Source organism: Schistocerca piceifrons, chromosome 4, assembly GCF_021461385.2.
Source record: "Schistocerca piceifrons isolate TAMUIC-IGC-003096 chromosome 4, iqSchPice1.1, whole genome shotgun sequence".
Lineage (NCBI taxonomy): Eukaryota > Metazoa > Arthropoda > Insecta > Orthoptera > Acrididae > Schistocerca > Schistocerca piceifrons.
In genome coordinates this window covers 84,799,493-84,943,671 of record NC_060141.1, presented here as the reverse complement: position 1 = coordinate 84,943,671, position 144,179 = coordinate 84,799,493, and positions in this window count along the sequence as shown.

Below are 144,179 nucleotides of genomic sequence, written 5' to 3'. Positions count from 1 at the left end.
GGAGGTGAGCCGCCAGCAGTGGTGGATGTGGGGAGAGAGATGGCGGAGTTTTGAAATTTGTCATGAACTGCTATATTTATATATGATGATATCAATGTAAATACATTGTTTGTTCTCTATTAATATCTTTCATTTGCTAACTATCCCTATCAGTAGTTAGTGCCTTCCATAGTTTGAATCTTTTATTTAGCTGGCAGTAGTGGCGCTCGCTGTATTGCAGTAGCTTGAGCAGCGAAGATTTTTCTGAGGTAAGTGATTTGTGAAAGGTATAGTTTAATGTTAGTCAGGGCCATTCTCTTGTAGGGAATTTTGAAAGTCAGATTGCGTTGCGCTAACAAAATATTGTGTGTCAGTTTAAGCACAGTCATGTATAATTATTAAAAAGGGGTCGTTTCATATGTTGACCCTTAGCCGAGGATATCTCACTGGAATCTTCTGATTTTTTCTTGTAGTTTGTGTAATTAGTGTAGCTATTGTTTATTGCTAGCGCGTAATTGTAGAGAAAATCTCCTTTGTAGTTGCAGTCTTTCATTGTTGTACAGTAAAACAGTTGTGGCATGCATGTAGATTTGCACCAAGTATTTCGCAGCTGCAATTAACTAGATATTATTTTCAGTGCTATGTTAATGTGTTCTTTTATTTTTGCTCTTCAAATTGTGTTTTTCTATGTTGTCGTGTGAAATACTGTGACAATAATGGCGTGTGAAAAACGTAATACTAGGCTCCAAAGTAAACTGAGAAATGACAGTGAAAATGAAAGCAGTATGTTAGCGCCACCGAGTAATGAATTAACTGATGTTCAAAGTAGTAATTTGGTAATTGTGCATAGGGAAATGGAGCGGGCGGCAAACAATGGCGTGGACAGTGAAACAATTAGTGAAGAGGGACGCATTATCGATCGATCGGTCGGCAACAGCTTGCCTCAGGAATCGGGAATGACAGGACACAATTTTGCAAATACTGTAGACTCAGGTTTTGGGTTCTCACCGTTTTCTCAAATGAGTCAAGACACATTTTCTGCTTGTCAAAATGTGAATGTTGCCGGTGCAACTTCACTGCCGAAAAGCACTGAGGAACATGTTTCAGACACCAGTGCATTGTTATTACAATTAATGCAACAAATGGGACAAAAGCTTGAAAAGTTAGACACAATGGAACAACACCAGAGACAAACACAGCAACAGTTAGACACAGTGGAACAAAATCTCAAAAAGTTAGACACAGTGGAACAAAATCTCAAAAAGTTAGACACTACACTTGAACAAACACGTGAAGATTTAACCACTGAGTTACATAACATCGAATCGAAATGTCAAAAGGTCTGTTATGACGTAAAAACACAAATTTGTGAGCATTTCCAACCTATTTTTTCGCGTCATGAAAATGTATTACAGAATCACAAAGCAGCCATAAAAGAACTGCAAACTATTGTTCATGAAAGATCATGAGACCTTGCAAGCTAAAATTGACTCAGTTGCATCTACCGATTCGGTTACGCAACTTGCAAGAACTCAGGAAAACTTAAAGGACACAGTAGATACCCTGAAAATTGGTTCAGAAAGACACATGGAGGAAATAAGTACACTATCGGAGAAAGTAGCCGAACTTTCGCATCAGGTCACTAACTTATCTACAAAGGTAGATGATGATCTGAATGTCACAAGACCTGTGGCCTTCACTGACACAGAAGAGTATGAACAAATTAGAAAATTCAAACAAAATCAAAATCAAATCAATACACAACACAAAAGAGAAATCCGGGAAGTACAAGATCAGTTGACGCAGGTAATACAAGAATTACGTATTTCAGAGGACACTCGCGCTCCAATACGGGAAGAGGGACATAGAAATACGGAACAAACACAAAATAATAACACAGGACACTTCGGAAATTATGAAAGAAATTGGCAAGACGCATTGGATTTTGAGATGGAACCGCCGAAACGAAGTAACAATGACCGACATGCGACTCGCCGACATGACGATTTTGACTATAAGCTGTTCATTACTACACGTAAATTCAAAACATTTAAGAATTCTGGCAACGACATTCATCCACAAGCATGGCTCCATCAATTCTATCATTGTTTTCCTCCCAACTGGTCGTTAGAACACAGATTAGAATTTATGTGTGGCTACTTAGAGAATGAACCAGCTGTAAGAATGCGATCGGTCATTCACGATTGTCACAGTGAAGGAGAATTTTACCATGCCTTCCTCTCAGCATATTGGTCTCAAGCCACACAAGACCGAGTAAAACATGTCATCATAATGATGAAAAATTTCGAACAATCTGAATTTTCCAGTCTTGTGAAATATTTTGAAGACATGTTGCATAAGAATCAGTATCTTTCAAACCCATACAGTCCCTCAGAACTCATCCGCATTTACTTACTCAAATTGCCTGAACATTTACGACATATTATTTTAGCAGGACGTTGCAAAGACGACATTGAAGCTTTTCAGGGACTGTTACAAGAACTAGAAATTGACACTGATAATCGCGGAACGCGAAAACAAGGACACAACAATTACAGGTCACATCCGTCACAATTCCGTGACGACAGAAACAATAACTGGACACGACAGGTCTATTCTTACAACGCAAATCGTGACCAAAATAGACACCACCCGTACGACAACCGTTGGCAGAGTAGTAATAATTACAGGGAAAGATCACCTCACCGCGGTAGTGACTATCACAGAGACAATCAGAGAAACAGACAATATGGGAACCAAAATAATTATTATTACAGGAGACAGAATAACTTTAGACGCAACGGTCCAGCGCGCAGTTACGATTCAGGGAGAAATTCTCCACCACTTAACCGACAAGAAAGAAACTACAGGAACTACCGAGATGACGACAGACGATGTGATCGTAACGACAGACTTGAATTTCATCAAAACTGGCGGGATTCAAACAGGGCTGGGCCCTCGTGGCAAAGTGAATTTGTAGAAGATAGGTCTCCTAATCCCAATAACGACGCGCGCCAACAAAGGAACAGACAATGACTCGCACTGCAGGCAGCCGCGTGCGTCGGCTGGCTCAGAAAAAAATAACATAGACGCTAACCTTGAGAAAAATTTTAGCATTCCTTACCGACGTATACAACATGATAATTACTTTGACGTTGAAACTCTGCGCACTAGAAAGGGTAAAGGACTGCACCACATTTCACATGTAAAACCGTTTATTGAGAGATAATCTGTCTTTTTTTTTTCAACTTTGTCTTTGCCATAAAACTTTTCATTTCCCATTACTAGTATGCTTTGTGACACTTAGAAACTGTTAACATGCAACAATGTTTTAAAGTTAACTATCCAGTCAAGAACCTGGGCAACGTATTTAAACAGAAATTACCACTGCAATGTGATAGTGAACATAGGACACAGTGTTATTGTGTGTGTACATTCTTGTTTGTTAGTGGCAGGATTACATAACGACCATAAGGCTCACATACTTAAAACATATACTGGTACTGCTAATGAGATTTTAATGCAACATTTTGGTTTACTTGAAAATATATTCTGGATTTAAAGTACTTTCTGTGAGATACCAGATGACACAGTGGTTAGTTTATGTGACAGCTACACGATTTTATCACGACGCTACTAATGAGTGACAATATACAATGTTGCTTTTGCGGTGTTTCTGTTTTATATCTGCACAGTTTTTCTGTTTTATTCTGGAAAATAAAACATGTTTTAGTAGTAACTTTTGTAGTATAGCTACAATGAGACAGGGTTTTCCGTAGCACAACAATACGTTACAGCACAGTACGTTCTTCACCACAACAATAAGCGTAATAACTAAGATATCTATACGCAAAGCATTTCACTTTCGTTTATCATGAGGTAAGTACATTGTCTTCTGCAGAACTTAGCTTTCGGAGGACGATAACTACGACACTTCCACAGAGATTATCTTACAGCAAGACGCATATTTAGCACTACAGGACACGTATTTGAGTGATTAATTTTGTACTTAAAACATTTATTTTTAAAGATTTTTGAATTATAAAGAAAGTTTTCCGTGATGCATTTCATTCCATTGCTGTAATCTGTAACACCTGAGGGTATAATTACAATAATCCTCAGGGGGGTACACGCTTACTTTGTGTACCATGTGTTTGGCAAGCACAAAGAGCCCTAGCTAATATGGTATTTGCTTATACAACTTTACACTTCGGTACCATATTTCTCTAACACACAAATTACACAGCTATCTGATTATTTGACAGAGAAACAAACATTCTTTTTACTACGTCAGTGACAGATGTTTACGCAATTACAGAGTTGGATTACTTCACACTTATGAAATTGTATTTTGTCTGTACTTTGTGAAATGCTCATATTTTTTCGGAACCATTGTGATACTATGAGAGCTTTGAATGATGTATTTGGTATGGGATCATGATTTTTAAAGTACGTTTGAGGCAGATGACACTTTTGAAATGAGCAGAGAATTTTTTTAGGTTTTGAAATTATTGCAGAAAGCTACGACGTTTTTGAGATTTGACTGAGGTGTTATGATGTTATTATTACGACGATGATGTGTACTATGCTGTTGAGATATGTTTATGATCAATAAGATGAGGCTACCGTATATGAGGAATAAGAAGTATGTTCGAAACCAAGAAACGTACTTTAAGAGTTATGAAATGTGTGTGTAAATGCGTGAATGTATCACAATGCCGGCGAAAATTTTTTGGACAACGTTATATTCATAGGATTTTCTTTCTACAGATTTGCAACGGTAATTCTTGACCTGTGAAATATTTTTATGTGAGACTGTCACTGTAGCGGAAACTGGTGTCGTAAATATTTCCGTAAGAAAGTTAAGTGTCCACCTGCACGTAATGCGTCGTGGGCACGCAGCTGTGTCAAACACCTGGAGAACAAGCCATTAGGGTGTGCCTTTCCGGAAGCACAGGTAGAAAAAAAAAGAAAAAAGGCAGGCCTTTATCCTCGCCATTGACATTCCTTTAGGGAAAATATTGCAAATGCGACACCATCATTACTTCCATTAACCTTGCTATTGACATTCCTTTGTAGAAAGCATCGCAAATATTACATGCTCATTACCTGAAAACATATGATTACTCGTACTTTGTGCTAATTACTGCAATGCTTATGAATTGATGGGAAATATTCGTACATCTGCACACCTGATTATGACAAGTGTCTTTCTATGAGAGTTGAGAGAATTTCTACTAACTTATGAAATGTCACATGACTATTGAATGATATTTTTATGCTTTGGTTTGCGTAATTGCTTATTTCATTTGATACCTGCTTTCCAGCTGTGTTACAGCATTAGTTTTATAAAATAAACTTATATGCATTTGCTAATGTGAACACTTTCTGTCAACAGATCTATTAAATGATAATTTTGTAATCCACATTCTTTAAAAAAAGGAGCACTTGGAAAGGAAAGAACACTAAGAAGGGACTAGTAACAGTAACTGGACACATAATTTTCTTTTCAAGCACATGATAATATTTTTTTTACAATAAGTTGTTGTGGTGCACCACTTTAATTTACATAGACATTAAGATGTGAATATACACTTCCCTTATCTGCATTGTTGTTTTTACTGTAATATCTTTTCTGCTTGAGCTTTGTCATGTATAGATATAAGTTTTATATTTTTTATATTTGCTGCTGCTGTTTGCCAGGCATAGTGCTACTGAATTTTAAATTGAGTTACTCTGTTAAGCTAGTTTTACTACTGACTTATTTTTCTTGCTACTGTACATTGGCTCATATTAGTTGTAATGTTGTATTGCTTGGTAATTTATATTTACTGTAGCTTGCTTTGCAATTTTCCATTCATTGCTGTTTGTGTTAATTTGTTATGTGCTGCTGCATTGCCTCGTCCCTTAGTTTAGTATCTGAGCTCAGTAGATTTAAGTTAGCTTAAGAGGAGACTATATAAGAAACTAACTATTATAAATTTATAAGAAATGCATTGAGAAGCTATCAGAAAATGGTCTGGCAAAATAAAAAGGATACTGTACAGTGGAGAAAAACTATTATTGACAGAGGATGTGAACAGAATACAGAAAGCAGAGAGAAAAACTATTTTTGACAGAGGATGTGAACAAAATACAGAAGGCAGGCTTAGATAGGACTTTTGGGAATAATGATGAATGAAGGGAGATCTCCAAGAAGCAAAGAAAGTTTTGTTTGCAAAATACTGCAATGAAACAAACCCTGTCCTTTCCTTTTGTGTTATCCCACTATGTGTTTGGGTACCCTTGTGTATATATGTTCTTCCTGTCTTTATATGTTTACCTCATCAGACTTTTGTTGTAGAATTTTTCTCATACTCAGCTACATGAACTATGATGAGGAATACTGTTATCCTCAAATATAATTTGCATTAATAATATGTTATTTACTTTGTAAAGATGTTAGATATTATTAATTCTGTTCTGTTTAATGCTCATGTGTAAAGTTGATGTTTCAAAAGTTATTCTGATCTTTCATGTATGTACTTATGTCATAATCCCTGTAACACTGATTTACATGTTTATTTCTATTCTTTTACAAAGCCTGTTTTACTACAAATGTTATCTGTATTGTTATGTTCTTTAATGATGTATTTTGTACCTTTGTAATTGTATTCTTATGTTATAAAATTGTAATTGTCACCAGTTCATCATATTATTAACTTGTAAGTTACATTTCACTGCACACGTTTCTGTTGGTCATAGTATATGGACAATATGTGAGAAGTAGGGACTGTTAGTGTTTGCACGTGTGTTAATAATTCAGCAAGGGACTGGATAACAGCATTGCTGGTTCTAAGGACAATTCCAAAAACTTTGTGAGTGCACAAGTGGTGGTTTATGGACTTGCTATATTCTCCGCAAGACTCTTCGATGGTGAATGTGCACCTGCACAATCGCAACAGATGGCTGCTGGCCATCTCTACAAGGACTACAGTGGGTCTGCACCTCTGGTGGCCCACCAATACCATTATCTCTACAAGGACTACAGGGGGTCTACATCTTTGCTGATCCATCAATACCATTATTTCTACAAGGACTGCAGTGGGTCTGCACCTCTGGTGGCCCACCAATACCGTAATCTCTACCAGGACTACAGTGGGTCTGCTCTGTGATGACCTACCCACCAATATTCTTCAAAACTTCGACTGACTCTGCTGTGGGTTTGCTCTGTTGTGGCCCATTATCTGTCAGCATGTCAAGAGTCAGCACTGTCTTTCCGTTGGAAGGACAACGCTACTTTTTCAAGACTGCATGGAAATCCACTACTTCCGTGTGCATTTTCTTCTACTGCTCAGACTTTGAGAAAAACACTACTATTTTACCGTGATGAACGATCAGGACTGTCTTTCTGGACTGTGAGAAAATTTGGACTTTTGACCAACATTTTATCAATAAGTGTGTGCATTTCATTTCTTTGTTATTGTAATTATGAAAAAATTTTTCAATTCTGTATTGGCCACTGCCCAAGCCAATTTGTAAAATTTTTTTGTGGGGAGCATGGGGGCTATGTAAGTAGGCTGTTTAGGTTTTTTTATTGGTAACGCCACCTCTGTATGAAAATCACTGGCTGTGCTGTGTGCAGTCTGTGGCTGCTTTGTATTGTTGTAATACTCGCCATTGTAGTGTTAGGCAGCTGGCTGTGAACAGCGCGTAGCGTTGCACAGTTGGAGGTGAGCCGCCAGCAGTGGTGGATGTGGGGAGAGAGATGGCGGAGTTTTGAAATTTGTCATGAACTGCTATATTTATATATGATGATATCAAGGTATATACATTGTTTGTTCTCTATTAATATCTTTCATTTGCTAACTATCCCTATCAGTAGTTAGTGCCTTCCATAGTTTGAATCTTGTATTTAGCTGGCAGTAGTGGCGCTCGCTATATTGCAGTAGCTTGAGCAGCGAAGATTTTTGTGAGGTAAGTGATTTGTGAAAGGTATAGTTTAATGTTAGTCAGGGCCATTCTTTTGTAGGGAATTTTGAAAGTCAGATAACGTTGCGCTAACAAAATATTGTGTGTCAGTTTAAGCACAGTCATGTAGAATTGTTAAAAAGGGGACGTTTCAACAGCAGTACTCGTGTAAGGAGGAGAAATGCGTACCATCACGTTTCCGATGTTGATAAAGGTCGGATTGTAGCCTATCGCGATTTCAGTTTATCGAATGGCGACATTGCTGCTCGTGTTGGTCGAGATCCAATGACTGTTAGCAGAATAAGGTATCGGTGGTTTCAGGAGGGTAATACGGAACGCCGTGCTGGATCCCAACGGCCTCATATCACTAGCAGTCGAGATGACAGTCAGCTTATCCGCATGGCTGTAATGGATTGCGCAGCCACGTCTCGATCCCTGAGTCAACAGATGGGGACGTTTGCAAGACAACAACCATCAGCACGAAAAGTTCGATGACGTTTGCAGCAGCACGGACTATCAGAGACCATATCTGCGGTTACACTTGACGCTACATCATTGACAGGAGCGCCTGCGATGGTGTACTCAACGACGAACCTGGGTGCACGAATGGCAAAACGTCATTTTTTCGGATGAATCCAGGTGCTGTTTGCAGCATCATGATGGTCGCATCCGTGTTTGGCGACATCGCAGTGAACGCACATTGGAAGCGTGTATTCGTCATCGACATACTGGCGTATCACCCGGCGTGATGGTATGGGGTGCCATTGGTTACACGTCTCGGTCACCTCTTGTTCGCACTGACAGCACTTTGAACAGTGGACGTTACATTTCAGATGTGGTAAGACCCGTGGCTCTACCCTTCATTCGATCCCTGCGAAACTCTACCTTTCAGCAGGATAACGCACGACCGTATGTTGCAAGTCCTGTAGGGGCCTTTCTGGATACAGAAAATGTTCGACTGCTGCCCTGGCCAGCACATTCTCCAGATCTCTCACCAATTAAAAACGTCTGGTCAATGGTGGCCAAGCAACTGGCTCGTCACAATACGCCAGTCACTACTCTTGATCGTCTTGAAGCTGCATGAGCAGCTGTACCTGCACACGCCATCCAAGCTCTGTCTGACTCAGTACCCAGGCTTATCAAGGCCGTTATTACGGACAGAGGAGGTTGTTCTGGGTACTGATTTCTCAGGATCTATGCGCCCAAATTGCGTGAAAATGTGATCACATGTCAGTTCTAGTATAATATACACTCCTGGAAATTGAAATAAGAGCACCGTGAATTCATTGTCCCAGGAAGGGGAAACCTTATTGACACATTCCTGGGGTCAGATACATCACATGATCACACTGACAGAACCACAGGCACATAGACACAGGCAACAGAGCATGCACAATGTCGGCACTAGTACAGTGTATATCCACCTTTCACAGCAATGCAGGCTGCTATTCTCCCATGGAGACGATCGTAGAGATGCTGGATATAGTCCTGTGGAACGGCTTGCCATGCCATTTCCACCTGGCGCCTCAGTTGGACCAGCGTTCGTGCTGGACGTGTAGACCGCGTGAGACGACGCTTCATCCAGTCCCAAACATGCTCAATGGGGGACAGATCCGGAGATCTTGCTGGCCAGGGTAGTTGACTTACACCTTCTAGAGCACGTTGGGTGGCACGGGATACATGCGGACGTGCATTGTCCTGTTGGAACAGCAAGTTCCCTTGCCGGTCTAGGAATGGTAGAACGATGGGTTCGATGACGGTTTGGATGTACCGTGCACTATTCAGTGTCCCCTCGACGATCACCAGTGGTGAACGGCCAGTGTAGGAGATCGCTCCCCACACCATGATCCCTGGTGTTGGCCCTGTGTGCCTCGGTCGTATGCAGTCCTGATTGTGGCGCTCACCTGCACGGCGCCAAACACGCATACGACCATCATTGGCACCAAGGCAGAAGCGACTCTCATCGCTGAAGACGACACGTCTCCATTCGTCCCTCCATTCACGCCTGTCGCGACACCACTGGAGGCGGGCTGCACGATGTTGGGGCGTGAGCGGAAGACGGCCTAACGGTGTGCGGGACCGTAGCCCAGCTTCATGGAGACGGTTGCGAATGGTCCTCGCCGATACCCCAGGAGCAACAGTGTCCCTAATTTGCTGGGAAGTGGCGGTGCGGTCCCCTACGGCACTGCGTAGGATCCTACGGTCTTGGCGTGCATCCGTGCGTCGCTGCGGTCCGGTACCAGGTCGACGGGCACGTGCACCTTCCGCCGACCACTGGCGACAACATCGATGTACTGTGGAGACCTCACGCCCCACGTGTTGAGCAATTCGGCGGTACGTCCACCCGGCCTCCCGCATGCCCACTATACGCCCTCGCTCAAAGTCCGTCAACTGCACATACGGTTCACGTCCATGCTGTCGCGTCATGCTACCAGTGTTAAAGACTGCGATGGAGCTCCATCTGCCACGGCAAACTGGCTGACACAGACGGCGGCGGTGTACAAATGCTGCGCAGCTAGCGCCATTCGACGGCCAACACCGCGGTTCCTGGTGTGTCCGCTGTGCCGTGCGTGTGATCATTGCTTGTACAGCCCTCTCGCAGTGTCCGGAGCAAGTATGGTGGGTCTGACACACCGGTGTCAATGTGTTCTTTTTTCCATTTCCAGGAGTGTATTTGTCCAATGAATACCCGTTTATCATCTGAATTTCTTCTTGGTGTAGCAATTTTAATCATGATAGTCGCAAACTCACTCATCAAGCCCTATGGAGTACTTCAGGTTGTTCAGTAGTCATGAAATTTTGCTAGAAGGAAGATTTCACAATACAAGTAAAGGGAAAAAGTCAGAAAATTTTTAATCTGTAATTATATCATGCGAAAGAAATATTTATTTTATCACTTGTTATCTGACCTCAGGTTTGAAATTACGGCATTCTCGAAAGTTTTGGAATCCTTGGGACCGATATCTTGCCAGTATCACCGTCACTAACAGGAAAATATCGTCGTGGTTCCACAATCCCTGGAATGTATGAACTGGCAATACACATAATTAGGTTTGTACCTCACTGCACGAGTCCTCCTTACACTTGCCCATCTTTTTTTTTTTTTTTTTTTTTTCGTTTCTGACGCCACGTCCCACCATTCCTCTCTCTGTATAAATAAGAAACTACATTTTTCTTTGAAGGGATGTGTGAGGTCTCTCAACCTTTGGCGCAGATTTCTCAGTCATTTTATGTGAGCAAATTTAGCTGTTATTCTAATAGTTCTCTCTTCCTTGGTAATAACTTGTATCCGTGATATCTCCAGGGACTTTGATCTAGCGCTTGTGGCCTAAAATATACAGGGTGCATACTAAGTGTAAATACAGACTTATTGCATGAGCATGTCGCATCCTTGTTTTAGCTTATCTTTTACATTTTTAGCACATTTTTTTCATATTTTCCGTTTTTTTTCACGTATTTTCCATATTCAGTACCAAAATTTACAATTGTGTATATGCTCTTATTGCTTTCATTACCAACCAACTGTGATACGGAGTCCGATACTAGCCGTGATATCTATTAACTATACTTCTTCCAGATGTTAATACACGTAACACTGCCAAAGCCAATGCTCAAAACACACACACGTGTATGGATTTACTGTGGAGGTTGAGTGTTGACATTATACAACTGCTAACACACACATTTCAATGCGTCATTGTGTACTATGTGTGCATGTACTGTACATACTCGTATATTGGGTACCATGCACATGGCTGCACGCCATGTGAAAGAGTGTGTATATATACTTGCAAATTATACTGTATTGAGAAAGAAACAGCAGTGTAAAAACAAACGGTGTAAGGTATATCATCAGTAATAAATAGCGCTGAAAATAAACATCAAAAAATTATTGTAAAAAATTATATTGCAAGAAAAGGATTGGTTAACACTAAACCATATGTCAGTTTCTTATATCGTAGTTATTATTTACAAGTACAGCAACTGAAGATCTATTTTCAATGATATTTTTATAAGAAAAACGCAGCTGAGTTTTTTATTTATTTACTTTTTTATTTTTTAATTTTTTACTGTTTTTATTTTTTATTTTTCCTGAGTCAGCAGTCTTCTGACTGGTTTGATGTGTCGCGCCACGAATTCCTCTCCTTTTCATCTCAGAGTACCGCTTGCAGCCTAAGTCCTCAATGTTGGATGTATTCCAGTCTCTGTCTTCCTCTACAGCTTTTGCTCTCTACAGCTCCCTCTAGTACCACGGAAGTCGTTCCCTGCTGCCTCACAGATGTTCTATCATCCCGTCCCTTCTCCTTGTTAGTGTTTTCCACATATTTCTTTCCGCTTCTGCGTAGAACCTCCTCATTCCTTACCTTATCAGCCCACTTTAGTTTCAACAATCGCCTGCAACACCAGATCTCAATTCCTTTGATTCTCTTCTGTTCCGGCTGTTCCACAGTCCATGATTCACAACGATACAATGCTATGCTCCATACGTACATTCTCAGAAAATTCTCCGTCAAATTAAAGCCTATTTTTGATACTAGCAGACTTCTCTTGGCCAGAAATGCCCTTTTTGCCTGTTCTAGTCAGCTTCTTGCCCCGTGCGTCAGTGGTTATTTTACTGCCTAGGTAGTAGAATTCCTGAAACTTCGTCTACTTCGTGACCATCAATCCCGATGTTAAGTTTCTCGCTGTTCTCTTGTTCTGTTGCTTCTCATTACTTTCGTCTTTCTTAGATTTACTCTCAATCCATATTCTGTACTCATTAGGCTGTTTATTCCATGCAGCAAATCACGTAATTCTTCTTCACTTTCGCTCAGAATGTCAATGTAATCAGTGAGTCGTATCATTAATAACCTTTCATATTGAATTTAATTCCACTCCTGAAACTATCCATTGTTGCTTCTTCGATGTACTGAAGAGCATGGGCGGAATACTATATATTACAAAATTAGAAACCCGCCACGATTGTGAAAAAAGCACCTAGTGTTAACCTAGGTTTCGGCGTAGATAACTACACCTTCTTCAGAACAATAAAACCCACAAGTGCCTAAGAAGACCTTTGTCAATGATTAAAAGAACACCATAGATATACATTTATAAACGAAAAAAAAGGAAAACACAAACTGCACATATGTAAAAAGTCTAAACCGTTACTTAACTTAATGGTGTAACCTCCACCTCACACTAGGTGTTTTTTTCGCAATCGAGGCGGGTTTCTAGTTTTTTTAATATATTAACCAACGATTGCTGACGAGGAGCAATGTTGAAGGTTCTGTAATACTGTATCCCTGTCTTAACCCCCTTTTCAATCCGAACACTTGGTTCTTGGTCGGCCACTCTTATTATTCACTCTTGGCTCATTTACAGGTCGTATATTATTCGTCTCTCCCTAAAGCTTACCCCTACTTTTTCAGAATTTCGAACACCTTGTACCATTTTACATTGCCGAACGCTTTTTCCAGCTCGACAAATTGTATGAAAGTGTCTTGACATTTCTTTAGCCTTACTTCCATTATCAACCGCAACGTCAGAACTGCCTCCCAGTGCCTTTACCTTCCCTTACGCAAACTAACAAACTTCTGACACATCCTCAATTTTCTTTTCCATTCTACTGTATTTTATTCTTGGCAGCAACTTGGAAGCATGAGCTATTAAGCTGATTGTGCGATAATTCTCGCACTTGTCAGCTCTTGCAGTCTTATTGTGTCGATGATATTTTTTGCGAAATGCAGATGGTATATCCCCAGACTCATACATTCTACACACCAACGCGGAAAGTCGTTTTGTTGCCACTTATTCGAATGAGTTTAACAATTCTGATGGAATGTTACATATTTCTTTATCCTTATTTGATGTCAAATCCTGCAAAGCTCTCGTTAATTCTAATACTGGATCCCACACCTGTTCCGTACTGACTCCTGTTTCTTCTTCTACCAGACAAATATCCTCCTCATAGAGGCCCTCAGTACAGTCTTTCCACCTATCCGCTCTCTTCTCTGCATTTAACAGAGGAATTCCAATTGCACTATTAATGTTACCATCCTCGCTTTCAGTTTCACTGAAGGTTGTTTTGACTTACCTATATGCAGGGTCAGTTCTTCCAACAAACAGTACAGTAACTCATTAATTATGTACACGGGTTACTACTGTAAAATACACAGAACGGAACATTACCCCACAAGTTAATGAAATAGAAAACTTTTACACCATATTGATGTAAACGCTCGAGAGAGCGAAACGATTACAAACAGAAGTGGGCTTGCTTTATCAGCCGATCACACCACACGAAACAACAAAAGTATCACGCTTACGCCTGAAAAAGAAAAAGAAAAAATCGGAAATGTCGTAGCCAATTATCGGAAACTGATATCAAGTCGCGAAAGCACGAATGTCAACTCAAATGGAGATGCGACCACGTTTTAGACAATACAACTTTATGACCATGAGCAAGGGGTGTTCTCATGAAAGAAAGAAGAGGTTGATTGCCTTCCACTGGCCGACTCAATCTTTCAATAACTACTACGACTGCACACAGCCCTTGCACTTTGTAGATACGGTGCCCAACAGCTTCGCCTCCAAACAGCCGCCTCCTCGCCTCTGCATTCGACTTCTCAATGCAGCCAGGCACCAGGCTCCACCCACTCGCACTAACGGAGTAACCACCTCTCTTGGGCAAGCTGTTGGCACCCGTATATCGTCGTTGTTCACAGTTTAGCCTGCCCTCTGGTGTCATCTTGCCTCTGCCAGAGATGTAACCAGAGCGAAACTGGAATCGACAGTGTGGGCGCGCGAGAAGTACTGGCACGCATGGCACAGAAACAATCAATCAATGCTGACTAAATGGAACCTGAATCTCTGGCCGTGCAAATAGCGCATTTTAAAGTGATGTATAACAACTACTTTTGTCTTATTTCATGGTTCCACACTTGCTGATAGAAGTAAACGAAGCTGTTTGCAAAGCTTAAGTGCCGTATTTATACTTGCCTGCTTCGAAAATATGCAGTTTAATTGACGCACTGCATTAAATACCTGTCCAAAACGATTCATTGTGCAAAGGCATTGAGAAATTGCTACTGGAACAAATTTCTTCGGAAGTAAAGTATTTTTGTCATCCGTTCGTTATGTGGCAAGTAGACCGTCATTTTAAGTCCAGACCACAGGCGAATGGAGCGAGTTCAAAGAATATATTAAATAACTTTTCCTACCAATATTAGTAACTTGCTACCCTCAGATTTACATTTTTACACAGGTACGTGGAAAGTGTCAAATTTCGCGACATTTCGTAAAAACTACCGTCTTCGCATTATGTCGTCACCGATAAATTAAAAATTTCTTCACACCTAGGCATTTATTTTGTAAACAACTCACCGAAGTCCTTCAAGACTGATGTAATGCTCGTTTACTGCTGTTATCAATCTGTATTTGGTTAGCATTCACAAAAACTAAAAGTATCGCAAATATATATGACCTATCAGAAAGAGAAACTTGGCATCTACTTAACAGCTTAAGACATGTGGTGTCACAAAAGTAGTATAAAAATGTATTTAATAATAAAATTAAAGAGCCAAAGAGGCTAGCTCTATTTCGTTTTTATTAGTATTAACTTAAAAGAGCATTATGTAGGATATTAAATTTGTATGAATGTGTATTAATATGGTAGTTAGCATAATTGAGTCGATTATTGTATCCTCGAACCTGTCTACCGTCTTACAAAATCTGTATCGAAGGGAAATCTGTGAATACACTGTCTCATATTAAAGAAATTTGTGTTATGACTCAAAAAATAATCTTAGATTTAGGGAGTCTGTAATGTTTCAGAACATATGGGGAATTTAATACTCTGATTTACATTTTCTTACAACGTGTACAACTTTCCTTCCGCCTTTTTTCCCAACATTTGAGTCCGCAGCTCGTGGTCGTGCGGTAGCGTTCTCGCTTCCCGCGCCCGGGTTCCCGGGTTCGATTCCCGGCGGGGTCAGGGATTTTCTCTGCCTCGTGATGACTGGGTGTTGTGTGATATCCTTAGGTTAGTTAGGTTTAAGTAGTTCTAAGTTCTAGGGGACTGATGACCATAGCTGTTAAGTCCCATAGTGCTCAGAGCCATTTGAACACAACATTTGAGGCTTTAATGAAACAAAGTGGTGACACATGTATCATTCAAAGTATTTTCCATCGCTGGCCACTACTTTCTCCCATCTTTCGGGCAGTGTACGAAAAAATTGTTCATCTTTTGAAGCCATCCACGAATCAATCCACTTTGCGACTTCTTCATGAGATCGCAAGTGTTGGTCAGCCAGACCACGCGCCATTGATCTAAACAGGTGATAGTCAGAGGGAGCAATGTCTGAAGAGTACGTCGGGTGGGTAGGACTTCCCATTTTAACGTTTCCAAGTACGTTTTGCAACGTGGGGTCGAGCGTTGTCGTGCTGCAAAATCACTTTATCGTGCCTCACGCTGTGTTGAGGCCATTTGTCTTTTAATTCTCTGCGCAAACGCATTAACTGCCTTCGATAACAAACACCTGTGATTGTTTCACTTGGTTTTAACACCTCATAGTACACGACGCCGAGCTGTTCCAACCAGATGCAGAGCATGATCTTGGAGCCGTGAATATTCGGTTTGGCCGTCGACGTGGAAGCATGGCCGGGATATCCCTATGATTTTTTGCGTTTAGTGTTATCGTAATGAAACCATTTTTCTTCCCCGATCACAATGCGATGCAGAAATCCCTTCGTTTTTGCCTCTGAAGCAATTGTTCACAAGCACACAAACGCCGTTCAACGTCTCTCGGTTTCAGCTCACACGGGACCCAAGTTCCTTCTTTCTGAACCATGCCCATAGCCTCGAGTCGTTCTGAAATGACTTGCTGTGTCACTCCCACCAATCGTGCTAATTCTTCTTGAGTTTGACGCGATTCTTCACTCAGCACTGTCTCCTATTCTGCATCTTAGAAAGCATTCTGTCTTCCACCACTGTGCCGGTCTACGACGTTAAAATCACCGTTCTTGAAGTGTTGAAATCACTCATGATACGTTCTTTCACTAATAGCGTCCTTACCATAAGTGCTTGAGAGCATTCGATGAGACTCATCCGCTATTTTCTTCATATTGAAACAAAACAGTAACACCTCCCGCAAACGATGAGAATTAGGCTCTTAAACTGACATTTTCAATCGAGAACAACTTTATGATCCAGACACAAATCGACTAATGTTTGAATGAAGTTATGTTGTTTCTTTCGACCGCTACTTGCCGTTGTCGCCACCTATCGGCAAACTGCGGAAGCAGAGTTGTACACCTTGTATATTAACTCACCTGATTCATTCGGATTACAGTTTTGTGTGTAGATCCTCATCAATTGTACTTCAACATATGCTCAATATTACTGGTCAAAATAGTCTTTTCGCCGAATTTGAATATTACAGAAAAGTTGTTTAGTTCATAAGCTGCACAATTTTCGAATTAGTGGAATGAGTTGGTCTCATGTGAACTTACTACCTTCCTATGGACTTAAGCTGCTATCGATCATCATAGTAGCAAAATACAGGGTGATGAACTGAATTCATTTCAATACTCTAAAGATGGATTTTTTTTAGAGAAATCCTACAGTAAAATTTCGCAATGGTTGTGTGATATCAGTGCAATGAATAAGCAATCACAAATGATGGTCGGTTCTCATAAATGTTCTTACGTGTAAGGAAAAATGCAATTCATTTGTTGGAAACTTTGGTTACGTTCAAAAGCTTTTTAATACTAGACATGAAAAACGGAAGTATGCCAATGAAACTTCCTGTCAGATTAAAACTGTGTGCCGGACCGAGACTCGAACTCTGGACCTTTGCCTTTCCCGGGCTAGTGCTCTACCAACTGAGCTACCCCAGCACGACATACGCCGGGTCCTCACAGCTTTACATCTGCCAGTATCTCGTCTCCTACCTTCCAAACTTTACAGAAGTTCTCCTGCGCACCCAGCAGAACTAGCACTCTTGAAAGAAAGGATATTGCGGAGACATGGCTTAGCCACAGGCTGGGGGATATTTTCCAGAATGAGATTTTCACTTTGCAACGAAGTGTGTGCTGATATGAAACTTCCTGGAAGATTAAAACTGTGTGCTGGACCGAAACTCGAACTCGGGACCTTAGCCTTTCGCGGGCAAGTGCTCTACCAACTGAGCTACCCAAGCACGACTCACGCCCCGTTCTCACAGCGTCCTCATATCAGCGCACACTCCGCTGCAGAGTGAAAATCTCATTCTGGAAGTATGCCAATGTTTACATGTTTTGGTATAATGTCCGAGATAGCTCAAAAATTACAGTGTTCACATTACAGATTGTGTATCTGACTGCTGTCTTCAAGAGGGTTCAAATGGTTCTAAGCACTGTGGGACTTGACATCTGAGGTCATCAGCCCTCTAGACTTAAAACTACTTAAACCTAACTGACCTAAGAACATCACACACATCCATGCCCCAGGCAGGATTCGAACCTGCGACCGTAGTAGCCGTTTGGTTCCGGACTGAATCGCCTAGAACCGCTCGGCCACCGCGGTCGGCCTTCAAGAGAGATTAAGTAATATTCTTTTAATGTGTGGACGATATGATGTTTAATTCTTTGACACATTTTATAAGAATTAATTATGTTCGCAATGCTCTATTAGAATTGTTATATATATCGACGAAGCTGTTTACCGTGATTAATCATACCTGAAGGTGGTAATCAAGTGCGTAATGAATTATTATATAGGTTTAAAGAGTTTGTTGTGAGATGCCGCGATCTACTTTGCTTCGATAACCGATTATATCACACGCTTGCATGAACGCTTCATGTGTCTGTTAATAGGTGGTTCGTTAAGCGGCACCTGGACGCCGGCAGAGGTCATTAACGCTCTGGGCACGGCACGGCGTAAGATTGTGCGGAGCCAAGCGGGACGACGCGCCGGCTGCAGGAAGCGCGCGGGAGTGACCTTTGCTTGCGTCACACACACAGCACAAGGCGGCGCGGATAGCGGCGTGGGGTGCCGCGGCCCTTGACCGGCGCGGCGCTTTCCTCTGTTTTGCATGCCGCACGGCCAGAGACGGCCCGGCACCTCCAGGGGTTTCCTAAGCGCTGACGCAAGCGGTTCCGGCGTCTGCCTGTTTATCGCCTCTCCTACATCACCGCCAGGCGGGCGGCGGCCCATACGTCTTCACAACTTTCCAGCTTCATTCGAGTTGACAAAACACGTTCTCCGCTCATTACTATGGAGGCAGCTTTGGGGAGCGCCAGAACTAGTCATCCATCCAAATCACTGGAAATGGTACTTAACGTAAAATACCTAGGTTCCCCATCCTTGTCGGCCTAAGAAAGTAATGTGTTAAAAAAAAAGTACAATGGCTATTCGGAAAGTAAGGCCCGATCGATAGCGAAGTGGAAACGACAGTGAAAACTGATGAAACTTTGCACAGGTGTGTTGGGCAGTGTCTCTAGTATGCCCGTCGATCGCGTCACATCGATATTTTCAGTTTCGACTACACGGTGAGCGCGTAAAGATGCCTCGAAAAATATGTCTTCTGCCAAGTGTCAGGGTCTGGTGAGAGATTTCGCCTGAAGCTATTCAGCCCACATAACATGACTGTCATGCGTTTCCTTCTTCATGACAATTCCCGCCTGCACTCACAAGGGAACCTCCCCATCCCACCCCCCTCAGATTTAGTTATAAGTTGACATCATGGATAGGTCTTGAAAAACTGAACACAGATCAATCGAGAAAACAGGAAGAAGTTGTGTGGAACTACGAAAAAAATAAAGAAAACACACAAACTGAGTAGTCCATTGGCAAGACAGGCAACATCAAGGGTAATGCAAGCTCAGGAGCGCTGTGGTCCTGGGGTTTGTGTGAGCAGTTGCGAAACGAGAGGTCCTTGGTCCAAGTCTTCCCTCGAGTGAAAACTTTACTTTCTTTATTTTCGCAAAGTTATGATATGTCCGTTCGTTCATTGACGTCTCTGTTCACTGTAATAAGTTTAGTGTCTGTGTTTTGCGACCGCACCGCAAACCGTGCTATTAGTAGACGAAAGGACGTGCCTCTCAAACGGGAACCGAAAACATTTGATCGCAAGGTCATAGATCAACCGGTTCCTCCACAGGAAAACACGTCTGATATATTCTGTACGTCACTGGTGACGGCATGTGCGTCACATGACAGGAATATGTTGTCGACCCACCTAACTTCTACACTTGGCGAATGGATAAAAACATTCTTCTACATTGCTCGATTTAGATTTTCTTGTGGATGTGATAATCACTCACAAAAAAGTGATGAAAACATAAGAGTTAGTCACATAAACTGAAAATAAAAAATTAAACTTTTCACTTGAGGGAAGACTTGAAGCAAGAACCTCTCGTTCCGCAGCTGCTCACGCTAACCACGGGACCACTGCGCTCCTGAGCTCACATTACCCTTGATGTCGTCTATCTTGCCCATGGACTACTCAGTTTGTATATTTTGCTTATTTTTTTCATAGTTCCACACAACTTCTTCCTGTTTTCTCGATTGATCTGTGTTCAGTTTTTCAAGACCTATCCACTGTGCCAACTTATAACTAAATCTGAGGGGGGTGCGATGGGGAGGTTCCCTTGTCAGCAGGGGCAATGAAGATGCTCGTGCGACTCTTTCAATGGGAAGTGTTTGATTACCACCAATACAGAATGAGATTTCCACTCTGCAGTGGAGTGTGCGCTGATATGAAACTTCCTGGCAGATTAAAAATGTGTGCGGGACCGAGACTCAAACTCGGGACCTTTGCCTTTCGAGAACAGGTGCTCTACCACTTGCCTGCGACAGGCAAAGGTCCTGAGTTCGAGTCTCGGTCCGGCACACAGTTATAATCTGCCAGGAAGTTTCATATCAGCGCACACTCCGCTGCAGAGTGAAAATCTCATTCTGGAAACATCCCCCAGGCTGTGGCTAAGCCATGTCACCGCAATATCCTTTCCTCCAGGAGTGCTAGTTCTGCAAGGTTCGCAGGAGAGTTTCTGTAGAGTTTGGAAGGGAGGTACTGGCGGAATTAAAGCTGTGAGGACGGGGCGTGAGTCGTGCTAGGGTAGCTCAGTTGGTAGAGCTCTTGCCCACGAAAGACAAAGGTCCCGAGTTCAAGTCTCGGTCCGGCACAGAGTTTTAATCTGCCAGGACGTTTCATATCTGCAATAGAGCCCATAATTGACTCCCACGGAGTTTAGTTTCTGCTCACATAAACCGCTGGCAATGAAGACAAGTTTTTGGCACAGACAACTATCTGTAGACCAGTGTAAAGATTTGGTACAAAGCACAGGCAGCTGCCTTCTATGACGTTGCCATTGGAAAGTTGATACAACGCTACGACAAATGTCTAAGTCTGAGTGGCGACCATGCACAGAAGGATGTTTCAAATGAAACATTTTTGAACTTAACGATTGTTTCAATTTCGTAACCTATTGGACCTTACTTTCCCATTAGCCATCGTGTATTTTATATACACACATCAAAAAAAGTTCTGCGTCACCTCGGTTCCGAGAGTTCCAAAACCTGCACAGAAAAATGGAATAGAGATCAACATAAACATCATTTCCGCCCATTTTATTGCTCATGATAACCACACATTGCATGTTGTACCACTATACAGCGAGACTTTCAGAGATGGTGGTCGAGACTGCTGTACACACCGGTACCTCTAATACCCATCAGCACGTCCTCTTGCATTGATGCATGCCTGTAGTCGTCATGGCATACTATCCACAAGTTCACCAAGGCACTGTTGGTCCAGATTGTCCCACTCCTCAACGGCGGTTCGGCGTAGATCCCTCACAGTGCTTGGTGCGTCACGTCGTGCTTAAACGGGCCTTTTCAGTCTATCCCAGGCATGTTCTATAGGGTTCATGTCTGGAGAACATGATGGCCACTCTAGTCGAGCGATCCTGTTCTCCAGAAAGAAGTCATTCACAAGATGTGCACCATGGGGGAGCGAATTGTTCTCCATCAAGACGATTGTCTCGCCGATATGGTTTCCCTATGGTCGGAGGATGGCATTCACGTATCGTACAGCCTTCACAGCACCTTCCATGACCACCAGCGGCATACGTCGGTCCCACATAATGCCACCCCAAAACAGCAGGGAACGTCCTCCTTGCAGCACTCGCTGGATGGTGTGTCTAAGGCGTTCAACCTCACCAGGAGTTCAACCTGACCGGGTTGCCTCCAAACACGTTTTCGACGATTGTCTTGTTGAAGACATATGCGACACTCATCGGTGAAGAGAACGTGATGCCAATCCTGAGCGGTCCCTTCGGCATGTTTTTGGGCCCATCTGTACCGCGCTGCATGGTATCGTGGCCGCAAAGATGGACCTCGCCATGGACGTCGGCAGTGAAGTTGTGCATCATGCCGCCTATTGCATACAGTTTGAGTCGTAACACGACATCCTGTGGCTGCACGAAAAGCAGTATTCAACATGGAGGCGTTGCTGTCAGGGTTCCTCCGAGCCATAATCCGTAGGTAGCGGTCATCCACTGCAGTAGTAACCCTTGGGCAGCCTGAGAAAGGCATGTCATCGACAGTTCCGGTCTCTCTGTATCTCCTCCATATCCGAACAACATCGCTTTGGTCCACTCCGAGACGCCTGGACACTTCCCTTGTAGAGAGGCCTACATGGCACAAAGTGACAATGCGGATGCGATCGAGCCGCGGTATTGACCGTGAACTACATGGTTGAACTACAGACAACACGAGACGTGTACCTACTACCTGGTGGAAAGACTGGAACTGATCAGCTGTCAGACCCTCTCCGTCTAATAGGCGCTGCTCATGCATAGTTGGTTTCATCTTTGGGCGGGTTTAGTGACATCTCTAAAGTCAAATAGACTGGATCTGTGATGCAGTAGGCAGAGTCAACGTCTATCTTCAGGAGTTCTGGGAACTGGGGCGATGCAAATCTTTTTTTGATGTGTGTAGTTACGTTAGCGGCGACACAGAAAACTAATCAATGGAAAGATGCTCCTGTTCGAGCTCAAAAAAGACGAATATGCTCTTGTTTAAAAAGCTCTGACTGAATGAAGCTACTTCATTTTACCTTCCTCAGCATCTTTAAAAATTTTCTCTGAACTTTTGGCGTTCGAATATATTCGCGCTCTTTTTGTCATGCAACTCACCTCTCAGTGCTACAAGCTTCCCTAACTGTAACTGGCTCACACACACCAGTCCATCGCTGCAAGTCGCTCATACTCATCCACTCCCACTAGCCGATTCTCACTCACTCACTCAGCTCATCACATTGTCATTATGTCTTTGTGGCCTTTGTCACTGCCTCCTGTCCCACAGCTAGTCTCCTTCGTTCTCCATCCCATTGTTACTGTCTCCCTCTTGCTGTTTCTTAGTGCTACCATCTCATTCATTCCTCCCTACTGCTGCTATCTCTTCTCAGTGTCACTATCTCTCTCTTGCTCTCTTGCTCATTTTCACTGGGTCTCCCCCCTTTCACTTTCTCCTTCTCTTTATTCCTCTCCTTCACTCCCTTACTCCCACCGTTCTGTCACTGTCAACTATGTTCCACTGCCACTGTGTCCCTCTCTTTCTCTCACATTACCATTGTCTCCTTCGCTCTTTCCATATCACAACCACTATCCACTATCTGTGATTATTTATTATTTTTTCGTGTCTATCCCATTTCCAATGTCTCCTACTCTCTCAGCACAAAAAGCAGAGAATATGTTCGCACGTCAGAATTTTTGGGGAAAATTTATAAAGCCGCTGAATAAAGTAGACTGATGCAGTTGGTACTCCACTTTCCAGACAGAGTCTCTGAAACAGGAGCCTATTCGACATTTTTTGCCCCGATAGGAGCAATTTTTCGGTGGTTCCCTCCTTTTCCCTGCCACAGCTGGGCATGCCACTCAAATGCAAAAAAATTATGGATTAGTAATATTTTGATAGTTTACTTTTGTGAAACGAAGAAAAATTTTGCACCTCAGACCGGATTTTACTTTCACAATAATTTTACGTGTGCCTCAGTAATATTAGCGAGAATCCTTCTGATACTAACAGAGACACTTTACAACATATTTCTCCGTATTACGTCAGTTTATAAATTACGTTTTCGCCTCACACCGTATTTCACGTGCGCATTTTACGTGTACAAGTATAGTAACTTTGAATCTGTGTTTGATAAAGATATCAGGAATACTTTCAAGGTTTTTCCAGAACCTAGCAATTTATTGTAAAAATTTCATCTATTTGCTGTGCATAGCCGTCTTGGAATCCACGGCTCGGTTTTGGTACCCAAAAATTATGTTTTTGGGGTAGTTCTCGATAACGGATAAAGACTTTTCCAAACAGCACTTCTAGATAAATGCTTAGAGAATATGTAGTTAAAATATGAGCAATTTTCTGCCGTTAGTTATTCAAATATTAGCTGCTGATGGAGAAAGAAGGTGAAAAACGCCTTTTTCAAGTTTCCTCTGGAGCTGACCATGAACTGAATGGTGCCTCCACAAGCTACTTACGGCGCACCGACACATTTAATGCAAAAGGAACCAACAGATTTGCCCCATTTGTCTAAGCTTGAGGAAATGCGTAATATTCAAACTTTAACTCTGCACAATAGGATAATTAGAGGAACACGATCTTTCGGTATAGAAACGGTCCCTAGCATAAGGGCTGTCCAAAACGCTTGACCTTACCCTACATTAGTACCACAAGGTATGAGCCTCAGAAAAATCGTGTTTTTGTGCTCAGCGTTTTGGCACATGTTGTTAGCCCAGGCAGTCGCGTGCGTACCGATATAATGAGTGAGAACGAAACTCCAGTGTTTATACATGTGTTAGCCATCAGTTTCGTGATACAAAGCAAAGCAGTTCTTCACGTTATTCTCATTGGTGGAGACCACATATCGTTGATAATAGCCTTGGAGGGAATAGTATACAAAAATTATTCTGCTGGTATTTCTTGGTCCTCTGCAGTATTCAGGGCTGTATATCACAAAACCCTTTTGAAAGTTTTAAATTGGAAACTACTCCTATAAATTCCGTTTCCAGCTGTTGTCTCCAGCACATTTTTCTCTTCAGACCGTATAATTGCATCACTGAAGGTAAATTTGTCTAGAAACTCAGAACTTTGTGTTTCGCCATCGAAATTCTCACTTCCACTATTTGATATACAAGAGTCAGTACCATTTGGTACCGCAGAAACTAGTTCCATTAGCATTTTGATATTTAGTTCATTTTCTTTGAACTTGCTTCTGGAAGCCATTATCAAACACTCTAAACCTAAAACAAATGGCAACTTTCACTAACTAAAGTGTCACAGTGTCACTGACCAGCGGAGGGTCTCACTTATGGGTCCCCGATTTTTATCATGATTTGCAAGGACGTTCTCTAATTAATATAAGGAGATATGTATTTCGGCCTTTTCCTTGACTTACCCTAGTTCTTGAAAAAATCGAGGTCAAAATTAATGACGGAAAATCGTACTTCCAGTGCTATACCTCGAAAGTTTGGACAAGACGAGAATAGAAGCTTTCGAAATATGGTGCTACAGAAGAATGCTGAAGATTAGATGGGTAGATCACATAACTCAATAGAATTGGGGAGAAGAGGAGTTTGTGGCACAACTTGACTAAAAGAAGGGATGGGTTGGTAGGACATGTTCTGAGGCATCAAGGGATCACCAATTAGTATATGAGGGCAGCGTGGAGGGTAAAAATCGTAGAGGGAGACCAAGAGATGAATACACTAAGCAGATTCAGAAAGATGTAGGTTTCAGTAGGTTTCAGTAGGTACTGGGAGATGAAGAAAATTGCACAGGGTAGAGTAGCATGGAGAGCTGCATTAAACCAGTCTCAGGACTGAAGACCACAACAACAACAACCTCGAAAGAGTGTCTGCAAACAAACATTTTTATTAACATAATATGGGGTCCAATGTTTATAGTGTTCGAGTTACTAAAGTTTTTGTTTTTTCACACTGTAGTTTGGGTACCCGTCATTCCACGTGGCTAGCACAGTTAGGTCCCCTATAGAGCAAGTCCTGCACGGTAGCTTAGAGTGTTTGGTCAGAGGGCTGACTGCCGTCTATAATTAAGAGAAAAACTAAGTGAAGTATTCAACGATCAACTTGAGGAGGCATCATGTGACATCTGCCCGAACCAAATGATTAGAACAATGACGAAGAAGATGAAGAGAAGAAAAGCATTTAAGGCATTAGACTACCAAACTGCTGGTCGGTGTCCGATACTTGGTCGGCGCTTTCTTTTCCATTCGATATTTTTTTCGATATCTCGAATAATATTCAGATAATGGGAATACCTTTCCTTCTCTCATGTCAGACCCTCCCCTTCTGAGCCGCTCTTGAGACTTCAAATTAAAGGTAGTTTCTATGCCTTGCGCAAAAAAAAGCTAAAACGGAATCACCATATCAAACAAACAGTAGGAAAAGCAAATGACACTCTGCATACATTGTAGAAGAACCAACGAAATGTGACTCATCCACGAAAGGGGTGGTTACCAAAATATTTTTCGACAGATTCTATAGTAGCTACTGTTCCCTGGTCTGGTACATTTACCTAAGTTATATTAATAGAAGAGATAGAGAAGATACAACGAAAAGTGGCGTGCTTCAACAGCGGACATTTCAAGGCGCGAGAGCGCTACGGGGATGCTCAAAAAACTCCGGTGGCAGTCGCTAATAGAGAGGCGTTGTGCGTCAGTTAGGGTCTTAACTGTCAAAACTTCAAGAGCGTGCGTTCCAAAATGAGTTAGCCAAAATTTCACTTCCTCCCAAATACGTCTGGCGAAATGGCTGCTGGCGAGGAAATCAGTGAAGTATAGCTCAAATTGACATTTACATACAGTCGATTTTTCCACATAGTATTGTTGTTGTTGTTGTTGTTGTTGTGGTCTTCAGTCCTGAGACTGGTTTGATGCAGCTCTCCATGCTACTCTATCCTGTGCAAGCTTCTTCATCTCCCAGTACCTACTGCAGCCTACATCCTTCTGAATCTGCTTAGTGTATTCATCTCTTGGTCTCCCTCTACGATTTTTACCCTCCACGCTGCCCTCCAATACTAAATTGGTGATCGCTCAATATCTCAGAACATGTCCTACCAACCGATCCCTTCTTCTAATCAAGTTGTGCCACAAGCTCCTCTTCTCCCCAATTCTATTCAATACCTACTCGTTAGTTATGTGATCTACCCATCTAATCTTCAGCATTCACTTTTCAAAAGCTTCTATTCTCTTCTTGTCTAAACTATTTATCGTCCACGTTTCACTTCCATTCATGGATACACTCCACACAAATACTTTCAGAAACGACTTCCCGACATTTAAATCTATACTCGATGTTAACAAATTTTTCTTCATCGGAAACGCTTTCCTTGCCATTGCCAGTCTACATTTTATATCCTCTCTGCTTCGACCGTCATCAGTTATTTTGCTCCCCAAATAGCAAAACTCCTTTACTACTCTAAGTGTCTCATTTCCATCTAATTCCCTCAGCATCACCCGTTTTTATTCGACTACATTCCATTATCCTTGTTTTCCTTTTGTTGATGTTCATCTTATATCCTCCTTTCAAGACACTGTCCATTCCGTTCAGCTGCTCTTCCAAGTCATTTGCTGTCTCTGACAGAATTACAATGTCATCTGCGAACCCTAAAGTTTTTATTTCTTCCCCATGGATTTTAATTCCTACTCCGAACTTTTCTTTTGTTTCCTTTATTGCTTGCTCAATATACAGATTGAATGACATCGGGGATATGCTACAGCCCTGTCTCACTCCCTTCCTAACCACTGCTTCCCTTTCATACCCCACGTCTCTTATAACTGCCATCTGCTTTCTGTACAAATTGTAAATAGCCTTTGGCTCCCTGTATTTTACCCCTGCCACCTTCAGGATTTGGAAGAGAGTATTCCAATCAACACTGTCAAAAGTTTTCTCTAAGTCTACAAATGCTAGAAACGTAGGTCTGCCTTTCCTTAATCTTTCTTCTAAGATAAGTCGTAGGGTCAATATTGCCTCACGTGTTCCAACATTTCTACGGAACCCAAACTGATCTTCCCCGAGGTCGGCTTCCATCAGTTTTTCCATTCGCCTGTAAAGAATTCGCGTTAGTATTTTGCAGTTGTGACTTATTGAACTGATAGTTCGGTAATTTTCACATCTGTCAACACCTTCTTTCTTTATGATTGGAATTATTATATTCTTTTTGAAGTCTGAGGGTATTTCGCCTGTCTCATACATCTTGCTCACCAGATGGTAGAGTTTTGTCAGGACTGGCTATCAGTAGTTCTAATGGAATGTTGTCTACTCCGGGGGCCTTGTGTCGACTCAGGTCTTTCAGTGCTCTGTCCAACTCTTCACGCAGTATCATATCTCCCATTTCATCTTCATCTACATCCTCTTCCATTTCCATAATATATTCCTCAAGAACATCGCCCTTGTATAGACCCTCTATATACTCCTTCCACCTTTCTGCTTTCCCTTCTTTGCTTAGAACTGGGTTTCCATCTGAGCTCTTGATATTCATACAAGTGGCTCTCTTTTCTCCAAAGGTCTCTTTAATTTTCCTGTAGGCAGTATCTATCTTAACCCTAGTGAGATAAGCCTCTACATCCTTACATTTGTCCTCTAGCCATGCCTGCTTAGCCATTTTGCACTTCCTGTCGATCTCATTTTTGAGACGTGTGTATTCCTTTTTGCCTGCTTCATTTACTGCATTTTTATATTTTCTCCTTTCATCAATTAAATTTAATATTTCTTCTGTTACCCAAGAATTTCTACTAGCCCTCGTCTTTCTACCTGCTTGATCCTCTACTGCCATCACTACTTCATCCCTCAGAGCTACCCATTCTTCTTCTATTGTATTTCTTTCCCCCATTACTGTCAATTGTTCCCTTATGATCTCCCTGAAACTCTGTACAACCTCTGGTTTTGTCAGTTTATCCAGGTCCTATCTCCTTAAATTCCCACCTTCTTACAATTTCTTCAGTTTTAATCTACAGTTGATAACCAATATTTTGTGGTCAGAGTCCACATCTGCCCCTGGAAATGTCTTACAATTTAAAACCTGGTTCCTAAATCTCTGACTTACCATTGTATAATCTATCTGAAACCTGTCAGTATCTGCTGGTTTCTTCCATGTATACAACTTTCTTTCATGATTCTTGAACCAAGTGTTAGCTATGATAAAGTTGTGCTCTGCGCAAAATTCTACCAGGCGGCTTCCTCTTTCATTTCTTAGCCCCAATCTATATTCACCTACTACGTTTCCTTCTCTCCCTTTCCCTACTCTCGAATTACAGTCACCCATGACTATTAAATTTTCGTTTCCCTTCACTACCTGAGTAATTTCTTTTATCTCATCATACATTTCATCAATTTCTTCGTCATCTGCAAAGCTAGTTGGCATATAAACTTGTACTACTGTAGTAGTCGTGGGCTTCGTGTCTATCTTGGCCACAATAATGCGTTCACTAGGCTGTTGGTAGTAGCTTACCCGTACACCTATTTTTTTTATTCATTATTAAACCTACTCCTGCATTACCCCTATTTGATTTTGTATTTATAACCCTGTATTCACCTGACCAAAAGTCTTGTTCCTCCTGCCACCGAACTTCACTAATTCCCACTATATCTAACTTTAACCAATCCATTTCCCTTTTTAAAGTTTCTAACCTACCTGCCAGATTAAGTGATCTGACATTCCACACTCCGATCCGTAGAACGCCAGCACTCTTTCTCCTGATAACGAAGTCCTCTTGAGTAGGCCCCGCCCGGAGATCAGAATGGGGGACTATTTTACCTCCGGAATATTTTACCCAAGAGGACGCCATCGTCATTTAATCATACAGTAAAGCTGCATGCCCTCGGGAAAAATTACTGCTGTAGTTTTCCCTTGCTTTCAGCCGTACATACTATTAGTAAATAAAATATGGAGAAAGAAAGTACGAGAAGTACTCCCGCTACTTACCGTAATGTGATTTGCCGTTATAGGTTTAGATGTAGAATTATTGCCAGTATATGACGTGACGAATGGAGTAGTCAGATCGGGATTGAAACTTTGATTACCGTTTGTTGAGAACGTTTAGCTAGACCATCTCGCAATCTGAGGACGCCTCCATGTCCAGCCAAATGTGAGTGGTCATTTACGTTTCCCTGTTACTTCCGAAAACTACAGTGGAGGTCCGCATTTGGCAGTTCGCTAGCCTGACTGCAGCTGGTCTCCGATCAGTGGTGCGCGAAGTCATAGAATGCTGTGCGTTCCTCGTTCTCTGATGGCTGGCGCAGGTGTCAGAGGTGGTCAGACCTGGTCGACCTGAAACTTGAGGAGTACGCCTGCCTTCACGTTTCCATGCGGTCTAACATCAGACCACTGTCACTTCCGAATGCCACACGACTCTGGATACTGAACTATTCGATCACCCGGCCAAATCAAGCGCCTTTCAGGTGCTGACGATGCTGTCCTTCTTAGTGATCACCCAACATCTGACTCTGTTCACACCCCTCATATAGCCTACCATGCCTGCTAACAACACCACATACGAACAACAGCTACGAGCTCTTGTGGCCGTTATGTTTGAAACTTTCTCTGTGTTTTTCTGTTTCTCTCTCTTTCTCTCTCTCTCTCTCTCTCTCCCCCTCTCTCTGTTCATTTACAGTTCGACTCCCATGTCCCCATGAACTTAAGCGTCCAAATTTCTTCTGTCCCGCACTACCTCCCGAAAACTCTCCAGTTTGGAATCCATTAATTCTGTGATGCCATCCTTCCATCTCATCATTTGCCATCCCTTTCTTCTTGTGCCTTAGATTTTTCCCAGCATTAAAGTATTCTGCAGCGACCGTGCCTCTTCGTGATATTCCAAAAGTAGCTATGTTCTTGTTTCAGTATCAGGCCTTCCAAAGAACAAACTGGTTTTATTTGCTGTAGTCCGACCTATTCTTTGAAATTGCAGTCAATGGACCTCTGAGTTTTTTCGAACACCACAATTTAAAGAAGTCTATTGTATGACTTTCAGCCTTTCTTATAGTCCAGAATTGCGACTTTAAATATTTATATACCCACCGATTGTGTGTACGTTCACGAAGTTACATTGACATCCGATTGCTTCTTTTGGATGTTTGACACTTTTGTCAAGACGGTATGTTACCGAAACGCTAAATTTAAGGATTGTTTTTCTATGGGTAAATGAAGTGCATTTGTCATGAAAGCGTCGGAAATTTGGCTCACCTTGCAGAGTAATGTTCATTAATGTCTTATGGAATAATATAATCGAGTAATTCCACATGTAGACCCAAAGGATTCACTGCACATAAAGATCCTATCAGGATAACACCTGGTGTACGCCCTCTAATCACCTGAAGGTAACTAATTAGGAAACTCTAGACATTTCAGTATCTTAGAATATCGTTAGTGTTAATCTAAATATTCGCCGAAGGGAGAGTATTTGCAGCTGTCGAAGACTAAATAAATACAGGCTAATTAATGGAAATTAAATTACAATAATCTTTCCTGTGAAAACAGATTAACCACTGTCATAAATGGTGCAATATAAATATTCTCTCCTGTGGATTACAGATCTGCAACTTTCGCAAGTATTAAATATATGACTGCTAGTTACTAACGGCGAGCTACAGTCGTTGTATTCATGTTGACAAAGCTACATAAAGTCAACATTATTCTCTTCGGTTTCAAACGCCGTTGCTCATTGTGCAAATGGTGTTTCACCTCTCGTACTGAAATTCATGATCTTTCCCTGTTAACGACCACTCACGTCGTGTAACAGTACTGGTCCAAAGTTCTGAATCATCCAGATAGTAACAGTGTGTTCTGTGGCAGCAACGAGGAGAAAAAAGTCCGTGAGAGTCGTGCTTTCCAGATTAAGTACGTAACACCACACCTCGGAGTACTACTTGTACAGTGCCCAACGCAGACGGCGGCTACACCTGGAGTTTTTAATCTCTGTAATTAGTTAAAAAGAAACTCTGTAGTATTGGTAAGGGACCGAGAGAAATCCGTTGTCACGTTTCGTAAGGCACTTTCTAAGCCTGTTTTGAAAGTAATTTATGAGACCTGCGGAGACCATAAAGTAAAGCTTCAGCGACCTTAAAGTGTGATTCTTCAATGCTGTAATCTTCCTCCTTAACATCCCAAACAAATTTAATGAAATTAAAAATTCAAAGTCAAGCGTGTGGGGTCATGTCCCCTAGAGATACGATGACGATATAGACAGCTCACCGATTATATAAAATTCACCGAGTAGCGTGGTGCAGCGGTTAGCACACTGGGCTCGTATTCAGGAGGACGGCGGTTCAAATTCGCGTTCTATGACGAATTTAAATATGGGGCTAAGGTGATGTTAAGTCTCTTTGCGGGTTCATTTTTTTACACACTAGGGAAAGATGTAACAATAATGCAGTGGAGGGCGGTGAAAGAGGAAATACTCTTCAAGACTCGTTTTCCGTAAAATCTCTCTCTCTATGCCAAAATCGTTCTCTTGCAACTGGTCCAGAGACTTACATCACTTGAAAATCTTACACCAAAACTTCGTTGTTGTCGGGGTTGCCATCGGTCTCGTACTCTATTTCCTCCCATTAGCTTTACAGTTTAAGCAGCAGGAAGATAAGTCCTTACTAATTTCCTGTCTCCCTTCACAGCAAAAAAGTCTACAGTAGTTCCTTGACTCACCGGAAATGATTTATATTTTCGTTAGAAGGCAGAGGCTGGAACTTGCATAACTATTTACTGTAGTACAGACACCTCCCTAAACAATCTCTGAACAATATCAAAGGTTCCCTACGTAGCAAAACCTTCGTCTCATTTCTTTAAACATCCAAGACATGAAAATTAACACCTTAAACAACTTCGGAGTGTACTCTACGATCAAAACAGCCAACTCCAACACCATCTACATGGAAAGCCCGAACCAACTGCGAGAACTCGAAGTTGTGACGACAGGAAGAAGTGGCGGAAGTCAACAGCTGTCTCGTGTTGTATCACCAACGGGTTGGAAATTAAAAAAGAAAAAAAACTCGTTGATCTGTGTAATCGTTACGAGATTGTTATTTAATTACACAGAAATTACATTTTTTCTTAATAAGTCATGTATGTCTGAGTTGAAAGCAACATAACATACGTTTATGGAGTTTTCTTCATAATGGTTATGAAGTCGTTAGTACCCAAAGGTGATGGGACTTACACAGCGGGAAACAAGGTTCATGTGTTCAAGTTTTCTAAAGTCGACGTAAAGAGCCAGAAATGGCTCCATTCACTTCCAAGGCAGGATGTCGCAGTTACTAATTATTCAGCGGTAAGTTTTGTTCTGGACGCAATTTCGTAATGCATGTTTTAGACTACGGTACAAAATTATTGGTCCTATCACTAGGCTTAACATATTATGATTAAAGTATTTCCCTGCTCATATTTCAGTTGTATCACAGGCAGTTCAAAGATAGTGACATTATCTAGGAAGGAGCTGCCACAGACCGAAAAACCATTACTTCATTTTCAAAACTACGACTTGATTCAAATACGTTGCTAGGCACTTTTCCGATCTGTCCGGCGTATCTATCTGCAGCTGCAGGACCATCCACAGAGGGACCAGAAGATAAAAAGGTGCATGTTGCAGGTAGCAGCGTTGTAGGAAAGCATCAAGATTTCTGTACACAGCCGTAACGAGTATTTAAAAATAATTTCATATAGCAGCCTGCAGGAACTGAAAGACAAAGTTAATATATTATCCTTACAAAATACTGGGGTGAAAACGATGAAAGGAGAGTGTATTCTTTTTATCTTTGGAAATTGTTCGGGTGCTGATGATCACGATGTTGAGCGCCCCACAAACCAAACATCAACATCATCATCATCTTTCTCGCTCTATTTTTGCAGTCCCATTACATAGTGTAGGCCTATATTATGACTGATAACCATTTAAAAGTGGTGGTATTCAAAAGAAGTTTCCTTACACAAAATTCTGGCCACTTAATTTGTTCTTGAACTTGTACTGGTAACAGAAAATTGTGTGAGTACGACCGACTGTGATGTTCATACCTCAGCATTTTTGTTTAAGAATGTTATCTAAAAATATGTGGACATTTTACCAAACAACTACAGCCGGCCGCCGGGACCGAGCTGTTCTAGGCGCTTCAGTCCGGAACCACGCTGCTGCTATGGTCGCAGGTTCGAATCGTGCCTCGGGCATGGATGTCTGTGATGTCCTTAGGTTAGTTAGGTTTAAGTAGTTCTAAGTCTAGGGGACTGATGACCTCAGATGTTAAGCCCCATAGTGCTTACAGCCATTTTTGAAAAATGCCCAACGTGTTCCTAACAGTTCATACGAGTGCAAAAATAATGCAGCTTTGTTTACAAATGTGCTAGTGGTGTTGTATATGCTATGGGCGAAATTAATGACAATCATGCTTTCTTCATTGTTTTGCCTCATCTCCACATAAGCAACTACAATATACGCTGATCAGCCAGAACATTATGATCACCGACCAATTGTCGATATAAACCCATCCAGGCGATATGAGCGTCACCTGACGAGAAACGACCGTTGATCAGAAACACATACTGTACTATCAATGATAGTGCTGTCCGTGCGTAGAATGGGGAAGGCTCGTGATCTATCTGAGTTTGACCGAGGGAACATTGCGATGGCCATTTTGGAAACTGCACGAGTTGTCGGGTGTTCGAGGGGTGCTAATTGTCTTCAAATCGTAGCGAAACCAAGTTGAAACCATGTCCAGAGTCGTGGAATTTGGCTACCATCCCTCATTACACATGTCGCTCGTCGTAGGCTGGGCAGACTGACAAAATAGGACAGGCGACGAGCTGTGGCGCAACTAACATCAGATTTTAGTATTAGTGTACCTGAACACAAAATGATGCACCGAACACTCCAAAAGGTTGTCCTCCGCAGCCTGTAACCTCCCCCTCACTTATCGACCTTAATGACAGTGAAAAATTAAACCGCGTGGACCTAATGGAAATTTGGGAAAAGCCATCGTCACTGAAGTTAATCTGTTGGTAAAGAGGGAGGAAGGCTTACATCTAAATGGGAGGAAAAATGCAAATGAAATTTGGTTGAAATTAATTTGGAAAGGATAAAGTTAGTAAAGAATGTAAATGCGCGGTCGTTACGTTAACAATTAACTGGAGTTAATTAGATATTTGAGATTTGGGGAAAATTGCGGTCGCCAGTCCTTCAGACAACTACTATAATAAAAGAAAGGTTAATGCACATATAATTAGCATTAAAAGCGTGGCAACTGAAGGTTGACACGTGTTGTGTGAAAACTGAATGTTTGTCAGAAGTAATATATTTCGCTACACTCTGACTTAATTTAGCAAAATAATTAATAAAACCGGAAAACTGAAAGTTACTTTAGTGGCTGAAATTAATAGTGAACTTTCTTTCTGAAGCACTAAGAAATTAAATAAAATAAGGTTAGTATTGGGCTACCTCAACAATCATCTCAAAGGCAACTTGAATCTACGCAATTTAGAAATAAGAGATTTAATTTGAACTTGAATTAAATGATTCTGAACAATTAACAATAGTAAAATTTAGTACGTACCAAGTTGAGGTGCAGTCACAAGTAAGCTAAAACATGGTAAAAAAACTCGCGCTTGTGTAATCTAAATATAGTCCTCTTCGGTCATTGAAGCCAGCTATAAATACTTTCACTGAACTTTGAAATTAAAGCAGTGAAAGAGAATGATATTACTTTAATGCTGGCGTTTGAATTTCAACGACACTCGGGTTCATTTCGGAAAAGGAAGGGACCATGCTTGGTAATGCAATAGGAACAATGAGCAACAAAGCTTCATGCTAAGTTGCTGTATTTTAGTGATGCAAATGGAACAGTTTGAAAAGCTGAGGTCTGCCATACAGTTATAAAACTTTACGTGCTTTCAGTCTTCCTTATTGGTTGATTGAAGGTTTGAAGTCGTCGATCGAGGAGGTGGCGACAGTCACTTATTGTTGGCCGTCGCTGTTGCAGAAGCTGGATGTTGGCGCGCCTTCTTCTCGACACGGTCACCAAGCGAAACGGGTTCTTGATGTGTGCCAGCTAATGTTCCCCGTCCGCGACACCGTGCCAGAAACTATCATAGCAAGTCTAGCGCAATCACATGCTGCCAAACCCCGAAAGCGCGGCAACTCGCGGGAGCGTCACTCAACACACCCGCTCCATCGCCCTACTCCAGCAGACTCTGCTCTGCCTGCGCTCCACGCGACAGAGTTAAGACTACTCAACATCCTAAACACTTTGGTTCTCCACACAGCCTATCGATGTAATCGTTCGATAGCATAGTTCTCCCTAGGCAAGACCCAGCGTAAAAATACAAATAATATTTACAAAACAAACCAATTATACATCGACATAAATATATATATATATATATATATATATATATATATTGTATAAAAATTACAATATATAAAGACACAGAAATATCGTATCTTCAGGTAACAAAATAAGGAAAAATTTATAGTACAATAGATGGAAATAGGAGGATGTTCATTTCCGGCGTTACGAGCCGACGACCCATGCATGTGCCAATGTTAAGACCACGACATCGGCAACTACAATTGAAATGGGCACGTGACCATCGGCACTGGACATTGATGCAGTGGCAGAGCGTTGCGTGGTCTGATGAATTGCGATACTTTCTTCATCATGTCGATGGAAGGGCGTGGATCCGTAGTCTTCCAGGGGAGCAGTTCTGTGACACTCGTACCGTAGGTCGGAGACAAGCTGGCGGTGGCTCCATTATGCTCTGGAGGACATTCACGTGGGGATCTATGGGTCCAGTGGGGCTCGCGTAAGGCGCCATGACGGCCAAGCAGTATCGTATGTTGGTTGCAGACCATGTACAGCCCTTCACGACAATTGCATTTCCTGACGGCAGTGGCATTTTTCAACAAGATAATGCGCCATGTCAGAAGGCCAGGAGTGTGATGGGGTGGCTCCAGGAACACAGTGGTGAGTTCCAATTGATGTGCTGTCCCCCCCCCCCCCAACTCGCCAGCCGTGAACCCTATCGATTACATCTGGGACGTGATTGAACGTAGCATCAGGGCTTCTCTCCTTCCCCCCCCCCCCGGCACATGTGTTGCCAAGGCCTTCTAGTGACCTACCAAGGTCTCATTGCTTCCATGCCGTTGCGCGTCACCACCGTTATCCGTGCCTGAGCTGGACATACCAACTATTAGGTAGATGATCATGATGTTATGGATGATCAGTGTATGTTCTTCCTGTAAACCAACCTCATTCAAGTATTAACTCAAAAATCACTAATTTCACGAGCCACACAATTATTTTGGTGCTGGCTGCATTACATTACGATCGCCACTTGGCTATGACGTCACGCTATTGTTGTTTGGACTTGTCTCTAGGTGGTATTTGAGCGTCCCGGAGCAGCTACAACCATCGAGACTCGTCTCCAGCAGCGTGCTGATACCCGCGGCGCTCTTCGCTCCGGCGATGCTCCACGTCGTCCCCAGCACACTCGTGGCATCTAACATGAATTAAAAAAAAAATGAACAGTCACACACTCCACACCGAACACCGAAGTCGGCACTTATCCTCATTTCTCCTTCGCACAGTTCACACGACACATTAACTCAGGGTAGAATAATAGAGTTCTACAACCTTACTTGGATCACCATACCGTCTAGCATTTCCGATTTATGTTTTCAGTACTTTCCATATATTGCTCTAGCCACATTCTGGAGTGGTTTCTTTGAAAGGAGGACAGCTGATTTCCCTGTCCATTGCTTTGTAATCCAAGCATGCGCCCATCCCTAAAGCCACCTCACAGGCGACGAGGCAGCCAACGTTGACTTGAACGAAAGACAGCAACGTCGACACGCGGGACGAGCTGGTTAACGACATTCGCTCTTTCAGCGCTCTCCAGTGGCCGTTGTCGGCTTTATTTGGCTCGAAAACCACACAGTTCCTTCATGAAAATGGGCGCGCGTAAAATAACTGCGTTAACTGTGTTACCGACTGTCGAAGAAGAGCGGAGAAAATCACAAAGAATATTCTGGACTCGTCGATGGCCTCAGCAGCAAACTGTTGGTTGGTGAACACTACGTAAGACTGTACGGTGGGCGAAGATACACACTAGCAAAAGTCATTCGGAAATTCCATTGAACTGTCATCCCATTTTCGGTTTCAAACTGAATAGAGTTAAGGTATAGCGTCTACTGTCATTTTGCGCGTACATAATGTCAATGTTCTCGACTTGCATTGACTGCCAACATTGAAATAACGTATTACTTACACAGATTTCAAGATCGAAATTCATTTCGTAATTTCGTTCGAATGGAAGAGAAGCTTTTTTCGAAGCTGCTCACCATCACTGAAATAGGTACTTACCGGAAAGATACAAACGTCAGTTAGTTCGTCCACAAACCTGGAGATGGATATGTATATTTTACATGAAGTTTCATAAGAACTTTCCAGTCGTTGGCCTTTGCAACAGTAATTCCAGCATGCACATTACTTATTATAAGTAACATCGACCTTTTAGATAATGCTTGTATTAAATCTACATCTACATCTACATCCATACTCCGCAAGCCACCTGACGGTGTGTGGCAGAGGGTACCCTGAGTACCTCTATCGGTTCTCCCTTGTATTCCAGTCTCGTATTGTTCGTGGAAAGAAAGAGTGTCGGTATGCCTTTGTGTGGGTTCTAATCTCTCTGATTTTATCCTCATGGTCTCTTCGCGAGATATACGTAGGAGGGAGCAATATACTGCTTGACTCTTCGGTGAAGGTATGTTCTCGAAACTTTAACAAAAGCCCGTACCGAGCTACTGAGCGTCTCTCCTGCAGAGTCTTCCACTGGAGTTTATCTATCATCTCCGTAACGCTTTCGCGATTACTAAATGATCCTGTAACGAAGCGCGTTGCTCTCCGTTGGATCTTCTCTATCTCTTCTATCAACCCTATCTGGTACGGATCCCACACTGCAGAGCAGTATTCAAGCAGTGGGCGAACAAGCGTACTGTAACCTGCTTCCTTTGTTTTCGGATTGCATTTCCTTAGGATTCTTCCAACGAATCTGTCTGGCATCTGCTTTACCGACGATCAACTTTATATGATCATTCCATTTTAAATCACTCCTAATGCGTACTCCCAGATAATTTATGGAATTAACTGCTTCCAGTTGCTGACCTGCTATTTTGTAGCTAAATGATAAGGGATCTATCTTTCTATGTGTTCGCAGCACATTACACTTGTCTACATTGAGATTCAATTGCCATTCCCTGCACCATGCGTTAATTCGCTGCAGATCCTCCTGCATTTCAGTACAATTTTCCATTGTTACAACCTCTCGATACACCACAGCATCATCTGCAAAAAGCCTCAGTGAACTTCCGATGTCATCCACAAGGTCATTTATGTATATTGTGAATAGCAACGGTCCTATGACACTCCCCTGCGGCACACCTGAAATCGCTCTTACTTCGGAAGACTTCTCTCCATTGAGAATGACATACTGCGTTCTGTTATCTAGGAACTCCTCAATCCAATCACACAATTGGTCTGATAGTCCATATGCTCTTACTTTGTTGATTAAACGACTGTGGGGAACTGTATCAAACGCCTTGCGGAAGTCAAGAAACACGGCATCTACACTCCTGGAAATGGAAAAAAGAACACATTGACACCGGTGTGTCAGACCCACCATACTTGCTCCGGACACTGCGAGAGGGCTGTACAAGCAATGATTACACGAACGGCACAGCGGACACACCAGGAACCGCGGTGTTGGCCGTCGAATGGCGCTAGCTGCGCAGCATTTGTGCACCGCTGCCGTCAGTGTCAGCCAGTTCGCCGTGGCATACGGAGCTCCATCGCACTCTTTAACACTGGTAGCATGCCCCGACAGCGTGGACGTGAACCGTATGTGCAGTTGACGGACTTTGAGCGAGGGCGTATAGTGGGCATGCGGGAGGCCGGGTGGACGTACCGCCGAATTGCTCAACACGTGGGGCGTGAGGTCTCCACAGTACATCGATGTTGTCGCCAGTGGTCGGCGGAAGGTGCACGTGCCCGTCGACCTGGGACCGGACCGCAGCGACGCACGGATGCACGCCAAGACCGTAGGATCCTACGCAGTGCCGTAGAGGACCGCACCGCCACTTCCCAGCAAATTAGGGACACTGTTGCTCCTGGGGTATCGGCGAGGACCATTCGCAACCGTCTCCATGAAGCTGGGCTACGGTCCCGCACACCGTTAGGCCGTCTTCCGCTCACGCCCCAACATCGTGCAGCCCGCCTCCAGTGGTGTCGCGACAGGCGTGAATGGAGGGACGAATGGAGACGTGTCGTCTTCAGCGATGAGAGTCGCTTCTGCCTTGGTGCCAATGATGGTCGTATGCGTGTTCGGCGCCGTGCAGGTGAGCGCCACAATCAGGACTGCATACGACCGAGGCACACAGGGCCAACACCCGGCATCATGGTGTGGGGAGCGATCTCTTACACTGGCCGTACACCACTGGTGATCGTCGAGGGGACACTGAATAGTGCACGGTACATCCAAACCGTCATCGAACCCATCGTTCTACCATTCCTAGACCGGCAAGGGAACTTGCTGTTCCAACAGGACAATGCACGTCCGCATGTATCCCGTGCCACCCAACGTGCTCTAGAAGGTGTAAGTCAACTACCCTGGCCAGCAAGATCTCCGGATCTGTCCCCCATTGAGCATGTTTGGGACTGGATGAAGCGTCGTCTCACGCGGTCTGCACGTCCAGCACGAACGCTGGTCCAACTGAGGCGCCAGGTGGAAATGGCATGGCAAGACGTTCCACAGGACTACATGCAGCATCTCTACGATCGTCTCCATGGGAGAATAGCAGCCTGCATTGCTGCGAAAGGTGGATATACACTGTACTAGTGCCGACATTGTGCATGCTCTGTTGCCTGTGTCTATGTGCCTGTGGTTCTGTCAGTGTGATCATGTGATGTATCTGACCCCAGGAATGTGTCAATAAAGTTTCCCCTTCCTGGGACAATGAATTCACGGTGTTCTTATTTCAATTTCCAGGAGTGTACATGTGAACCCGTGTCTATGGCCCTCTGAGTCTCGTGGACGAATAGCGCGAGCTGGGTTTCACACGACCGTCTTTTTCGAAACCCATGCTGATTCCTACAGAGTAGATTTCTAGTCTCCAAAAAAGTCATTATACTCGAACATAATACGTGTTCCAAAATTCTACAATTGATCGACGTTAGAGATATAGGTCTATAGTTCTGCACATCTGTTCGACGTCCCTTCTTGAAAGCGGAGATGACCTGTGCCCTTTTCCAATCCTTTGGAACGCTACGCTCTTCTAGAGACCTACGGTACACCGCTGCAAGAAGGGGGGGCAAGTTCCTTCGCGTACTCTGTGTAAAATCGAACTGGTATCCCATCAGGTCCAGCGGCCTTTCCTCTTTTGAGCGAGTTTAATGGTTTCTCGATCCCTCTGTCGTCTATTTCGATATCTACCATTTTGTCATCTGTGCGACAATCTAGAGAGGGAACTACAGTGCAGTCTTCCTCTGTGAAACAGCTTTGGAAAAAGACATTTAGTATTTCGGCCTTTAGTCTGTCATCCTCTGTTTCAGTACCATTTTGGTCACAGAGTGTCTGGACATTTTGTTTTGATCCACCTACCGCTTTGACATAAGACCAAAATTTCTTAGGCTTTTCTGCCAAGTCAGTACATAGAACTTTACTTTCGAATTCATTGAACGCCTCGCGCATATCCTCCTCACACTACATTTCGCTTCGCGTAATTTTTGTTTGTCTGCAAGGCTTTGGCTATGTTTATGTTTGCTGTGAAGTTCCCTTTGCTACTGCAGCAGTTTTCTAACTCGATTGTTGTACCACGGTGGCTCTTTTCCATCTCTTACGATCTTGCTTGGCACATACTCATCTAACGCATATTGTACGATGGTTTTGAAATTTGAACACTGATCCTCAACACTATCTGTACTTGAGACAAAACGCTAGAAACATCAACTACATGAAGCCTTTACCTCGCGATATGTAGCTACCCGCCATTTTACTGTAGCAAATCCCTGTTTAAGCGACGTATTTTTGAGTGATCAGCTTTATGATACTTTGGAACAGCTTACATTCATACACGTGCTCTATGAGAAACAATCCACCAAATACGATGTTTAACGGCATATAATATGCTGGCCCCTATATTCCGCTTCACACGCAACACGATGTCGCATGTTCCGCTCCGAGAGGTAAAAATATGACATGTCATTTTCTTTACTTCACTGTCCGCAGTATGGTATGACGTTAAATTCCACGCTGTGACGTCGCCAACGCCTCGTCTAGGTGCGTTTTCACGTCCCGGGAGAGGACGACTTAAGGACATGGTGGTCGACGGGACGTTAAAATGCAATTCCTTATATTTTTCACTAAAATTCGACAATTGTTACTTCTTACTACCACAGTTCTACTTCAACGTTAGAGCCACCATAATGCAATCCGTGACGTAGGTTATCTTAGAATGCCGTTGAAGCAAACACTACCACTTTCAATGGTAATGGATACTTACTCTTCTGGGGTGCGGCATCTGGTCTCTTTACTTTGTCGTGTGAGCGAGAGAACTCATTTGATGCACCTTGGATCGATTGATAATACTAGGAAAGGTGGTTTTTCAGATTAAACCTGCCAGTGAATGTTAAAGTTAATACAGCGGCAAATATAAACTTAGCATCCAAATCAGCACGTTACCTTGCTCTTGACGTCTGAAAGTTATGTGGTTCCGCAAAACTAACATTATTACAGATGCAACAGACAAAGGTAAGACGACGGTTCAATCCCGCGTCCGGCCATCCTGATTTAGGTTACTCGTGATTTCCCTAAATCGCTCCAGGCAAGTGCCGGCCGACTGCCTTCCCCATCCTTCCCTAATCCGATGAGACCGATGACCTCGCTGTCTGGTCTCCTTCCCTAATCAACCCCCAACCCCAACAAAGGTAAGAAACCACACCTCTGCAGCCAAATAATAACACTTGCTTGGTTTATAAGAGATAGGAAAAACACTGATCAGATAGTGCCCCTCACTTTATCATAAGTTATTTAGGAATTAAGACAAACATATGTAAACGTTACAGTAAATATCAATACTGGACAGTGGTTAAGTATGGTACTATGACTAGTTGCCTAAACTGAGCAACTGAATGAAGTGTTGGAAAATGCATAGACAGACGACAAGTGTAAGCGAATTTTGTTTGCCTAGAGCTTGCGCTGATAGAGGGAAAGTGAAATAGTAAACAGCAATAACATTACTTGCTGGAAATTCGGATTTGGTGGCCAAAGCTTGGAGTGCCCTTTCTGGAGTAGCAACCAGCGACGCACGAAAATGGTTAATCGGAAACCATTGCATCTACACATATCATATTTGCGCTAGCACAAAATCATGTGTGTAGAATGTACGTGGCGCAAATCTCAGCTAAAGTAGTCTAAATGAACTAAAAGAATCAGCGAAAGAGGAAGGCAATGAATTCCGACTCGTTGTTTTCTTACCTCGATTCTACAGGACCGACAATCAGCCCACTCCTCAACTACCGAGAAAGCATCGCTGTTTCTTTCTATAGACGCACCGTTGTTTTCTAAAGTTGGTAGACACCAAAATTAAGCCGAGCTACTTAGGAGGGGTATTCGTAAAGGGGCGTGACATCACTTCTCTTTGACGGGAATCTGCTATGAGATCTCTCCTCTCAACGGTCCTTTCGGTATATTCTGTCACGCTGAGCAAAGACAGTGTTTTAAAATAAACCGTGCTCTACCTTGGTTAATATCTTCAATATTGCCAAGGCGTGTTGCTACATGCTGCATTTTGGAAGGCCCAAGAAAGAAAAGTCATTTAAAATGAATTTCCCTTCGTCTTAGTAAATCTTTTAAATACTTTAAAGATGTACTGCAACCTGCAATATAGTTTTCCAGCCCCTCAGCAGCTAACTGATACCTTACTAGAGTTTTAATCATTTCAATTGCTGAGAAATTAAAAGATTAGTTTATATTAATTGCTAACGAATCCGGAAACGTTTCCCAATAGTGAAATATGTATGAAAACTGGAAATAAGTCAGAATATCCTTTTCCTCCCCCTCTCCGTCCCTATCTTCCTCACCTCTCTCTGTTCATCTGCTCCTTCTCCTTCTTTATGTCCATTTCCTCCTCACCCCTACTCCGTCCATCTATCCCTCCCTCTTTCTCTCTCTGATCTTGAGCCTTGTTTATTGTTGATTCAAATTCAGATTTCGCAGTAGTATTCTAATCGGCAGCTGATAACCCATAAATACAGCTTTTCTCTTTTGTACTAAAAAGGACTGCGAGGGAGAAAACAAAACATCAAATTGTTGTGTATGTAAATTATATATGTATAATGAGGAATAATTTGTATGGGACGAACAGTTTGTTTAAATGCCCTACTATCTCACTTAAAACTGATTGCGAGAAAGAAAACAAAATAGAACATATTCACAGCAGAACAAAGCGATTTGTTTGATGGTTTGTAGTTATGTTTGGAAGCCTGGTTTGGGTAGTGGAAAAGATGCATTACTTAAAGGAAAGCTGCATGTTCGTGGCTGTGTGGATGCTGGGAGTTTGCAGGGATTATTGTATCAGTAGCTATGTTATTTTTGAAAATTGGAAGTACTCGTTTTCTTGTACTCTTATTGATGTCACGGTCCAAGAAATTTTTGGAAGAGCCTCCAGGCTCCATTGTAAAGAGAATTATCTTATGTTGTGAATTTACTTACTTCAGTAGCATACCTAACTGACAAGAGGTACCGGTCCACAAACAAAGCGCATCATCGACAGCCAACAACAATTGTTCAGTAGTTTCAAAGCCTGGTGCAAGGTTCACATTCACTGGCAACATTTCAGATAGTCTTACAAAAAATGTTAAACTCTCGCAACTACACACCTGCATTTTATAATACCAATAACATATTAAAATTCTTATTCAAAAGTAAAGACAAAATGCAATCCTTGGTACCGAGTGGTGTATATAAAACCATTTCCAACCAGTGTGGAAATGTGTAAATTGGTCACTGAGGCAGAGCTATTGCAAATAGGCTACATGAACATGTGAGGAGCTGGCGATTAAGGAAGAAAGATTCAACCTTTTCCGACAACTTTTAGAAGAAAACCAGCCATATGATGTAGGACGTGAAGTTTTACACTCTGTAAAAAAAGTAGAAAGATGAACCTCCTGGACACATGACACAGAATATCAGCTTAATACTAAATGAATTCCATTTTACCCCTTGTAAAATTAAGTATTCGATACAAATACTAGATTCAGACAGTAAATTCATTTTATTTCTCGTTATTTGTTGTCTGTATCTCCACATAAAAACTTTGATTGCCTCTTTTTTTAATTAATATAGTGATTGTAATAGTTTTCCACGTATACACTTTATCATTTTTTATCTTCTGTACAAATTATTTCTGTGTAATTCGCACATCATGTTTATTTGTGTTTGTCACAGTCAGTTGTCACTCGAAGATGGTCTCAGAAGCCGAAAGTCGGCTCATGGTCAAATACCTATAACTCTGCAGAATATTACGAAGTGCTTTCCTTTTTGGTATTATTATCATGTACTGCCAAGCACCGACGGAAAATTCAATTAACATTAATCAAATACACTATCAAAATTTTGAAAGAAATGTTCAGCATTCAATCATCTGGACCGGAAGCCTTGCTTTTATTAAGTGATTTAAGCTGCTTCGTTACTCCGAGGATATCTACTTCTATGTCTCTCATCTTGGCACTTGTTCTCGATTGGAATTCAGGAATATTTACTTCGTCTTCTTTGGTGAAAGAGTTCGCATGCTTTTTTTGCTGCTTCTGCAACAGTGGTCTGCCCCTTTTTGTGTACCATGGGGGATAAGTAGCATCACTTATTAATTTATGTGGTATATATCTCTCAAATGCTGACGATACTATCTTTTTGAAATCATTCTACAACTTTTCTACGCTTGCATGATCAGACCCGAAGGAGTGCAGACTGTCTCTTAAAACGGTGTTAAGAGAATTTTTATCAGCTTTTTTAAAGAGATATACTTTGCGTTTCTTTTTGATGGTTGTCGGTGTTACGCTATTCAGCCTAGCAGCTACTGCCTTGTGGTCGCTAATCCCTGTATTCGTCACGATACTCACTATTTGTCCAGGATTATTTGTTGCTAAGAGGCCAAGTATGCTTTCGCAACCATTTACACTTCAAGTGGGCTCATGAAATAACTGTCCAAAATAATTTTCTGGAAAAGCATTCAGTAGAATTTCGGATGACGTTTTATGCCTGCCGTCGGGTTTAAACGCATATTTTTTCCAGCAAATCGAGGGTAGATTAAAGTCAGCACCGACTATAATTGTATACGTGGGGTACCTATTTGAAATGAGACTCAAATTGTCTTTGAACTGTTCAGCAACTATATCTTCTGAGTCGGGGGGGGGGGGGGGGGGGCGGTTGGTAGAACGATCCAATTAATATTGTCAAGTATGACCACACCATTTCGCAGGAACTTTCTACTTCAATTTCACTACAAGGTAAACTACTACTGTCAACAATAAATACTCCACCACCAATTGTATTTAATCTATCCTTTCTGAACACTGTTAGATCGTTTGAAAAAAAATTTCTGCTGAACTTATTTCCGGCTTTAGCCAGCTCTCTCTACATATAAGTATTTGAGCTTCAGTGCTTTCTATTAGGTCTTGGAACTCTGGCTCTTTCCCAACACAGATACGACTATTTACAACTACAATATCGATAGTTTCTACAACCAAACTTACTTTGTTTTACCTGCCCCCTTTTAGACGGACGCTGTTTTTGTGGTTCCCTGAGATCCTCTAACCTATAAAACCGCCCAGTCCCTTCCACATAGGCCCCGCTACCCGTGTAGCTGCTTCCTATGTGTAGTAGACTCGTGACCTATTAAGCGGAACCCGGAAACCCACCAACCGATGGTGCAAGTCAAGGAATCTGCAGCCTATACGGTCACAGAACCGCCTGAGCCTCTGATTCAGATCCTCCACTCGGCTCTGCACCAAAGGTCCACAGTCGGTTCTATCGACGATGCTGCAGATGGTGAGCTCCACCTTAATCTCGAAAGCAAGACTAGCAGTCTTTACCATTTCCGCACGCCGCCCGAAACCAGAGAGAATCTCCTCCGATCCAAAGCGACGTACGTCATTGGTACCGCGATGAGCCACCACCTGTAGCTGGCTGCACATGAAGTTATCAGCATGAGCAGATACAGATGGGAACATGTACATTGTATTTTGTAGAACTGACAACAAGCAAACAGTTTAATCATTTAACAATACATCTTGCAATGGATGTCTGAGGCTTGGAAGCCATGTGCAGCTATTAGGGAAAGGAGCATCTCGAAGCAATTACTGGGTACAGAATGCTGATCCCAAGAATTTCTCCCACCGATGTGCAGACAATGCGTTTGGCCAAAGATGCGGAAAAACTGTCTACCTGGACCTACCTGTTAGTCGCTTCTAGCCACAGCAATGGTAGTGGCGCGAGGGAAATCTATGTCGCCCAGCCAACAGTTTGGACAGTGTCGTAAATGCTCTCTGTAAGCAGGGATGGCGAAAATAAAAATTAATAATTATTAGTCTGCCCCATGTAAGACGTGTCATATTTGCATGGAGACATAGATCTTAATATTACAAAGAATTCTTTTCTTCTTATTTGAAGGGAGCGAAATATACTGGATGCCATATTTCCGTAGGGGTCTACTGATCTTCCCAGGTAGTAGGCCAGTGCAAGGTAGATAAGCAAGTATTGACTTCTCTTACTGGGTCTCAAACGATTCCTCAGTATTCTTGATTTGGATTGTATCGTCAATCTGACGATATGAGTGCCCATTCCTTCGGAACCCTGTTTGTAGGCACTGCAATTTTTCGACGAGGCTATCCTTGTCTGAAAGTGTTCGATCAGAGTCTTTAGTGCCGAATTTCTTCGTGATGCGTAGTGATGGCTTGAAGCGTGATGATAGAGGTCAGTGTGCATCGATTTTCTACATACACCGTCCTTTCTTCTGTTAACTAACACTTACAGCAAAGTTTCATTGTGAATTTTCTGTTATAATGATAGAGGTTAAATGTTCCAGGAACTCTTGAAGTTCCTCCGCTCCAGGTGGCTACACCACAAACGTCCCGTTCACGTACCGACAGAAACACGTTGTTTCAATGTGGGGTATTCTAGTGCCTTTGCTTCAAATAGTTGTATGTACAGGTATGCCTCGATAGGCGATGACGGACTACCCATCACCACGCCGTCGTTTTGTTCACAATATTTCACGTCGAACAGGAAATAAATTCATGTCACATCGTACCTAAAAAGTTCTGTGAAACAATAATCAAACTTTTCCGCTACTAGTCGCAAGGAACCAGAAAGTGGAACCCAGGAAAGAGGGAGACTACATCTAAACTGACCATATTATCCCTACCCTGAAGCTGCAGTTGACTGCGGCGATAGTTCTGATGGTTCAGATGGTCCAAATGGCTCTGAGCACTATAGGACTTAACATCTGAGGTCATCAGTCCCCTGGAACTTAGAACTACTTAAACCTAACTGACCTAAGTACATCACGCACATCCATGCCCGAGGCAGGATTCGAACCTGTGACCGTACCAGTCACGCGGTTCTGGACTGAAGTGTCTAGAACCGCTCGGTCACAACAGGCCGGCCACTGAGGCGATGTTCAGAATCTGTACACCATTACTGCTCACAACTTTTAATTTTCATTCTTATTTCGTTCTCAACAGTTTTCAGTCAAATGTGATTTCATAGCTTCTGTCAGACGCTCGCAATTAGACGTTCGCAATAAGTTGCCAGGAATAAATATGCCGCGGAATATATGATCCAGTGAATTTTGCAGATATATTAAAACGATGACCTGGCCCAGATATCAAAACCTTGTCTTTTGCTTCCCAAAGTAAAATTCCACCTAGTTAACTATCCAGAGCATTTTCAGTTGTATGTCTGTTCCTTTCTTAGCATGTATGTTCATCGAATTGTAACAGTAATGAAATACTGGTGGACAAGACTCTCACTGAAACGAACGAATGATAAGAGGGCAAAGGAAGTTCTTTGCTGGATTCCCATGGATGAGAAAAGATCAGAACGACGATCACAAGTATGTGAATGACTTTAGGGAACATGGCAGAAAAACCAGGATCCATGTACATAGCTAAATGCCACAATACATAAGAAAGTCCCTAGTAATATGTTCAACTTTCAGGGATTCGTTTACTTACTCACTGGCGTATTTATGGACTTCCATTGAAACCTGATGCCCGATTAGTTATTTACAAATTTTTCTCACTATACTTTGATCCTCGTTTCGTGATCTTAGAATCCAGTTTCCATGAATCCACAACGTGCATTGTATTTGCAGGTGTCATGCCGACCAGAGTTACGAAAGAAAAGATCACCGGCTTATCTGTCTTTGTATCGCTTCATTTACTAGCGTAGCCGCTGAAATCAGAGACTGACATTTTCGCTCCTTATTCTGGCACAGGTCCTTCAGTCCGCTCACCTCCTGACACAGATAAAGCGTCTTCGCGGAGGAACACGATCATTACGTCTTCTGGGCGTTGACCTTCGCTTTTCACCGGCAGCCATATGCCAATCGAAATTACATGCAACTGGCTTTTGGCCCACGGCTTTCATCGCTTCTGCCGTTACGCAAGTTTACAGGACACGCGATGCTAGTGCACGTGCCTTGCGAAATGGTTAATGAAATGATTCCTGACACCTATCTACGGAGGTAAGTCAATTAGTATATGCGATCAATTTTTATAACTTATTACTACAAAAGTTGTCGCCATAATATGGCTGACACTGTTGCACAGGACTGCGTCTTTAACAGTCAATATATTCCTGTGACCTGCATTCATCTCTCATGTTTATCAACTGGTACAGTTACATACTTTCGATATGTAATCATATCGTGTAGCACAACTGATCTAGAAGTCCAGAAACATGCTTTCTCGACGATGACATATCGCAGACAAGTCAGATTTTAACTTATTACTACAAAATTATTACTACACTAAATTATTACTACACTAACTTATTACTACAAAAGTTGTCGCCATAATATGGCTGACACTGTTGCACAGGACTGGGTCTTTAACAGTCAATATATTCCTGTGACCTGCATTCATCTCTCATGTTTATCAACTGGTACAGTTACATACTTTCGATATGTAATCATATCGTGTAGCACAACTGATCTAGAAGTCCAGAAACATGCTTTCTCGACGATGACATGTCGCAGACAGGTCAGATTTTGACACTTCATCGAGGACTTGGGAATTGCTGTAAAGCCGAAATCATGATTGTGTAAAATAAATGAACAATTTACAGCCAATGGCGGAAATTTCTTTCAGAAACGTTCTACATGACTGCGGTTTCCACGAAGGAAAATCATTCTTGCTGTTTTGTGGGTTTCGGATAGAAGTCGACTGTACTTCTCCAATCCCAATAACTTTGTGTGAACTGTGACGATGCGTAACAAAATCAGTAAATATGACAACCTTAGACGGACTCGCAAAAGTAAGGGACGTTTGCGTATCGTATGATTGTTTTTCATGCGCCTGGTGGAGGTCACATAAATTATTTGTTGTTGTTGTTGTTGTTGTGGTCTTCAGTCCTGAGACTGGTTTGATACAGCTCTCCAAGCTACACTATCCTGTGCAAGATTCTTCATCTCCCAGTACCTACTGCAGCCTACATCCTTCTGAATCTGCTTAGAGTATTCATGTATTGGTCTCCCTTTACGATTTTTACCTTCCACGCTGCCCTCCAGTACTAAATTGGTGATCCCTTGATGCCTTAGAACATGTCCTACCAACCGATCGCTTCTTCTACTCAAGTTGTGCCACAAACTCCTCCTCTTCCCAATTCTATTCAGTACCACCTCATTAGTTATGTGATCTACCCATCTAATCTTCAGCATTCTTCTGTAGCACCACATTTCGAAAGCTTCTATTCTCTTCTTGTCTAAACTATTTATCGTCCATGTTTCACTTCCATACATGGCTACACTCCATACAAATACTTTCAGAAACGACTTCCTGACGCTTAAATCAATACTCGATGTTAACAAATTTCTCTTCTTCAGAAACGCTTTCCTTGCCATTGCCAGTCTACATTTTATATCCTCTCTACTTCGATGGTAAAAATCGTAGAGGGAGACCAAGAGATGAATACACTAAGCAGATTCATAAGGATGTAGGTTGCAGTAAGTACTGGGAGATGAAAAAGCTTGCACAGGATAGAGTAGCATGGAGAGCTGTATCAAACTAGTCTCAGGACTGAAGACCACAACAACAACAACTACTTCGACAATCATCAGTTATTTTGCTCCCCAAGTTACAAATCTCCTTTACTACTTTAAGTGTGTCATTTCCTAATCTAATTCCCTCAGCATCACCCGACTTAATTCGACTACATTCAATTATCCTCGTTTTGCTTTTGTTGATGTTCATCTTATACCCTCCTTTCAAGACACTGTCCGTTCCGTTCAACTGCTCTTCCAAGTCCTTTGCTGTCTCTGACAGAATTACAATGTCATCGGCGAACCTCAAAGTTTTTATTTCTTCTCCATGGATTTTAATGCCTACTCCGAGCTTTTCTTTTGTTTCCTTTACTGCTTGCTCAATATACATATTGAATAGCATCGGGGAGAGGCTACAACACTGTCTGACTCCGTTCCCAACCACTGCTTCCCTTTCATGTCCCTCGACTCTTATAACTGCCATCTGGTTTCTGTACAAATTGTAAATAGCCTTTCCCTCCCTGTATTTTACCCCTGCCACCTTCAGAATTTGAAAGAGAGTATCCAAGTCGACATTGTCAAAAGGTTTCTCTAAGTCTACAAATGCTAGAAACGTAGGTTTGCCTTTATGAAAGGTAAATAAAACTTTGGTATTGAACGCAACTGAAAAACGTAGCCCAAGGTTATACGTGCATGCCTTCTAAAGATATACCCTTGCAAAATCAAACGGTTCTTACGAAAAATATAAACTTCCTCGTGCGGTATGTAAATTAATTCCAAGAATCTAATTTCACCACAATCCTTCCCAACGCCCGCATGGGCGTGTCACACGATCCTCGCACCCCCATCCCCCTACCCACATTTCACCCCTTCTTTGTCACTTCTGTGATGTAGGTGAGAACCGCGACGCCCACCACTGAAATCACATCATTGTGTTATTGGTGGTCGAAAAAATCGTTTCAGATACACCTCCGCTCAGAGCCGACAGGAAAAGGCCTTACAGGATGACATAAAGGGCATCAATAAAACCACCGCTTTCCCTGGGGCGTTTATTCTCATACATTTCGATACTGAAAACCACAGTTCGCAGCCTGACGGGTAACAGGATTCTTAACAACCTTTTCACCGGTGACAACTCTCCCCTCCCTCCTCCCCTTCCCTGGACGATTGAAGCCTTCTCTAAGGACGTCCACAGCCAGCAACCCCACTGAACACGATCGCACCTCTTTGTAGTCCAGAATGTCAGCAACTTGTTCTCTGTTGTACAGGGAGAAACCATTAAGGTCCGTTCAAATCCATTCGACGAAATTTGAACACGATCCGAAGCAGCGAATGGTGCTTATGTTTCTTTTGACCACCTGTTTCGCGCCCTCTTGTAGGGTGATCAAGGCAAGGTGTGACGTTGGCATACGTGTGAATAAAACGGCAAAGGGTCGCTTAAAACCACTGTAAGGTACTCACCTTATGAACTTTACACCAACCAGTTCACCAACATCGCCCGCCTTCTTGAGCACTTTGCAGATGTATCTGTAATTTAGGCTGCTATGTTTGGTGAGTAAAATGACATAGTCGACAGTGTCGGAGGATTGGTAGAGTCTAAGAAGCTCATGTTAGTTGCCTCTGGTGTATCCATTGCAAGCTTCTGGTCATTTTTTGTTACCTTTATTAAGGCATATGTTGCTCTGCAATTTTTAGGTTGTAGATGAGTACTTGTTATTTGGTCATGGATTATACATTCTAAGGCCTTGGATAGTGCAGGAAGAATCAAAATAGGTCGGTAATCAGAGGATACTGTGGTATCATCGTTTTTCCGTTGTGGCTTAACTATTCCTTCTTTCCAGGCTTCAGGGAAAGTACACGACTGGCCATTAAAATTGCTACACCAAGGAGAAATGCAGATGATAAACGGGTATTCATTGGACAAATATATTACACCAGAACTGACTTGTGATTACATTTTCACGCAATTTGGGTGCATAGATCAGTACCCAGAACAACCACCTCTGGCCGTAATAACGGCCTTGATACGCCTGGGCATTTGGTCAAACAGAGTTTGGATGGCGTGTACAGGTACAGCTGCCCATGCAGCTTCAACACGATACCACAGTTCATCAAGAGTAGTGACTGGCGTATTGTGACGAGCCAGTTGCTCGCCCACCATTGACCAGACGTTTCCAATTGGTGAGAGATCTGGAGAATGTGCTGGCCAGGGCTGCAGTCGAACATTTTCTGCATCCAGAAAGGCCCGTACAGGGCCTGCAACATGCGGTCGTGCATTATCCTGCTGAAATGTAGGGTTTCGCAGGGATCGAATGAAGGGTAGAGCCAGGGGTCGTAACACATCTGAAATCTAACGTCCAATGCTCAAAGTGCCGTCAATGCGAACAAGAGGTGACCGAGACGTGTAACCGATGGCACCCCATACCATCACGCCGGGTGATACGCCAGTATGGCGATGACGAATTCACGCTTCCAATATGCGTTCACTGCGATGTCACCAAACACGGGTGCGACCACCATGATGCTGTAAACAGAACCTGTATTCATCCGAAAAAATGACGTTTTCCAATTCGTGCACCCAGGTTCGCCGTTGAGTACACCATTGCAGACGCTCCTGTCTGTGATGCAGCGTCAAGGGTAACCACAGCCATGGTTTCCGAGCCGAAAGTCCATGCTGCTGCAAACTTCGTCGTACCGTTCGTGCAGATCGTTGTTGTCTTGCAAACGTCCCCATCTGTTGAATCAGGGATCGAGACGTGGCTGCACGATCCGTTACAGCCATGCGGATAAGATGCCTGTCATCTCGACTGCTAGTGATACGAGGCCGTTGGGATCCAGCATGGCGTTCCGTACTACCCTCCTGAACCAACCCACCGATTACATATTCAGCTAACAGTCATTGGATCTGGACCAACGCGAGCAGCAATGTCGCGATACGATAAACCGAAATCGCGATAGGCTACAATCCGACCTTTATCAACGTTGGAAACGTGATGGTACGCATTTCTCCTCCTTACACGAGGCATCACAACAACGTTTCACTAGGCAACGCCGATCAATTGCTGTTTGTGTATGAGAAATCGGTTGGAAACTTTCCTCATGTCAGCACGTTGTAGGTGTTGCCACCGGCGCCAACCTTGCGTTAATGCCCTCAAAAGCTCATCATTTGCATATCACTGCATCTTCTTCCTGTCGGTTTAAATTTCGCGTCTGTAGCACGTCATCTTCGTGGTGTAGCATTTTTAATGTCTAGTAGTGTACATAACATGCGTTTGTCGGATAACGAAGAGTGACGTAGAAGACAGTAATATCCGAATGGCGTGTTGGCGTAATATACATCTACACACATTGCAAAACCACTGTGAAGTGTCCTAAGCATTGTACTACACGTTACGGTATCTTCCTGGTCCAGTATATAAAATACACGGATGAGCGCCTTACTTGGTCTAATCTGCTCTTCGCAGCCTTCGCAGGAGCGGTACATAGGGACGCCAAGTACATCAGTAGATTTTCCACTTAAAAATTCTTCTTGAAACTTTGTAAGTAGAATTGGCGGGATAACTAACGTTTACACATTCAGTGATATGAGCCTATCCGTGACACTGTCTAACGCATCAAACAAAACTGTGATCACGCAGGCTTTCCCGGCGTAATAACTGATAATATTCTTCTCGGATCATGAAGTCATCCAATATTTCCGTCGTCCGTCTTACCACCATCTTCAAGTGAATATGCTGTTGCACGAACTCGGTGGAATTGAATTCAGTCTACAAGCGGTGGCTCCTTTATACGCCGCGGAAACCCAACAGCGTGTCTACAAGAAATCATCTTAACTGCCTTCTAGCACAGATGGATATATAGTGCCCCAGTGGTGGAAGCACGCGAGATCGATATATTGCTATTAGGGTCTTAAGACTGAATCGAAGACCACTGCTTTTTAACGTTTGATAGAACAGGATTCCTAATACTACTTCAGGGGTAACCATTTTCTCTATCTCTATGATTGTCTCATAGTCGAATTTCAGTGGGTTCTTCTAAAACATACTCCCAAACGCGAGACGTAGGGGGCAGCCATTTATTTCTCTTCATACAACATTTTATGTCCCTCGGTTAGACCGTGCTCTGCCACCGTGTTACGCTGGTGTTCAACACCTCGGTCCTTAATGGTACGAACTCTTTGACCCTATAAGCTTTCCACAAAGGCAGGGGGTCTTGTACACTTCCTCAGTCCCAAGCCATCCTTTACTGTGCCGATTAGTGCTCCAATCTTGGCCGGCGGAAAAAAACGCTTTTGATCTCATATCTTTTTAATGTCCTTCCTATTTTCGTTGGCGCTTCCAATTTACATGCATCTTCTAATGGTTCTCACTAAAGTCGAAACTGGGAAGCACGACGGATCTGTTTGTCTTTATAGCCATTCTGCTTGAACACAACTTACAGACGACCCAGGTCTTGTATCAAGCTCTCTGTGTCTGAAATGGCACAAGCTCTTTTTACCACAGTTCGTAGGACCCCCGCCCATTGGAAAGATGGATGACAGCTCGATGCCTGTTGGTGTGGGCAGTGTGCGTGGGCTTTCGACAAACACTGTGTCCAAATGTCCCATCATCCGTTCTGTTAGCCAAGACATCTAGAAACGGAAGCTTTCCATCCCTTTCAATATCCATCGTGGATTGATGCGGGGATGAAGGCAATTAAAATAATTTAGGAAAAGGTTGAGAGAGTCTCTCTCAAGTTGCGGTACCACGAATGTATCGTCGACGTACCTCCGAAAACAAGTAGGTTTTAAAAATGCTGAACTCAGTGCTGTGACTTCAAAATCCTCCATAAATAAAATGGCTACTATTGGGGACAATGTGCTCCCCATAGCCACTCCGCACTCCGTCAGTGTGTTCAAAAAGCTTGACACTTAACTGATCTGTGCCGGTGAGCAAGCAGTGTCCAGCTTTAGTGAGGACCAAGCTGAAGAAATTAGGCAAGAGGTCTCGCATGCATTGCACTGGGCGCCATCCGGACGGATTAACATCTCCTCTCTAGAAAGAGCAGCAGTCCCGTCCATTAGAGAAGACCAGCATTTAATAATTCTGTTAGCGGACAAAGGCAACGCCACAGTCCTTCTTTCAAGGGATGGTAATCTGGGAAAATGGATCGTTTACTTGGAGATTCAGCATACCGAAGGTGCAGAACGATCTAACTGAACAAAAAAAAAAAAAATCAAAAAATTCTTTCGCTTCTGAAGAAGAGTTCATTACGTGAAGACTTGATGAAAAAAGTTCGTCCCGTTCTGTCGTTCCGCTGAGATTGTAAAGTCCACCCAAGGTAGACAGGCAAGGGGTACAGCTTCGGCCGATTGTTTTTTGGGTACTCCCACTTACAAACTGGCCGAGTATTTAGCGTCTGTTCTTCGCACGCATGTCGGAAAATGCCAACAATACTACAGTTTGTATACAGCGATTGAAGTCCTCGTGTCTTGGTCCCTCGGATTTGCTTTTCATCTTTGAGATAGTGACGCTCTTCACCCGGATTTCTCTTAAAGAATCTTTATAGTTAACTGGCGTAAGACTGGATGAGGAAACGACTAAGCTTTGACGTCATTTGCTGCAGTCGACGTACTTCTTATTCAATGACAAATTTTTTGAACCAGCTGACGGAGTGACTATGGAAAGTTCATTTTCCTCAATAGTCGCCAATTTATTTCTGGAAGATTTTGAACACACGGCACTGAGGCAGCGTTCTTAAAACCTACTTGTTTTCGGAGGTACGTCGAAGATACGTTCATAGTATGGCCACATGGGAGAGACCGTCGTAACTGTTTCCTAGATCATTTTAATTGCCTTCGTTTTCCGGCATAAAGTTCACGATGGGCGTCAAAAGGGATGGAAACCTTCTGTTTCTAAACATCTTGGTTTACAGAAAGGATGATGAGACATGGAGACACACGGACCGTTACCTGCATGCATCTGTTTGTCATTTATCATTACAATGCACGGACATCCTGAGGACTTTGTCAAGAAGGGCATATGCCATTTCAGTCGCAAAAAGCTTTACACAAGAGCCCGGGACGTCTTAAAGTTGTAAATGCTTATACATACAAACAGATTCATTGTGCTTTCGAACAATCAGAAAATATTTTCTTACCTTTTGATGGAAGCACATCAGCGAAAATGGGAAGGATATTAAGCAAATACGAGATCAAAAGTGTTTTGCGCGCCGGCCCAGATTAGAGCACTCCATGGCTCAGTAAAGGAGACTTGGGATTGAGGACGCACGGTGTGTACAAAATCCCCATTTAGGAAAGGTGATACTGGTCAGACAATTCGTATCACTTAAGGTCGAAGTGTTCAGCATCAGCACCACACACGGTTGTTTCAGTTCGATAAATCTTCATTGACAGAGCTCTGTCTAGGCGAAGGACATAAAATGTTGAATGATGAGGACTATGTCATAAAATAATCAATTGAAATTCGAATATCTGACAATCTTATAAAAATGTTCAAATGTGTGTGAAATCTTATGGGACTTAACTGCTAAGGTCATCAGTACCTAAGCTTACACACTACTTAACTTAATTTATCCTAAGGACAAACACACACACCCGTGCCTGAGGGAGGACTCGAACCTCCGCCGGGACTAGCCGCACAGTCCATGACTGCAGCGCCTCAGACGACAATCTTATAAACAGAGACAAGGGTTCCCCTTCCAGTAACATTTGTAACCCTGTTTTATCTGGCATTAAAAAGCATTGGTCTTTGATTCTGCCACCAGAATAGTTGTTGATGGCGATTGATCGATTTCGCCAGCTTAAAGCACAGGGGGCTCATTTTAACATTGTCCTGGCAATAAACGGAAGTCTGCCACCCGCATTACCTAGGAAAAGAGTCTATGTGGACTCCCAAAGCGGTTTTGCTGCGAGTATATGCCGGCCGAAGTGGCCGTGCGGTTAAAGGCGCTGCAGTCTGGAACCGCAAGACCGCTACGGTCGCAGGTTCGAATCCTGCCGCGGGCATGGATGTTTGTGATGTCCTTAGGTTAGTTAGGTTTAACTAGTTCTAAGTTCTAGGGGACTAATGACCTCAGAAGTTGAGTCCCATAGTGCTTAGAGCCATTTTTTTGCGAGTATATTATGGGATTTTCCCCATACTTAACTTGCATTTATCGCGAATCTCTCATCCAAGTTCCAAACAACTGGAAAAGTGAGCAGGTGACTCCTTTATATACGATGCGAAAAAGTACGGACCCGCAAAGTTGCAGACGAACGTCCTCTACACCGGTTTGCTGCAGAACTCTCGAACATCTCCTCAGTTCGAATATTATAAAGCATCGCTCGTACGGAACTCAGTTTGTCCTTTTCTCTCATTATATCTGCGAACTATGGATGAAAGGCAACAGGCAGATTCCATGTTCTTTGATTTCCGCAAAGCGTTTGACACGACGTCCCACTGCATAATGTTAACGTAGGTACAAGCATACGGAATAGGTTCCCAGATATGTGTGACTCGCAGACGTCTGAAGCAATGAACCCAGTACGTTGTCCTCGGCAGCTAGTGTTCATATGGTATGATCAGGAGGGTCTAGGAAAGTGTCATAGGACCGCTTTGTTTTCTCCATGTACACAAATGATCTGATGGACTGGATAAAAATTAAGGTAATGTAGATTGGTAGGAGAAACTATCCCATAACGTTCGAATATAGCACTAGTTGTCTGCTGCTTGACAGAGTCGTGTCCATTAAGTATCTAAGGCTAATGTTATATAGCAATATGAAATGGAACGAGTACATAAAGTCGGTAGTAGTGAAAGAGAATTGTAGGTTTCGGTTTGAAGGGACAATTGTAGGGAAATGTAGCGCATCTATAAAATACGCCGCTAATAGTACTCTAGTGAGACCCATTCATGAGTACTGCTTGAGTGTTTGGGATCCCCACCAAGCCGTATTAAAGGAAGGCATCAAAGCAATTCCTAAGCGTGCAGCTAGATTTATTATCCGTAGATTAGAACATCACGAAATGTTACAGAGGTGTTTCGTAAACTCAATTGCGAATCCCTGGAAGGAAGGCGATGTTCTTTTCGCGGAACTCTATTGGTATAATGTAAAGAACCGGCATTTGAAGCTGACTGCAGAAATATTATACTGCCGGCAACCTACATTTCGTGTAAGAACCATGAAGATAACATAAGAGAAACTACGACTCATGCGGAGACATATACTCAATGATTTTTCCTGTGCTCTATTTTCCAGTGGGACAGGACAGGAAATGACTGGTATTGGTATAAGGAACCCTCCGCCCGCATCACACGGTGATTTTCGGAGCATGTCTGTAGACGTAGATTCAATTCCATATCCCGATAAATAGTTACAACAAGATGTTCGTATGAGTTGACTGATTCCGTTCGTGAATTATTGATGTTGTAGTCATGAGATACTACTGTTCCTTGTGAACAATTTCACGGAGTGAACAGTCTTACATTTCTATACACTTCAGGAGACCAATCTTTACACCACTTTGGAATCCTAGCAATATCTAAGTGTATATTTGTACATCTTTTTCCAAATAGTACTTATTTATAGCTAACTGCATCATCTTCAAAACCTCTAAGGCTACTATTAGCGTTCTTCAATATTCAACATGAACAGCACGGGTTCCAATTCACTTCCCTACGGCAGGCCTGAAACTACTTCTGTTGGTGACTATTCACCAAGTATGACACACGATGTCTTCCTTACCAAGAAACCCTCAGTCTAGTAACTGGTTTTGTTTGATACCCCATAAAATCGTACTTTCGTTTGCACGCGTTGGTTTCGTACCGAGTCAAACGCTTTTCGGAACTCAAGAATTTATCTACCTGATAGTTTTTATCCATTGCTTTTAGGATGTACTGGGACAACACGCGAATTAGATTTCGCTCAACCAGTGATTTCGGAATACATACTGGTTGGCGTGGAGAAGGCCGTTTTGTTCCAGACACCTCGTTATGTTGGCTTGGAATAAGTTTTACGATTCTGTAATTGATGGATGTCAATGAGACTGGACGATAGATTTGTGGATCACATCTGCTATCCGACTTCTAACCGGTTGCGACTTGTGCTTCCTTCCAGTCAATCCAATGTCCTATGGTTGAAGTAGGACCGAAAGAAGCTGATCATTCTGCATAGAATCTGAGACAGATATCACAGGCCTGCCTAATGTTTTATCATTATTTATATCAATGTTATTAATCTATGGATGTAATTTTAAAAATAATGATCTTCAAAGGAATGAAAATGTTCAAGCTTTACTTGCATAGTGAATGTAGGTTTGTAATCAAGTAAAATTTAAAGGGAAGTCACCCCGTAACGAAACTGGCTTGACAGGAATAGAAGAGATGTATTTGGAGACCGAAGTCTAAGTTTCCTTCGTGGCAAGAGTCAGTCGATGACTAGCAGGCAAAGTGTTCGGATCTTGTGAACTGAATGAGGCAAGAAGAACAGCAAGAAAAGCAGTTCAAATGGTAGAAAACTTTTTCCTTTTTTTGTGATTGTTCCTGACAAATCTACTTTTGGACGCCCAGTTTTGTAACAACTCACTCACATGTGTAATGAAATAATAGCAGTACTGATGAAGTTTTATGTTTATGGCAGTTGAAGACAACGACTCATCAAGGATAAAAAAATAAACGACAGAGTATAAAAAGCCAGGGGTGATTCTGGTAAAGTAAATCAAACTTCCAATATGTCCGAAAAGGGAAGTTTACAGTCTGCGGGTCGGCTCAGGGAGCTAATGTAGAGCTGCAGATTGGGAATTACCATGAAACACAGTAAAACGAACAAATGGATCACGAATTAGATTGGATGAAATACATACTTTGTAATAACAAAGATATGAAGCTGGAGTGAACCTGTTTGCATGCGACTGGATGAGGACAGATAGTGATGTTCTTTGCGGATCTTTGCGGATTACAAGACATATGGAAGAGGGTAGCTGACATTAGAACACATACAGCAGCGCTGTGAATGCCTGGAATTTTAAAGTGGCCCACTCTATTTGCAACATTCCGTATTTAATTATTCAATGTGTTATTTGCCGAAGGTTTTCTGCAAATATAAGTTTTTATACCTAGTTAGCCTACTAGTATAGTTTGTCTTTGCCACGGTCAGGAAGAAGTCTTTGAGTTACAAATTAGTGGCTCAATGAAGTCACAGACTGCTATGCGGCGAACTCTTGACAGCGCGTTTGAGGAGAAGCAATAAAGACTGGCTTAAAGAATTCTTTTGCATGTCTGATGGTGAGAATAGTAGGACGTTGTGGTAAGATGCATTCTGGCAGAGTGGATGGTAACCATATTTTCGATACGAGTTTTTAATCATTCAGAGGGGTTGTACAGTTCAACCGTAATTATTTTCTTGGTTCGTGTCTTGAAGTTTAAGGAAAGAAACTTCACAAAAGTTTCATAACTTTTGAGCATTTCTCTCATGTGAAGATATGACCTTCTCGCCCTTGTGAGGTGACAAGGTTTTTGATACAAAGTACAGAACTGTTTGCTTTCATCCCAAACGAAAGACAGAACATCTAAGTTCGTCCTATCCCCTGGTAATGAGCTTTGTTCAGTGTTTTGTGTTACATGTAGATTTTGCTTTGTTTCATTTTCTGACGTTTTGAAAACTTTGCGCATCGCATGTTGTTTTCTCACATAAATGTTGCTATTGATATCGTGGTTTAAATAATTTTTAAGACAATTATATGGTTTTATAATCAAACATTCTTTTAAATCAACTTTCTTTCTCACCACTTTCCTATTTAGACGAGTTTACACCGAATTCCGCTCAGCGGTTAGCATTCGATTATGCAGAGTATGTAACTTACCTTGAGCAATGGTAGGAACTTTCTGGATTTCTTAAACGATCACTATAAACATTATACTTTGCTTTTCTATGAAAGTCTTTTCATCACAAAAGATAGGTGTCGGAGACTGACACAACTGGCTTAGTCGCAGTTTCTTAATTCGGTATAATGTTTAATGTGTTAATATCTTGTATTTATGTGCTATAAAAACAATGTGGTTCCACATGCGCATCGCATGGCACCCGAGTACAAGCGCCGCTCTTTTACGTGTTCCAATCTAAAGTGAAACGTTTGTTGCGAATAATTAGGTTCATGTAAACTCAATATGCACATTATAAATCGTGGTGCAAAGTAAGGCTTCCCTGTTTAGGTTATACTCTATACTTTTGCAGTCAGATTACATTAAGAGTTTAACACATTGGTCGAAACAACGTTCATGAGAGGGCATTTTCAATTCAGGGCATCTTTCGGACTTATTTTTACAAGTAATCTGTTTTGCTATAACCTATCAGGAAGCTTGTAAGCGGAAGACTGTAATACACGAAGTCTAGGAAGGCTATTACACAGCAGTGAATGTGGAATGTATGACAGTGATGGCGAGAACAGAGACAGGCTCACGGCCAGACTGTGTTGGTTACTGGTTTCCAGCCGTCAAGCGGCCACTGGGAGTGTTTGCAAGTCCAGTCACATCCCCGAGGCGTGCTGTCGGCAAATATTGCTGCTGGCTGGGACAGCCGCTCCTGTGTCGTGTATCATGCGAGCCGTGTAACAGTGCCGTCACGACCTAGTATCGCGTCACCGGCACTGAATTCTGATGACAACTGCCGCCGGCGGCGCGCCCGGCGTTTGACACGAGTCTTTACAACCGACTCTGGTCACGTTCACGCAGAGTCTTTCGACATCCACACGCCTGTCAGCATATTTGATGCATCGTCACAGTCGGTAAAGTCGATGGGAACAGCTCAGATTTGCTGATCGTAGAGTCTTCAAACTGTTGCTTTGCCGAAGTTCTTTCACGAACTCAAAATGACATAGCTCGTGTAGTAAAGCAAGCACTCTTCTAGTACAACTGCACTCGACTGACAGAACATACTGACCAGACCATTTTCCTCCCAGGTCTTGCTCTCATTGCCAACCTCTTGTAGCACTTGCAACCTATGTCCTTAGTTATTTGCTGAATGTATCCAAATCTCTGTCTTCCTCTACACTTTTTACTCTCTACAGTTCCCTCTAATAACATGAAAGTTATTCCGCGATGTCTTAACAGACTTCCTATCATTCTGTCACTTCTTCTTGTCAGTATTTTCCATTTTTTCCTCCCCTTGACGATTCTCTAGATAACTACCTCATTCTTACCTTACCAGTCTAATCAATTACAACATTATTCTGCAGCACCACGTACCAAAGGCTTCGATTATCTTCTTTCATGATTTTCCCACAGTCAATATTTCTCTATCATACAATACTATGTTCCAATCGTACATTCTCAGGAATTTCTTCCTCGAATTAAGTAAGGCCTATGTTTGATGCCTGTAGATTTCTCTTGGCCAGGAATGCCCTTGTTGCCACTGCTAGTCTGCTTTCTATATTCTCCTTGCTCCGTCCATCACGAGTTATTTTGCTACCTAGGTAGCAGAATTACTTAATCTACTTCGTGATCACCAACCCTGATGTTATGTTTCTCGCTGTTCTCATTTCTGCTGCTTCTCATTACTTTCGCCTTTCTTCGATTTACTCTTAGGTCATATTCTGCACTCATTACACTGTTAATTCCATTCAGAAGGTACTGTGATTCTTCTTCGCTTTCACTAAGGATAGCAATGCCATCAGCGAGACTTATCATTGATATCCTTTTATCTCGTATTTTAACCCAGATATTCAGCCTTTCTTTTATTTCTCTCGTTACTTCTTCGACGCACAGATCGAACAGTAGAGGCGAAAGACTACACACCAGTTCCTCACCTTTTCTAATACGAGCACTTCTTTCTTGATCTTCCACTCTTACTGTTCCCTCTTGGCTCTTGTACATGTTTTATACCACCCGTATTTCCCTGTACCTTACCCCTCTTTCTCTCAGAATTTCTACCATCTTGCACCATTTGATATTGCCTAACACTTTTTGAAGGTCGACAAATGTGTGAATGTCTCTTGATTTTTCTTTATTCTTGCTTCCATTGTCAACCATAAAATCATAACTGCTTCCCTGGTGCCTTTACCTTAAATAATGCCAAAGTAATCTCATCTAATACATCCTCAATCTTCTTTCCTATTCTTCTGTGTATTATTCTTGGGAGCAACTTTGATGCATGAGCTGTCAAGCTGATTGTGCGGCAATTCGCGCTCTTGTCGGCTCTTACAACCTTCGGAATTGTGTGGATGATGTTTTCTTTCCTAAAGTCAGATGATATACCGCCAGATTCCTACACCAGCGTGAATGGTCGTTTTGTTGCCACTTCCTCTGATGATTTTTATAAATTGTGATGGAATGTTTTCTATCCCTTCTGTCTTATTCTAAGTCTTTCAAAGCTTAAATATTTCATTAATCATGTTTTTATCGAAAACACAGAATCGTATCGTAGTGACATGGATAAGTCATCAGAAGATGGGATGAGGTGCTCGTAGGCAGACGTGTAACATTTTATTTGATTTTTCGGAGCATAAAACTCCTCTCAATCTGTGACACTATCATGGTATTCTTGGAGCCACTCCTACATAACGGAGACTTGTACGTGACGTACAGAGAATAAAACAGTGGATCTACATTTCGCATAAATAGCCTATTCTACAAAACTTCGTGTAGGAATTTTGCACGTTATAGTGATCGTTAGATGTGCTCGTGTCAGTTTGAAATACTATAACAGGTGACTTGCACTGGGTTCTAGACATTGAATGGTTATTTCGTTTAGCTACAATCAGACATTAACAGTAAATATCCGGTACTGTGCGAGAACTACTCGTGGAAGGTTCGGAGACGAGAGCTCGTACTCAGCGAGCTGCTTCTGTACCAGTTCTGTATTCGATGAGCTGTGATGGAAGTGCGTCAAAGTGCAGCCGCTGTTCTGGTCGTTTTGATTGTCGTTATGGAAGATCAACAATAGCATCGAAATTTGACAACAGTGAGAGGTATAAAGACGAAGGAAATACTGTTTACACACTGACGGCAGTAAAAAGTACGCGGTAACAAAGATAACAGAGGCCCTGTGTTATAATGGACGTGATATGGCTCTGAGCACTATGGGACTTAACATCTGTGGTCATCAGTCCCCTAGAACTTAGAACTACTTAAACCTAACTAACCTAAGGACATCACACACATCCATGCCCGCGGCAGGATTCGAACCTGCGACCGTAGCTGTCGCGCAGTTCCGGACTGAAGCGCCTAGAACCGCTTAATGGACGTGATATATGAAGTTATCTGAATGTTGTTATTTCTTAATGATATGGCGGCGTTCGAGCATGGTCACGTGATGTCACCTGATATCGCGCTATAGTGATCAGTGCTGCGTTTTCAGTAGGCAGTTTGAAGCTTGTTCTGAATACACAGTTCTGCAAAATGCCTTTTTCAGTCGAACGAAGAGTTTTTACTGTTGAAACTTTTTTTGGATGCAAATCGTTTAAAACGTTGAATGAAAGCTTCACGATAAAATATTCACAGACAGCTGATCCCGCAGAAGTGTTGTGCAGAAATTGATCACTAAATTTAGAGCAACAGGTTCAGTCACTAACGTCAAACATAACTATTGAAAGAAAGTTTTTTCGCTGGAAAATACTGAACGTGTCACGAGATTATGCTAAGAAGTCCACAGATATCAATTAGACATCTGTCCTCCAAATTAAATATTAAACGAAAGTCATGCCAAGACATATTACATATGCGAACACGTAAAGTAATAGTATGGATGTAAGGTAATAGTATGGATTACGCACAACGACATTACTACTGCGAATGGCTGCTCACGCATATCGCTGATAGTTTTCTGGATCCAAATCTTTATTTCAACTCAGACGAAGCATGGTTTCACCTTAGCGGGTAAGTGGACTCTCAAGACTCATGCTACTGGTCAACAGACAATCCCAGGGCACACTCTAAGGTGCCTCTGCGTGATATGAAAGTAGGCCTTTCGCTGCAATTTCTGACCAACGAATTGTACGTCCAATTTTCTTTTAACAACACCCTCAACACTTAAGCGTATGTAACAGAACTGTTGCAATCATTCGCAGCGCAGCTGACGGATGCGTTTTTCCAGCAAGATGGCGCATACTTCACGGTTTTCAGTGTTATACGTCCATGAAGCTTTCGGAGAAGACCGTACAGTTTTCGCAAACTTATGACCTCCCAGATCGTCCGATCTGTCAACCTGTGATTTTTATATGTGGGCCAATTTAAAGGGTAACGTCTACAGTGACAACCCGTATACAACTGAAGAGTTGAAAACTAACATTCGCTGTGCAATTGCGGGAATCACACATCAAATGAATTGGCAGAAGCTTCCAGGAACTTGTTAGACGTGGTGAGTTGTTATCGAAGCTATGGCAAACATTTTCAGCATATCCAGTGAACTATTGAAAAAAATTTGGGAATTTGTGGTAAGGTCTTATGGGACCAAACTGCTGAGGTCATCGCTCCCTAAGCCTACACACTACGCAATCTAACTTAAACTAACTTAAGCTACGGACAACACACACACACCCATGCCTGAGGGAGGACTCGAACCTCCGACGAGGGGAGCCGCACGAACCGTGACAAGGCGCCTTAAACCGCGCGGCTACCCCGCGCGGCGGAGCTATTGATCTATTGAAAGTTAAGTACGTTGTTTTTCATAATAATTTACCCTTTTGTATTCTGTACTTACTATAAACGAGTGAATTGTCTGTAGTTTGTTTATAAGACGTAGTCCCTCTTTTATTTCGGCCAATCTGTGTTATACGACGAACATCTTGACTAAACGCTTCCAAACTAGTACTCTAGTATTTCCATCCTTGATGAGGGCCGATTTTACGTAGTGTCAGCACAAAAAAGCCGCTCTTGGAAATGAAGAATCGTATGAGTACATGTTGGCTGTTGGGTGTGTCTAACTTTGTCGAAATTTTCCAACTGGAAATCATAACACAGAAAGCCCGGAGGACGTGCACGTGTCGCAGATTGTCGTCATTCTGACTGATCAGGGACATATGGTTGGCGTAAGGGACGTACGAGAATCATGTGAACGATCACACAGACAGCTGGCGGTAGTGTCAAAGCTGCAGAACGAGAGGTGGCGAATGGACACAGAACAACGTTTCGGTAAGAAGAAGAGGGGGCACGGGTCCTTCCAGAAGCACTGCACCACGAAAAGATTGCAGGACGGTTCCCCTGACTCTGACAATTAGATGCATAACAACAGCTAAAATACGGTCAGAGATGGCAGGTCGAGGATCACCGCGCATCTTCGGGAACAAAATCTGGAACGCGGTGAACACATTACTCCTTATTGGACTGATCCAGCAATGGTGGTTCAATGTTCTAAAAATCGGAAACAGTCACACTCAGGATTTTATAGATCTGCTTGAGCCCACTGCCCTCATACGTACACTGAATACAGATATGCAAATGGCGACAGTATCGCGTACACAAGATACAAATTGGAGGAGCTGTCATTTGTACTCAGGTGAATCATGTGTAAAGTTTTCCGACATGATTACAGCCGTACGACTGGAGTTAACATAAGCAGATGGTAGTTGGAGTTACACGCATGAAACATTCCATTTCGGAAATTATTAGGAAATTCAATAATGCGAGATCCACAGGGACAGGATTGTGCCAAAAATACCAAATTTCAAGCATTACTTCTTACCACGGACAATGCAGTGGCCGATGGCCTACACTGAACAACCGAGGGCAGTGGCGTTCGCGTGCAGCTGTGTGTTCACAGACAAGCAACACTCCTTGAAATAACCGCAGAAATCTTTCTGGGACGTACGACGAATGTATTCCTTGGTGCGGCGAAATTTGGCGTTAAAGGCTATGGCACCAAACAACTAACGCTAATGCCTTTCCTAACAGCACGACATCGCCAGCAGCGCCTCTCCTGGGCTCATGACCATTATTGGTTGGACCCCAGACGACTGTAAAACTGTGACCTGGTCAGATGAGTCCTTAATTCAGTTGGTAAGAGCTGATGGTAAGGTACAAGACCACGAAGCCATGGGCCCCAGTCGTCAACAAGGTGCTGTGCTAGCTAGTGGTGGCGTGGGTGTGTTTACATGGAATGGACTGGGTCCTCTGGTCCAACTGAACCGGAAATGCTTATGTTCGGGTACTTGGAGACTGTTTGCAGCCATTTATGGACTTCATGTTCCAGAACAACGATGGAGCTTTTGTGCATGACAATGAGTTATGTCACTGGGCCACAATTTTTCGCGATTGGTTTAAAGAACATTCAGGAGAGATCGAGCGAATGGTTTGTCCACCAAGATCGCTGACATTAACCCCAGCGAACATTTGTGGGACGTAATCTAGAGGCCAGTTCGTGCACAAAATTCTGCACCGGGAACACTTTCGCAATTATGGACGGCTATAATGGCAGCATGGCTCAACATTTCTGTAAGGGCTTTCAAATACTTCTTAAGTCCATGCCATGTCGAGTTGCGGCAGTACGCCGGGCGAAAGAGGGTCCGCCACAATATTAGAAGATATCCCATAACTTTTTTTATCATAATGTATACTGGACAAACAGGTCGTGAGGTTAAAATACCGTTTCTGGAGCACCTACTCATTAAAAAGGGCCCTGTAAATAATAACTCTTCCTCCACTGAATATCTTAGGGCTAGTGACCATTGCAAATCGACGTTCGATTCTCTCTAGATCCTAAATGTTGTATCTAATGGAAAAAATAACCCTTTGGAAGAGTTCGAGATAACCAAACTTCTCGTGTGGTCGGAAAACTTAAGCCATAAAGACTGACTGGTCACTAAAAACATAATTTTATGTGAAACAATGATGCCAGCTTTGTCAAAATTTAGGTAGTTTTCTCTCTTCTCTTTCGTGACTGTTGGATCTGCTCCTCACTTTTGATCTATTTGTTTCCCATCAATGTGGCTCCGTGCTCTGTTTTCCCAATTCCCCAATATTTTTTAATCCTTCGTCTTTTTTCTCCCCTCCTCCATCCGTATGTTTAAGATCTAATCTGTCATCTCTCACCCCCCCCCCCCCCCCCCCGTCATCCTCCCTACTCCCTATTCATTTAGGTTGTCATTTGGTACAGTTGGCAGTACACTGAAATATTTTTAATTTTGAAGAGTATTTTATACTATTCTCTCGTTTTAATAGTCTCTGTTCAGCGTTTACTTTATTTCAGTGCTGTTTTAGCATCATCTCCGCCGCTCGGTACTTTCACTAGCTTTAGTTCTCACGTAAAGCGCCCATCGCTTCAGTATATGCACTGTCTTGAGCAGTAGTTGTTTACCACTACGATCCATGACAGTGTTTGCTAACTTACCCTCGCACAGTATATTGCTATGACTTGGTGAGTTTCCTTTTGGTTCAAGTTTGTTTGTGTGACAAGTTTGTTTGTGTGGCCATCCTACGCAGCAAGCATATAAATACTTGTTTTGTAAATAAAACTGCCTTTTCCTGCTGCTAGTTACTTTATTTATCCCATACGCGTTTCGCCTTCTCCTGTTCTAAGGCTTCATCAGTGGGATCTATAAAGACACATTATTTTTTATTTATTTATTTATTTATTTTGTAAAAAATTTAATTACTTACGATATGCTGATCTGCGTTTCCTAGCAGCAGAAGATTTAATTTCTTATTGATGTAATTTTACTCTTCTAATTTAGAAGTTTTCACTGCAATTTCAGGCTTTTCTATGACCCTGTTTGATGATTTCATTCTTCGCTTTAACGCCATGTATTAGTGGCATTTATATATAACTAATGTGGTCTGTACAAGGAAAGTGAACCACTTTATTTCTCACCTTTACTTTAGCTATTCCATTAATAAATTCGGGTGAAAACTGTTTTGTAACTAGATTTTTATTAGTGATTAAAGACAATCTAAAGATGAGATAACCCCGGGAAACGGATCGTTATTAATAATACGCATCAAAGACTGTTTCCTATTTTTGTGGCAGTTTTCTATGGAAACCAATTCGTAGATGTTGGTCACTTATGGGATGGTGTATACGATTGGAGTTCAACATTTCAGCGTCAGTTAAGATCTGAAGATGGTATATTGTTTCACCAAAACTGGTTGCAACATAATAGAAGTCCCGCAGACCATTTATCACAAGGATGGAGACAGAAAAAATCTTTTTTGGTTGTCAAATCGACGCCACCATAATATAAAAGGCAATTTTTGAGACCTATAAAGGTCCAACATCTGGAATCGTTATGCCGGGGAAGCTACTGGATATCAGTTTCACTGATTTCATAACTGTTGAAGGGAGGATGACGGCTCACCAATTGGTGGTAATAGTGATAAACTCTGCTGTCATATCCTTCACGACCAAGATACCAAATAGCCTATTCCACTTGACTTGAAAAGTCTCACCCTGTCGTTCACACCACAAACACATTGATAAATGTGTATGTCATTCACTGGCCTGCTTGGTTTCTTATTTTTACTAATATAGTAGGTTTGGAATCCGTTGGAAAAAATGTATACTTTCATAACAGCCTCCAACCAGCATTACTAATGAACTGCTACAGCATTTATTTCACGCACAAAATTCTTGAAGATGACATTCAGAGGTTGGTTGCTTCCACGCAACAATGAATATAGGAATGTATTCGTGCCCGTGGGAATCGCGTCTCACACTGATATTGATGATAGACATCAGTTCGAAATGGAATGAAAGTTCAGTAATTCAATATTATTTATGTGATGATCATTACACAAAGTTTGATAAATATCTGACTGGTGCTTCAAGGTGTCTCTCCTGTACAATGAGTGTATGTAATCAAGTGTAATGACATATTATTTTAGTACAATGGAATCAAAAACTGTTAGATCGATTTCGAAAAATGCGCCAACTATCATTCAGAAGGGTGAATGCTCTCATTCTTGTCATTCTTGTACTCTTTGTCAGAAAAGCTTAATCCATTGAAGATTTGTGGCGGACGTAGCTCATGGAACATAACATGCTCCCGGCGCTGGAACACATTTTCTATCGGTTCTAAAGGGGTGCCTCCACCCCCCCCCCCCCCCCCCCAGTTGTGTGTAGCCTGTTGAGCTGTGCTGTCGCCCCACAAGGGAATGGTCCGTTCCGACTGATATCTGATTTCCAATAGCTCCCCACTTCACGATTCCAGAACTCGGAGCCTTAGAAGTCTCAAGAATCACCTTCCACCAAGTTATCTATAGGCGCGTTGGCGTCGATTCAATCACCACAAAAAAAGATTTTTTCTGTGTGTATCCTTCTCGTTGATGTCGCAATCGGCTCTGAGTTTCTCCACACTGAAAGAAATGGACTATCAAAATTTTTGCTGCTAAGGTGCACTGAAAGTACTTCTAAAAAATGTTAAATTTACTTATCGCTTGCCACTTCAGTGTTGCCACATCCGCTGCCGGCTACTGCTCCATTATACGCTACACACAAACACGTCGGGTCACTTCAGAAATGTTGTTAATGTGTAATGCTGAGCAATGTTGGAAGCGACTCCCGCTAGCATACGGAAATGTGAGATCGGCTGTTGAAAGTAGATTTCAAGTAACCAATGACTGAACTGTAGCAGACGGCGCGTTGCGTAGAACTGAATTTAAACTCATTTTGTAACCTAGCCACAACCTCACGATGTACAATGTATTCGAGAAAATGGAAATAATCTTCGGAAGAACTAATATCACGATCTTTTTTTCACAGTGGTTAAGGCTAACTTCTACGAACAAACTCAAGACAGAAAATGTTTAGTTTCAACTATAAAAGTAAGGTATAATTCCCCATGGTCACTAATTACCTGAAACTATCCTCTCAGTGGCTACACGGGCTGCCGCTTTACCAACCGATGAGCAGTCCTGTTTGACACTTGATTGTAGACTATAAGCGACACAAGTAGATTCCAAACGAAAGAAGAATTATAGGAAGAAAAATAAGAGCAAACAAAAAAGTCAACACGACAATGAAAAGGATGCTGAAAAGTACTAGAGGTAAAAAAAGTGCAGTTACACCAACTGAATAAAATAACAGTCATGATCTTTTGATTAAATTTAGAAAAATAAAATATTTCGATGCATTTTACGAGTTTCGAACCTATAACCTTCATTACGGCGGCCCTATACGCTAACTATTGCGCTAAGCCATTGTAATGATGAGTATCCTTATATTTATGACTGGTGATCCACTTAAAGTAAGCGGATCTCTGTGATTATAATAACTGTATACATTACCCTGAATCGTATCTTGCGGGAAGGATCCCGTAATGTTTGGTTAGTGCAGTGTATGAAACGTGTGCATCTCTTTAGCTTCGCTTTGAGTGTGTATGTGTGTGTGTGTGTGTGTGTGTGTGTGTGTGTGTGTGTGTGTGTGTGTGTTGGTTGTGGTGCGGCTATCGTGTGTGATGAAATACGAAATAAAACGGCCAGTTTCAGGATTCGGGATCCAGACACACCAAAAAGAAAGCTGAACAAGGAATTGGAGGTGAAATGAATAATTGTTGTGGCAATTTGGCAACAGCGAACGGTCCTACCGTGACGCCGAGAGCTCTGATTTTAGGAAACCAACAACAACGTGTGAAGTGTCAGTTATCAAGTAATTTTAAACGGACTGCAGTGCGCGATTTGGCGAATAATCGCGACAAGCGAACGTAGCGCTATGTAGCGCCAAGTCCAAGATGCACACACGAGAATTTTAAGCATTTAAACCAAACCAAAAATGTCTTAATCATCATTTTTTTTAATAACTTGCAGTTCACATCGGAAACGAAACTGTAGCAGAGGTGTTGAACACGGCGGCACTTCAGCAACGGTTACAGAATAGCAGATGAATAAGAAAGTCAACCAGTTGGAATAAATGGTGGTTTCCAATTAACCTTAACCATGGTTTCTTCTGCAGAAGGAAGAAGTGAACTTATTCAGACAATATTATCCCCGATGATTCTGCGCATCCGGAGGCTCATAAGCAATTGTGTTTTCATTCCAGCTTTCACCGTCTTGTGACTACTTCTTTGTTGTCTGCCAATCAGCTAAATGAGTTAAAGGTCATTAAATCGATCGCAGTCAGTGACGGGTATGACCAGGGCATGGCAGATCACATCTTCAGAAAGAGAACCTCTCCAAAATGTTCGACTTTGCGCAGCGATCTTTCCTCCCACAACAAGAAATTCATATACATTCCCATCATGGGAAATGCCGGAAGCTGGTGGCCGAGCGGTTGTAGGCGCTTCTGTCTGGAACCACGCGACCGCTACGGTCGCAGGTTCGAATCCTGCCTCGGGCATGGATGTGTGTGATGTCCTTAGGTTAGTTAGATTTAAGTAGTTCTAAGTTCTAGGGGACTGATGACCTGAGATGTTAAGTCCCATAGTGCTAAGAACCGTTTGAACCTTCATGGGAAATGTTTCTTACAGGATTAACCGTCTTCTAGTGAATAAATATAATTGCAATGTTTCCTTCTCTAAAGACAATAGTTTGCAGAGAAGACGTTTGCATATAGTGGAAAATACTGGCGACTTGTTTTCAAATTCAGGTGTCTGTAAATTCACCTGCAACAGTTGCCCTTACTATTACATTGGTCAAACAGGCAGAGTTGTGAGGACATGACATAAATACCATCTGTCAAGAAAGAAAGGAACAAACATACATAACTCTCAGTTTGATGAACATCTACTGATTGCCAATCACACGCTTAGAAACTTAGAAGACAGAGTTATTCTTCCCCAGAAAGGTCGAAGGGCGTAGGATGGACCTTTGGTAACAATTAGAGATCTATAAACATCTAGAGAGCAAAGACGGGTATTTCCTAAACGACCAGCTGCATCTCGCATACAAACAATTTTTCGATGATTTCAAACACATACTGTTCCCAAGAAAATCTTCATAGCGGTGCCGGTAGCCTTTACGAATGTTTCCTCAAAATTCTACTATACAATTTTTGTGCATACAGTTTCGTTTGTAAGTTTATGTTGTACTAAGATATTGACGTCATCTGCTCTTGTTACTTTTGTCACTATACGAGGACCCATGAGTTTTTGCTCTTAACTGTCGTTATGTTTAACAGCGTGCTTATGGTTCAAATGGCTCTGAACAGTATGGCACTTAACATCTGAGGTCATCAGTCCCCTAGAACTTAGAACTACTTAAACCTAACTAACCTAAGGACATCACACACATCCACGCCCGAGGCAGGATTCGAACCTGCGACCGTAGCGGTCGCGCGGCTCCCGACTGAAGCGCCTAGAACCGCTCGGCCACACCGGCCGGCCGTGTGCTTATGCACTAGCATTATTGCTTTCCGTACGGTTATGTACTGTAGGTCATATTAATCTCTTTACTGTCATTACGCTTGCAATAACGTACTTATGTACAGACATCATCAATTTCGTACGATACTATAGTGATGATCCTGTAAGGATCTTATGGTTCTTTTTTTTTTGTATTTGTTTTTTTCTATAGTCGTTGATTTTTATGGTATGTTTCTGTAATTCTGTGATTAATTTTAATTTACTGCCGATTATTGGTTGTTTATGCCGCCAAGTGTACCCGTTTATCGGCGCTTGTCTCTCAGGATTTGTTTTCCTCGTGATCAAGTTCTCCATTCGCCCTCAGTCGGCATGCAACTCTTAACACGTTTTGGCATTTTATGTGATTGACTTTACTGATGTGACAAGCCCTGATTTTAGGCGCCTTAACTTTTACAAATGGATGTACAGATCGTTGCCGCCAGAGGATGACACGCGTAAAGCTGAAATACTAAACACCTTTTTCCAAAGCTGTTTCACAGAGGAAGACCGCACTGCAGTTCCTTCTCTAAATCCTCGCACAAACGAAAAAATGGCTGACATCGAAATAAGTGTCCAAGGAATAGAAAAGCAACTGGAATCACTCAATAGAGGAAAGTCCACTGGACCTGACGGGATACCAATTCGATTCTACACAGAGTACGCGAAAGAACTTGCCCCCCTTCTAACAGCCGTGTACCGCAAGTCTCTAGAGGAACGGAGGGTTCCAAATGATTGGAAAAGAGCACAGATAGTCCCAGTCTTCAAGAAGGGTCGTCGAGCAGATGCGCAAAACTATAGACCTATATCTCTTACGTCGATCTCTTGTAGAATTTTAGAACATGTTTTTTGCTCGCGTATCATGTCATTTCTGGAAACCCAGAATCTACTATGTAGGAATCAACATGGATTCCGGAAACAGCGATCGTGTGAGACCCAACTCGCCTTATTTGTTCATGAGACCCAAAAAATATTAGATATAGGCTCCCAGGTAGATGCTATTTTTCTTGACTTCCGGAAGGCGTTCGATACAGTTCCGCACTGTCGCCTGATAAACAAAGTAAGAGCCTACGGAATATCAGACCAGCTGTGTGGCTGGATTGAAGAGTTTTTAGCAAACAGAACACAGCATGTTGTTATCAATGGAGAGACGTCTACAGACGTTAAAGTAACCTCTGGCGTGCCACAGGGGAGTGTTATGGGACCATTGCTTTTCACAATATATATAAATGACTTAGTAGATAGTGTCGGAAGTTCCATGCGGCTTTTCGCGGATGATGCTGTAGTATACAGAGAAGTTGCTGCATTAGAAAATTGTAGCGAAATACAGGAAGATCTGCAGCGGATAGGCACTTGGTGCAGGGAGTGGCAACTGACCCTTAACATAGACAAATGTAATGTATTGCGAATACATAGAAAGAAGGATCCTTTATTGTGTGATTATATGATAGCGGAACAAACACTGGTAGCAGTTACTTCTGTAAAATATCTGGGAGTATGCGTACGGAACGATTTGAAGTGGAATGATCATATAAAACTAATTGTTGGTAAGGCGGGCACCAGGTTGAGATTCATTGGGAGAGTGCTTAGAAAATGTAGTCCATCAACAAAGGAGGTGGCTTACAAAACACTCGTTCGACCTATACTTGAGTATTGCTCATCAGTGTGGGATCCGTACCAGGTCGGGTTGACGGAAGAGATAGAGAAGATCCAAAGAAGAGCGGCGCGTTTCGTCACAGGGTTATTTGGTAACCGTGATAGCGTTACGGAGATGTCTAATAAACTCAAGTGGCAGACTCTGCAAGAGAGGCGCTCTGCATCGCGGTGTAGCTTGCTCGCCAGGTTTCGAGAGGGTGCGTTTCTGGATGAGGTATCGAATATATTGCTTCCCCCTACTTATACTTCCCGAGGAGATCACGAATGTAAAATTAGAGAGATTAGAGCGCGCACGGAGGCTTTCAGACAGTCGTTCTTCCCGCGAACCATACGAGACTGGAACAGGAAAGGGAGGTAATGACAGTGGCACGTAAAGTGCCCTCCGCCACACACCGTTGGGTGGCTTGCGGAGTATCAATGTAGATGTAGATGTAGATTTCATGGGGAGATGTCAGAGTGCTTTAATAACTGACTGTTTGCTAATGTGGAATTTGTAAGTAATATTTGTCCTATGTTGGTACATATCATGTTGTTTGTGACAAGCATACATGTGTTGCATGCAGTTGTTTCTGTATGACACGTAATATTGGTCCGTGATGTTTTGATTGTAATTTATGTTTTGCACTGTATGCAGGTTTCTTGTCCTTCTAAAGAAGACAGGCTTAAATCCATTGAAACAATGGCTAACGTTAATAGGAAAAGACCATTTATTAGTATTGGTTGGCTATCTTATTCACCTGCTGTTGCAGATACAATTGTTACACAACTCACTAGCAGAGAAAGAAATGTGAGGCAGTGTATGATGTTACACTACAGATGTTTCTCGTCAATCGGGACTTTAATTTGTTGACATTAAATACTTTATAACATTTCCGGTAGCACAGTTCTTGCAGTAATTTCTTAATAATGTACAGTTTCCTAACAATGAAACAATTCCTTGATTATTTAATGTAATCGTTGCAAAAATGCGAAATGTATACTGGATGCCGAAAACAAACATTTTCCTTATACCAGGGGTACCAGATAAAAGAAAAACTAATGCATTCAGGAAGTTTACACTCATTACTAATTCTCTTCAGACAGAAATTCGAACTGAGTGATAAATGGTCATGGCTTTGTCTTGCGTATTGTGCTGTGTACTAGGCATATTTGACCAAATTCTTAAAACGTGCTGATGCAAACTGGCTATGCACAAATGACTGAAGTTTAACTATACTGTTCCCCTGACAAACATGAAATAACAAAGAGCTGACGGAAATTATATTGCCCGACAATCTTCTGAGAAATGCTTTACGCTGCTGAAAACTTTTTTTATAGAGGGGCTGAATGACAACGTTAGACAGGGGTCGAATCCGAAGTACTTTTCATCGCCGTAATTAAGACGGAGGTCTCGTTATATCCAGGCCATGAGTCCAACAAAAGCAAATGTAAAAAGGCGTTTCAGATGTAACATTCTTTCCTATTTTGCTACGTCGATTAAAATATTTTTGCACGTAAATAGTATTTTTCTCTAATATTTGGTCCTAATTTGGATTGATGTTCGTGAAATACGAAGCTGCGGAAACAGTAGTCCACTGATGCCAGCCACTGGAATTGCTGTATAAGAATGTGTCATAGAATTCATTAACTGTACAAGAGACATTGACTTTTTCCACTCGATATGATAAAACGTTGTTTGAACGCAGTTCTTGCACAGAAATCCCTCTGATTGGCTTTATATACAGCATTTTAGGGGATAGCAAGAAGCTTCGTCTTCAGTCAGCTATGAATTTCTCTGTATTATTACTTATTAATCACATCTTCTCTACAGGTTTACTTGAGGTACACTTCTTAGTTTTGCGAGTTCCTTTCGCGTATAATCTCCTGACTCTATTGAACAAGATCAAAGACGCCTGAAAACCACTTCACAGCGCCCAACGAAATGAAACCGGCTTTACACTTGGCTTAAGTTTAAGCGTTTTCTCCCTCCCTCGTTCAACGAATAAATTTACATCCTTTTCTTTCACACATGTTTCCTTTGGGCTTGGAAGGTATTCTGTATTTGTTCTGGACATTGATTAGCACAATCGTCGTTCTAATCACAATTAATGCAATCTTCAGAGTTATTTCCTGTTTCTTCTAATGTTTCCACGATTTCTAATGCAATGCCGACATCATTCGAATGACTGTCCAATAAATTAACTAATAAATAACACGTTTCAGGAGAGGTAAGTGGTTTCTATTGCCTACCATGTTCCTTATATTTCATCTTTGTAATGCTGAAAACATTGAATCCACATTACTGTGAAATCCTAGAACATGCACAAAGACAGATGGTATTGGCAACATATACCGAGAAATAACAAAGAGAATTAAATCAGTTTTATCTTTATTGTTAACGCTCATATCGCAATAGCAGCTGTTAACTAATATGAATATTAAATGAGTTGTAAATTCGAGCAAATAGTAACTGTTAATATTTATTGTGTCAGTTAGAAAGAAAAAAAAGCAGTCCATCTTCAGGCCACGAGTGATCTTCCGGAACCATCCGACCGCCGTGTCATCCTCAGAGAAGGATGCGGATAGGAGGGGCGTGGGGTCAGCACACCGCTCTCCCGGTCGTTATGATGGTATTCTTGACCGAAGCCGCTCCTATTCGGACGAGTAGCTCCTCAATTGGCATCACGAGGCTGAGTGCACCCCGAAAAATGGCAACAGCGCATGGCGGCTGGATGGTCACCCATCCAAGTGCCGGCCACGCCCAACAGCTCTTAACTTCGGTGAACTTACGGGAACCGGTGTATCCACTGCGGCAAGGCCTTTGCCCACAGATAAAATTTTTTGGGGAAGGCAAACCAAAGACTGTGTTTTATTGGCAGTACACTTATAAGATGCAACAGATCAACCAAAGAGACTGCCTACACTACGCTTGTCCGTCCTCTTATGGAGTACTGCTGCACGGTGTGGGTTCCTTAGCAGCGAGTATTGACGCAGTGAATCTGGAAAGTTCAAAGAAGAGCACCATGTTTTCTATTATTGAAATTGGAAACAGTGTCACTGCCATGATACGGGATTTGGGCTGTTCCAGAGTACAATATTGAGAACTATTGTCAGGGTGGTTCGATGAACCCTTGGCCGGGTACTTAAGTGTGATTTGCAGAGTAGCTATGTAGATGTAGAGAAACCGTAAACTGAAACTGAAATTTGCTTTACAAATTACGATAGCATTGTACGATACTATCTGTTCACCAATGTTCCGTCAGCCAAGGATATGTGCCCACATTGTTGCGAATGCATTGCCTGTTATAGCTGCAGCAGGAGTGTCCGCTTCTCCAGCCGCCTGCCGACCAACGAATTTGACAATTTTCAAAGTGTTTATGTCTTAGTAGCTAAAATCTTCACCGTATCTCTCTCAGTGTATTATTTTTGTATGAAAAATTTCAGGGCGGGTGTCGACATGTCGGATTGGACAGTTCCCTTGTCAGTTGTCAACTGTCTGCCGCTTACCGACCTGGGTGCTTCCAGCGTTCTGATTGCTATCTCTTTTCTACACAGCATGGCATCACAGTAAGGCGCGGAGGATCATGTGCAATGTCAAAAACTTCGTGTTGGGAAGGGGCAGATAAATTCGAAAAATCGCACAAAAAAGCTTACAATGGCGGCAGCCACTGGCATTTCCCATCGCACAAGAAAGAGAATAAATGAAGTGGGGATAAACTTAGCTACAGCTACTTCGCAAGGCTTCGCTACATCAGGAAAGACTTGGAAGAAAGAAAACAAAGCTTTACATTTGGATAATTTTGATGATAAGGTTATCAGAAAAATGGTTCAAATGGCTCTGAGCACTATGGGACTTAACTTCTGAGGTCATCAGTCCCCTAGAACTTAGAACTACTTAAACCTAACTAACCTAAGGACATCACACACATCCATGCCCGAGGCAGGATTCGAACCTGCGATCGTAGCGGTCGCGCGGTTCCAGACTGTAGCGCCTAGAACCACTCGGCCACTCCGGCCGGCGGTTATCAGAAGATTGACACATAATTTTCACGTGACACATAAACAGCACTCGACATTAAAGTCTGCTCCATGTCGGTTTCTACCTCGTTTTCTCGATGTTGGCATTGTTTACCCCAGCGTTGCGTCCCAGCCGGTTCTAACAAGATTTGATTCCTACACTTCATTACTGTTCTGTCGTGCGACAGTATTCTGTGGCTAGATCTGCCGCAGATCGCGGCCTATTCTCCTTTACAGGGCAGGAAAGGCATTGACCTACGCGTTTTGTCACGAGGCGTGGGCCTACAACATCTTGTTGCCTTCTCGTGGTTTCATAATTCTTCAATTACTTCTCGTAAGTGGACACATGACTCAAACAGGCGGTCAGCTTCGCCGTGTCCAAGATACCCGTTCGCAGGCGATGTGACACAACAACGTGACCTTTGTCAGAGTCACTTATACCGGTGAAACTCCTCATTTGCGGCTCGTATCAGCGCTAGCAAGATAACCCCATTCGTCTCTGCTACGCTCATATACTTTCCTTACAGCGTCACGTGACCGCAACTGCGGCAGGCGCGTTCAATCTCGCAACGGGCAGTGATCGTAATGTTTTTGGCTCGGTGTATATTGCGGAGGACTGAATCGCTAGTGAAGGGTACCACGCTTAAATAACAAGTGGCTCCGCCCGTTTTATGCTTGGCTTGCGATCGGAGCGGCTGCCGTAGCCCGGTGCATGCCGATGTAACATTACTACCTGCTGCTGGCAAGCGATTTCTTTTCCTCGCCACCGCTACGATTCTGACGGGAATACAAAAACAACAACAAAAAGTGAGAAGCACCATCTCCACAATGCCTCACAGAAGCCATCGCCCCGCTCCTGTACATATATTTGCCTCACGTCATAAACCACAGGCGCAAGGACTCGACCGTTGGTCAGGAAAAAGATGTCACTAAAAGGATGTGATATACTTCGATGACAGGTTACTACTCTGTTGAAAACTATACGGTACGATCCATCTTGCTTGGTAACAGGCTCCGTCCAGACAGGCGGTGCAGTTACTCTCGTGTAGAAAACATTTACGCGTGAAGAAATGGAACGTCTGATTCGTCTGCTAAATAGTGAGTTGCGGTTATTGGTTATGGATCTTCGTTTCCTGCACCTCCTAAATCTCTGTCTACAATATATCTACGTAACTATTCTGCACATCACATTTAAGTGCGTCGCAGAGGGTTCCCCTATCATTCCACTCTCTAATAGCATGTGAGAAAAATGAATACATCAATATTTCTGTACTAGCTCTGATTTCTCTTATTTTATTATGATCATTTCTCCCTCAGTAGGTCGAAGACCGTAAAATATTTTCACATTCAGAGAAGAAAGTTGGTGATTGAAATTTCGTGAAAAGATTTCGCTGCATTGAAAAACGCCTTTATTGTAATGACTGTCGCCCCATCCCGCCCATCATATTAGTGACAATCGTTCCCTTATTTCACGACAGTACAAAACTAGCTGCCCTTCTTTGGATTTTTTCGGTATCCTCTGTCGATCCTGTGTGGTAAGGATGATACACAGCACAACAGTACTCTAGCAGAGAACGAACAAGCGTAGTGTAGATAGTCTCTGTAGTAGAACCGTTGCATCTTCTAAGCGTTTTAAACGTAGTCTTTGGCTTGCCTCCTCGATAGCACTGATGTCTTGATGCGAGTAAAGAGATAGCTGTGTTTCGTAACAACGATATTTTCTGAATACGTGTTGACTGTGTGTCAGTAGACCGTTACCTTCGAAGTAGTTCATAATATTCAAACACAGTACATGTTCCAAAAGCCTAGTGAAAACCGACGTTAGTGACATGGGTCTGTAATTCAGCGGATTACTCCTATTTCCTTTCTTGAGTATTGGTGTGCCTGTGCAACTTTCCACTCTTTTGGTACGGATATTTCTTCGAGAGAGCGGGTGTATATTGTAATGTAATAAAATAAAATTTTTTATTTGTTTTGTGACTATTAGTGTAATGTAATAAAATAAAATATGAGCCGTGACTTATACAAAAAAGAAACACACATTAATGCAATGGCTCAGCATAAAAGAAAAATAACTAATGTAGGAATATTATTAACAGTGTAACATGTTGTTTAATTTAGCCCGACATGTATAAGCACTGAGTAAACTAGCTCAGTTCTCAGGGTAGTTACGTAATCGTCGATAATTAGTTGTCCTTTTCTTATTTCCCAACACCAGAGATACTGTTCCAGGCTCGTGAGAAGTCGTGTGCTTATTGCACCAGAGAATATTTGCCAAGTCTGTTCGATGAACACTACTGTAATACGTAACTTATCGTGGTTTCCCCAATATAAGATAACAAGAGTAGCAGCTACAAATGAAATCCCATAATGGAACTGGAATCCTGTGACCAGCCCTTTCCTGCCTGGGATGTTATCTCGTTATATAAAGAAAATCTGTAAATAAAATTGTTAAATTATTAATAGCTGCCTCCCGTCTCGCGGGATCTGAAATAAAGTTTATTGTCCTAACCGCCGGCACGTCTCGTAGATGAGCTAAAAGAAAAATGTTAAAGATTTTTCTAAGATGGTGCCTAACAACGAAAATTCTTTGTTAAAGGCCCATATCTACTTAAGGCAGTCTAGTTATCAGACTAACAATAGATTGACCACATACACAAAATTCTTTTGACAAAATAACCATTATATTTTTTGGGTTTTAAGTACAACTTACATTATCAGCTGATACAGCAAGATGAGCTACATACAAGAACGTCCTCTTAGGTCCGAATCCAAGCAGACAAGATAAGCGAATGACAAAGGAAAGACAGTTCATGCATAGAAGCGCAAGAGTCCGTGGAATAACATGTCCATTGTAGTTATATCTCTTCTTCTTTGCCGTGCAGGATTAGCCGAGCGGTCCGAGGCGCTGCAGTCATGGACTGTGCGGCTGGTCCCGGCGGAGGTTCGAGTCCTCCCTCGGGCATGGGTGTGTGTGTTTGTCCTTAGGATAATTTAGGTTAAGTAATGTGTAAGCTTAGGGACTGATGACCTTAGCAGTTAAGTCCCACAAGATTTCACACACATTTTGAACATTTGTTCTTCTTCTTTGGCGTACTTGTCGATTATTTATAAAGCTTATCCTAATATTTAGTTTACATTTTTTTTAAATCCAAGTCCACCCAGGATAGAGAGCACAATATGATTGCAAACAATGGGGCCGTTGTATCAGAATACTGTGACACTGGTATGCTATCTGGACCGGAAGACTTGCCTTTATTAAGGGGTTTAAGCTGCCTCGTTTCACCGAACGAAGATATCTACTTTTAAGTTACCCATGCCGGCAAATGTTCTCGATTCAAATGCTGCAATATGTAATTCGTCTTCTATGGCGAAAGAATTTCGGAAAACTATGTTTAACAACTTCGCTTTAATGGTACTGTCCTCGGTAATATTACCACTGGTATCGCGCAACGAAGGTATTGACTGTGTCTTGCCGCTGGTATATTTTACATACGACCAGAATCTCTTTGAATTTTCTAACAGCTTTTGAGACAGACTTTTGTTGTGGAAGCTATTAATAGCATTTCGCGCTAAAGTCCGTGACAAGTTTCGAGCATCAGCAAAACGTCGCCACTCTTGTTGTTTTAAATTTGGCATGCTTTTTTCTCGTTGCTTCTGCAACAATGTTCTGCCCTGTTTTTTGTGTACCATGGGGGACCAGTATCATCTTTTATTAATTTATTCGGTATAATCCCATCATTTGCCTTTGATACCATTTCTTTCAGTTCAAGCCACATCTTGTCTGCACTTACATGCTGGGGAAAGAATAGCTCAAGTGAATTTATACCTGCATTTTTAAATCTATGTATTTTGCGTTTACTTTTGGTGGATTTCGTTATTGCGGTTGCCAGTCTGCTTCAATGACTTGTCATGACGCCATCTGCACTAAGGCGGATACCACAAGCTTCTAGGTAGGAATTTTTAACTCAATTGTTCATTCGTGCATAATCTTCAGACACCACCAGTTAGAATCCCATACCGTTCACAACATCTTCATTGATTTACTTATGCCAGCTACGTTTACGTCATATTTCTTGGCTGACTAAAAATATTTAGTGCTTGCACAATGTACTACTAAACAAAATATCTGTGTACAGCATACCACAACAGGTATTTGGTTCGTTTAAATACTTCTTAACAAACGTTCGTTCTTCAAAAGCAAACTTAACGTCAAGTATACCTAGAGGAAGGATTATAGGACCGATACTGTCCAGGTTATACAACTCTGGCACGCTCGCTTCAGCGTAAATAAATATAAAGCAATTGCCAGTCTGCGATTCATTTGCACAAGACACAAAAAACTAATTCAGACATAACAGAAGTTCATCATAAACCGTTCATCAGATATATTCTTAAGTATCATTTGTAAGTGAGAGGTTTTACCAGAATATATTAATAGAAGATATCAAAGAAACAGGGGCTCCACAAATTGTCCTGACTTTATGGAACCCTAGGAAAGGAGTTATTCATGTACAATTTCAGTTCATGTGAAATTAAATAAATTATGACTTCCGTCTCGTCTCTGTTGAAAATCCATAGTCTTTTCATACAAATTCCTTGCATATTTCGTATTGCATGCAATTAGCATCAGTACGAGGCTCATCTTCCAAACCCGGTTCCATTCACGTCCTGGAATACTTCGTCATTTTTGTCTTTCTGTCTCTGCGAACGTGACAATAGATACTCCGCGCTTTTGATTTCCGTTCTCATTTGTCGTAACTTTGGAGTGGTCTTGCGCTTACCTTGTACCTTCTTTCAAACTGTTGCTTCCTCGTCTCTCTCCCGTTTTATTCCCCCGTTCCTTTGTTCTGAGCAGTAACAGCCTCCGTCTCTGGACTTCCCTCCACCTCTGGTGAATAAAAGAATACTGGTTTAATTTCTTATTCTCTCGGCTGTAAATTGCGTTACCTTCGAAATGTTTTCCGTCTATAAGAGACGTAAATTAAGACTTCCTGAAGCATACCAAAGAGTCTGAAACAATAGGCACTGTGGGACGCGTTAGGATTCTCTCTCTTTCTTAGATAGTGCGGTCTCATGTCTGAATAGTTATTAATATGGGTTGAACCTATCACTGCGACAGGCAGTTCGGAAGGCTGTTAATCTTTTGCTTTTGTCGTCAGTATTTAAACTAATCTGAAACAGTCCACCAACCCTCTCAGTCTAACAGAAACCTCGTCATTTCTCAGATACGTATGACGCATTTGGTAATCCGTTCTGCTTGTTTTAATCTTTGATCATCCCTACAGTTATTCGGCTTTACTTCCTTAATTTCCAACTGAAGTATATCTGGAAGCCATTGGACAGCTAACCCTGAGATTCCATATACGGTTTCCTAATATACTTCTATACACTGCTACTTCCTTTTTTATTTGCTGAACGTTTAATTCTTAATATCATTCGATGCTCGCTGTCTCCATACATGCCCAATTGTTTCTTAAAGTTTTGTTTCACGGGCAGCGAATCAGCTCCTTTGAACACTGTTTCATATCCTCAGATCCCAACAGTTTTTCCGATATCAAAAGCAAAAATTATACACAACTAATCTTTTACTGTTGAACCAAACATTCACATCCTCAATTAGTTTGTTTTTATTGGATATACTCTTCCCGATAAGAAAAAATAAATAACGAGAATACACGCTCGAATGTCGATGTAACTTTCGCAACGGTCACCATCGGTGGGTACGCAATGACGGGTAAATTGACCGCCACAGTGTGTTTTATTGTTGTTCGTGTTTAGCGTTGTTACCGCGTTTAGCATGGTAGATACGGGACCTGAAAATCGCCGTATGTTGATCGATCGCTGTGACGGACATGAAAATGCCGCGAACTCGTGTGAAGCAGTGTTATCAGCACGTGATCATTGGTACCTTCATTTGGCCGATTGATCGAATTGTGCTACGTCCAGATTTGCGTGACATTCAGCTGTGACAATGGTGCATTGTTCGTCTGCATTAGAACGTAAGAGCATGTATATTCGTCGTCAAGATTCCAGCAGGTTTGTTGGTAGGTAGTGAGGTCATCGGTTCCATTAGGTGAGGGAAGTATGGGGAAGGAAGCCGCCCGTGCCCTTTCCAAGCAACCCCCGGCATCTGCCTGCAGCGATTTAGGGAGAGCACGGAAAACCTAAATCAGGACTGCCAGACGAAGGTTTGAACCGTCGTCCTCCCGAATGCGAGTCCAGTGTGCTAACCAAACCGCCGCTTAATCACGTCTGACCCAAACAGAGGACGATCGTCTTACTGTGCACGAAGCAAAACGCAAGCCCTTCACATCTCCTCCTGTCACTAGATAATCTATAATAGACTCCCAGCAACATTCTGTGCCATCCCACATCACTGACCGGAGATGCCAGTCGCCGGACTAGGGAAGCATCGTCCCAAGCGTAAGCTGCCGTTAACACATCAACACAAAGGGATGCATTTGGGATGGCGCCGTGACTGCGAATCATGGACTGTTCATGAAGGGCGTCGCACTGTGTTCAGCAATGAATCGATGTTCGGCATTACAGCCGATGACCATTGTTGGCGAGTAGGGAGGTGACCCAGGAGATGCCTCAGTCTTCCATTGTTTTCAAGAGGAACAGCAGTGTTACTCCTGTGGTAATGGTATGGGAAGGCATTGAGCATGACTTCAAGTAACCAGTGGTAGTGATTGAGGGAATTACGACGCACAAAGGTACATCACGAACATAATGCGCCCTTACGTGTTATTTGTCACGCAACAGAATGTGGTGCCAGTTTTCAAAAAAATGCTCGTCCACAAATGGTACCTGTGTGTACGAATTGTCATCGTGATGTTGATGTGCTTCCGTGGCCAGAAAGATTTATAGATGTACAGCCGTGGACAAAACGAGCGAGACCCCCTCGCCTTTTCGTTATGCTGATCCGCACAACTTTAAAGTTTGCTACACAGCATAACAGGCAAAACGACGAAGTGCTACCAACATACTATGCAAGTTCGCTCAGCTGATGTGCTAAGATAGCTAGCACTGGCGAAACTCGCGCTTCGAAGACGCCACAGCATCGTCTGCCACCACTTCGTGGGAAACGAAATACCTCAGGTATAAGTCAATGTGTTGTATTCGCATATCTGTGACTATGACGTGGATCTAAAGTGTGGTTATGGATAGTACGTATGCTCAGATGGCGAATCTAACATCATGAATAAAGACAAGGGGAAATGAATTACGCGTCCTTCCTCTTCCGCAACATCACATATATTTTAGTTATTCTTTCTTAAATAAACTGTGCAGAAAATCATTCACCAGAATGGAATAACTTTTTGTAACACCAGATGATATTAACAGCTTGCCGGCGCGAGTTAGCCGTGCGCTCAACGGCGTCATATCGCGAACCGCGCGGCTCCTTGCGCCGTCAATTCGAATCCATATTTGTGTTAGGTTAGGTAGGTTGAAGTAGTTCTAGATCTAGGGGACTGATGACCTAAGCAGTTTGGTGGCATAGTTCTTAGAGCCATTTTTTGACTTCTCGCGTAAATTTTCTTTACATTAACGGCCGTATCTTTAGATTGCCTTGACATAGCTCGCTTTTTTACACCACCAAGGGCCGTATAACCGCAGGAAGTACGATACATTTCCGCTTATTATGTCCACCCGTACTCGAGGTAAACGGGTTTTAATGGTTGGGTTGACAGGTGGACGGTCAAGAAAGTGAGACTAGTAGGGTTCCATTTTTGCCGATTTACGTGACGAAATCCTAACAACGGAAATAGTTACTGAAGTTTAGGGCCGCATAATAATTTCCCCTACTCTTTATTCGAATTGTGCCAGTTGCAATCGATACATCAGCATATTAATCGTAGCTACGCTTTCGATCCAAATCACGTTTACATGAATGGAAATAAAATCCATTTGCCTATACACGTGGAAATTCAGATCCCACTATTAATGCCACCGCCTTTTAGATGTGCGAGCATTCCCATTGCTAGTTACCTTAAGGAACACTTTGGCTAATGCACGTTTTCTGGCTGTGGCACGTCTAATGGAGAATTCGAAAGATTGTACAATACCTTTACTTCCTGGGATGGTGCAGAATTATCGTACAAAATTTACTCGCTAATAACAGTTTTTTGTTATTTCGATAAACATCCCGAATGACTGTCACATAAGCGGTGACATAAAGGTAGACAATTCATGTTTTTAGTTCAGAAAGCTCTATGCAACAGAAACTGCAGATCATTTTGCCGTTTTCATTGCGAAATTGCTGGCTTATTCATGTCTGTGGTAACAATAGAGGGCTGTTTGCCTGGGTTGTCTGCTAGCGTAGTGAAAGGTGTTTGCTACTGCAAAGGAGGTCTGGTTTATTTTCGGTTCTAATCTCGATGGAGCCAGGTAGACTATCAGTAAAGCAATTTTAAGAAATTCTCGCACCCCGAATACGTTTTATTGCTACCTTTATTCTGTACCGGCGCCCTGTGGATGTCGATATGAAACTCTTGTAGAATTCCATACTTGTTACTGTCTACTTTTACCGCTTCTGTTAATAACTGAATTGACTTAAGTGTGGCACTGAATGATTTTTAACTAAATTTCGTTATGAATCTTCACGCATTGCTAAATTTGCACAATTTCATGGTAGGTCAGCAACGGTAATCCAGTATGACTGGTCTGAACGTTGACACAGACCATCTCGCGGCCGAATGCGCTTAATATTTTGCTAATTCGTAACGATCTGGGGTACTTTCTCTTACTAAAACAGTTGTGTTATCTCGATAAGCTGAAATTCATTTTCATTAGCCAGTTCATACTAATTAGCGTTTCTTCTTTCATTTTTATTTTATATTTAGGTGTTGTGGTTAACACACTAATCAGCATTAGTATAGTTTTACACATGATTGAAAACAGTCTGACAAATTTCAGATAGTTTTTCAATTTCACGCCTGTGCATTGTATGTTGGTAGCACTTCGTCGCCTTCCCTGTTATGCTTTAAAGCCGTGCGGATCAGCATAACGAAAAGGCGAGGGGTTTCGCTCGTTTTGTCCACGACTGTACCTCCGATATAACGTATGTGCAACCATCTCGGGCGTCATGTTCGTCGCAACGCCAGTATCAGAATATCAAAGACCAGTTACAGTTGGGGCCAGTTTGCCACAGGAGAGTATACAACGTCTTTAAGACACCCATCCCAGCTGAAGCACTGTGTACATACAGCCCAGAGGCGGTGCACTGTCATACTGAAAACTGGGTTCATACCGCCATTATCTTTGTAAATTTCACTCGATTTTCTAATCACTGCAGTAACAACACTCACCATCTCAACCAGTAAGGTTTCAGTTTGTTTCCTCTTTCCATTCTGAGTGTCTCACTTTCTTTGTCAAGCTGTGTATTAATTCCACGTATGGCTGTTGAAAAATATTTATTGCGACAGTAGTTTCGCCACTTTGTCATTTTCAAGAACACTGAAATCGTATGAAGTACACCGGCATTAAAATAAAGTAACAGAACGTACAAAGTGAACACGTTGAGTTACTTGTTATTTCAGCATTTGTGATTGCGCCACTATCACGGTTGCATTGAGCTTTACCTCACTCACTACCATATCCATTGGTACTGCTCCTCTTCATCTCCTTCAGAATGGTCCCTCATTCAAGAGCTTCTCGTAATATTAATTACCTAAGCTATCGTAACATAATGGAGAAGAAAACATGACAAATGACCCAACCCTAGAGCAAACCTGTTCAGGATAGTTGAGGTGTGGACATCTTTGCTGAGTTTACAGTTAAAAGATTTAGTTTTTCGAGGACGAAAGGTAAGTTTATACCTTTTCCAAGATATATTTTGATGCGCCCAGGCTGGTCCGCAAGGACACTAGGTGGTCCTTGTGAGATCGACAGGTGAACATGTTGGAAACGTAAGGAAGGAATCACGTCGTAGATAGCTTGATGCCAGTGCCAGAGAGAAAGAGTTTGCAGCTTGGAACCGACGCTCTTTAGCTGTGGCAAACTGTCAAACGGAGAATGTCGATTTATGTGACATTTCTGGTGGCTGCGGCCGTGGATACCTTACTGTCGATCAAAGCATCTCATGCACTGCAACTGGTATTCGGCGTCTTCCGAAAGTATTGATCGGTGTACCCGCACAAGGAACGCATCGGCCTTCATCTGCTCACACCTCGGTGGGCGCCTTCATTTAGAACTAGCGCGTGCGGTTGATTTACGTCACCGCTACCGTTACGCCACTCTTGTCCGGTCTAGCTCCTGCGAGGTGATCTTCTGTTAAGTTTGGAAGGTAGGAGACGAGGTACGGGCAGACGTAAAGCTGTGAGGACGGGGAGAAGTCGTGCTTGGGTACCTCAGTGGTAGAGCACTTGCCCGCGAAAGGCAAAGGTCCCGAGTTCGAGTCTCGGTCCGACACACAGTTTTAATCTGCCAGGAAGTTACAAGGCAATACAGTTTACAGAATGCATGTTCTGACAGAGGTACTACAAAGAACATAGGAAGCAGCTATACCACGGGCAGATACTGACTGGGGGCCGGTCAGTGTGGCCGTGCGGTTCTAGGCGCTTCAGTCTGGAACCGCGTGACCGTTACGGTCGCAGGTTCGAATCCTGCCTCGGGCCTTAGGTTAGTTAGGTTTAAGTAGTTCTAAGTTCTAGGGTACTGATGACCACAGATGTTAAGTCCCATAGTGCTCACAGCTATTCGAACCACTTTTGAACTGACTGGGGATAGAAACAACCGTGGTCGACAGAAATGGCAAGATTAAGGAAGGATTCACGGGACAAAAGAAAGTACTACTAACAAGACAGATCTTGAAAAACAGATAAGATTCGATCTGTGTCGTGACGCTACACAGAAATACCAAAAACGACTAAAGACAACAAGGCAAGACTATTGGACCAAGTTTGTCTAAACCCAATTACAAAACGACATCTGGGGACAACCATTCAAGATAGAAACAGAACGAGTTAAGACATCGACAGTTTTGTCGACACTAAAACGAACTGACGGGACCATGACGAAAGGAGAGAAAGCACAGTAGAATCTCTCCTGAATAGGCTCCTTCCAGATGACGACCCCATACAAGACAAGCGACACCAGACTGACCTAATAGACAGGATAAGACAACCATACGTACTGACAATGTAACCATACCATTTTCGCAAGAAGAGGTCGCCACGGCAATCAGCAGGCTTAAAAACCGAAAAGAACCCGACCCAGACAAAGTACTTTCAGAAACATTAAAACAAGCAGTAACACAAATCACAACTTATTTCACGAATATGTTCAACGAGGCACTACTCACAGGCCTAATTCCAAACCACTGGAAAACTGCTAATGTACTAATAAACAGGAAATCAAAAACAAAAAGCCAGCAGATCGCAAAATGCACCGACCGATCAGGCTCTTAAACACTCTCGCCATGGTACAGGAAAGGCTCCTGTGTGACCATCTGCAATCGTACAGACGCCTCTTCGGCCTAAGACCCTATCAATTCGGCTTCAGGGAAGGTAGATCAATAGAAGACGCCGTCAACCAACCACTGACAGTAACGAATAGCATCAGCAACAAATACATGGCCGCCCTACTGGTCGACATAGATGGGGCTTTTGACAACCTATGGTGGCTGTCCCTCTTCGCCACGCTAAAGTAAATGCGGCTATCAGCTTCCCTCTACAATAGCCTCCTCGACAACTGTTCAGGCCGAGTGGCGGAGTGGAGGGTTGGTACAAGCAAAGTTGCGAAGAGAATAACAAAGGGATGTACACAGGGCTCGATCTGCGGACCAATGTCTTGGGATATCGCACGCGAGTCCTTAGTGTACAGTCTGGACATTGACGACAGTATAAGACGAGTGGTGGCGTGCGCAGATGACCTGTTCTTAGTGGCGTCAGCCAACTCCAGAGGAGCACTAGAGACAAAAGGTGCTCAACTGCTTTAGAAAATGAACAACTGATGCAAAGAAAATAAATTAAAAACAGCACCCAACAAAACTGTATATTTACCACTCAGAGGGGCATAATAGAGGAACCCAATTCTAAAAATTAGACAATACTAGCATACAGAGGAAGCAGGCCACACGCTATCTAGGACTGCATCTTGACGAAAAACAGACTTTCATCGAATATATTGAGAATTGACAAAGCCTCAAAAATTATGCACAAACTAGCAAGACTCAACACAACGCAGTACGAATTTCGTGTGGTGTCACCGCCAGACACCACACTTGCTAGGTGGTAGCCTTTAAATCGGCCGCGGTCCATTAGTATACGTCGGACCCGCGTGTCGCCACTGTCAGTGATAGCAGACCGAGCGCCACCACACGACAGGTCTAGAGAGACGTACTAGCACTCGCCCCAGTAGTACAGCGGACTTTGCTAGCGATGCTACACTGACGAAGACTCTCTCATTTGCCGAGAAGATAGTTAGCATAGCCTTCAGCTAAGTAAATTGCAACGACCTAGCAAGGCGCCATCACCAAGTTATATTGAGATGATAATACTGTATCAACAAGACCAATGTTCACCAATTGTGGATTAAAGTTAAGTATTCCAGCAGCTACGTACTTTTCTTTATAGCATTCATTACGTATCCTGTTTCAGACCCCACGCCAGCCTGCGTGAGTTTAAGCGCGTGCCTTTCGGCTTCCTCTCATTGTGTCTAGGCTGTCTTGTCTAGACACAACATTTCGTATTAAGACGATTGTGATATTTGAATCCATCGCATGCTTCGCCGCTAGTGCTTGGGCTCAAAAACTGAGCATACAGGCTTTGAGACATTTGCAAGACGAGGTCAACGTGTTGTAGTCCTGAGAATGAGCGGAGCCTTCAACATCACACCACCAGAGACACTTTGAGTTGTGATAGGGACCTGCCCCGTAGACATAACAATACGTTATACAGCTGCACTTTACTAGCTTAAGAGGGCCAGTCATCGAGATTACAGGAGATAACAGATTACAGTCTAACTCCGATTGTGCCCCATTTGGAAGAACGATCGCGGAATTTGTTTTAATGGGTATAGGGAAACCACGTGAATCGTAGATCAGAATAACCGAGCTCTAGTTACACTAGGAACTGGAGAAGACGCTGGTAATAACATTTTTTCCACAAGGCGCGTAAGGTGTATGTTAGAGATTCGCAAGAAAATATGTGTGATAGCAGATTCATTCTACGAGATCTGGACTGATTTTAACTTTGCACTACACTACGGGGAGGAGAAAAAAACCATTCTGTTTGCTTTTAGTAGAACGCCTCATTTAATGTGCTATGACTGGAAGCAATTCGCTAGCTTTTTGCGACAAGAGTGATAGGGAAATTGGTAATGGCGTTAATGACATACAGCCATTCTTTGTGACTAAAACTGCAGAGATACTAATTTGTAACGGACGGACAGCACTATGAACCAAACTTCTTTGTATTGCTTATCCTGTGTGTTCTTCCTGGCTCAGTGAGGTAAAAAGCAGTAAGACAGCTAACTTCAGTAACTACTTTGCTGAGGTACACCATACTTCCCTTACTGTTGTCTCACAGTTCAACTAGCGTTTTAACAGCTTCGGCTCTGTATCCGTAAATTTGTAGCATTATGTTTCAAAATGTGGCAAGCCCGTGCTTTTTACGTGCCTTTCCAAATATACTATTTGCTGTTTTCTTAAAATGCTGTGAACCGCAGCACAATTCACATTACGTGCCGTTGCGCCACTGGATTGATGTATATCACGTTTATGTAGCGTATGCAACTGCTTTGACACAATAATATGCTTCCTGACAGAAATTGTCGGTCTCGCCACCGCTGATACAAAACTGAATAAATTTTTGCCGTACATCGAACAAACAAGCAACCACAAAGCAATTGTTTTCGAAAACGTTAACGCCTACATAAAAAATACACACAGTACAGACGGACGCCCGAAAAAGTCTCAGCAAAGAAAAAGTTACAAAAATGCAGGTACGTTTATTGATAAGCAGACAGGAAACGGAGATCAAACGCGTCTGCGCCAAATAAAAAAAAAGGAATCTCTGTGCCCTAACTGTGAGCATGTTGAAGAGAGGGGAAAAAATCATGTAGATTCCAACAGTATGGTATTTGAAATGAAACATCTTGCACTTCATTTCCTTGAAAGATAAATTGTATTTTCCCAGGACCTGTATAGAAAAAATCGTGACCTTTATGTGTTACGTAATGGTGCGATTTCATATCGCTTCTTAGTATTGCCCCTAAATGCTTATAAGATGTAACGTGCTGAAGAGGTTGTCATAAATTCTACAGTCGGTTGCTAATGAGTTCTTTCTCTTTGTTACAGACATCATTTGACACGTACCTGCATTTACAGAGAGCAACCAATCATTGCACCAAGTGGAAATTTTGTCGAGGTCTTTCAGCAATATCGTGCAAACTACGGTATTTTCGTCTACACAACAGAATCGTAAATGAAACATTTTATGTTGGTGCTAATCACATATGATAAACTACTGGATCACTGATCTAGTAGTTCCAGATAACATCTTTGTTTACAGAATATGACAGTCAATATATGATGTGTTACGGTAGAGAAAGGAGTCTGTGACCACTGGGGACGGTGCCAAAAGTTACCCCAAAATCGTAACACAACACATACACATGTCATACTAACACATATAAATTCACCTGATGATGGGCATTTAAACCTTCAGGCGCCTTGTGGGTATAAATAAACAGTGGCTGGTAACAGTAAACTTGCTGTTTCATTCGATATCAATAAAAGTCACAGTAAAACCTAGCCTAAAATGTTTGCATTTAAAGTTAACGGAATAATTACTTTTGGCATATCTAGAAAAAAAGTAAATGAAGTTGCTACACCATTTTACACAGAAAGCGACCTCCTCATTCCACAGTAACATTATCGAGATGGGTACCAGCATTGTCCAACTAATACGACTCCTTTCAACACCATAAAAAGCTGACGAGAGTCCATTGTATGTAACACAACTGTTACAAGAGTATTACGATCCTTTGTACTGGTTGTCTTATTATGTCACAGTTTCATTCTTTTGTAAATAACAGTCGTAAAAAGCATTAAAAAGTGAATTACATGCCGTTCTGAGAATTTCAATAAAAAGTGAATTATATGCCGTTCTGAGAATTTCAGTCCGCGAAACACTTCTGCGAAACCTGCACTGTTTCTGCTGCTTCATATGCTGGCTTTTTATTTAAACCGTCGTAAACGACGTGCTTTGCAATTCTTGTGCCATTAAAACTTCCTGTGACTCCAATTCGAAATCAGTTTTTCACTGAAAAGCCACTAGCCAGGCATTAACCGAAATTAAACCTTCATTTTTTGAGTCTCAGATGCCGCACGCATATCGGTATATTGATCCTTGTCCCAGAAATATTTATGTCCAGTATCCAGCTCAGAGCACAGATTTATAATTTAAAAGCCGGGAGAGAGAGTTGTTCACATTCGGACTTAAGCGCGGCACAGCACAGCAAGCAGATCTACATTAAAGGTTCAATGAGAGCGTATCTCTCTTCACAAAAAAAAAAAAACACTGCCTTCTACTGTCTCCTGGCAACATTGCTGCCAAATTCATCAAAGGTCGCGTTTTAGATTACATATCACGGGCTATGTGACCCCTCCATCCTGCCACTCTTTATCTCTCTCTCTCTCTCTCTCAATGTGTGTGTGTGTGTGTGTGTGTGTGTGTGTGTGTGTGTGTGTGTGTCTGGCACATACGTATATGGCGTTAAAATAAAAGTGAGGAGAGCAACTGCAACGCTTATCATATCAAGGAACCGAAACAGAATATTAAAAAAAAAAAGTTGTTTTGATTGGTGATGAGAGAACTCCAGTTTCGCAACGATTCCCTAAAAAATAAAATGCCAAGGCTCTTAATACAGTGAAATGCTTAGGCCATTCCCAGGAGAAATCTCATGCACGTAATTCAGTGTGGACGCGCATAGTTGACATGCGGGGTGCAATAACAACAGTACTGGTAAAGTACGACAGAACATTATAAATCATACAACACTTACAGTGCATTCCTAGACGTGTGTGACGTGCGCGGGTTTGTGTGTGTGTGTGTGTGTGGGTGGGTGGGGGGGGGGTATGTGTGTGAGAGAGAGAGGGACAGAGCGAGAAAGAGAGAGAGAGAGAGAGAGACAGAAAGAAGGAAAGAAAGTGAGTGTGTGTGTGTGTATGTGTGTGTGTGTGTGAGAGAGAGAGAGAGCAAGAGCAAGATGGTGAGGGAGAGGGAGAGCGACAGGGAGAGCGAGAAAGAGAGAGAGAGGGAGGGAGAAAGAGAGCGAACTTTTAAAGTTTTTATAAATCGTTTAAAATATGAGATCGCATTACGGTAATTATTGTACCCATAAAAGCTGTCAAAGCTGATATTCCCTTTTGACAAAAACAGACGTTTTCCAACACAGAAAGAAATGATTTCACGTGACCTAAGATATCTGTACCTCTAACTGCTATTGCTTTCAGTATAGTTGACAGCACAATGAATACCACTTGTCCACGTGTCTTTAAGTATGGTTTTAGTCTCCTTTAAAATTACGTTGATAGTTAACAACTGTTTTCTGAGTATGGCACCGCGTCATAATGCAAAAAAACCTATGCTGGAGAAACCAGTATAGTTTTTCACATTATGACGCGGTACCATAGCCAGAAAAGTCTTAAGTAAACTGACGCTGGCAGCGGAATCCTGCACAGTTTGTATCTACGTCGATAGTTACTTGATAGGTTTTATAGACTCTGTATTGATTCATTGTTTCTACTACCTATTGACAGTCTGAGGATGGCCACTGTCTGTTTGACATCAGTTACGTCATCGAGAAATGCTCCTCTGATTGCGCCGTAAATCCGCAAAAGTGCCCGGTGGTGGTTTTGCAGCGCTGTGGATGGTGTCACAAGTCAGGTAACCTTCCTTGCTGACTAACGTTGCGGCAGTAAAGTGGTTTGTATGGGCCAGTCTGTTGTATGTGTCTGGCGTACTAAGACAGATCAATGTGCAGACGTGACGAAACGGTCGTGAGAAGCTCCCACACTTGGAAGCACCCATTGCCGCACATCGAATGACACTGCCTGCAGCGTGTAGCACTTGCAGGCTTGTAACGCAGCGTAAACAGTAGTGGTCGTCAGAGTTCCTAACGGACAAGATTCGGAGACGAGGATCACGCCAGGTCAACCATAAACGGTTTCAAACCCAACAGGAATTGCAGCTGTCGGTGAATTCACTTCCATATCAACCAGGTTCCGAGCGAACATTGCGATGGAAGTCGCTGCACGAAAAGGAAATTTGGAGTCGGCTAACACGCAAAAGGCCATTGCTCACTACAGCACATAGTCCGCCCCCGGTAGCTGAGTGGTCATTGCGACAGAATGTCAATCCCAAGGGCCTGGGTTCGATTCCCGGCTGGGTCGGAGATTTTCTCCGCTCAGGGACTGGGTGTTGTGTTGTCCTACTCATCATCATTTCATCCCCTTCAACGCGCAAGTCACCTAAGTGGCGTCAAATCAAAAGACCTGCACCCGGCGAACGGTCTACCCGACGGGAGGCCCTAGTCACACGACATTCATTCACTACAGCACATAAATCTGCATATCCTCAAAGGGTGCAGGGGGTAATGCAGACTTGAGGGGGGTTCTGTGATGTTTGCTACCATCTTCTGAAACTGTTAAGCAACATATTTCAGAGTATTTTTATATTCGTTTCCGTTGACCAAATAGTTGATCATTGACGGTGCATAATACCTGCAATGAAGATTGTATGCCTCCAGCGACTGTCTCTTTTATAGTTTTCTTATCACTTCTATTTTTAGCACAGTGAAGAGATTGCAAATTTGAGAGCTGGCTAGCGAAACATAAGTCTCAAAAGAAGCTGACTGCCATAAATATATTGAGAGTCCAAGACTAAGTTCAAATGGCTCTGAGCACTATGCGACTTAACTTCTGAGGTCATCAGTCGCCTAGAACTCAGAACTAATTAAACCTAACTAACCTAAGGACATCACACACATCCAGGCCCGAGGCAGGATTCGAACCTCCGACCGTAGCGGTCGCTCGGTTCCAGACTGTAGCGCCTAGATCCGCACGGCCACTAGACGAATAAGAGATAGCATCTCTAATTATTACAGTACTGACGTAGTGTTTATTACCTGCACTCCTAACTAATCATTTGGACAACAGACGTACAAGTGGATGATGAATGTAGTGAAGTTATGGTTCAAATGGCTCTGAGCACTATGGGACTCAACTGCTGAGGTCATAAGTCCCCTAGAACTTAGAACTATTTAAACCTAACTAACCTAAGGACAACACACACAGCCATGCCCGAGGCAGGATTCGAACCTGCGACCGTAGCGGTCGCTCGGCTCCAGACTGTAGCGCCTAGAACCGCACGGCCACTCCGGCCGGCCCAAGATTAAGTCACAGTCTCAGGTAGACAGACCAGCATTCGCGGCTGTTGTCCAACTTCTCTGGCGGAGGACAGGACAGCTGTCTAAAAAATAGCATCGTTGTTCGTAGAAGTCTTTGAGGAAGATAAGGAATCTCTAGCCAAGTTTCGCCTCCCAGAGGCTGGCGTATGAATCGCCATCACCTCACGAGCGACGCTACAAGGCAACATTCGTTTTAATTCAGCTTCCTGATTGGTTCTTGTTGTTGTTTTCCGTAGAGCACGCGCCTCCTCGTCCGTGCCTACGTCTCTGCCACGTCATAAGTGTGTTACGAAATGGAGCCATGGTGTGTGACAGATTTTCTGCCTGCTTCCCCACCCCACGGTGCTATTGGTTAAACATAGAGTAAATCCGCAAGAGTAGCAAACTGTTTAATACCTTTCCCTGAGTTCTGCTGAAGATAATTCGCAACGTCTGCCACCACTGGCCAGCGAGGTTTCTGCTTTTACGAAAAGCAGTCAAGTTATAGAGCACCCCGAAAGAGGACACTTTTGACTAGGAGCTTGAAGAGAGATGAGTACACGCTAGGCCTCTGAAGTGGCATGTGATCACACTAGGCGACAAACGATGTTTTTGACTTGAATGTTAAGCACAGTGAGTGTGTGTGTGTGAGAGAGAGAGAGAGAGAGAGAGTGAGAGAGAGAGAGAACTTAATTCAGTCTCTAGCCATTACTCCGGCTGACATTCACATTTACACTCCGTGTTTGGTAAAGTCCATGGCAACGAGTAATAATGGTAAAAATTTTCACTGTATTCTACTTTCGTCATTTAACTTAGCCTGAGGCACAGACGCGAGCAGCTACACTACTGTACATTAAAATTGCTACACCAAGAAGAAATGCAGATGATAAACGGGTATTCATGGGACAAATACATTATACTAGAACTGGCATGTGATTACATTTTCACGCAATTTGGGTGCATAGATCCTGAGAAATCAGTACCAAGAACAACCACCTCTGGCCTTGATACGCCTGGGCATTGAGTCAAACAGAGCTTGGATGGCGTGTACAGGTACAGTTGCCCATGCAGCTTCAACACGATATCACAGTTCATCAAGAGTCGTGACTGGCGTATTGTGACGAGCCAGTTGCTCGGCCACCATTGACCAGACTTTTCAATTGGTGAGAGATCTGGAGAATGTGCTAGCCAGGGGAGCAGTAGAACATTTTCTGTATCCAGAAAGGACCGTACAGGACCTGCAACATGCAGTCGTGCATTATCCTGCTGAAATGTAGGGTTTCGCAGGGATCTGAAATGTAGCGTGCACTGTTCAAAGTACCGTCAGTGAGAACAATAGATCACCGAAATGTGTAACCAATGGCACCCCATACCATCACACCCGGTGATACGCCAGTATGGCGATGACGAATACACGCTTCCAATGTGCGCTCACCGCGATGTCGTCAAACACGGATGCGACCACCATGATGCTGTAAACAGAACCTGGATTCATCCGAAAAAAATGATGTTTTGCCATTCGTGCACCCAAGTTCGTCGTTGAGTACACAATCGCAGGCGCTCCAGTCTGTGATGCAGCGTCAAGGGTAAACCGCAGCCATGGTCTCCGAGCTGATAGTCCGTGCTGCTGCAAACGTCGTCGAACTGTTCGTGCAGATGGTTTTTGTCTTGCAAACGTCCCCATCTGTTGACTCAGGGATCGAGACGTGGCTGCACAATCCGTTACAGCCATGAGGATACGATGCCTGTCACCTCGATTGCTAGTGATACGAGGCCGTTGGGATCCAGCAAGGCGTTCCGTATTACCCTCCTGAACCCACCGATTCCATATTCTGCTAACAGTCATTGGATCTCGACCAACGCGAGCAGCAATTTCGCGATGCGATAAACCGCAATCGCGATAGGCTACAATCCGACCCTCATCAAAGTCGGAAACGTGATGGTAAGCATTTCTCCTCCTTACACGAGGCATCACAACAACGTTCCACCAGGCAACGCCGGTCAACTTCTGTTTGTGTATGAGAAATCGGTTGGAAACTTTCCTCATGTCAGCACGTTGTAGATGTCACCACCGGCGCCAACCTTGTGTGAATGCTCTGAAAAGCTAATAATTTGCATATCACAGCATCTTCTTCCTGTCGGTTAAATTTCACGTCTGTAGCACGTCATCTTCGTGGTGTAGCAATTTTAATGGCCAGTAGTGTAGATAAGCTACTCCGCAGTACTTGTGGCCGGCTATTACGATACGCTAGGGACGCCACCAAGGTACTTCTGAGTGAGAGACGCCAAATTTCAGCCATACGCTCGCCAATGAGAGGATCGGGTGCCGTCACGTGAGGTACGTAAGAAGGTTGGAGAGCTACAGCGGATCTCTCTCTTGCCTGCCGGCTTCCCTACCCACTAAAGGTGTCCACCAGTCCTTTCTATGGAGGGCGAATTGCTCTTCCCGGACCATATGTGGTTCACTCGGCGGCCGTAAATAGTTTCCGTCAATATAGTACCCCGTAGAAAATCCAAAGAGGTTCTGGTCGTATGTGAAGTATGCTAGCGACGAGAAATAATCAATGCCTCCTCTGCGCGATAGCAATGGAGTTACTATCGAAGACAGTGCTGCCAAAGCAGAGTTGCTAAACACAGCCTTTCGAAATTTCTCCGCCAAACAAGACGAAGTAAATATACCAGAATTCGAATCAAGAACTGCTGCCAACATGAGTAACGTACAAGTAGATATCCTCGGAGTAGTGAAGCAACTTAAATAACTTAACAAAAGCAAGTCTACCGTTCCAGATTGCATGCCAGTTAGGTTCCTTTCAGAGTATGCTGATACAGTAACTCCACACTTAACAATCACATACAACCGGTCCCTCGACTAAAGATCCCTACCCAAAGACTGGAAAGTTGCACAGGTCACACCAATATTCAAGAAAGATAGTAGGAGTAATCCATTAATTTACAGGTCCGTATCATTAACGTCGATATGCAGCAGGATTTTGGAACATATATTGTGTCCGAACATTATGATTTACCTCGAAGAAAACGGTCTATTGACACACAGTCAACATGTATTTAGAACACATCGTACTTGTGAAACACAACTAGCTCTTTACTCCCATGAAGTGTTGAGTGTTTCTGGCAAGGGATTTCAAATTGATTCCGTATTTCTGGATTTCCGGATGGCTTTTGACACTGTACCACAAAAGCGGCCTGTAGTGAAATTGCGTGCTTGTGGAATATCGTCTCAGTTATGTGACCGGTTTCGTGATTTACTGTCAGAGAGGTCACAGTTCTTAGTAATTAACGGAAAGTCATAGAGTAAAACAGAAGTGATTTCTGGCGTTGCCCAAGGTACCTTTCCTGTTTGTTAGACAATCTGAGCACACGTCGTAGTTTGTTTGTAGATGACGCTGTCGCTTATCGACTAGTAAAGACATCAGAAGATCGAAACAAATTGGAAAACGATTTAGAAAATATATCTCTATGGTGCGAAAATAGGCAATTGACCCTAAACATAACGAAAAGTGTGAGGACTCCCACACGAGTGCTAAAAGGAATCCATTAACCTTCGGTTACACGATAAATCAGTCAAATCTAAAGGCTGTAAATTCAATTAAATACCTGGGAATTACAATTACGAACAACTTAAAGCGGAAGGAACACATAGAAAATGTTGTGGGGAAGGCTAACCAAAGACTGTGTTTTATTGGCTCGATACTCAGAAAATTTATCAGAGCTACTAAAGAGACTGCCTACACTACGCTTGTCCGTCCTCTTTTAGAATACTGCTGCGCGCTTTGGGATACTTACCCGATAGGATTGACAGAGTACATAGAAAAAGTTCAAAGAACGGCAGCACGTTTTGTATTATCGCGTAATATGGGAGAGAGTGTCACAGAAATGATACAGGATTTTGGGTGGACATCATTAAAATAAAGGCGATTTTCGTTGCGAGTTACAGTCAGCGTTTCCATAATCTATTCCGCAGGTATGTGATATTATTCTACTGCCTTCAGGAGCCATTTATTCCATGTCAATACTTCGCAGCCAGCTAGTTTGCTTTCTGTACGCACTTTGGTGATCTTGAGGGTGTTCGAATATATTGTTCCGCGTTCTTTCTGTAATTTACAAACCATGCTCACAGTCCCTAGTTACATTCGTGAATTATTCACCCGAGCCAAAGTTGAATTCATCATTATAATTCGTTCATCCAAGTATTAAATTTTCAGTTGTTTCTCTCAGTGGGTAACTCATGTATTTTGCTCCTTGATAATAAACCTAACTGTTATAGATAGATTATTCCTGCACTCATTAATGTCTATGTGTGTAGTGTGGTACCCATATTTTCATGCCTGACTGGGACACCCATATTAAGACGTTTCTCTTGCGCGACATTATCGTTCCTTTCAATTAATTTGCATGGTACTTCCCTTCTCTGTAGGTCACCAGAGAATGGGCCCTAGTATGATAGTGGTGTACAAAACAGGACAATTGACACCCCACACATTCCCTGAGATCACTTCTTCAGGTTATCTTTCATATGAACCAGAATGTTTAGCTGTGCGAGGTAGCCGCGCGGTCTAAGGCGCCTAGCACAGTTCATGCGGCTCCCACCGTCGGAGGTTCGAGTCCTCCCTCGTACATGGGTGTGTGTGTGTGTTGTCCTTAGCGTAAGCTAGTTTACCTTAGATTAAATAGTGTGTAAGCCTAGGCACCGATGACCTCAGCAGCTTGGTTCAATAGAAACTTACCACCACCAGGATGTTTACGTCAGCATTCTCGGTGACCGAGAGTTACCCTTCCTTCTACATGTTCATCATAAGTATTTTGTGGACACACACCTACATTACAACAAATCAAAACATTGCAGTGAGAGATTTCCTCGTTTTAAAACTTTAAAAATGCATCTGATCCTAACACCACAGCAAATGTCTCGAACTATTTGGAACAGCGCGTTAATTATACCAACCAACACCATGCCATTTCGTAGCTCTGGAAGATCAGATCAATAATGGATGGCTTCAGGTAGATAAGGAATACCTGAGGATATTCGTGGGCTCTTCCTTGCTGAAGTGAGACCATCGTCAAGTATAGAGACGCTGTTACACGGTATTAACGTGACGTCTGCTGGGTACGAAATTTATCTTCTGGTGCATATAAAATGGCCAAAATATGAAAACGAGACGGATGAAAAAGAAATAAACATTTTATTATTCCAAAAGTAATCGCCATAACTGTTAACACATTTATTCCATTGTGAATCAAGATGCTCAAAGCCCTCGTGGAAAAATGTTTGCCGTTGCCTACTGTAATAAAAAGGGGTATGACGGAACTTTCGCCAGTTAACGAACGATACGACACCACCCACATTGTGGCCAGATGTGTATACTTCTGAACAGTGAATGTTCAGAGTTTTCCAATCGTCAAGTGCAGTTTTGTGGTAAATATGTTTTTTTTTCGTTTATGTATCGTTATGTTCTCATATTTAGATCTTGCATTATGGAGATTAGATGGCAAACAATTAACAGCAAATGTTCTGAAAACAAAACTGCACAATGTTTGCTATTTTTACCATTCATTTTTAAATGCAGACAAAGCATGCACATACATTTATATTTTCAAATTTTGTAACCGTTCTTTTATCAGCTATTGTCACTGAAAATTTTCACATAAATACATATTTTCAGGGGACTTTCAGTAAACTAAATCTAATGTGTAACCCAAATAACTGAACTCAGCCGACCGCTGTGGCCGAGCGGTTCTAAGCGCTTCCGTCTGGATCCGCGCGTCCACGACGGTCGCAGGTTCGAATCCTACCTCGGGCATGGATGTGTGTGATGTGCTTAGGTTAGTTAGGATTAAGTAGTTCTAACTTCTAGGGTACTGATGACCTCAGATGTAAAGTCCCATAGTGCTCACAGCCATTTGGTCCATATGAACTGAACTCACCTTAGCATAATTTTGACTTATGGAATGTTCTGGAAGGTTAGAGAATAATTACAATGTTTTATGTCATCATTGCTTGGCACCTTTTAGCGTTACATTCGTTAAGACTGTTTTCAGACCACGTCTGGTGTGGAGTAAGCTAAAATCTAAAAAGGTCTTCGCAGTGTGTGCGGCAGATAGACGATGAAAAGAGTTCTGTGTTTAATGTGCCGAGAATTTCCAGTGGAAATGTGAAACTTCATGTGAAATTTCGTATGGAATGAAGAATAAACCACATTTTCTCCATGCCGTGTCATTTAACATCAATGACCTCAGATACGATATTTCGCAATGTTTCAACGCATCTAGTCACTGAAGCCATTTCAAAAAGCTAAGTTTATTTTTTACAGTTGTTTGATGTCACCTTTCTTGCACTTGAATGAACATTGCTTGCTAAACAATAAATGTTTCTAAGCAGTGTCAAATTGAACTGTATACACAAATTACTTATTGTTAAAAAAAAGGGAGGTGCGTTATACTACGGACTAAGAGGTGCACACCTGATGTACGAAAGCAGCCTACTCACGCCGTATAAAATTCACATCAGTCTTTCCATTGTGTGCCAGCCAGTCCGCTGTAAATAGCTCTGACGTCATAAATGTTGCGCAATAGTTTAAAAATCAAGTAAATAACCTGAAACGTTTCTAGCATGCCAGGAGTAATACTAAATCAGTATGTGTTGAATATCAGTTCAATAACTTTAACCATTTTCGAAATTTGGACGTTTTTCTGTAAAAATCATTGCCGCAACAGAAAAGAGCTAGAAACTTAAAAATTTATATTTAGATTCCTCCTGCATAATAATTTAGTAGAAACAGTATTCTGGATCTCACATATTAAAATTTTAGTTGAAATTCATGAATTTCTGGATTTTGTCTTAAAAATTAAGGAAGCAAGATAGATTAAGTAGGCGAATAAATAAAGCTAGGATGTTTAATTTAAGTAGAAGGGAGATTCGCTATAATCATAAAGATGTGAGAAGTTTCAACTGAATAACTATAAAAGTATAGCAATAGCGTACCTCCAAAGGGCAACTTCAGAGCTCGTCTACTGCGTGTAGTGTAATTAAATTAATTCTCTCGCCCAAAATATTTGACTTAGCCACATCAGACTTTTATTATGATTACTTACCTGTGTGCTGATTGCACATTTAAATTGAGAGCTTCATCGGCCATCAGCAAAGGAAGCACTGATTTACTCGATGACTTAAAGTGGTGCATTACTAGCCCAGCGGCTAGTCAGGAGAGCGGATTTGATCAGGCATAGCCGTCCACACTGCGGCTTTATATGTAAGAATGCTGCGCGAGAGAAAAAAGGCCCCAGTTCTCTCCAGATGCTGATTGGCGCACCACCTGTGCCGGGAGTCGCGTCGCGTCGGTATCATTGCTATAAACAGCCTCGGATGCTGTAATAAGTTACTCGGGATACGCGTAACCATGAAATCATTTTCGAGTGAAGTGTTAATTCTGGGATGACTGTAATGATCTATCTTCAGTTTGCGTATGTCGTATTTTAACGTGCCGCCGCAGAACAGACATTCTACCATTATTTAGGGTGGCGTTTGATGAACATTATCATCAAATTATGGCGAGCATTCACTTAAACATTTAATTTGAACAGTTATAGTTGCATCAGCGCATTAGACTCTGAACTGCTCTGATAGTTGGATTGTGTGGATTCTTTTTGGTCTGTGACTTTCAGAATATAGTGAACATTTTAGAGAAAATGGTTTTTGATTATGAATCCCAGACAATCTCCTAATTCCTCAGAGCTATAAGCTGTAGCTATAAATGTATTTCTCAGATGAAGTGGGCACTAGGAATTCTAATTACAGGCTTCACGTTTTGCTAATCATTTTCTGGTTGCCAATATTGTAGTTAGAGAGGCAGTGTTGAGAATGGCAAACAACAGCATTAAATAAATACCAAATGTTAATAACAACAATATCACCCGCTGCCCCACATATGGTGCAGAAACTGAGTAAAAGTGAAAATGATTTTTAAATATTCGGATTCGGGAGTGAAATGCGACGCGCAACTGAGTAATAGAGCAGTGCTAGTGTTACGTGTGCATGTGGACGACGCAATTGGATTAACAACGCATCTGGATTGACGGAGCTGGCACTGAGTCTAGCGGCGCTGCCAGCATCGCGAGAAGCCAGTTTCACCTCACCGCAAGTGTCCACCGGAGCAACCGGAGCCGTGCCTGCAGTTTCGGGCCACGCAAACGCACAGCAGCCGTCGAAGTGCCGTCTGCAGTTCAACGCGCCGCGTCGCATCAGTAATGCTGGTACGCCGCGCCGGCAATGCCATACGTCGTGCAGAAGGAACTAAGTTCAGTGAAAAGCTGTTAAAATTTTTACTAACCTGCACTAAAAGACTGTCGGCGATGGAACCGCCAGAACAAACTGAGGTTAAACCTAAGTTAGGACCTATGTCTGTTGAAGGAACTGTAAATCCAGACAACGGTTCAAGTGTAAATATGCGTGAAAATAGTAAGGTTAAAGTGAAATATGGAGTATTGTCTCCTGACAGTAGTGTGAAAAGGGGCAATGATTCAATAATAGAGACCCCTGTAGTAAAGCAGATGATAGTTTATTTGATGAGTTAAGAACGAAACAGTCATCAGAGATGGTAGAGTTTAAAAAGGATAAGTTAGATATGACTGATCCATCAGAAGTTTCATTTAGTTTTGATGATTCTGGTGTTGGAGCTAGTTTTTCGTCACCTGAGTGTGACAAAAAGCCAGCTAGTGACCAACCCAAAGATACTGGGGCTAATGATTTAAATGTTATATTACAAGCAATAGCTGCCAGTGATGCAAAATTGTCAGCCAGTAATGCTGAATTAAAGTATGAGATTGTGGCCAGCCAAACCAATTTTAATAAACAGTTTGAGGCAATGGACAGTAAATTAGAATCCAATAAAGCTGAATTAGAAACTTCCTTCAAGACTGGCTGCAATAAGTTGAAAGAGGATCTGCACAGTTTAAATTATAAAATTGATTACAACCATGAGGATATTAAGAAAAAGGTTGCTCAACAATTCTCTGAAATGTATAAAACAATAAAATCTGAAGTTGCTGAGGTTCGCAAAGATTTCCAAATGGAAGATGCGAAGCTGGAGCACAAGTTAACAGAAAAGATCGAGACGGAATCTGAACTGTGCTCAGATAGGTTTAAAGATGTTAATATAAAAATAAACATATGTCAAGCAGAAGTAGACGCAATCAAAACTGATACTACTCATATTGTGCAAACAGTAGATAATGTTGAAATGAGAGTAGAAAATATTAGTACTAACATTGCTAACATTGAGAGTAAAGTAGCTTCAGTAACTTCTGGTAATGGTAGTATGCAACAAGCCGCTTTTATCGGGTGTCGGCAGTTCTTGCGGTTCGATCCAGATAAAAATATCCACCCGCTAGATTTCTGGAACGATTTTGAAGATGTGATGCGACCAACTTGGTCTGGACGAGAGAAAATCCCATTTATTAGAAGCCATTTGGCAGGTGACGCCATGAGTTGGTCAGCTGATGTTATGTTGAAGTGTAAAACATTAGCGGAATTTAAAACGGCTTTCATTAATGAGTATTGGTCTAGCAATAAGCAAAATGAAGTGTTGAGAGAAGAGTTTGGAGTGGAAAACGCTTCAATGCAGGCAAGGAATCTATTATAGAGTTTGCTAGGTCATGGATCTCACGTTTGTCACATTTGGCCGAAAAGCTAAAACCTGAAATGATAATACTGGGTCTTGAAGCCGAACTGCCATGGTATTGGCAAACTAGAATTATATCTGCCCCTAGAGACAATCTGGATCGTTTCATTGAATATTTGGAACGTGTAGACCGTGTGGCTGCCAATGAGGAGCAAGCACGTAATAACAGAAATGCTAATAACACTAGTAGTAATTTTAAGAACGAGCAGAATGGCAATGTAAACATCAGAACAGTAGGTGTTCATCATCCTAAGAGAGGTAGGAATTGGAGAAATAATTATCAGAACCAACAATGGCATCCAAATGATAGTAATTTTTTCCCAACAAAATTATGCAGGTAAACAACAGTGCGGAAAGCAATGCTGTGCCAATTAACTATAATGGAAATAAAGGAAACAGTAGTAGGCCGAGGCAGGAAAACTAGTTCCCGTCTATGAGGACACTGGCACTCACCAGGCGGTTACTTTTGCCAAGCCAGTAATTATAATAATTGGTAAGATAGATCAGGATACTCAGACTGAACATGTGGATGAGGGGTCGGTAGCATGTAAGGATACAGCAGAATTATTAGATCACTCACAGTATTTAATAGATACCACGTTAGAGACGCTTTCTAAGTGGGAAGAGAAAGAGAAGGCGCAGCAGTGTAATGGTAGGGAAGAGCTACAAAATACTGAGTTGTCAGGTGAAGAAGCAGAAGAAATTCATGCTTTAATGAAATTAAATTAAATTTTAAAAAAATATTTACCTTTTTCTAAATTTGTTTTTAGTTAATTGCTCTTTCTTTCTTTCTGTACGAACTTTGTTGTAGAACATCTTATTTACGTGTGGTAATAAAAATCCATTTAGATAGAATTAAATACATTTAAAATTACGTGAACTTAGTCAACCCTCTCATGCTGATAAATTCATATTAACTGACTAAGAATATTTGGTTGAGAATTAAATCTTTTACATAATTCGGCCTTGGCACACATTTTCTAAATGCAGTGGTTGTTTTTTTTTTTTTAAATATTTACTGAATTCTTTCCTGGCGTTAGCTCTGGAACACAAGACTGTCTCTATTAGCAGAAAATGGTTAAATATTGCCAAGCCGACCTGAACGTTTGATTATCATTGATAAAACACACTTCACTATACATTTCAGTTATTTGAAAGAACCAACAAATTGTTAAGTTTCAACGTTAACTATCCGCCTATGAATGCACAAATGTGAAACTAGTAATAAATTCCGTCAGTCTCAGGATCGCTGTAAAAGAAAAACATTTTCTTAATTCACTGCTAATTTTTATCTGCTCCCGATTTACGGGTTTGGTTAATTCTTCTTAGCGGAACAATTTTTTAAATGTGCCGCCGCTGCAAATCGTTCGGTCGCGGCACAGCCCAGCAACACCAGCGATAGCGATAATTGCTAAAAATGCTGAAAATTCTTTAAAGAAATATTATAGATGACATGGGCAAGCTAATTTACATTAGTAATACACACTTTTGATAAATTATAATGTATTTAGACCACAACAATAATTCAACTTACATTAGTTTGTAATTTCTCCTCTAATGGCGGCTAACTGTAGATACAGACAGTTGAAGTCTACCCATTCATAAAATGCTATGTCACAGGTTCCTCTCTCTCTCAGCTCTCGAGGAAGAAGACAAAGAATGCACACCATGTATTCCTATTTATACGACTATCGACCGTTACTGTCTCTTTGCAAACTGCGGCTGTATTTTACATTTTTCAATATCGCAGATATTGACACATTTCGTATTTACATTATGAGTATAGAAATATTACAATCATAAATACATCGAGAATATTACACAGAAAATATTACAATAATAACGAATTTCCTTTACACAAAATTAAATTATATTTTTTGTTAAATAATTAGAGTATATACAAATTGCTTCATAGCGGTGTATATAGTACAATTAAATTTTAGTTTATTAATAGTGTGTGTGTTGCCAGGGAACGTTACATTGCCCCCTGGCAGCATTTGGCAAAGAGTTTCTATACTTTGACACAATGGTGCCAGTAACGTTCTTTACAATTCTGTATTTTTTATGGAATGGCTCTTTTAATTTGTCCCAGAGCTATATATGTTCATGGCTCCCCCATTTGGGCGAAGGCAGACAGGAAACCTGGGCAAAACTGTGCCGGAGCCCAGCCATCCCAGTTGGTTCATGATTAATCTTGTCTCTTTAACAGTCATTCTTTTGAATTGATTTAGCAGTTTGTCATCAACGGTTACATAATATCACAGTCACATACAGTTCAACGAAAGTTTGTTGTGTGTGATCAACAACTTGTAATTATCATTTTTGCGATATACTGGAAGGTCACTTGTCCTAGGATATATCATTTAGTTTTTTGAAATCATTAAGCACAACGTCACTTTTCATAATGTTCCCACTACCTACGTGTTTCAAATGTTGTTAGTGTTCATTTTCTCTTGTCAATTTACAGGTATACGTAATAAATGTTCACTGTTTATCAAAAATCGAGTTCATTGACATGTTATGAGTTTGTGCAAATATTTTGGAATATGTCAATAATGCTGTAGTTGGTAAGCGGTGCGGAGTGATTGTTGAGCGGCGCTCGGCGCGGCGCGTTGGCTCCGTGTAGGTCACCGCCCCCGGTGTTGCCAGCTACGGCGCGGAGAGGCGTGTGGCTGTCTGGTCTGCTACGGGCTGCTGCGGCCGCTGCATGGCTGAAGTAGCCAGATGCGCGTTGTATATCAGTTCGCCCATGTGACATCTTCTTGCAGTGCTCCAGCAAACATGCAACAAGTTCACAAACAGTGTACTATCCTTATGGGCATTTTTCCAGCTGTGGAAAAAAACGCACACAGTTATTGGCAGTTATTATTCAGTAGGCCTTCACTAGTCTGGTTTGCACAATGTTTCGTTGTCACAGTAGCACGTTTTATAGGCACACAATATTTTTTCACCATGTCATGACTTGTCATTAGTCACACGCAAGTTTTCACCTTAGGACAAAATGTATCTCTGTAGTCAATGGGCTTTTCTGGCGTCCCTTGACACACAAAGAGCTATAGTTTGACACTAACTTGGTCCACCGTCTGTTATCGGCTCACTGTTCGTGTCGTGCTAGTTCCTTGTCCACTTGCACACACGGCGATGATACAGTTTCTTATTGCTTGTTCATAACAACCTCGTGACGTATTGCTGCAGGTTTAACAGTCACTGTCTGTCTCTGCCACACAATACTACACTTTTGTTTAAGTTTTTTCAGTTACAATGTCCGTTGTGCAATTTTTTGTAACAGCACATTCGTAACTTCTTTGTTCGCTCTTTACCAAGGTGTGTGATAATTGCGTACATGGTAACAAATATTAAAATTTCGTATTAGTTTGCCCAAAAATCATCTATATTTATGTTCGAGTAGATTTTATTTGGACATTCCAGCCGGATTCAGGCATATTGTTCAATAACTCCTTTGAAATTATGTCTCACTTTACTTGCAAGGTCCTACGTAACTACAGTGCAGTTGCTGTAGGCTAATATTGACTTGGACAGTGTCAGGCTAGCTCTTTTAACTGATTGGATCTGCACATACTTCAATTGAAGCTCCTTTGTGCGTAACTTTGCGTTACTTAAATTTGCAATAAGTTTGCCTCCCATGGTGCCCTCGGGTCACTACTGGGTGCATTATTCTCTTTGATAACACTGGTTTGAAAATAAAGTTCTCAGGGTCTCATATTATTGATATTATTCTGGGTTCGAATCTGTCAATCTGACAGCTATACATATATATATATATTTTATTGATATTATTCTGGGTTCGAATCTGTCAATCTGACAGCTATATATATAATATATATATATATATATATATATATATATATATATATATGTAATAGAAAAGATTGTACCAAGAAATATTTCAAGTTTGACACACATGTAGAATATTATGCAGTACACAAACTAATCACTACTAAAATGTTCCTCCTGACTGACCTCTGTCACAATTTAACACTATAAATAATTGCACTAATCAGGTTGTCTGTGCAGACATTTAGAGCATGTTTAAGCTAACACTAATTAAAAAGAAGACATAACACAAATATTCATAAACAAAAGAAAAAGTCAATCATATTCTTATAACTAAATACTTCTACACTAGTACATTATCTCTACAGATCACACATCATTAATGTTCATTCATTTTCAAAAGAATGGTGTACCTTTTTTACAAATAACACATAGGACTATTAGTTATTTACTGTAGGAATATTTTCACATCCTTACGTGGATACAGTCCCCATACTCTTCCTGAGTGGGGATCTGCTAAGAGATAGCTGCTATTTCCTTCTTGGACTAAGGAATGGAGTATGAGGCTCGACAGTAGGTTTTGTGAGGCTTCACCTCGATATTGTATTGATACCTCTTAACAATTCCTCAACCGTTATTGTCTCTTTGCAATCTGCGGCTGTATTTTACATTTTTCAATATCGCAGATATTGACACATTTCGTAATTACATTATGAGTATAGAAATATTACAATCATAAATACATCGACAATATTACTACAGAAAATATTACAATAATAACGAATGTCCTTTACACAAAATTAAATAATATTTTTTGTTAAATAATTACAGTATATACAAATTGCTTCATAGCGGCGTATATAGTACAATTAAATTTTAGTTTATTAATAGTGTGTGTGTTGCCAGGGAACGTTACAATGCTTATATTTACGATGAGAATGATGTGCTCTTATCTAAAGTGCCTGTGCAGGATGTTGATACTGTACTAATAGATTTAGGACAGGAGGTAAGTGATAATGTAGAGGATAGCCTGTTGGGGGTCGATGAACCCAGTAGCTGTGACCAGTTGTCACTGGAGAAGGAACCTGATGATAATAGTGAAAGTGGTTTAGCTTTAACTAGTGTTATGCCCGGTCTGAAGGCGCAGAATCGCTCAGACTACAGTAGTTTGGGTCATGTTCAGCAAACTAAATGTAATGAAGTCGTGCGGTGTTTCGATTTGAAATTAATAGACCGACTGGAAAAGGCAGCTGAAAATGTAATTCAAGAAACCCCTACACACTTTGACCTAAATGTAATGAAGACAGATGTCGATCACTTTTGTTGGAGACAAATCCAAAAGGGACTATTGGATGAGTTTGAGGAACCACCTGTACAAACTAGAATAAGCCAACCTATAATAATAGTGAATATGTTGGGTATCAATGTACATTGTCTCTTAGACAGTGGAAGTGAGGTGAGTGCGATATCTCAGTCCTTCTTTGATGCATTACCTGGTAAAGACAAGCTTACAGTAATGAGGGTATCAGGACTAAGAATAATTGGTGCTACTGGCAAGGTGTCATAAACGGTAAAGTAAGAAGCTTTGCTGCCCTTTGATATTAATGGTAATTTAATTGATCATCCATGCTTAATTGTAAACAATTTCAGTATTGAGGTTTTAATTGGCATAGATTTCTTGTCAAAATATCAGAGTGTTGTTGATTTTGAAAGAAGCCAGTTAAAAATGGTCCTGCCGATAACTGGAGTAATTACTGTACCTTTTATTGATAAACATGTAGTAACTAATGATGAAACTTGGGAGCTGTCTATACCAGTTCTGAAAAATTGGAGATATTGGGACGAAGGTGTTAATCTTAGTAAAAGTAAGCTAAACACAGAAGAAAGAAGGAAGCGTCACGACGCAAAAGCTGTACCCACCAGTTTTGAAATGGGTCAGTTAGTCCTTGTCAAAACCAAGGAAAATTCAAAGAAAGTAAATGCAGAAACAAAGAAATTCATGTTCGTATACCAACGACCTTTCAGGATCATAGGAAAACCACATGCCAATGCATATAGGCTAGAGTACCCTAAAAGTAAAAAGCTATTAGGTCTCAGGAACGTGATCGACCTAAAGAAGTTCAAAGGTAGTGAATGAATTCTGTAGGGAGGAGGTTGCTCTGTAACCTCTACACAGTGTGGCAGCTGTGCAGTCCCAGGTGTGTGAGATCTTCTTTCCTTTTCAGGTCTCACTCACTCTTCATCTTTTCTATCCACCTAAAATTTCCACCCCTTCTTTCCAACACATTAAATTTTCCGTTATCAAGCCAATAATAAACTAATGAATTCTATAGGTAGGAGGTTGTTCTGTAACCTCTACACGGTGTGGCAGCTGTGCAGTCCCAGCTGTGTGAGATTTTCTTTCCCATTTCAGGTCTCACTCATTCTTTATCTTTCCTATCCACCAAAATATCGGCTCTTACTCTCAAATACTAAAATCTTACGGTATTGTTATCAAGCTAATAATAAACTAATGAATTCTGGAGGGAGGAGGTTGTTCTGTAACCCCTACACAGTGTGGCAGCTGTGCAATCCCAGCTGTGTGAGATCTTCTTTCCCATTTCAGATCTCACTCGTCTTCACCTTTCCTATCCACCAAAGTTTCGACTCCTTCTTTGCAATACTAAAATTTTCCGTCATGGCTAAAAAGCCAAGAGTTCTGTAACCATTCTATCCACCGATTAGTGAAGAAAATACCTAATGTGACAAACCAAACAGTGATATAAACAACAGAGAAGTATGATTAATTAAGATACAAATGTATTTAAGTAACAAATATGTATAGAACCCTGGTAATATTGTAAGTACAAAGTGTTGTTTTATTGAAAATGGCCCCACAATAATATTTAAAAAAGATATACAAGTTCGTTTATAAGCAGGATCTGAAGTGGCAATGAGACCTAGTGTATGCATTAGAGCTAACTAATTAATAGTTAAAGAGATTGCTTAGTGTTATGAAAAATATGCAGATAAGTTGTAAAAATGAACTCACTTTGTGTAACAAGGAATGGCAGTGTAATAGAATGGAACAGTGTTTGTGGTTGAGACGTGAAGGACACTTCCTTGAAATATTTATAAGGTTGGAGCTGGCCGATATTTGGTGTAGTGTGTGACAGGACACACCTACACGTATTGAGGTTATGAGTTGGAGGCGTGAACGTGACCATAGGTACCCTTGTGTTAGATGAGACAGAGCAGCTCATGGTGTCCTATAGGTTTAAGGAATTTAGCATTACGCTCGTCCATAATTACTTAATGCACTTTAGTGGTAGGTCGAGAGAGACTACCTGTGGTTTCAGCGTCCGATCGAGTGGAAATGGATTGCCACGTGAGGAAACTGATCAGCTGCAATACACTATAGATATGAAATAAATGTGCTATCCTATGCGTTAAATATTAATAGAGTGAGTGTTAAATAAGTACATACACTAGCAACATAATTGAGTAACATAATGGCAGATGTGAAACATTATTTATAGTTCAGCATAAATACATTTCGATGAAGTAAGTACATAATTGCAGATGTGGAACTGACACAGCAGCAGAGGACCAATAAGTGGATTTAGTAGTCAACTAAACGTAGTGTGTTTTGAACACTCAGAACTGTACTATTACCACAAGTTACTCGCATGCACAAAGAAGCTGAGAAGGCAACTACTAATCAAATATACTCATGCTATCTGTAAGAATAAGGTAATCGAAGGTGAGTCAGCTAAGTAAATAAAATATAAATGTAACAAGAATGTACCGAGCATTGATTCAGTGTTCCGGCCCAGAAATAATAAACTGAAATAACATAGGGTTTATGATTGTATGCCTTAAGCATAAACTTTCTCTAGTATGTGACTAACGGCGTTTTGAGCCATTTACCGGTTTTATGACAGTTAAGGAACTGCGAGAGTAAAATTGAAAAAGTTCTGTTAACTTTGTTCCAGTAACATATTGAAAGATAAAATGTATATATCCCCATTTCATTGTGACCCACCCTTAGATATTAAGTGAACAGAGTCTGAGGCACTCTTTTCGTTTGTTCTACAGGACAAACCAGATAATGGCAGCCTGGTAGCTGTGTGAAAGCGTGGAGTGACTTGGACACAACTCACAGTGACCCCTCCCCTTTCCACATGCAATTTAGAGTGAACGTGAAGGACGCACTCCATAGCAACTTCCCCTCCACTACCTTTGTGAATGGAAGTGTAGAACGCCGGCCAAAGTGGCCACGTGTGTAAAAATGAAATTGTCATGATTTGTGAAATTTTCTTTCAGGTTTAGAGAAGACTAAGATATAATTATCTGTTTATGTATCGTGAATAACTGTGTTATTTTCTTTGAATTTGTGTATGTAAAAATGTATTTAATGGATTTAAGATTTTCATAATTTTACATATTTTATGTCTTCGGCTGTCTAAGGCAATATGTATGCCAAAGTGTTTCATTGATTTTGCTTAAATTTTGAGTGATGATGTTGCTTAAGAGGCAGTGAACATGCCAGCAATTTAAATAATTGAAGTAGGTAATCAGTTTTCTTTTAATATTTCTATATTTTTAAATTTAAATTTTAATTTTTCATAGGGAGTTAAGCTGTACTCTTGCTTCCCTTTTTGTAATTAACTTTTTTTCCATTTACATAAAAAAAATTAAGTAGAGGGTGGTGTAAGGAAGCAGCCTACTCACGCCATACAAAATTCGCATCAGTCTTTCCATTGTGTGCCAGCCAGTCTGTCGTAACTAGCTCTGACGACATAAATGTTGTGCAATAGTTTAAAAATCAAGCAAATAACCTGAAACGTTTCTAGCATGCCAGGAGTAATACTAAATCAGTATGTGTTGAATATCAGTTCAATAACTTTAACCATTTTCGAAATTTGGACGTTTTTCTGTAAAAATCATTGGCGAAACAGAAAAGAGCTAGAAACTTAAAAATTTATATTTAGATTCCTTCTGCATAATAATTTAGTAGAAACAGTATTCTGGATCTCACAAATTATAATTTTAGTTGAAATTCATGAATTTCTGGATTTTGTCTTAAAAATTAAGGAAGCAAGATAGATTAAGTAGGCGAATAAATAAAGCTAGGATGTTTAATTTAAGTAGAAGGGAGATCCGCTATAATCATAAAGATGTGAGAAGTTTCAACTGAATAACTATAAAAGTATAGCAATAGCGTACCTCCAAAGGGCAACTTCAGAGCTCGTCTACTGCGTGTAGTGTAATTAAATTAATTCTCTCGCCCAAAATATTTGACTTAGCCACATCAGACTTTTATTATGATTACTTACCTGTGTGCTGATTGCACATTTAAATTGAGAGCTTCATCGGCCATCGGCAAAGGAAGCAATGATTTACTCGATAACTTAAAGTGGTGCATTACTAGCCCAGCGGCTAGTCAGGAGAGCTGATTTGATCAGGCATAGCCGTCCGCACTGCGGCTTTATATGTAAGAATGCTGCGCGAGAGAAAAAAGGCCCCAGTTCTCTCCAGATGCTGATTAGTGCACCACCTGTGCCAGGAGTCGCGTCGCGTTGGTATCATTGCTATAAACAGCCTCGGATGCTGTAATAAGTTACTCGGGATACGCGTAACCATGAAATCATTTTCGAGTGAAGTGTTAATTCTGGGATGACTGTAATGATCTATCTTCAGTTTGCGTATGTCGTATTTTAACGTGCCGCCGCAGGACAGACATTCTACCATTATTTAGCGTGGCGTTTGATGAACATTATCATCAAATTATGGCGAGCATTCACTTAAACATTTAATTTGAACAGTTATAGTTGCATCAGCGCATTAGACTCTGAACTGCTCTGATAGTTGGATTGTGTGGATTCTTTTTGGTCTGTGACTTTCAGAATATAGTGAACATTTTAGAGAAAATGGTTTTTGATTATGAATCCCAGACAATCTCCTAATTCCTCAGAGCTATAAGCTGTAGCTATAAATGTATTTCTCAGATGAAGTGGGCACTAGGAATTCTAATTACAGGCTTCACGTTTTGCTAATCATTTTCTGGTTGCCAATATTGTAGTTAGAGAGGCAGTGTTGAGAACGGCAAACAACAGCATTAAATAAATACTAAATGTTAATAACAACAATACCACCCGCCGCCCCACATATGGTGCAGAAACTGAGTAAAAGTGAAAGTGATTTTTAAATATTCGGATTCGGGAGTGAAATGCGACACGCAACTGAGTTATAGAGCAGTGATAGTGTTACGTGTGCATGTGGACGACGCAATACTTGCAGGAAGCGTGTTTCATCATAAAGTAGTTAACAACAACAAATTCCACCAACCCAATGTAGTGTGTACATATGCTTTTTTTCTTTATTGTTATTTTTAAACCTGTTTACAGGCAGGCCAGAAGCAGCATACTACGCCGCTCTTTGGCCTCAGAGAAACACAAAAGATAAAAATGAAGACATTTAGAGAACAAAAACAATATGGTGGACATAGAAACGGCGAGTATTACCGTTGTATTGATCTAGCTTCTACGTTCTCTGTTCAGCTGTCATCCAGCAAAGCTAGTGTGTTGTGGAAGTCTAGGTCTATCCCCTTCTTCATCAGGTCCTGATACGGTCCTGTGGAAGGTAGTTAGTCTTGTAACTCTATGGAATAAATCCCTTTGATGTGCTCATATGTAATTCGGGATGACACTCTTTTTTCCCATTCCTACTACTCGTTCCACGAACATTCGTCCTGACTTTTTCTGTTCTTTTCATATCATCGTATTAAGTTTCTCCCATACGATCTCTATTCTCCACATTATGTCTGGCACCAGCATCGCATTGAATAGAGACTGCTATGCTTGTCAATATACCGGCTTTATTCGTAACATTTTGTGAGTTGTGCTGGCTGCTGCTGCTCTTTCCTCAATACTGAAAGATATGCTGTGGTCTCGAGTCTAATCTCTAGGTTCTCATTGGAGCTCTCCAGTGAGATCCAAATAGCTCAACGCTGCTCAGCACCTATATGTACGACAGATGTAACAAAGGAGGAAGACTCAAAAGCTTAAAGTACTGGGTCAAGTATTCAAAAAATACAGTATAACGGGTGCAAAGAGAACTGAAACTGCGACAAACCATAGCAAGACTAAAACTTGTATATTATTGCTCAATCTGAGCGCAACCTTCTCATTAACCCTTCGTGGTTTTGGGACACATACGTCCCATTAACTTCGGACATGATTTAAAACACTGGGAGGCGAGTTGCATACTTCTGTACAGTGCTGCCATCTGTTGGCAGCCCTTCTGAACTCGGAAAAAATCAAGGCACTGAAATTCTCGTTACATACAAGGCGTAACTGTTCAAACGGGTTGCCGCGTAAGTTTTCGCGCAGTTAACTATTGCTTCTTGTGTCTCGAAACGGTTTTCGTCATTTTCTTGCTACAAAACATGTCCGAAGTAGGTATTTTTGCTGTTTCTTGTTTCTTAGGTATTTACAAACTAAATTTACGCTTTCTAAAACTCATTTTACTTCTAAAGGTTTTTTTATGGTATTTACAATTAATGGGACACGTGCTCGAGTGACCGTTGCGTGGCCCTGCAGCGCCCTTATATTGCGATATTGTAGCACTCACATTTCAGATAAATACAGTTTCGTCTATAAATTTTTGTCCTAATGAAATTACAGCATCTGAGACAGCGAAATGCTTAGTTCTTTATTTTCCCTGCCAGATAACCCAGAAGACTCAGAAACTGAAGCAGAAGACGCTGATGTTTTCGTAGACATATCATTTTGTTATCATTTGTCTACTCCAAGCACCTCAACAGATACGTACAGTTATGTAGAACAGATTGGTCCCAATGCTATATTACATCCTGATACGTTGATAGATGAAAACATCAGCGTTGTGAGTGAAACTGAAGTGAATTATGAACGCAGTGAGGAAACTGCTGAATCTATAGATTCTGATCGGGATGACGACGTAACACATTTTGAAGGACTAAATATAGCTTCAGTGCTTGAACCAAAACCAACAACAAACTTCACTTTGACAGGCAATGAATTTGTGAATTTTGACAAAAGTATATGTCGATTCTAGGACGCAGCAGATCTGCTTTCAAACAAACATATATGCCAAACAGAAGAATAGTGTGCTGTGGAAACAGCTCACATTTCAGTAACTAAAAGCTTTTCTGGGCATGACAATAGCAATGGGTATTCATCAGATACCTGAAGCAGCCAGTTACTGGAGCTCAGATCAATATCTAAATTTAAATGCAGTATATAATATTATGCCACTTACTTGCTACAAGAAAATAATAGAGAACCTTCACTGCAATGATAATTTGTTTCAACCAGCAATAAACGTTTCAAGTTATGACAAAATGTATAAAATCAGGCCATATATATCGGCATTAAACAAAAACTGCTTGAAAGTTTATCACCTCCTACTTCGCTGGCTGTTGATGAGTCAGTGGTAGTATTGAAAAGTAGAACACGTTTTAAACAATACATGTCAATGAAACCCATCAAAAGAGGTTACAAAATTTGGAGCCTATCTGATTCAGACACAGATTTCATTTCAAATTTTGAAGTTAACAGGGAAAATCTGACGGCAGTGGAGGGGAATTCAAAGACTGCCAGATGTGGAAAGAGTTGTGTTGGAATTGTGTAAATCTTTCTTCAGTCTAATAGAATTATTGTTTTTGACAATTTCTTTTCAACATTTAGACTAATGAAAGTATTGAGAGAAAGAGGGCTTCGTAACTGTGGTACTGTCGCAGGAAACAGAAAAGGAGTACATGAAATTTTGTCGAGTAAATTACCTCGTTTAAGCCATGGAGAATCCACATTTGCTGTCAAATCTGGTGTTTCTACTGTTAAGCGGCAAGATAGCAAACGAGTCTCTCTCCTTTCCACTGCACATAACCGAAAGATGTTGTATTCATCACAAGAAAGCTGAAGGATGGATCAACAATTAGCATTTCATTCCCTGAAGTAGTACATGTATATAATAACACTATGGATGGAGCAGATCATTTTGATCGGCTAACAGAAAGATACATGATTGGCAGGCGATCTGTGAAATGGTGGCACCGAATGTTTTAGTTTCTTGTTAACGTAGCCATTGTCAGCTCTTATATATTATTTAAACTCTCAAGACGAGAAACAGACCAGCTGTCATCTCAGACGAGATTGGCAAGATACCTGATTAGTGGATTTTAATCCAGAGTGAGAAAGGGTCCATCACCTGCTTTCTGTTCCAGAAAAAGAGGTGTCTACCGCGCCAGAGGAAATCAGGCTTGTGAATGTCGGGAGTCATACTCCAAAGGAGCTGAAGACCGAGAGGCGGTGTAGGTATTGCAGTACAAAAGAGACTGAAAAACGGACAAAATATGTGTTTCCTTCCTGTAACGTGCCACTATGTATTCACCTTGGTTTTTACAAATCTCATGTAAAGTAACTAATGTTCACTGACTTGAAAAATGTATTTTTATTGAAAATAATAATGGATTCAACATGTATATTTAATATCTAAAATGACAAATTTACTACCCCAAAGAATAAAGTTAAACACTGGTACAAGCAAGCTTTGCTTGTAAGTGTTGTATGAAGTTGTAGTGATATCATTCTAAGTAAAATCGGGTCCACAAAAGATCAGTGGGACATACGTATCCCACATATCTTTTGGAAAAATCATATGTGTTTAAAATTTTTTAGTAGCAATTTTGTGATTAGGACACAAATCAAACTCTGTGAAAGGGTTAATGATTATAATAATAGTCATAATATCAATAAAAATACTAACAAAGCCTACAGGCCGCGCGGTCTAAGGGCACCTTGCCACGGTTCACGCGGCTGCCCCCGTCGGAGGTTCGAGTCCTCCCTCAGGCATGTGTGTGTGTTGCCCTTAGCGTGAGTTAGTTTAAGTTAGATTAAGTAGTGTGTAAGCCTAGGGACCAATGACCTCAGCTGTTTGGTCCCATGGGAACTTACCACAAATTTCCAAAGCCTACATCATATATGAACTATTTTAGTAGATTTGAACATGTAATGCAGTGACGAAGAGCAATATACCATTGAAATGCTTTACTCACAAACACGATGAGTTGAACGACAGAGGATCAGCAGACTAATAACCTACACCAGTTTCCGAACAAAAATTAAAAACGTGATTCAATTAAAACTCAATTAATTCCTACTTTAGTAAAAAAAACTATGCCCACAGCTAACATTACTAGTCAGAAACAAGGATACAGGCTAGCTGTGATTAAGCTACGCCGTAGATATTTTATACTTGCTGTTTCGGGGTGCACTCAGCCTTGTGATGCCAATTGAGGAGCTACTCGACCGAACAGTAGCGGCTTCGGTCAAGAATATCATCATAACGACCGGGAGAGCGGTGTGCTGAGCCCACGTCCCTCCTATCCGAATCCTCCACTGAGGATGACACGGCGGTCGGATGGGCCCGGTAGGCCACTCGTGGCCTGAAGACGGAGTGTGATTCATAGGTATTCACTGGCCAGATAACCTATGGTTTGTTTTAGATCATACAATGCCCAAAAAAGGCAGCAAATCAGAGTATCACGTTGATACGTATCACACCACGTAACGTCACCTTTATTGCTGTGTGTCAGTCACGAAAGCATCGTCCACCGTTAGGCGTCCCAAAACCTTCGCGACGATGTAGATATTCAAGCGATAAACCGTTTCCACCTCATGTTGAAGGTAGTAAAAATTCGTAAAGCCAGTTCCTCATGGTAAAATACTGTCTGTCCATAGTTATTTGATTTTATTTGATTTGGATATGGACATCCACGATATTTTTTTTTGTGATATGTTACAATACAGCATCACTGGTCTATTGCGGTCTAACTGTGTTGGTGAGGCAGTAAATTTCCACAGGGCAGTGAGTGCGTCTCTGCAATTCACTTTGGAGTTGTGGCGGTGGGACTTGTAGTCCCGTACCACCCTCTGACGGTGACAGTACTACATGAGTCAGGCAGAAAAATTTAGCCTAACATGGGCAGGTATGATTGGAAAGTATTGGACGTAGAATGGGGGCTAGTTCCGCCAAAGGATGCGTCCGTGGTGGGCGTGCCAGACCTATCGTTAGCCATGGTCGGAATCCGTTTCCTCTAGGATGGTTAGGGGAACCGGATGTCGATGCCAGCGGCGTGGAAGTGTGGTCCCAACGTGGCGTAACCCATGGACAGTGTCCCGCAAGGCATCCACTTTCTCATAGATCCGCCGCGCGTTGTTGCGTATGGTCGTCTTTAGGGGGACGATATCCGCTTCCGCGTGGAGAGTGAAAATTCTCGTGAGTGGCGGGGCGTGCAGGCTCCACCTGAGCACCTTGTTCTGCAGGCGCTGCAATGTCCGCATCCTGGTGAAACTAATCGTGGCCCATGCCGCAGATCCTTACGTGAGGGCAGGCAGGATAACTGTTCGGTAAATGTGGAGCTTGGTATGCAGGTTAAGTTCCCTACTGCGAAAGAGCGGGTACAAAGCCCTGGTTAGCTTTTGCCCCTTGTTGGTGACGTACTCCGCATGACAGTGGAAGAGCAACTTGTGGTCCATCTAGACCCCGAGATAGGTGGTTTTCGGGGACCAGGGCACCTGCACACCTGCAATCGAGATATTGCGGCGGAGGACTGGGCGCCGTTTCGTGAAGTAAACTGCCGTAGTTTTGGCGGCATTGAGAGCTATTTTGTTTGTCCGGCACCAGGTGATAGTGGCGTCCACCTGTCGCTGGAGGCGGGCGACGATGGCGTCAGTAATGCGGCCAGTGGTGTATAGTGCTGTGTCGTCAGCGTATTGTGCAATGTGGCACTCGGGGATGACCGGCATATCATTGACATAGATATTAAGTAGGATGGGAGATAGCACCGATCCTTGCGGAGTGCCTGCCGACAACTGGCGAATGCCAGAACGCATTCCCCGTTGAGCCACTAGGAAAGTCCTACCACGGAGGAAGTCATCCATGATCTTGACATAAATATCCGGTATAGGGGTCTGTGTCAGCATCTTGTCTACGAGGTTGTCTTGCCAGATCTTATCGTAGGCGTTTTGTAAGTCCAGAAAAACGGCAGCTGTCGACTTGGCAGTGTTGAAGCCTTTGCTGATGTGTTCAGTGATCTGTAGGACCTGAAGTTCAGCAAAGAGGTGCGAAGTGAATCCAAACTGTTCAGGACGGAGCTGCTGCAAGAGGTTGGGAAAGTCGGTGAAGGATCACAGATTCAAGGACCTTCGCCGTAGTGTTTAGGAGGCTGACGGGCCTGTTGTTGGTGGGGACTGTAGGGTCTTTCAACCTCTTGGGGATCGCAATCAGCTTGGCTTGTTTCCACTGAGGGGGGAAAAGGCCAGATGTGAGACAACAATTTAAAATCTTGGTGAAAAAGATGAGTGGTGTGCGGGGAAGGTGGCAAAGATGTTCACTTAAAATTCCGTCCAATCCAGGGGCCGACCGGCCACGTTTCCGTCGAAGGATGCGCTGAATTTCTGCCATGGACGTAAGAAGGGGAGCAGACTGGGGTGGGCGGTTGCGGAAAGCAGCAACAGCTGTCAGAACTTCATGTTCTTCCTGTAGTTCGTTCGGAGAAAGGTTCTGGACCAGAGGGCGGTTTTGGGCCTCGAACGCATCTGCCAGCGTATCCACAATTTCCAGGGTATCATATGACAAGCCCGCTGCTGTGCGAATAGGATGAGCAGTCGCTGGCTTAGAACGCCGCAGGGTGAGAATGACAGCCCAGTAAGATTTTTGGTGGAGTAGGAAAGTGGACATCCTGTACTCCCACTGTTCAGACCTCCATTCGGCGAGCAGGTGGCTGAATTCGCGTTGGAGGCGTCTCATTTGGCGTTTGTCCTGGGGGTCACGAAACTGCTTCCACCTCTGGCGGTAGCGGTTCTTTTGCACCTTCAGCTCTCGTAACAGAGGGGGCAAGTCATCCAGGGGTGTTAACTTTCGAGGTGCAGTGAAGGTGGAGAGTTTCACTGCTTTCTGTATTTTGGCGGTAAGGTAATCCACAGCACGGACTATATTGGCCGGTGTTGTCAAATCGAGGTCGTGTCGAGTGGTGTTATTAAGAACCCTGGTAAACTTGTCCCAATTGGTGAGGGTCGCAGTGGAACGAGCATCAAATGAAAGGGCAGCATTGGTGAGGTGCAAGAGTACTGGCTCACGGTCAGAGGCCTGTTCGTCTAGAACTTCCAGCGAAAACTGAGCAGTGATGTTTTTGAAGATGGCCGCTTCCAGAACGTCTGGCTGCCAGTTAGTACAGACTGGGATATGGGTAGGTTCGTGGGGGCCATAGACTGATAGTGCTAAAGTATCCTCCAGGTCAAGGAGGAGCCGGCCTTTGGGGTTAGACACGCGAGAATGCCAAGCTCGGTGCTTGGCATTGAGATCTGCCCCAATGATGAGCCTGTCAAAGGATGACAATGTGCGGAGGTCTGCTTCCAGCAGTGGCTTGTTTGGGCTCAAATACGCTGCTGCAACGATAATGGCACCAAGGCGTGTGGAGATGGTAACTGCTGTGGCCTCTATGTGTTCCATTGGCTGGAGAGTCTCTTGGGTATGGACAAAAGCTTTGTTGAGGAATACAGCTGCGCCTCCACCACGGCGGTCTAGGCGGTCAGAGCGGTAACACACCATGTTGCGAAGGCGGAAATCGTCTGCCGGTTTGAGGTGTGTTTCTGTGACCAGTAAAACATCCACACGATAGTCATGGGGGAATGTGTTCAATTCCGTCTTCATATGTTTTATGCCATTGGCATTAAAAATGCAAGTGACAAGATCCTGAGGGGGCTGGTGGTGGTGTGGAGGTCCATTCGCCATTACAACAATATTTGACTAAGCCCCTCCACTAGGGCGATGACCTTGGAGAGCCCGTCCTGCGACTGACGGATTTTTTGTGCAGTGTCACGAATAACAGCCCGGATGTGGGGTTTCGTGAAAAAGGAGATGACCTGGAGGATTTCACACATGTCCGCCCAAAAGGACGCATCAGTCTCCACCACTGGGGCAGGGTCCCGGGTGGTCTGCTTGCCCCTACGGCGCGCAGGAGCAGGTGTAGTAGTAGGCAGAGTGGGGGTAGTGGCAGAGGGCTGAGACAGAGCCACAGATGGACTGGAGGGAGCTGCAGCTGGCTCCTGTAGTTGGTGAGCAGTGGGAGCCGTCATGGAAGACAGACAATGAGGAGGAGACTGGGCTGCAGCAGCAAAGGATGTCGTGAGAGTCTGGGCAGGAAGGGGCACAGGAGCCACTGAACCGTCTGGTGCCTGAGTGGCTGGTACCAGAGTGGCTGCTGAGGACAGTGCACCAGGCTGACCCAGGGTAGTTGGTCATGTCCAGTAGCGGTGGGGGAGGTCGATTTTTTCTTGGTTTCTTTTTGGGTGGACGAGAAGACTTCAGTGCCTTCTGGTAAACAGGGCACCCCCTCCAGGATGCCATGTGGTGGGGATCGTGCGTCGTTCCCAAACATCTGGCACAGGTAGGTATCTCCAAAGCAGGGAGTGTGCACTTCTCCACTAAATGTGGGACAGCACACTTAACACACCGCAACGGCAGGGAGCAGTAATTCCCAGTATGTCGTAAACGTTGGCATTTGCAACAGATGGCTGGCCCGTTGCGGCCCTCGTACGATTCAATCCGGACTTTCGTGTACAGAAGATACCGGATTTGCTAAATCCGCTCTATGTCCTCCCTCCGGGAAAGGGAGACGACGTGGGTAGGGCAGGGGATCAATGCCCTGGTCTCAGGATTCCTCTTGCTATACTGGTGGACCAAAGGATCTTCGAAATCGAGTCGAAGCAGTTCCTCCTTGACCTCCTCTGCTGTAACCTCTGGTGGCAAGTCCTTGATGACGATTTTGGTGTGGCGATTACCCGACGTCTGGTGGGTAAAGTAAGGCATCGCCTTTGATTTTACGAAATCGAGAATGGTAAGATAGTCGTCCCTACTGTCGAGCAGGTATTTCACATGATCTTTTTGGTAAACAGCTCTCAATTGGCCGACAATGAGCCGCTGGAGCTCAGTGTTCAGTTTCGTGTAATTAGTAACATTATATACCACAATGGGGGGTATCCTCTCTTTCTTCAGAGGGCTTGACGTGATCTCTTGAGAAGGAGGGTCGGGAGCATGAGTCATTTCCTCATCCACAGGACCATCCGGTGCGGCGTCCCCCGGCAGGGGGGTATCGGAACACGACCCGCTGCCACCACAGCCCGCGTGGGCGGAGGGGCGTCTGGAGCGACGGCCAGAGGACTTTCCGACTGGGTCAGGGTGTCCAGAAGACTCGCCACGGTGGCGGGACGGCGTAGAGGGAGGTGCAGGTACAGCCGGGTGGTGGTCAGACAGAGCTGATGTGTTCGCCGCCTCACTACCAGAAAGATCAATTACTAGGCGGTCAGGTGAATCGTCGGACGACGACGACGACGCGGATGAACGGACCCTGACACGCGACGGTGGACGGTCTTCATGATGATCGGTTTCAGTGCCGGTGGTATCCACCGGCGATTTGTGGCGGTTGGCGCGATTCAAGCGATCCTTCGCTCGTTGCGAGGTGGGCAGAGCATTATGCGCGACGGGAGGCCGGGACGAGCGGCGTTTCCGACGCGGTTCTCCCCGTAGGGCGGCGGTGCAAGAGTCGGAGCGTCGCGAAGGCTATTCCGCAAGTTTCTCCATAGTGGACGCGGGTCCGCCTGACATGGCCAGGGGCCCGGCACGAGAGGGCTGCAGACACCAAAAACTTCTCAGCTATCCTGGGGCAATAACTACTAAGACACCAACGCCGAAATAGTAGATGTACAAACGCTGTTAGGCGGTGCAAAAACTTTAACGATACGACACTGTAATGCTCTCGTGTAAGTAATAACGCTTTCAGGGATCCAACACGAAACACCAACGATCCACGATAATGTAACAAAATAATTCAAATGTATCGGTATCGTAATACGACTGCGAGAAAGAAACCGAACATTATCAAAATTTTCTTTTTTGCAGTCAGTTTTAACAGAAAACCTGTAATACATATTGTTGTCCAAGTCAATATATAGCGTATGTCCGTAAGAATGTGTATAAGAGTGTTACGTAATGTTTTTTGATAGGTCAATCAATATCACTGAGATTTTTGCTAAACATTTCCCCTTTATATCACGTAATGGCACGCTGAAAAATAATGCCTCCGAAATTTTTAAGTGAGATCTCGTGAAAACTTTTTAAAGAAAACAAACGTTACTAACAATCTGCATCTTTCTTCTTCATGTCTGCGTATTTGCATCGCTCTGCCACTAGAGGCTCCGAATTGTAGCGTTCACTGTCGTCCATCATCCCCCATCCTGACTTGACCCCATCGGATTTTTATCTCCTTCCAAATCAGAAGGATTTCCATTGCTAGAGAGATAGCGGTGCAAGCACAGATGAGGTAGTGGCTCCGCCAACAAAATCAAACGTTCTACAGCGATGGTATCAACAAAGTAGTCTCTCACTGGGAAATACGTGTTCGTCGCTAGGGTGACTACGTTGGGAATGTATTCTTGATAATGCTGAATCTATAACTGACATTAACGTTAATAATTAACAAAAACTGTGTGAAAGAGATCTGTGGTGCTTTTCGTTAATCATTGACAATATCTTGAGAAATAAATACATACAAAAGAAGAATGAATATTTTTACTATCTCATAACTAAAAATATTATACCATGTCACTCCACACGTTGAATTAGATCTCTTATTTTACGATGTATACTATTTTTATAATCGTTTAAGATTTTGAGAACCTGTCCAGGAAAGTTAGAGAACATTACAAATAGTGTGGATTTATAACTAGTAGTTTATCAGCCTGTAATTAAGTTCTCGTATATAAAAATAGAACGGAGTACTAAAAATAATTCCTCCAATTTCATTTTCACTCTCTTCAAAATATCGGTTGAGGCATATTACTCGGTCGACTTTCCCTCTTCGCTGACACAAATTGCATCCCTCTGCCGCTAGAGGGCTCCGAACCGTAGTGCATAACATGGCGGTGTTAAAGTAAAACTACGTCGGTGTGCGAGAAACAGCAGGCTGTAATCGAGTTAGTGACATCATAAAATATGCCTCCAAATGAAATGCATAGAAGAATGAAAGCTGCGAACGGTAATTATTGCTTCAAATTCAAATTTAAATGGCTCTGAGCACTGTGGGATTAACATCTGAGGTCATCAGTACCCTTGAACTTAGAACTACTTAAACCTAACTAACCTAAGGACACACATCCATGCCCGTGGCAGGATTCGAACCTGCGTCTGTAGCGGTCGTGCAGTTCCAGACTGAAGTGCCTAGAATCGCTTGGCCACAGCGGCCGGCAATTATTGCATCGACAACAGTAATGAGCGAAGTTGGGTTGTCCGTGTTTGTAATTAAGGAAACGTATGTGACAGAGCTCGGAGTGGACACGGCTTATGGAAACAGATGACACTCATCGGAGACATTCTCGAGGATGAGATCCCCTCGATTCCAGGTCGTAAGATTACACTGCCTGGGCTACTCTCAGGGTGGAATCAACGCATTTGGAACAGCCCTCTGCCTCTGCGCTGCCGGCCACTGGTGGCCGAGTGGTTCTAGGCGCTTCATTCTGGAACTGCACGACCGCTACGGTCGCAGGTTCGAATCCAGCCTCGGGCATGGATGTACATGATGTCCTTAGGTTAGTTAGGTTGAAGTAGTTCTAAATTCTAGGGGACTGATGACCTGAGATGTTAAGTCCCATAGTGCTCAGAGCCATTTGAACCATTTGAACCTCTGCTGCTGCCACTGTCTGCGTGCCGGCCGTCGCTGCCTTTCGTTTGGCCGCCACCGCTGCCGCCGCCGCCAGCCGTCCATCCGTCCGTCCGTCAGCTGCCGTCGCAGCCCGGTGCTCGCCGCAGCGGCCGCCGCCTTCCCCAGCCAAGGATACTGGGCCACCCCTTTTGCCGTCGTCGTCCAGCCGCTGCCTGGAGGGTTTCGTCGAACCGCCTTCACCGCCTTCCTGCCGCCCCACCCTGGTCGAGTCGCCCCTGCACACCTCCCCCCTCACTGAGAGCCCCCTCGTCGCCACCACTGCTGCTGCTGCCACCATCGTCAGAGTCCTTCGCCACCGCTACCACTGTCCTCGCTGCCGCCGCCGTTTTCTCGTCCCTGCCGCCATCACCGTCGCTGTTGCTGTCACCATCACCACTGTCGCCATCTTCAACCCCCACTTGCTCACAGCCACCATGCGCCACCATACACCTCCATCATTCTCACCTCCTCCTCAGCTGTTCCAATCAAATGGAGCTCTCCCTTCCCTCCATTTGCTCCGCACTCCTGTGCTGTTTTCAGCTGTCACTTCCCCTGACTCTCCCTAACCCTTAGCGGTCACCCAATCACCATCTTCAGTCTTCCTACCACAAACCCTTAGCGGTCACCCAATCACCATCTTCAGACTTCCTACCACAAACTGCATCACCTATGACAGGCTCCCAGATGGCACGTTTCTCAGCCCACTGTACCACAGTCTCTGCCACACCCTAGCCCCCACCCCAGCATCACCTGCCCCTCCGGGAGGATCTGCCTCCCAACACCTCCCCCTTCAACCCATTTTCCAGCCCCCTTCCCATCCTGTCCTGAGCAAGAAACCTACTAAACCCCCTAATGTTGACCCTGCCCCCACCCTCTCCACAAGGAAAACACGTGATCCCCACAATCCACCCATACCCATGGACACGACCCCAGCCCCCACTCCTACAACCCCTTCCACCCACATCTGCACCCTCTAAAACCATGACCATCACTTCCTCGACAGCTGCACCCTCACCCTGGCCATCTGTAGATACTTCCCCAATGCCCGAATCTCCCTTCTCATTCCATGAGAGGACTCAGTCCCCATCAAATCCCCCAATGCCTCCTTCCACACCGATCTCCTCTCCAAAATCCCACATATCCAATTTGGCTCACGAGCCACCCTTACCCCCTACCATACCCCGTCCTCACCCCGACAGTGTCAACCTCCCTAACATCTGCTGATCTTCATGGCCAAGATCACCAAGCTTAGCCCTGTGATCATGGAGGCTGTTGGTGGATCTAAAGTCCCAACCTGACACTGAAATCTGCTTGGCCTGCAGCATCTTTAATGATACTGGGCAGCCTTACCTCATACACCTATTCACATAATCCTCCCCCTCCATCGACTGCCTCTTACAGAGGGAGCCCTCATCTATCATAGATATCCCAAAGTTGACCCCTCCCCTTCCCCCTCCAATCCTACCTCTGGCAATGCTGCCTTAAGTATAACTACTATGTCACTGCCACTTGCAAGATCACCCCTACCTGTCCCCATTGCAGAGATTCCCATTTCCTGAAGAGCTGCCTCAATCTCGGCTCTCTGCCCTCCTGTAATACCTGTAATGAACCCCATCCTAATTACTCCTCTAAATTTAAAGCAAAACCTCTTCCTGTCACCCCAGAGCTCACCATCCCTATCTGCCCCATCGATTATCCCATCACCCCAACAACTCACTCCACCCTCCTCCTACTGCAGAGGGCATCATCCACTTTGTCACCATTGTCCTCCAAAACATCCCCCTTCCAATGCCCCCACACCCTTTCCCAAATCGCCCTCGCTTGCCATACCATCAACCACCTTGGCACCTATCCCACCTACTTCCACAATTTGACCCACTTCACCTTCACCCCCCCTCACTACCCTCGTCTAAATCTCCCCTCCCATGGCGTGACACCATTGCACTATCCTTTACCATAATATCTTCTCCCTGCTCACCCACAAACTCCTCTTCCTCCACACCCTCAACCGCCACCACATGGATGCCTTCATCCTAAATGAAACCCTCCTGCATCCCCATCTCTCCATCTCCACCACCCCTTACGTTCAACACTGCACTGATAACCTGTACCCTGGTGCGGTTGCTATACGTCACCTTAAGCACCTCCCTGTTTGGCCCCAATCTCTAGTCAATAATTCTGCTGAGCATCACCCTCAGCCTTTTCTTCCCCACCCTTACTGTCACATGTGCCACCATCTACATCTGCCCTTGTACCCCCATTCTGTACAATTTCTTGGCCCACATTGACCGCACCATCTTCACCTACCTGATTGCCACAGAGCTCAATATCCACAGCCATGCTCCTGCTGAACTCCAGCAGTGGCATCAGTTTATCACCACACTCCAGGGAGACCCTGTTCCCCTCCACCAACACACCAAACCCAAATCCAACACCACTCCTGACATGATCCTAGCCTCTCCCAATCTCCTTGGGTGCATCACAGTGGATGTCCTTGAGCTGACTGGCAGTGACCATGACCCCATCCTCCTTACTAACTCTGTTGGTCACCATCCCCACCTTGTTCCTTGCCCTGACATTCCTCCTACTCATGCCAACTGGGAAGCCTACCAGGACTCCATACACACCCAGGTCAAACACCATGACCCTATCCTCCAATCTCCCCATGACATCATCAAACATATGGATATCTCTGCTCCTCCACTTGCTCCTAGCTTCCAGTACTAGACCAAACATCACCATCAGAACTTAACACTCCCTTCACTACACTGGACATCAGCCCCAAACTCTCCACTAATGACAACACTGCCCCCGGCCACAACCGCATTACCTGCTGCCATCTCAAACACTGCCATCCCTGCTTCCTTGCAGTCCTTCCCCCCTCTATAATGTAATCCTTGCCACTGGCTTCTACCCCAACCTGTGGAAAACCTCCCATATCCTGATGTTCCCTAACCCTAACAATCCTCCATCTGATGCCTCTTCCTGCTGCCCCATACGTCTCACCTCAATGTTCAGCAAGCTCTTGGAATCCATCTTTACCCAGAGTATCCAACACAACCTCCACCGACACCTCCTCCTCCCCAACACCCAGTGTGGTTTTCAACCTTCCTTCTCTGCTGCCAACCAACTCCTACACCTCACCCATCTCCTCTCCCTCCAGCTTAACTCCCATCACTCCACCATTTTTGTCTCCCTAGACCTTGAAAAGGCCTATCACGGCAAATGGCATGCCGGTCTCCTGTTTAAACTCCAGACCTATGCCCATCCTATCAACTATGTCAATCTGATTGGCTCATTCCTCTCCCATAGCCCCACCTACATTACCATCTATAACATCAATTCCTCCACCTTCTACCCCTCTGCAGGTGTGCCCCAGGGCTCTGTCCTCTCCCATCTCCTATATCTGCTGTACACAGCAGATATGCCCCAACCACCCTCCAATCCACCTCCTGCAGTATGCCAATGACACCGCCTTCCTTGCCCTTGCTCCTACCCTTCAATGGTCCCAAAGCCTTCTCCAGAATCACCTTGAGCTATTTGCCACTTGGTGTAATCAGTCGCTCCTAAAAATCAATCCTTCTAAGACCCAGGCCATCATTGTAGGTTGTACCACCTGCTCCTTCTGGCTCCTTGATTTTTCACTTACCATATCTGCCCGTCCAGTCCTCCTCTCCCCCACTCTCACCTATCTTGGCCTCACCATTGACTGTCACCTCACCTAGATCCCTCATCTTCGCTCTATCCAATCCAATGCCCACAACTGCCTCTGTCTCCTTAAATTCCTCTCTGGCTGGACATTGGGGTAGAACCCCTCTACAACCCTCCCCACTCTCAAATCCATAATCGTCCCATCCTCTGTTATGCCAGTCCCACCCAGTTGTCCGCCCCCCTCAAATGCTATAAGTCCCTCCAGATCCTCGAGTGCCATGCACTCCACCTCACCTTCCATATAAGCCAATTGTCTGGTCCCCTAGACATATTGCCTATGACCTGATTCCTTTCCTCCATCTGCTCCTTTCCCTTGAACATATCTTAGTCCTCTATACCTCCCACCAACTTGATCCCCCCCATCTGCCTGGTTACTCCTCTCCTCTCCAACCCCCACCTGCTGCTGCGCCTTCACTGTTGTGTCCCCCCTACCCTCCACCTCTACTCCCTTCATCTCCTTTCCCAAGGTGGCTTCTGTCAACTCCCCCTCCCAGATGGTGCCCACTCTCCCTCCATTATCCCTTCTATAAACTCTGATCCTCAACTCCTTCTCCCTCCCTCTGTCCTTTTCCTAGGCTCCCTGTCCCCCTCTTCCATCCTGTTGTTCCCCACCTACCATATCTTTGACTCCTTTCTCTCCCCTGAGTCCTTTTGCTTTTACTGCCTTCCCCACTGCTTCTAACATCTGCCCTGTCCCCCCACCCTTTATGTGTCCTCTGCCTCGACTGGCACACCCTCTTTTACTTTCCCTCTCCTCCCCCCCTTTCCCCCCTCATCTGTCTGGTCCTCCTCACCCTCGCATCTGCCTTCGTGTCTACGCTATAGTGCAGTGTTTCAGTGTTTACGTGAGCATTCAGGGTTGTGCAACCCCCCTTTCTTAAGTGTTGCAAACAGACACCATACTGTAGCTAGTTGTGTTTTTTAACTCTTGCGAATAGAAACCAGACTGTTACCGTTTCTTTTAATTGTGCCTGTCTAATTACTATGTGTTAAATCAGCACCACCAACCCTTTTGTTTTTATGTTTCCACTTCCACAAGTTTTCGCCATGTTACAGTTTTAAACAGTCACCGTTCTATCGCCTGTTTTTAGTGTTTTTAACTCCCCTGTAGGCTGCAGAACGGAATATTACGCTGCTGCCACCCCACCCCTACCCCAAAGAAAAAGAATCATCAGAGAGGTGGAGATTAGTGTTTAACGTCCTGTCGGCAACGGGGTCATTAGAGACGGAGCACAAGCTCGGATCAGGGAGGGGTGGGGAACGATATCAGCTGTGCCCTTCTAAAGGAATCATCCCGGCATTTGCCTGAAGTGATTTTAGGGATATCATGGAAAACCTAAATCAGGATGGCTGGACGCGGGTTTGAACTGTCGTCCTCCCGAATGCAAGTCCAGTGTGCTAATCCTGCGCCACCTCGCTCGGTGAGACTCATCGGAATGAGATTGATGAACTCATCAGGGAAAATCGTCGGATAACAGTGACACATCAATCAGGCAAGTGTGGAGTATCACATGTGCTTGTACAGGCCACCGTTGCAGTACTACACTACAGAAATGCTCACTTCTGACATGAATCAGAGGAGGTTGGACTTCTGACAATTTCTCTAGGGTTTTAAGCGTGATGGTGATGGATTCCTTAACAACACTGTGACAGATGATGAGAACTAGGTTCACAATTTCGACCCCAAAAACAAGGGAGCACCAACAAAGTTACCTCAAAAAATCATAACTGACACCAAAAATGTTCAAGAACATGCTGTCAGCTGGAGGCAGGTTTTCTGCGATTAGAAACTCTCAGTTTGAGCGCATAGTTTCGCAGGCACCGACGTACCTATGTTACGCACCAATTTAGCTAGGTTACACACTGCCATGTTACACACCACAATTGAGAGACCTATAGCGGCAGAGGGTTGCAACTTGCCTCAGAGAAGCTTGTACGTCGACCGACGTAACACCTCAACAGGTAATTTGAACAGAATACAAAACTTTGAGGCATTACTTTTCAACAGGCCCAGGTGTTTAGTTGAGAATGGTGCTGACATGAAAATTAATCAAAAGGAAAGAAATCTGCACATATTTTGGAATGCTGTGTATAGTTTCCAGTTACTGAGCAAGCGACACAAAATGATATAAACAACACAAAAGAATGAACACGAACTTCCGTCAGCTCCCTCTCCTGAATGATACCCTGTCTCCCACCATTTATCCCTCCTATCGACCCTGATCCTCACCTCCCCCTCCCTACCTCTGTTCCATTCCCGGGCTCCCTCCCCCCCTCTTCCATGCTGTTTTTCCCGCTTACCCTCTCTTTGACTCCCTTATCTCCCCCCAAGTCCTTTTGCGTTCCCCTCCTCTGCCTTCTCCACTCCCTCTTGTGTCTGCCCTGCCCCCCTCCTTTCTGTGTTCTCCCGCTCCATCGGCTCCCCCCTTTTTTGCTTTTTCCTCTCCTCCCCCTTTTCCCCTCCTCATCTGTCCAGGTCCTCCCCCTTCCCATCTTCCTTAGGCTGTGGTGTGTCATCTTTGTGTCTGCTCTTTAGTGCAGAGAGGTGCAGGTACAGCCGGGTGGTGGTCAGACAGAGCCGATGAGTTCGCCGCCTCACTACGAGAAACATCTAGGCGGTCAGGTGAATCGTCGGACGACGCGGATGAACGGACCCTGACACGCGACGGTGGACGGTCTTCATGATGATCGGTTTCAGTGCTGGTGGTGTCCACCGGCGATTTGTGGCGGTTGGCGCGATTCAAGCGATCCTTCGCCCGTTGTGAGGTGGGCAGAGCATTATGCGCGACGGGAAGCCGGGACGAGCGGCGTTTCCGACGCGGTTCTCCCCGAAGGGCGGCGGTGCAAGAGTCGGAGGGTCGCGAAGGCTGCTCCGCGAGTTTCTCCATAGTGGACGCGGGTCCGCCTGACATGGCCAGGGGCCCGGCACGAGAAGACTGCGCACACCAAAAACTTCCCAGCTATCCTGGGGCAATAACTACTCAGAAACCAACGCCGAAATAGTAGATATTTAAACGCTGTTGGGCGGTGCAAAATCTATAACGATACGACACGGTAACGCACTCGTATAAGTAATAAGGCTTCCAGGGATCCAACCCGAAAAATCTTTTTTGCTTTTTCCTCTCCTCCCCCTTTTCCCCTCCTCATCTGTCCAGGTCCTCCCCCTTCCCATCTTCCTTAGGCTGTGGTGTGTCATCTTTGTGTCTACTCTTTAGTGCAGTGTTTAACGCATGTTAAGTGTTGTGCGTCTTCCTTAAGTGTTGCGAACAGACACCACACTGTCACTGGGTGTGGTTTTTATTTCTTACGAACAGAAACCAGACTGTCGTCATGTTTTTTAATTGTCTGTCTGCTTACTGTGTGTCTTACTTAGCATCACCAACCCTTTGTTTTTATATTTTAACTTAGACAACTTTCCGCCATTTTATAGTTTAGGAAGTCCCCGTTTTTATCGTTTGTTTTTATTGTTTATCTCTTATTCTCCTATTTTTTCAATATTCTTTAGGCTCAAGAGCTGCTTACTAAACTGCTGCCAGCCTGTCCGCCCCCCCCCACCCCACCCCCTCTAGGGGGAATCGAAAACGGATAAAGGGGGAAAAATGAACATGAAATAAATTTAAATGAATCATGAACAAGGAAAGGCGACTCCATGCTTATACACTGTGGTCAGACATTTTTTACCTGCGTTCCTTTTCCGTCTGTATCCATTCTCTCGGATACTTACGGGCTCGTTCCGTACACTGGGATGCTTGGTGTTCTCCATTCATTCCGCTCCCGTGCGCCTGATTACCGTATTTGCCGATCGTTTCCTTAGCTGGTCACTGGATCCCTGATGTCCACTTCACGCTCCGCTCCAGATGTTCGAAGCGTTATTTGTGAGGTCCATTCTGCGACCTAACAAACCATAGATGTTGGGGCTCATATGCGGTTCCTCTTCGTCGAAATGTCTTGGCTCAAACTCGTCTAGGGTTTGAACCGCACATGTCGCGTTACACACCCTATTTTAGAGATTTGTGACTCTTTGGTTAAATTGTCTGGATGATGGCAAGTTTACGAAAACACAGTTAATATAATACACAATAACCGTAATAATAATATTAGGAACTAAATTAACGACTCATAATTGATGTAGGGCACACAGTTCCGATTTGGTTAGAATACTGTTTATTCAGAAAGAAAACTAATAGCGAAAGTGGTCATAATTAGAATTACTATTACACTCGAGCGCATATCCATTTGACACAGTTCAATCATTCGCAATCTCATCGCGAAACTAATCTAGTACTCCAACTCGTTCAACTATGCGGAAAGTTAGATTTCACACCAGGCGCGCGGCTGCTCACCGCTCAGAGACAAAGTCCACACAATGCGAAATTTTCTAAGTCTTTTCATTTCCTAGCTGCCTAAGGACCGACTGTCCGCTATCGCGTCTGCATCCGAACTGTCGCCTTTCGTGGCTCCAGCCCAACTGTCTGCCTTCGCGTCTACACAACCACTGTAACCTCCTCGCTCAACTGACTAGGGCAGTTTCCTTTCCTGAAGCCGTCCATCTGATTGGCTACAGCTTATTGTACATTATTTTACATTTTAACATATTTAAATAATCAAAGTTTGACCACTTTCATGTTCTAAATAAAGTAACAATAATATCTATTGTTAAATTCTTTTACATAAAACCAATACAATTTTCTTCTTAACTTTGAATGTCACGTGCAGTAGCCTTGCACCAATGTGCTTTCTGATAAATAAATACAGAACAAAAGTAACTATTATGCATTAAACTTTACGAAAAATATTCTATTGAATAATGATTCAATAAGTTGTCATTCTGTCATCATTCAATGTGTTTCGTGTGGAGGAAATAATGATATAATGAAATAATCATATAATGACAAGCTTAACTGTAAATACTGGTAATTTAAATTTACTATGTCTATTAAACAAATAAAGTTACAGAGTTGATATTTACAAAGCTTTCAGACTTTATCATTCAGGTCTTTGTTACAAAACTTGTTAATTTCACTGTAACAGTAAATTCTAAACTATCCTAGATATGATCAATAGTCACTTTTTATTGGGATCACCACGAAAATTTATGAAGGATGGAAGATTATAATAACTGTGGCTTAATTCCCTACATTACTACAGAATTAAATAGTTTCCATAAATGTTTCCCCTTTATAGCCGATCTTAGGTCCGCCATATTTAACACTGCTGCTTCTCCTTGGCCACAAACGGCTTCTACTGGGTTTCCCTATGACATAGGTTCTCGTCTGTCTCACTCGCACACTACAGCGCTTAGGCTAGAATAGACAATAGACGCCTAAGAGTTTCCCCATCTCGTGGTGAATCTGCGCCCTTTGCGGCATCCGGTCCTGGACGACAGGGTTCGTTTCACAATTCCTGAAGGCTGACTCTTTCGGCCATATTCTTAAATGAGAGCGAAATGCTCGTTAACTCACAATTCGCACGTCGATCTTTCTGTCCACGCTCTAGTGCCATAGCAAGGACTATAAGACCCATGTATTACGCCTCTAATTTTCTTCCCAGCGTGAAATCTGCATTAACATCTTTCACGAGGCATGTTTTTGTAATCCGAGCTACGTTCACTGCCTCCCAATACCACAACTGTTGATCCATAGTTTTCGCCAGTTTCAGACATAAATTACTGATTTCTCTCTCTGAGTAACGATAGCTCTCCATTACTGTTCACTTACACCCATATCACGTTCTGTTATCTCAGATATACTTCAGCTTCCTACTTGTTTGTCATTACACTCCTTTTAACTTTTGCTCCAGGTTTTGCTTCTTTCCCACGCTCACGCACGCACACACACACACACACACACACATATACACACACACACACACACACACACACACACACACACACACACACACACACACACACACATATTCACACACACTCACACACCCTCTTTCACATACTCACACACACTTCGAATAAATTATTTCACAGAAAATGTAACCAGTTCTAATTGGCCACAGACGTAAAGGTGTTAGAATGTAGGTTAAACACAAAACCCTTCAACAAAGGATAGTATTAAATTATAATTTGATTTGCATCAGCTGCACCTTCACTTTAAGGCACTTTTGCTTGATAACGCTACGTGCAGCTCTTCTGAGATCGTTTTGCGTTTCTTTTGTGAATGCAGCAGAGACCATTATCCGACCATTTCGTCTCTCGTGTATACGTTTTCTTTGTATACTTCGCCCTTTCAACCACTGCCACTAAAAAAGGGTAATGTCAGGGGACCTTGGTGGCCAAGAAACCTGACCATTTCTGCCGATGAATCTTACGAGGAATGTTACGTTTGGATGAAGTGACAACTGATGAATAGGTGATGCAGGAGCCCCGTCATGCTGGAAGACCATATCCATCCTTGTATGCAAAGGAAACTCTCCCAGTACTGCAGAGACCTTGCTTTCAAGCAAAGCTAGACAACAGTGGCCTTATAAGACAGTGCAGAAACACGATTCATGAACATTGTAAAAGTAGTAAGCGACAAACTTGTTCCTTTCATCATATTGGAGGGGTCGTCAGCGAATAAAAATTTCTTAAAGGTTTAAAATTATGTGTTACGTTGTTGAAAGATGCAAAGTGCTCTCATTCTCAAATACTTAGTGAATGAAGCTGTAATGCATCCGTGCATTCCGTTCACAAGTTTATGCTAATTATTACGCAGATTCATGCGATTGGGAATGCTCAGTAGCAGCCAGGCTACATGTACATCTGAGAATTACGCGTCAGCAAGGGGCATCAACGAGAACATCATAAGAGGCAATGTTGTGCAACCTTAGTAGGGACAAGATCTGACTATTCGGGAGTAGGATCTTACAATCTGAGACAGTGTTCCGAGACATACTTCCTTCTCAATGTCCGCAAACGTGACGTCAGATCCGCCTAACAACAGCGATCTAAACGCCCATTGGCTGATATATATATATATATATATATGTATATATATATATATATATATATATATGCGTAGGAGACAAGTGAAGTGTCCCTATTGGCTGAGGGAGAAAGGTGGGGTCTCTCTTGTGCGTCGGGAAGAAAGGGCGAATTAGTAGCGAGGCGCCACTCAAAACGCACAGTCGAGTAACTGGGGGCGGCTCCAAAAGAACGGTCGCGCGTAAATATTCCAACTGTTAAACAAGAAAAAGTTAAAGTGAAGGTATTAGATATGAGTGATCACCACGTGTCGTGGGCAGTATCTATCATGAGTATGGAAAGTGATAGGTGTATTGAAAAGGGTTGAATATAACGGCGTAGCCAAGACCCGCCATACTGGAAATTCTGTGACGTGTGTGTCAAAGTTGTCTTCATTAAAACGAGTATATTACAGACCGTAGATTACATTTAACAACTGGCATGCCGACAACACCCCACTTCAGCAGGATCACAAACCTACATCGAACCTGGCGCCTGAGCGCCACTACTGTGCGACGAGGGACAACCGAATCAGCAAGACATCTGGTTAGTAATACAGAAACCAAAGAGGTAAGGCAGAGTCGCTTCCTTCTCGCCACAGTGCCACAGAGGGCATTTTTAAGTCTGGAAATGAACTGAAAAAGGGCTGCTTTCATTTAACCCCTATCCCTTTGATAGTAGGTCATTCTTACCCCGCTGAGACTGTTGCCTGACAGTGAGATATAGAGTGTTCGAAAATTTCCACTGCTAACTTGTAGAGGGGAGTAAATACATAATATTTTGAATAGGAACCCATGTCCGCAAACGAACTGTTTCCGTTCTACGACGGTTGCAATACTGATGTTTACTCCATCCATTTCTGCCTGAGAAATTTAGTTAGGCGTAACGCAGTACAGCTACTAGGTAACAGTTCGGAACGAAACATAACGAATCGTTCATTTATCACGTAAGCGCATTTTTTGTAGTAAAACTTAAACATTACGTGTTTACATTCTTCCAAAACAACAAAGGACCCAGTATACTGTACGTACAGAACGTAATGTTTAAGGGTTAATAAAAAGAAGACATCTTACCTGATAAATGGATGTTTTCGTTATGTTTCCTTTCGAATTTTTACCTAATAATTGTATTTCATCAAGCCTAATTCAGTTCCTCGAGCAGAAGTGGATGTGTTAAACACCTGAATTGAAGCAGTCATAGAACGGAAACGGTACGTTTCCAGACACGGGTTCCTATTCAAAATATTATGTACTCACTGCTCCCTAAAAGCCCTAGAAGTCTGTAACGAGTATTTCCGAACACCCTGTACGTGTACCAAGTTTGGCTGAAATCGGTCCAGTGGCTTAGAACATGTGGAACATACGTAGACAGAAATATACATACATTTTTATAATATCTATGGATTCCTCGTGAAGCATCCTGCATTACACGGAGTGTTAGGGATATAAGAGCAGATATTGTGATGATTGGTACCTTAGTATGTACCCACTTGAGCATGTTGGTTGTTTTCCTCTGTGTCTAACAGTCTTCCCGCAAATGTGTCACATAATGTACTACCCGATGTTTTCTGCAGAATCGTAACTGAACCTCTAAGTGGACTGCACTTGTTAGAAGAGACTAACTGTTTTGCATCTACGCAATACCTGACCTGCTACCCACGGAAAAATAACCGTTAACGGCTTGCTCTTGCCACATGTATTCAGAGGAACTAACCAACCTCTGTCCTACCCCACTACCCATGATGCACACTTTCCTCCATTACTGAACTGGCGATACCTTGATGCCTCAAGATGTGCTCCATCAACTAAACCCTTCTTTTAGTCAACTTGTACTACAAATATTTTTCCCCAGTTCCATTCAGTAGTTTCCCATTAGTTATTAAGTCTATCTATCTCATCTTCAGCATTCGTTTATAGCAGCACATTCCAAAAGCTTTAATTATCTTCTCGTCTGAAGTTCTTGCCGCCGTCGTTCCACTTCTGTGCTCCGCTTCCCTCCAAATACCTTTGGACAAGACTACTCAACATTTCGATTTATGTATTTTAAATTTTTATATTTATATGTGTTACCAAAGCCTTGTCTTTAAAACTATTTAATGTTATGCGGCCTTCACTATGTCATCCTTCAGAGCTACCCATTCGTCTTCTATTTCTGTCACTATTTGTCTCCCTTATTAATTCCTGTGGCTAACCTAAATCAGGATGGCCGGACGCGGGATTGAACCGTCGTCCTCCCGAATGCGAGGCCAGTGTGCTAACCACTGCGCCACCTCGCTCGGTTACAACGTTAAAGTGCAGGAAGTTTTCCACAATCCTCAGTCAGGAAATTTTCCTCACTTTTCAGTCTCCATTCCATGGAGTAGAGTGGGTTGTACTAGATCCGGTGTATTACACAGTCACGATTCAGTTCAGCCAATACCAGACGAGCTAGAAGTGGGACAATTGAGGAAAAATGAGACGGGCTTACCAGTTCCGGTATTTATCTGACAACCAAGGAAAGCCTCCCGAAAACCTTGGTCGGAAGTGAGGCATTGGGACTACTTTACTTTATTTTTGGGATAATATGATTCATAGTGCCAGAAAAACGTTGAAATCTTGCGTCTTCGTTCTGTATAAGGTAGAGTGTGGACCTGGGAATACTTTTCACACTTTTGCCTCTCGCCCGCCCCTTAACAGAACTTGGACATATTAGCTTATTCCATTTTGAAATGATATCAATCACTCTATTTGTGCGGCAGTCTTTTTCTGAAATCACAAAAATTACCCCAGGAGAGTAAGATTTTTCCAAATGTGAAAAACATTTCAAAGGTATTAAACAATCATGGACCTAGGATCAAATATCATTCAGATTTACTAGTGCTGCAATCGAGAAAGTCTGGTCAGTACCTTATTTAATAGACCACTGACATTATCTGCAACACTTCAACTACACTAGACAACAGAATTCAATCTTTTTTCTGTATCTGACTTCTGAATGGCTGGATTTACCTAACTTTGGGCTGCTGAATTCACTGGTAAAATCAGATTTTCTGTATCACCTTTGCTAAACACACAGTAGAATCGAAAACAGTACTGACGAACACTGACAGAATTGAAGCAAACAATTAATACTTATTCTAAACCTACATCAGTACCCTTCAAGCAACCGTAAGGTGCGTTGCGGGGAGTACCCTAAAAATGGTTAAAATGGCTGTGAGCACTATGGGACTTAACATCTAAGGTCATCAGTCCCCTAGAACGTAGAACTACTTAAACCTCACTAACCTAAGGACATCACACACATCCATGCCCGAGGCAGGATACGAACCTGCCACCGTAGCGGTCGCACGGATCCAGATTGAAGCACCTAGAACCGCTCGGCCACAACGGGCGGCCGGGAGTACCCTGTACCACTACTTGTCATTTCCCCTCCTGATCCACTCTCAAATAGAGAGAGTGTAAGTAGGCTGTTTATGTTTTCTTATTGGCAACGTTACGTAGCGCTCTGTATGAAAATCACTGACTGTGCTGTGTGCAGTCTGTGGCTAGTTTGCGCTGTTGTCTGCCATTGTAGTGTTGGGCAGCGGCAGCTGGACGTGAACAGCGCGTAGCGTTGCGCAGGTTGAGGTAGAGCCGCCAGCAGTGGTGGATGTGGGGAGCGAGATGGCGGAGTTTTGAAATTTGTAAGACTGGATGTCATGAACTGC